We start from the raw sequence: 144,179 nt of genomic DNA on the forward strand, positions 1-144,179 counted from the left end.
CAGAGCCTGATGCAGGTCTCCATCTCAGGACCCTGAGATCATGACCTAAGCCAGAATCAAGAGTCAGATGCATAACCAGATGAACCACCCATGTCCCCCTATAACACTCTTTTCAAGAAAAAGGGCATAGGTAAATTTTCCTAAGGGCTCTTCTCCACGTGGGGAGGATTGGGCCACCTGGCATTTCCTGGGTCCTGGGACACAGCTGCTGCAGTCAGAAGAGGTTGCCCCAAGTAAAATGCACGCTTTACCTTCTTCCTTAATCTCCAGCCTTTCCCTAAACAAGGGTCACTGAATCTTGATCAGCAACAACTTGGGCTATTTGAAATTCTTTTGATCTGCATACTTTGTTGTGCATCATTCATCAGAAGGTACCAAGATCAGTTTTTACCCTGAGACCAAACATACCCTCTATAGGTACATGTTGGAGTCATTCTTTAAACAAGTCAGAAAAGGAGGATGGTGTCTGAGGTTATGAACAAAGGCCATGTGTGACAGGTGTTGAAATGCACACATCACCGCCTTCCCAGCTAAACTGAAGAAGACCTCTGCTCCAAGGATCCTTTAAAGAATATGCAAAACAACCAATTGTGCTGTAAGAGGAATATATTAAGACTTCTGCTAATCATCATTTTGATATAAAATTAAAATAATTAAAATATAATTTAGGTTTATTAATATGTAATTAATACAATGCATATATCTTAATATTATTTATATATGTTAATGTATACTTCCAGTATATGAACAATGAATATATATATACATATATTCAGTGTTCACATATATGTGTATATTCATTATTTGTATGTACACATATATTCATTATTCATATAGTCACATATTCATTATTCATATAGTCACATATATTCATTATTCATATGTATTCATTGTTCATATATTGGAAGTACGTTATCCAAACTTCACTGATCAGTTGAAGCATCAAAAAAAAATGGAGACTACTGGGGGTCCTGGGTAGCTCAGTGGGTTAAAGCCTCAGCCTTTGGCCCAGGGTCCTGGGATGGAGCCCTGCACTGGGCTCTCTGCTCAGCGAGGAGCCTGCTTCTTCCCCTCTCTCTCTCTGCCTGCCTCTCCCCTACTTGAGATCTCTGTCTGTCAAATAAATAAATAAAGTCTAAAAAAAAATTGGAGACTACTGCTGTAGACCTCTTTCTCATTTGCTTATGAACCCTGTGAACCTACTCATGTCAGAATTTTGGAATGACACAAATTGATTAGAGATGAATTTGTTAGCCTCCTGGAGTAGCTAGGAGATGTGGTTGTGAAGACAACGTGGGTTTGCTTAAACACTTTGTTTTTCTCCTAGAATATAAGCATTCACTAGACGACCACACACACACACACACACACACACACACACACACTCACACATGAGGAACCCTGAGGCTGAGAGAGGTTTATTAAATTGTTTAAGATAACAGACTTCATTGTAAGGAAAGTAAACGCTTCGGGTCTATCCTGCATCTTGCTATGAGAATTTACTGCACTTGTTCCCTTGTTTATGTTATTCTTATGACACAATAGCCTTTTTTCTGTCCTTCCCTATATCCAGATTCTTCCTATCCTGCAAGACCCAGCATCTCTTACATGAAGCCTTTATGGATGACTCCAGTGCCTCTTTGTCTCTTTTCTAAACTCCTGGTGTGAGCTTTGTTTATGAGGGTCTACTCTATGTCAGATAAAGGTATTTAGTATGATCTCATGCAACACTGTGAGTTTTAATAGGTGTAACCTGTGAAGATGTTAAATAGCAAGTAGAATGTCACAAACTCAAGTGATGAACCTTAAAATAGAGGCTTATCCTGGGTTATATGGGGAGGCCCAATCCAGTCACATGAGCCCTTAAGTAGAGGAGGAAGACAGTGAAGTGCATCAGAGATGTAGAAGAAGTTGTTGCAGGAAAGATGTTAAGCAGGAGAGAGGCTTGACTCACTATTTTTCCTTTGTGGAGGGAAGGTGGGCCACAAACTTCTGGAAGCTGGGAGTGGCCCTCAGCTGATAGTAAAGAAATGAAGACCCCAGTGCTGCAATAGTAGAAACCAAATTCTATCAAAATTCTGTATGAGCAAGGAAATGGATTCTCCCTTGGAGCCTCCAAAAAGGGACACAGCTCTGCTGACATTTTGCCCACCTTGTGGGATCCCGAGCAAATGAAACTGGCCAACCCCACTTGGACTTTCGGCCTACAGAATGGTAAGCTAATAAATCTGTGTTGTTTTCTGTTGGTAAATTTGTAGTAACTTGTTACAAAAGCTATAGAAAATTAGGACAGCTGTTACCTATAATTTTCAAATAAAATTTTGAACCATAGAATAGTTAAGCTCATACAACTTGTATGTGTCAGAACGGACTCTTTCAAATATACTCTATTTCCTCCTGAATGTGCATGTTCTATGATCTCTTTTCCTTAAAGTGGAGAACAATACCTTAAATATTTTCCTATCTTCTCCATGTTCTCTGGTATAGCCTTGAACACACAGGCATTCCAGGGGGCTAGACATTTGCTGTGCTTTCCTTCAGTGAAGGACTCAATGCCCTGATATCTGAGAGTGCTATCAATTGTAACCTTCAACCACCAGCCCCATCAAAGACCATCCCAGCTACATAGCTACCTTGCCCAAACACACATTCTTCCCAGAGTAACCCGCATAAGATGACTAATCTGTATCAAGTAAAGACCTAGCTATGTTGATTGAAGTTGGGAGACCACTGAAAGATATTTGTAGCTACAGAGCTCCCCAAGGGGTCAGCCAAGGCTGTTGAATTTCCCTTGTGGGTCCATTTCTCCCTACTCCATCTTGTTCCATTTCTTTCCTTCCACAGGCTTAGAGGTGTGGATCCCAGGGACACTTCTCAACTTCTCAATTAAGCCAACGAACCTGCTTCTCAGAATCTGCTTCCCAGGAGCCCAAGCTGTGACAACCTGCCAATACCTCTGGTTGGTTACCATATCCAAACATTTGGATGAAGTTTATTTTTTCTCTTCGTGTGGGTAAATTGTTAGCTTCGAGTCACAAATCTCCCAAGTGTTTGAAGAGACTATTTAAATGGTTCATGTCATTTCCACCTCTCATTTTATGAATTTGAGGGCTGCAGATGGCTAGTTTTATAAATAATCTCCACTTTGATTAGTGTTTTTTAATGGTGTAGGTCCATAGAGTGTACTACAATGAAGTAGGATGTATTCTTACATGATAGATCTATCAAGCACCACAGGGATAGAGGTATACCGGCATGCTCAAACAAAATCCACACATTTTATGATTAACTGAGAGGGTGCCATAGAAAGTAGATGAATACCCTCTATATTTCCCTCCTTCCTTCTTCATTCTTGCTGCCATGTTCCTGGCCTGCGAGTTCGCTAACTTACTTGGGAGTGCTAGGTCTAAGGGATGTTCTTCTGCAGGTGCCTTGGCTTCTTCTTATTCTTGTTAAAATCACAGAAGCCATCTTCCTGGTACCTGTGATGAGCTCTCTCCCTGGCCTTTGTGGTGCTTGTTCTGTGATCTCTGTACCTCCTGCCTGCTTTCCAGGAATTCAGCGGGCCTCTGGGTAGCCTTTTGCTATTTCCAGTTAGCTTACACACTCTCAAAACTTGTAGTCCAAAAGCAAAACCTTCTAAGTGTCGCAGCTTGAGGTAAACAACTCCTTTTATTCCATTGCTGTAATCTCCTTTCCTTTCTTCCTCCATCATTTTTGTTGTGAATGAAAAGTCTCCTTCAATTCCCCTTGGAACATCTCACTAACTCGTCAAGAGCCTCTCTTTCCTCAAGCACAACTTTATAGATATTTATAGAAATATCTTATTTCTATAGATATTTCTGTGGCTATTTCTAATTTTCTGCCAGAGAATTATAGTTCAGCATTGGGTTTTTATAACATTCAGTTTCTCTTGGCATCATGTTATCTACTCTTACCACTGTTTTATGCCACAGAAAGTAGAAGTACTCAGCAGAGTAATATTTTTAACTCTCAGAACTCCAAACTGACATCAGAATAGGCTTAGAGTGAATGAGGAACTTTAATTTTATACATGACTTCCACTCAGTGGTAAACACTCATCCCTTTGGATAATCAGGAGGTCTTCTCAGACCTGAGGTCAAAGTCCACATTTAAATCCCCAGCATTCAGCTTCCTACAATGCATGCAGACATCCTTGCCCTTTGAACACAGTACATCCCATAATAGTTGTTTTGCAGTGAATGCACATTTCCGGGAGAAATGAGGTTGCCTGCTCCCCTCTAATGCTCTGTGCTATACTTCTACAGCAGGTAGGTTTTCATGGGCAAAGTTGTCGCCTTTGTGTTTCCAGTGTCCAAATACAGGCAAGACTATAAGTCATCAGGATAGTATCCTAAAAGTACCTCTCTTTCTTCCTGTGGCAGAATATCCCACAAGACTAAGTTTTACCCATTATTTCATTTTATTTTTGGCAAGTCCATTTTGCAAAAGATACATCTCAACAATAGCCAAGCACAAGCAAACAAACCTGGATTTATATTCTTAATCCCACTTCACCCCTCAGTACCATCATCATTTTGGCCAGATGTCCACTGTGATTGAATGTCTGCTCACGTTCTGTTGTTGTTGTTGTTTGGTTATCTACAATTTTGAGATTCTTCAGGTTATCTTTTGCTCATCTCTTCTCCTCACCTGTATGAAGTCTATGTTCCACTCTTGCTCTTATCTGGTCTGTGCCCATCTCTTAATGACATCCTTCTTCTATTTCAAAATGCCACAGATTAATTTGATTAGCTGCCTCGTTGCTTCTATCATATTCTCCCCCACCTCCATTCTTTATACTCTAACTTCCTTTGCACAGATTAATTGGCTGCAACAGGCACTCATTACTGAGTACAGGTGCTGCTTAAGCTGGAGTCCTGGAGACACCAATATGATGCTCACAAGAGTCTTCAAAGCCAATGAGCAGAAGCTGGGCTTCATCTCTTCATGGAGCAGTGAGAAGAACAGCTTTCTCCCAGTTTTAGTATGGCTTTATTCCATATGAATATAAAAAACCTATGTGTATCTCAACAATTTACAAATTTATAGTGAAACAGCTCTTTTATTTTTTACTTACACTGCCTACTTTTTCTACCACTTCTTAGCAAAAATGTGAGTCCATAGGGCCTTGAAAAGGAGACCAACCTAGGAGCAAAACAAACCTCAGTGTAGATAGCTAACACATAAAGTATTTTTCAAGGGGGCAAATTTGGGGTGATAGTGAGCAACACCCATTGGCTTCAGTATCCCCTTTGTGCTAAGTCACAGTCTAGCCCCACATCCGGGGGAAACCACATGAAATTCATGGACTGAAATGTGGAGGTAGAGCAGGGAGAAGATCTGGATGGGAAGTGGTCTTGGGGTTCTGATGAGGAAACCTAATAGATGGGCAGTAAGCAGGGAGTAGAATGGAATTACCCTCAAGAAGCTGCCAAGTACGTATCAATTACCAGTGCTGAGAAACTGTGTGGGTGACAGAGCAAGGCTTGTCACTTGTCTTACAGACAGCACTCTCAGAAATGAGGGCACACATCCTTCCCAGAAGGAGGTCTGGGTGGTTCACATCTGTGTCCATCATCCCTGTACTAACAATATCCTACAGGAGAGGCAATCAAGGTAGAGATTATAGTATTGACTCTGGCACTGGATTTAGAAACCTACTACTGACTGTGCAAGTTACTTAATTTTTCTGTGTCTCTCTCCCTTGTCTGGAAAACAGAGATGATAAAATCTATCTTATAGGCTATTGTGATAATAAATGAATGTTTATAATCATACACAACACTTAATCTATTCAATAAATGTTAGTTATTTCACACTATACAATTTTGAGAACCAAAACATTTCCAATAATCTGTCGTATTTTCAAGTCACTTAAGAATACCCAACCCAGGGGCGCTTGGGGTAGTTCTGTGGGTTAAACCTCTGCCTTAGGTTTGGGTCATGATCCCAGAGTTCTGGGATCAAGCCCCACATCGGGCTCTCTGCTCACAGGGAGCCTGCTCCCCCCCATCCCCCACCCCTGCCTGCCTCTCTGCCTACTTATGATCTCTCTCTCTCTCTGTCAAATAAACCAATAAAATCTTAAAACAAACAAACAAACAAAAACCAAACAAACAAAAAAGAATGTCCATCCCCAGGCACCTGGGTGGCCAGTCAGTTAAGCATCTGCCTTAGTCTCAGGTTGTGATCTCCGGGTGCTGGGATCAAGTCCTGTGTTGGGCTTCCTGTTCAGCGGGGAGACTGCTTCTCCCTCTGCTGCTCACCCTGCTTGTGCTCTCTCTCTCTCTAATAATTGAATAAAATACTAAAAAAAAATACCCATCCTGAGGATTGAGTGGTACAGACTTCTGTTTTTGGGGATGAAATGTACAGCCTAAGGAATATAGTCAATGGTATTGCAATAGCATTTTAAGGTGACAGATGGTAGCTATTCTTGTGGTTGGTATAATGTAACGTATATAATTGTCAAATCACTATGATGTATACCTGAAACCAATGTAACATTGTGTGTCAACTATTCTTCAATGGAAAAAAGAATAGTCATCCCAATTTTCATTTAGAAAATGGGGATTCCACAGTTTCTCTGTATATTTATTTTAGACTTTTCTCCTTGAAGTAGCCCACTTACTTTCTCTACAATCAGTGGGAAGCCCAAGATCGCTTCCCTGGACAAAAATTTAAAAGCCATGTTACCCCATATATACCCTTCAGCATGACCTATAAAATGTGAAAGCCCCACACTAAGGTAATGTTTTGCATAGTTTCTTATACTTCCAAAAGACTTCCTCATTCCTTATCTTCAACATTTCCTGTCTATGTCATTAACTCAGGGATGAAAGAGGCTATTCAGCCTTTCTTTTGAAATCCAGTCCCTTGTTACTCAGCCACTGATTTTCTTCAATGTGTGTCCCTCAGATGCCCACAAAAAACACTAGACCACTTCCCTGTTTTTCAGGAGACTCCAAATGTAGGCATGCCCTAACAAACTCACAGTTGTAAATCAATTTTTTAGGAGCTAGGATGAAACATTAAGATCACAGTTTGGACTTTGTTTCAAAAAAGTAACTCTTTTTATTTATTTCATATGTCCAGAGAAATTTCCTTGAGGTTCAGCTCTTAAGATATTCTGTAGAGATAAGATCAATTAAGCAATTTTAATAAACTAGAATCAGAGAAACATTGGAAGGAGCCTAAAGAGACATACGGACTAAATATTGTAGGACATTCTATAGATGAGATCTGAAGACAGGAAATGGACAGTGGGTAAAATCTCAGGAAATCTGAATAAAGCATGGGCTTTAGTTTATAACATAATATTGATAATAACTAATAAGTTGTAACAAATGTACCACATGAATATAAAATGTTTAGTCATAAGGGAAACTGGATGTGGGTATACAGGAACTCTGTACCACCTTCACAACTTTTCTGTAAATCCAAAACCATTCTAAAATAGAAAGTTTAATAAAAAAATAAGTGGAGGTTCCCCCAAACATTTGTTGACAAGAGCATTCTCATATCTGTGCTTTTGTTCTTACTAGTTCTCACAACCCTGCTTCCCATGCTCCCTGTTTATGGTAGAAGAGTATGTTTCCTTTCTTGTTGACTTTGTCCTTGGCCCTATGACTTGCCTTGGCAAGGGGATGTAATTGAGCAGAATGTGGGTGCACAATGTGGCTCAGTGCCTCTAACTCTACCCTCTACCATGAAAACAGTATATCCCAGGGAGTGGGTCCTGCTTTCCTGAATGAGAAAACAGGTAAAGCTGAATGGAGCTGAGCCCTCACGTAATCTGAGTAAGACAAATGTTTGCTGTTGTAAACCACAAAGAAAATGGGAATATTTGCTGCTACAACAGTAGTAAATTAATACTCTTGTTGATACCTTTCAAACTCGATTCAGTTCTTGTACTATCTCTTTCATGAAGCCTTCCCTAGGTATCTGCATGACTCATTTATACCTTCCAGATTGAGCAAATAAAAATAGAGAACTTACTGCATTTTAAAAATCTGTAGAGCTTAATTTGATTATAAATTCTTTAAAGCAGGTCCTAATCTTATTCAAACACTCAGCAAAATATGTTGTGCTCTATTGTTCCTGGCACTTTATTAAGCTTTGTAAATACAATGGTGTATGAAAACAAATGAGCCCTACATTCCTCAAGGTTTTAAGATACAGGAGAGGACAGATTAAATAAATAATATAATAATCCATGTAAAACTATAGTTCTAACCAATGCTGTTTAAAGATGCCAGTGCATGGTCCTCCGAGGATCTATGGGACATTTGACAGGATCTTAGCTTTAAGGCAAGGAAAGGTTTCCCTGAAAGAGTGATTTAAGAGGTAAAAAGGTTGGGAAGACTAATGGAGCCTCTGAATAACCCATGGATAGAAGTAGCCAGTATGGTTGGAGAAGATACAGTGAAGTTTCTATGAGATAAGATTGGAGAGGTAGATGGGAGACAGACATGGCATCGTTAACACAAACACTAAACTCAGTGTCACACATATAGTACGTGCTCAACAAACAATGATGACAATACATGGCTTGACTCAGGTTAGCTAAACTTTCTAACAAACATACTGGATGCCTGTGGTCAGGTAACAGAAGTGCAAAAGTGAATTAGGCAGAAGCCCTCACCCTCAGGGAGCTTAGGTACTAGAGGCTATAACCATCCACCAGCCATAGTTGAATACTCCATGACCAAAGCACACCACTCCAAAATGAAACGAAACACAACACACCACACACACACACACACACACACACACACACCAGCCATAGTTGAATACTCTATGACCAAACCACACCACTCCAAAATGAAACGAAACACAACACACACACACACCACACACACACACACACACACACACACCAGCCATAGTTGAATACTCTATGACCAAACCACACCACTCCAAAATGAAACGAAACACAACACACACACCACACACACCACACACACACACACACGCACACCAGCCATAGTTGAATACTCTATGACCAAACCACACCACTCCAAAATGAAACGAAACACAACACACCACACACACACACACACACACACACACACACCAGCCATAGTTGAATACTCTATGACCAAACCACACCACTCCAAAATGAAACGAAACACAACACACACACACCACACACACACACACACACACCACACACACACACACACACACACACACACACCAGCCATAGTTGAATACTCCATGACCAAACCACACCACTCCAAAATGAAACGAAACACAACACACACACCCCTTTGTGGGAAAAAAGAAAAAAAGGAAAATTACTTTATTGACTTACGGAATGCAAACACAGACTAAGCAGTGAAGCTGCAGGGAGGAGGCTATAGCTGGTCTTCCCAAAGACCTGGCGCCCTGGAGCTAAAGACCCCAATGCTGCCAGGATTCTTTCTGTGTCCTGTATCTGTTCTTTCATTTTCGACTAGCTTTCTTCACATAAGGATGTATTACTGTCTTCAGTTTGTGAGCTCTACATTTCCTGACTTCAGGCATCAGAGAGACAATACTGAAACCCTTTCTTACTGAGCTTGGCCCAGAGACCCATCCTTGGAGCAGTCAGTCATTCAGGATTCGGGCCACAAAATCAAGTCAAGGCCATTAAACCACAAGAAAGGAAGGATTCCTGAAACACACAGCAACACAGATGAAAAGATTATGGTAGGTGAAATAAGCTAGACACACACACACGCACACACACATACACACATACACACAGAAACTATATATTATGTGATTTCCTTTATATGAAATTTTGAAAAAGACAAAACTATAGTGAGAAAAAGAAGACAAATTGATTGCCAGAGATCAGAGGAAGAGATTGAATGTAAAGGAGTATGAGAGAACTCTTTGGGGGAATGGAATTGTTTTATATTATTATTTTGGTAGTGGTTACATAATTTTATAGATTTGTCAAAATCCTTTGAACTGTACTGTTAAAATTGGTACATTTTGCTGTATATAAATTATTTCCGAATAAAGCTTTTAAAAAGCAGTACAACCATGCTGTTAAGTGACAAGCTGTTTTAAGAGAAGATGCTGGACAGATTATACAAAACGTCCACCACAGGTAGAGTTTGGTAAACGGTACGCCAATGAGAAAACAGAGAGCCACAGGGGCCAAGGGGAGGCACTGAGAGATGGGAGTGATTTACATGCAAGTGAAGCGGTGTCAAATGTGTGTTTTATCTGTGATTGAGAACCAACGTCGAAAGGAGCTATTCCCATGAAGATTCCTAGGTATTTGTGAAATGTAACAAAACAGGCATTTCAAAGAATGTAACTAGCTAAGAAAGAAATGTGTATGTGGGACATGTTTGAGAAAGGGAAATGGGCTGAGAGAGACAGAGGGGAAGAATGAACCGAATGAGAGACTTTCTATCCTACGACTGAGCATTCTTAGACAAAAAGGAATGAAGAATCCTGTTTCTTTCTATAAACGGAGACCAGAAAATGGGAAGGTAGAGTTATCATTTTCATAATTTATGGTTATTTTTTAGAGAAAAGGAAAGTTATTTCCTTCTGACTCTGACTCACCATACCTCTTCAACTTTATAACAATCAGTGACTGTAGGTTTCTATCTCATTTGCTTAAGTTTGAGCCTACTTAAAGATCAGAGAGTGGCAGAGACTTTCTCCTTAGAATTGCAAATATGCTAGCAATGAACTGAGAACTGTTTGTTTATGGCTAACACTTGTTTTTGTTCCATGTTCCAGGAGTGCCTTTCTTGCTGGGGGATTTGCAGGAGACACTCAAGATCAGCCAGAGTGTGGTACAGACATTGCACAGCCAGGAACTGAATTCTGTAGCCAGGCTGAAATGTCTGAATTTTGTTCCTCTTGCACTGCCTGTGGTAGCAAATTTATATTGATGATTGTGTTTTCTCGTTCTTTTAAACTTTGCTGCGCTTTAGTAAAGTTGTGTGCTGTGATTTAGTGAGCTCCGGTACAGGAATCAAAAACCCGTCAAAAACCTGGCTTCTCATGACGTTAGTAGTGCTCAATTCTTCATTCGATAGGTATTTATGGAGCCCTTACTATGTGCTAGGTGCTGCTCACATGGAGCTTATGTACTAACAACCAGGTAGCCAAGTAATGATGGGATGTAAGAGCTACGTTTGGGCAGGTAAAGGCAACTCCAAGAGCTAATGTTACCAGTGGCTAACAAGGTTAGAAGGAAGGTATAGAGACATCCTCTTCAAGTCAAAATCAAGAGATGAAAAGGAGCGTGCCAGGGGGAAAGGGATAGATTTCCCTCAAGATGAGGGAAATCATGGGGGTCTTAAGAATTCGGAAGATGTTTCTTGATTAAGGGGTGTATGTAAGAGAGTAAAATAGGTAACTGGGAGAGACCATCTGGAGTTAAATTCTGAGAAAACTTACGATTCAATTTAAGATTATATTTCATGCTAAGGGTAGCTAGTCATTTGTCATTAGTACATTGTACATTGGAGGTTGTATCGGACAGACATTATTTGTTTTCTCAGTATTTATTTCCTTGGGAAACCAGTCCCCCACTATGCAGCAGTGGTGTTAACTCTGTCAACTTAACCCAGCTATAGGCATTACACATCTGACAATCAGAATGCTTCATCTCTTTGGTTGTAGTGATTGGTTCAGGGTGAAGAACTTGACCCAAGCATGGTCACTCAGAGATTTACTGTGAAATTTGATATGTCATGTCAGAGAAAAGGAGTTACCCATCTTTTGATGGGAAGCTATAACAGACTAATGGCTATTGAAATGGCAATACATCTTATTATGCAATAGAGAGTGAACATGAAGCCAAAATACAAAAAAAAAAAAAAAAAAAAAAAAACACTGAAAAGGGAAGGAGAGTTCTATCTTCCTAAGTCCCTGGATCCACCCATGCCTGATGCAGCTATCATCCTTACACTTTCTAGTTATATGAACCAATTGTCTTCCTTTTCCTCTTAAAGTAGCTTGAGCTGCATTTGTTAAAATTAAAATATTTTAACACAGAGGGGATTCTGACTGCCCATGGGGCTATTAATGAAAATCAACCTTTAATATATATAAGAATGAATTGTAAACTCTAAAGAGTACCTGGGTTATTATGATACTTTTAACATAAGTCCACTTGGCCATGGAGACAAAAAAATTTTAAATAATTATTCACATCACATAGTGGTAAGTTATTCTTTTCATTAAGTAAGCTACCATAATAGATCTTTGCCTCTGCTTTGATTTAGAATTGTAACTGGTTTCAATTGCCTCTGTGTGGGGCTTAGTTCTGAACACTGTTCTTTGTTTTTATTAATGTCTGAAACCAGCAAGTATTATGTTTATTCAAATGCTTATGGGCAAGTATACTTAATTGCTTAGAAAAAAGTTTTGTTTCTACCCAGTGTTATTTTGATAGAGAGATTGGGGCATTATTTTTCTTTAATAAGATTGAGATAACAAAGTTGGTTTCCACAACACTATTTCCTCAGAGATACTTATTTGTTAGAGAATTAAGGAATTCCCTGCTATTGCCATGGGTATGCTATATCTAGTTGCTATCTTACCTCCTCTCCCCAATATTTCAAGCTCTCCCTGCCAGTGCATCAGGACAAACAAACAAACAAACAAAAAACCCAACCACAACATTTATTTTGGTCCTCAAATGGCTTATCATTAGTTCTGTCATATTCTGGGATGCTCATAGTATCTTCTTCAGATTCAAAGACAAATGTGCCAGCATTTCCAGTCATTCTGATGATGTAGTTAGGAAACAGGCTGATAAACTCTGTCTGGAACATTCACAATGCCAGATGTTCTTGGCAATATTTCTTATGTGAAAATCTATCTGATATATTCTAGAAATGGAAATTACCCTCACTTTTCTAGTGTCTGATGTATTTTTTTCAAGTATTTCTTCAGTAAGCCACCTGGATAAAATGAGTGTAGGAGTGATAACAACATTGGCTTTTCACTCAAAAGTTTGGAATCTTCCCTTCATACAAAAGTATTGTTTTCCTCATTCTTCCTTGTTAGGAATCCACCACTGTAGTGGAGGAGGTTGAACATCTCTTTTAAGAGCTTATTCCATACATTCTGAGAAGCTAAAATAGAAATGATAATTTACAAAACATAGAATGACTTGCACGACAGACTATACTAAATTACGGCATCAGCATACACTGCATAAGCCCAAACTGCTTTAACATTGCCCCATTTAGACCCATGTGTTTCAAGATAAGACCACAGATGAATTGATTAATCCTAAGTCTGAACTCATATTTTTCAAAGAGAAGACCATGACTGTCTTACTGATTTGTCTTGTTTATAAATTCTGACCAACTCAGGCCTAGACCATGCTTATTAACTTCTACTCTAAAATCACTATGTCTATCAATTATCCCCCAACCCCAATTCTAGACGTACCTTTCCCTAAGTTTTCCCTCTTGAGAACTATGGATACCCTTGCTAATGTTTTGCTGTCACTTTCTCAGAAAGCTTAAGAGTCTTGGCTTTGTGTGATCAACAGGTGTCCCTGAGGATCTTTGAGGAGGGAGTTGAACTAATCAGGGACTTTGGTATTGTTTTCCTCATCATCCATCATGGTATCCACACTGTACTCTTTGCTCCTAGAATTTGAATCCTGGTACCTAGGGATATAACAGATAGTCCCCTCTGATTAGTTAATGAAAAGGCATCTGAGAAGAGATGATGACCAGGGATTGATTCTTGTTCAAACACTGTTTTTGGATGGAAGTGAATCAAAGCCATGTGATGACTTCCTGTTCTCTTCATTTGTCCAGAATCCTTCCTTTACGCCAGTATCCAAGAGCTAAATTCTCACTCATGTGATTTTATTTCCTGTGCTGGACTAAAACAATGAGGCTTAAGTTTTCAATAGTTGAAGCTTCCAAGTCTGGGAGGTATTTGTTTTATCAGAATATTCCTAAAAGAAAATCAATGAAACAAAATTTGATGTTGGTACTCCATGTATCGACCATATATTCGTTACCCATTTTTCATATGCGTCATGTCCGCCCCGGGTAACAGTATTTTCTAATTTCCTTTAGGAGTACATCAAGGACTCAGCCAAACATCCTGTCTTTCCACCCAATGCCTAGGCAGATTCAAAAACTGTGCATAAAGATTAACTGGCTTATACTGAGCATAATTATGTGCTAAACTATGCATTTTATGTGTTTATCTCATTAAATTCAAGTAACCTCGATAGAATGGATTTATAACCCCCATTTTCCAGGTTTTAAGAGCTTGAGTAAAATGCTCAATATCACTCATTTGGGAAGTGTTAGACTTTGCTCTCAAGAAGCTTTCAATCTGGCTGAATAGATAACGATATTCAGAGAACAGTTCTATAATAACACGAAAACAGAAGACATATCCCAAGACAGTACCTTATTCATTTTCCCACCTGATTTGTGGAATCTAATTTCTCTGAATTCAAAGAAAGAAGAGATTATGATGGAACAGACTCTACTTTGCAAGCTTCCTAAAGCAGATGGATAATTACACTGGACTTCAAAATATATACAGTGGTAGAATGTTTTGTGAGAAGGGTCGTGGTAAGCAGAGGGACAATACATTCTCAAAAGGAGAACCTGGAAGGGGCAATGATTTGGATTATGAAATTATCAATGACATTTTCAGTCACCAGTGAAGTCATGAGTGGGGCATGGAGGACATAGGCATCTAAGGAATGGCTAGCTAGGAACGCTGAACAAGGTGAAAAGTGTCATTTGCAGCTACACTATCCCTTCTTCTCCAGAGCCAGGTCATACTGAGAAGACTGGTAACTCAGTTGTATTCTAGCAGAATGTACCTGCGCTGAGAGTTGCCACAATTTGAAAGAGAACTTGGAAAGGCAGCCCAAGCCACTTCCAAACACCAAGCGGAATCATTTGTTCGTTAGCTTGTCTGTCAGTGTGCTTTTGATGTTCTCATTTTTTTCAGTCTTTTGAGCAGTAACGAGACAGAAAAGCATACAGCTGAGAGTTAGAGAAAGAAAAATCAGTAAATACTTGGCTCTGATGTGGATATGGTCAATGAGGAGGAGACTGATATTTATAAGTGCTTACGCAGGGATCATGGATCATGGATGGTGAACAGAGGTAAGATTTTCTTGGTACACATTGTTTTACTTAATCATTACGACAACTGCTAAGAAGTTGGTGTTATTTATCCTACTTTTCTTTTTTTTTTTTCAGGAGGGAAAGCTGAGGTTTAGGAAAATTTAATACGTGGTCCAAAGTCAAACATCTACATTAAGAAGTAAGTCTTGGGGTGCCTGGGGTGGCTTGGTAGGTTAAGCCTCTGCCTTCGGCTCAGGTCATGGTCTCAGGGTCCTGGGATGGAGCCCCATGTCTCTGCTCAGCAGGGAGCCTCCTTCCCCCTCTGTCTCTCTGCCTGCCTCTCTGCCTACTTGTGATCTCTCTCGGTCAAATAAATAAAATCTTCAAAAAAAAAAAAAAGAAGTAAAGTCTTTATTTAAATCAGATCTCATTGATTTCTAAGTCCATGTTTTCTCATCAAATAAATCTCTTAAACAAATGGAAAAAAAACCCTCAAATTTTAGTGAGCAAGCATCCATAGGAAATTTAATAAGCAAGCGATTCAAATAATTCAGTGTTTCAATTATGTATTGCTATGTTGCACACTACCCAACATTTAGTAACTTAAAATGGCTTTTAATTTTTTTTCTTTATTTTGTGTTAAATGGGCTCAGCTATATGGTCCTTCTGTCACATTAGACCAGATGTTAGCTAGTTCTGCAGTCATCCGGAAGCTCTGTTGAACTAGAATTTCCAAAACAGTTCACTTAAATGGCTGCAGTTGGTGCTGGCTGTTGGCTTGGATCTTACATGGACTTGAGGCTGCTGACCAGAGTGTCATGATTCTCTTCCACATGGTCTGGGCTTTTCACAGCGTGGTGGCTGGGTTCCAAGAGGGAGTGTCCAAGTGCTCAAAAGTATAAGCTGCAGATCCCATAAGATTCAGTTTTAATGTCTATACTGGGTTTCTATTGCCATATTGAATTGCTCAAACAAGTCATCGGACCAGGCTAAACTAAGAAGGTAGAGAAAGAAATTCCACCTCTCAAGGAAAGAGTGGCTAGGATTTGGGACCATTTTAAAACAATTACGACTTACTTCTCCATGGTGAAAATGGAGATAGAGGACACAAGGAAGGGAAAGGTGAGTATCAAAATCAAAGCTTTCCACAGACACATTAGAATGCAAAAAGTATGTACTTGGATATCAAGACCGTGACTCCAAATGGACATAGAAACAGGAAATTTCCTCATGATTGGAAACAAGGCAGATAGACATTTATAGGTAGTTTCTTGTGGTTTCCACACTCAGGCTGCAGGTACAAATCTAGTTTAACACATTATTTGTTAATTAAACTTATTTATTAACAATGTATCAGATGATTAGATATCACTAAAGGGCTAAGAGATGATGTTGTTACGAATATTACTGGTGTGGAACCCCTGTGCAATGAAGTGTTTTTAGCTAATTTCATGTGTATGTATTATTCCGCCATTGGTACTTTAATTCCTACCCCGTGGGGGTAGGAATCCCACCCCCATTTCATGGCGCTGTTTATTCTTCAATGCTTAATAAATGTCATGACTTGCCTACAGATTCAACTCTTTCAGATTGTTGTGAAAATAAACTCAGCTCCAGAGAGGTCTCCCTGTCACCCTCAGGTGACCTCCTGAGCAAAAGGAAACAGAATGAAATCAGCCAACCATTTTATTTCACAAAGATCACTGTTTAGTCATTTCAAACAACAACCTTTTAGTTAGTATCCTCAGTGCAGAAACCTGCAGCTTCCACGGGGGTGAAAAGTTTTATTTTACATTGACCTCTTAGGGACAGGCAAGCACTTGCTGAAGAAGCAAGTTCTCATTATTAATTAGTAATTCATTATTGCATGGTTGCAAAGAAACCTTTTGACCTGCTGAGACTTAAAATGGGCACAATCATCAAGGTTTCCATCATTTCAGAATAAGAAACAATTTCAGTCTAAAGTGCACGATTTCTGGAACATATTTCTAGATGTTTCTGTTCTTTTACACTATTTTTGGAAGACAAGTTAAAAAAAAATAAGAATGTTAGGTTACTTTAGCCTAAAATGATTACTTTATCCTAATATAGCAATTAAGTAGAATTTACTACTAATTAACTTTTCATTTTTCCCTACAAACATAAATTTACTTTAATCAGAAAAGTCAAGAAACAAAAGTTTTAACTAATTTCTTTGGATTTTAACAAGACTTTTTAAGTGGGTTATTTTTTGTTAAATGTGAAATGTGTTTGGCAGAGTAAAGAAAGAGCAAATGAGTATCTAATCACTCTGAGAAAATAACTAATTATAATTGTGTGAAATCATATGATAGGAATAGGAAGCATGAGAACAGATACAAGTAATAATGAAGAAGTCATTTGTTACTTTTTTTTCATTAATCAGAGGGCAAGTGTTGCAAGGAGAAAAATAAAGCTACCGATGATTGTGTTTTAATATTAAAAAGTCATTGTTAGGGTTTATTGAAAGGGCAGCTATCTGTTCTTCAGGGTCTTTAGTCTAAAAATATTGCACATCAAACAACAACAACAACAACAAAACTCCAAATAAGAGTTATTTATATTGGTATATAGAGAGAGCTTTTGATACTAACCAACATAAACATAATATTTGATAAATAAGTTGGACACATAAGAATAGTTTTTTTTTAAAGATTTATTTATTTATTTGACAGAGAGACTGATCACAAGTAGGCAGAGAGGCAGGCAGAGAGAGAGGGGGAAGCAGACTTCCTGCTGAGCAGAGAGCCCGATGTGGGGCTCCATCCCAGGACCCTGTGATCATGACCTGAACTGAAGGCAGAGGCTTAACCCACTGAGCCACCCAGGCACCCTATGGGCGCATAATAGTTTTAACTATTCAAATAAATCATTAAGGGATTTCTGTTTCTGAAATTCCAGTGAAGTTGTTCGTAAGCCACTGATCTAATAGCTCTGTTGTTTCTTGCTGTATTTGAGAATACTTTTCTTTCCCACTCTTCTTAAAATGTTCCTTTCAGGGCACCTGGGTGGCTCAGTGGGTTAAAGCCTCTGCCTTTGGCTCAGGTTATGGTCTCAGGGTCCTGGGATCGAGCCCCACGTCGGGCTCTCTGCTTTGCAGGGAACCTGTTTTCCTTCCTCTCTCTCTGCCTGCCTCTCTGCCTGCTTGTGATCTCTGTATGTCAAATGAATAAAAAAAAAAAAATTAAAAAAAAAAACCCTTAAAATAAAATGTTCTTCTCTCTTGACTTGGAGGACACCTCTGTGATCTGGTTGTTCTCCTCGTCTGATCTTCACTTTTACGGTCCCCTTTGCAAGGTCATTTCTCTCCCCAACTTGTGTTCCAGGTGCCTGTCTTCTAAACTGCATAGAAATCATTCAGGATTCTTGAAGATCTGCCCTTACCTTGTCAACAGCTTCATCTCCTAGCACTCCCAGCCCTTTCACCTTTGTTCTCTAGGAATGGCAGTCACACAAGCTGAGCTGTGTCTCCACACCCTCATATGTGGTGGTTCTCCTTTCTGGAATGTTCTCTAAATCCTTTTCTACCTAGTCAGTTTCAAACTGTGCTTCAAGATCCAGAGGAAGTGTTGCTTCATCTGCAAGGATTCCTCTTAAGAAAGTTAATAATTTTCTCCCATTTGCTACATATCATCCCTTCAGGTATTCCTTTATTATTATAATATGTTACAATGTATATATTTGATTGCCTGAAGAGTTCCACCACTAAACTTCAGATGCTTGGAGAAAGGATCCATTTCTTATTAATCTTCGTATACCCCTGGGCCAAAAACAAGGCCTGATGCACGGTAAGCTCCAAATGAACTTACCAAGATATGGTCATAAATAAGGGTAGAGGAAATGGATTGTAAGTTAAGATAATCAGAGTTGTGATAAACAAGGAATTAAATGTTGCAATATTGAAGTGTTGCCTTTGGAAATTTGGATATTAAAAGGTTGCCAAGGAAATTCCAGACATCAGATAGGCCTTGGGTGAGGAGGAATAGTACGAATTGCCAGATTCTTCAAAATAGGTTGAGGAGTGACCAAGAAATTGGTAGAGGGTAGTGATGAGACTAGGGTAAATGATGGTTGACCCAGGAGAAGAGAGAAACACACTGGAAAGTTAGAATATTCTTGACTCAATTGTTTGCTTTTGTGAAGCAAGGGGCATGACAGAATGATCACCTTCTACACTAGAGCAGGGGACTGACATACTACACCCCTCAAATCTGGCCCGCTCTCTGCTTCAATGAAACACAGCTACACTCATTCATATTTCTATTGTCTATGGCTGTTTTTGTTACAATGGCATAGTTGAGTAATTATAACAGAAATTGTATGGCTCCCCAAATCTAAAATATTTACTACGTGGCTGTTTACAGAGGAATTTTGCTGTTTTCTGCTCTAGAAAGATTCAGGCAAAGTAGTATCTTCTAACCTATGCTAAGATTTATTTTATTCAAAGAACTGAAGAACTATTGGATATATAGTCAAGAAGAAGAAGTGAAAAATGCTTACTGCAGAAAGTGAGTTTCAGAAGACATGAAGCACATTTTGAGAGGGAAGTAGGGAAGCAGGGGAAATGGAGGGGGCATCAGGGAGAATGAGCACTGAGTAATATAGGAAGGAAGGTCCACCAGAAGATGGTCTAACTGAGAGACATATTTTTGGGAAAATTATCTAGGATTTCCAAGCATGGCTAAAGAGGCCTAATGGAATCTTCTAGTCTCAAGTTTCCAAAATGGAATCTTGGTGTCTGTTTCTATGAGAAGACAGTGTAGGCTGGAACCTCAGGCCAAACATGCCAGAAACATGGCAGTAAAATTCTGTTGGTCAATGGTGGTGAAGGTCTGGTTAAGATCACAGCCTGGGGACATGAGAAGATGGATAGAGGTAATTCTACCAAAAAGAACTTGATCCTTAGGTTATAAGGCCTTGTCTGTCCCATGGATTACTAGACCACAAATCAATATTAAACAACAACAACAACCACCAGCACCACATTGGGTATAAATAAGCTCCTGTTTCATCACAGTACAGTATTCTGTAGAGAGAGAGAGAGAATTATATATCTATGTACATACAACCTATGTTCTATGTACTATGTACTAACCTACGTATCTACCTGTGTCTTTATCTTTGTATCTATGTATGTATGTATCTATGTATCTATCTTTGGTCATGTATTTTTTAGGTAGAGAATCTTGTTTTGGACATTTAAGTGGATGGATTTGTTGAACCACATATTAGTTCAAACTAGTACAGTTAATTCAAACGACACTGAGATCAAATGAAACAAAAATGTACTATCTAAAATATAAAATACTCATCAGTTCCCTGTAAGTTTTTACTTTGGTCACCTTAAGACTGTCCCTTGTTAACAGACATTCAAACCATAGGACCTTATAGGAATTAAATTATCAAAACTCAGCAGTAAATTCATTATCCGTGCTATACACTTTTAAGTATATCTATTTACTACAGGCTTCAGACTTCTGTTATTACACTGTAATACTATGTGTTCATACCAGCAGAGTGAAAGTAACATAAGTCATTTAAAAGGTTAATTACCTCTGATGTGAAACTGATAATAAGAAATAAAAATATAGACATCAAATATATCTATGAGCATAGACAAAGTGTCAAAGGCAGAGAGGCACCTGGGTGGCTCAGTCGGTTAAGCATCTGACTCTTGGTTTCGGCCCAAGTCATGATCTCAGGATTCTGAGCTCCACATGGGGCTCCACGCTCAGTGGAGACTCTGCTGGAGACACTCTCTCTCTCTTTCTCTCTAATAAATAAATAAATAAAATCCTTAAAAAATGTATCAAAGGCAGAAAAAAAGAATGCAAAGTTATAAAAGTAGAGTGAATAACCTTGGAATGGTCCAAAAAGGTTTATATTTAATTTTCATGTAGGTTTTAGATAATGCTAAAGGAGGAAGTGACAATATAATGTGATAAGTCATAACAGGAATAAGAATAAAATGCTGCCTGGGGGAGTGAAAAAAAAAAAGGTTTCAAAAAACTGTTACATTTTTGTTCTAAGAAGAATGAGTAGGAATTCACTACCCATGAAGGGAGGCAGAGCTTGGCTTACATTACTTCTACCCCAAAAATACCAGAAGGAAAGAAAGAATATGAAAGTCAGGTTAGTTTTCAAAGTCATCATTGATTTGGAAATGTTTCTCAAGTTCAGATGCACGTTCAGTGTATGTTGATACAAATTGTTGTTTATTCATCTTTTCTTCTTTTATTCAATTTTTTAAAAAAGTTTTTATTGAGACAATGATGTGTGCTAATCTCGTAGTAGATTCTGGGAGAACAAAGATGCAGCCCCCAGCAAACTCACTTATGTTGGGGGACAGCCAGTAGGGGGAGCAAGCAATTCCTGGGGTAATATCATAGCAGAGATGGGGACAGGAATAGTGATGGTATGGATGATGCTGTCAGAAATTCTGCACTATAGAGAAGACAACTTACTCTAGAAAATTTACTACTATATTATGGTATTAGATGTTCCTTTTAGGATACAGCTTTGGTCAGAACAAGGCTATCAGAAAATGATGCCAAGGAAAACTTTCTGTTTGCTGCAACAGGAATTTTTTAAATTATTTTTTTCTTTTCTTTTTAAATTTTTTATAATTTATATTCGATTAATTAACATATAGTGTATTATTTGTTTCAGGGGTTCAGGTCTGTGATTCATCAGTCTTACATAACACCTAGCGCTCACCACAACACATACATACCTTCCCCAAAGTCCATCACCCAGTTATCCCATCCCCGAACCCCAGCAACTCTGTTTGTTTCCTAAGATTATGAGTCTCTTATGGTTTGTCTCCCTTTCTGGTTTCATCTTATGTTATTTTTTCCTCTCCTCTCCTATGATCCTCTGTCTTGTTTCTTAAATTCTGCATATCAGTGAGATCATATGATAATTGAAGTAGTAAGAGTTTTCAAATACATTGCATAGTACCTCAATGTGAAGGACTTTGCTAGCTAATGAGCTTTATTTTTTTTTTTTTTTAAATAGGGGTTTTTTTTTTGTTTGTTTTTTAGATTTATTTATTTATTTATTTATTTGACAGAGAGAGATTACAAGTAGGCAGAGAGGCAGGCAGAGAGAGAGAGAGAGAAGGAAGCAGGCTCCCTGCCGAGCAGAGAGCCCGATGTGGGACTCGATCCCAGGACGCTGAGATCATGACCTGAGCTGAAGGCAGCGGCTTAACCCACTGAGCCACCCAGGCGCCCCTGAGCTTTATTTTTTAAAGGTTGTGAGGTTTCTGCACCTGTCCCATTCAAAACGGAAATTACAGTTGACCTCTAAAGTCTCTTCTAACACTGACATTCTCCTAGTTAATAACCATTGGGAATATTAAAAATAAACAATGTTAAGTTTCACCTGAGTTTATGCAGTGCTGAGGATAACTTTTCTCAGACATCAGAAGTGTTATATTAGAAATACCCCTGATTTCTTTGAGATCTCTTATCACATTTTAAAAAGTCATTAGCATCAAGTACCCATTTGGGGAACATTTTCAATCCGACTGACTTGTAATTTAAAAAAGATAAATCATATTGCACACCTAGCTTGATAAAATAAAAGAGAAGTCATGTTATTTTGCCTGTGTATTTTTAAATTTAAAAATATAGATTATTTAAATGTTATCTTTAGTCATATTTTGGGAGCTGCTTCTATGGCTCAGCTATTTATAGCAGTCTGGGACCAGACGTAGAACAAAATCTTCCTATATAGGAGGCACAGGCTCCTGAGGATAGAAACTGACTGACAGGTGCTGAGAGGAAGGGCAGGTCAGGGCCCGGCAAATTGTCAGAGTGTCCTGACAGTGGGGGTGGGGGGAGCACAGAGAGGAAATCTTTTAAGTAGCAACTCTGAGATGTCAGTTGGGGAACACTTACAGCAGCTCACTCCCTGGATTCCAGACACTGGCTTGAGTTTCAAGGTTGAACTCTTTCAACAGGGACCCTGCAGGAGCAAGACCGGCCATCTTATCAGAGGACTTAGGGTCTGGGACATGTGATGAAGACTTTTCAGGTACAAGGAACATTTCTAGTGTTAGGGTTACCAGGTATAGTATATTGGAAAGATGCTGAGTTTTAAAAGGAGTAAGTAGTTCATTTGTTAGGGAGTTGGTCTCTCTTTGAACCATGATCTTTTCATCCCTTGTACTGCCACTTCTGTAAAAACTCAGGCTGTCCTACAAATGAATGGTAATTAAGGTCAACTCAGATTTGAGTATTTTATCTTTTTATTTTTATTTTTTTGCTTTTAAAAATTTAAGTACTTTATTTTTTTAATTTAATTTTATTTTTTCAGTGTTCCAAGATTCATTGTTTATGCACCACACCCAGTGCTCCATGCAATATGTGCCCTCCTTAGTACCCATCACCAGGATTTGAGTATTTTAAAACCAATACTTCAAGGGTTCTTCAAGTTATCTTTAAACTGCCTAAGTACTTCAGTTGTTCATTGGTAAGCATTTATAGAGTTTACACTGTGTACCAGTTATGTATTAAGTACTAAAAATAACAAGATGAGCAAGACATGATATTTGCCCTCGAGGATCCCATGGCCCTAGAAGGTAAATAAACATGAAAAAGTACAATGCAGTAAGATAAACTCCATGATCACAAAACAGATAAATAATATTCATTTTTTCTAAAATATAACTCTTTGCTCAAAATTTCTCAATATCTTCAATATCTCCCCCATTAATTTCTAACTGAATGAAGGACTAATATTCATTCATCTTGCTTTGTCAGTGCACTACATAGTTAATCCTTGTCTTCTATCTCCATAAAGATCATCCTTTTCACTTTGTGTTCAGATTCTTGTGATCTAACCACATTGAATCAATTGTCAATCCTTAGACACGATCTTTCTGTGTAACTGCAATTATGTGGAAATTCTTTCTATCTGAATTTTCCACCTTTTTTTCCTCTCCATCTTTTGAATCCATTTAAGTCCATCAGAAATACTGTCTTCTCTGTGGAGACTTTCCTGAATTCTCAGACAGAGGCAATTCATCCTTCATTTAGACTAGCATAATATATTCCATGTTTCACACTTACTGCTTGAAAACATTGAGCACGGACTAGATATTACTTGAATTATTTCCATCCAACTCTTATCATTGGACTATATTTAGAGATTCAGAGCAGAAATCATATCTTGGTATCTTGATTATTTTTACATGCCTCACGGAACCTAATCCACAGCCCAGTATAAGGTAAGCAATAAAAAAATACCAGAAATTTCTGAATATAATGTAGTCTTCCAAATTGAGTAAACCTCCAAATTCCCAGAAAGAATTTTACAAATGAAATAATTTTGCTCAAGATATAATTGTACTTATCATTAAATGTATCTGAGGTAGTCTAATAACTAGATGTTCTGCTTGATTTATTAAATTAGTTATACTTCAATATTTAAACTACATATTTTAGTCAAAATAATAATTAAGAAATAACACATTTCTCCCTCTCATATTACATGGAAAATTTTACTCAAACTCTTACATGAAACCCCATAATGGAGACCTTTATCTTTAACACTTAATAATCATCATCATTTTCACTGCAATCTAAATTTTTTTTAATGATTTTTATGGTCTCTGGAAATCTTATTTCAAATAGCAGAATCCAATTGCATATCTTCCAAACAGTCTTTTTTTTTTCTCATTTGTTCTGTGGGTATATACTCATATTTACCGTAATATAAGCAGCTACTATCTTTTTAAAAATTGATAGACTTCTTTTTCAGCAGTTCTAGTTTTATAGAAAAATTGAGTGGAAAGTACAGAGTTCTTTACTCTCTCTAGTTTCCCCTATTTTAACACCTGGCACTAAGGTGGCATATTTGGTGTAGTGGATTAGCTAATATTAGTATGCTACTGTTAGTTGAAGTCCATAGTTTACATTTGGGTTCACTATTTATGATATATTCCATAAAGGTTTGAGAAATGTGTAATGAGATGTATCTACAGCTACAGAATCATTCAGAAACATTTCACTGCCCTGAAAATCTTCTATGCTCCATCTACTAATTCCTTCCTTCTTCTTTTCCTGCCCTTGAACCTCTGGCAACCACTGACCTTTTTATCCTGCTTCCATAGTTTTGCTTGTTCCAGAATGTCATGTAGTTGGAAACTTAGAGTATGTAGCCTTTTCAGATTTGCTTTTTTCAATTAGCAATATGCATTTAGGTTCTTTTATGTTTTTTAATGGCTTAACAGCTCATTTCTTTTTATTGTTGAATAATATCCCACTGTATGCATTTTTGTTTATTCATCTATTGAAAAGTGTCTTGGTTGCTTCCAAGTTTTAGCAATTATGAATGAAACTGCTAAAAACATTTGTGTGCAGGTTTTTGTGTGAATATTTTTTTGCTGTATTGGTCTTATGGGAAGTTTTGAAATACATAATATACATTAATATGTAATGTATATAGGGTGGTTGGATTATGGACATTGGGGAGGGTATGTGCTATGAGGAGTGTTGTGTAAGCCTGAAATGTGTAAGCCTGATGATTCACAGACTTGTACCTTTGGGGCAAATAATATATTATATGCTAATGAAAATAATTTTAAAATATTTAATATATACAATTTTGAGATCATACTCTCAGGAAAAATTACTGGATTTGGTGTAATATATTGACCTTTTTTTTTTTGAAAAAATTTTCTGTTGACCTCACTAAATCTGTGGATCCAACATTGACTGAAGTAGTTTGGAACTATGGCATCTTTACCTCATAATGATACAGCTTTGAACTTATTAGCTGATTGTAGCATTTCTAAGCTATATGGTCATGCAAGATAACCTTCTTGTATGTTAGTTTACTATACATAACATGACAATAGTGTATTTCAGGGCTGTTGAGAGTATTCACTCATTAAAGATCCATAAATGGTAACTAATTTATTGACAATGATGTAAGTAACAGTTTAGAATATAAGGCACATGTGAAAATTCCTAACATATTTTTCAAAAAGAGCAGACGCAAGAGATTCAACTCTGAAAATCAATGGGGGCATGAAAACTCATCTCCCAGAGCCCCAAGAAACCTTATGGAATTGGGTAATTAAGACATACAAACCTCACCAAGCAAAAATCCCACAGAACTGACAGAAGTGAATTAACATGTAATCTTAAACTTAGTTCCCATCAGAAATGTACAGTTTATAGATTATAAAATCATACATACTCCTCAGAGTATTGTATAATCCTTGGGAAAGTAAATTTTCCTGGATTTTTAAAGTTATTTATTTAACATATTAATTTAATTCATTCATATGCTTGTTTATGAATTATTTTATTTCTATGTTTCTGGAAGATTATAAACATTGCAGAAGTAGAGGCATACATGGACATGCTGAGAGGCAGTTCTGTGCTGCAGAATAGAAAAAGTTGGGGTTCTCCAGTCATATCAGAACAAGCTGATCCCAGCTCAGTGATTTATTAGCTGTGTAAATATGGCAATTGATTTAATCATTCTGAATCTCAATTCACTCTGTGTAAAACTGAGACAATAATTCTTATCTTTATGGGTTATTTTATGAATGGCAAGTAATATTTGTAAAGTTCATGATAATAAATGATCCTCAAATAGTAACTCTTGCTCAGATCCCTTTATTTAAATCCTTCATCTGAGTCCTTTCCAGAATTCTATTTTTCAGCAAGATATGTAAGTGGCTTAAGAAAGTTGGCTCATACAATAGATTTTTAAAAGACCAATTTGTCTGCATATCCTGTGATTTAATCTTCTAAATCTAAGTATATCCTATATAACATCATTGAGAATGAGATAAATAAGAATAAATTGGTAAAAAAAAACTACAGAATCGTTTTTATATTATATAAATTTAAATGACTTAAGTTTCTCTTTCTCTTCAAACTTTCTCCATTTGGCAGTAAAGCTAACTACAAGTAGTTACTAAGCTTTACTCCTTAAAATTTGGCCCCTAGGAAAAGTTACTAGCTGCTCTAAGTCTGGTTCTAAGCCCAAACTCATGTTGGGTCACGTGCCCATAACTAGACCAACAATTGTGGAGAGAGAGATAGAGTAGTATAGGAACAGACAGAAGTCATAGACTTACCAACTGTGGGAACTACAACACATATTATATTATTATTGTTGTTATTATATATATTTTTTGAATCACTTAAATTTTATAAATTACTTAACTGTGACAATGAGTCTTCAAAGACTTGCCCAAGTGTAAAAGCCAGAGTGGAATAAGGATCTAGTTATTTTCTGACAGTCAGGTATTAAAGAACAATAAAAATAGATGTAGAGATCCCAAAACCAGACAAGGATCCCATCAAAAAAGAGAGCTATAGACCAATATCCTTGATGAACACAGATGCGAAAATAGTCAACAAAATACTAGCCAATAGGATTCAACAGTACATTAAAAGGATTATTCACCATGACCAAGTGGGATTTATTCCAGGGCTGCAAGGTTGGTTCAACATCCGCAAATCAGTCAATGTGATACAACACATCAATAAAAGAAAGAACCATATGATACTCTCAATAGATGCTGAAAAAGCATTTGACAAAGTACAGCATCCCTTCCTGATCAAAACTCTTCAAAGCATAGGGATAGAGGGCACATACCTCAATATCATCAAAGCCATCTATGAAAAACCCACCGCAAATATCATGCTCAATGGAGAAAAACTGAAAGCTTTTCTGCTAAGGTCAGGAACACGGCAGGGATGTCCATTATCACCACTGCTATTCAACATAGTACTAGAGGTCCTAGCCTCAGCAATCAGACAACAAAAGGAAATTAAAGGCATCCAAATCGGCAAAGAAGAAGTCAAATTATCACTCTTCGCAGATGATATGATACTATATGTGGAAAACCCAAAAGACTCCATTCCAAAACTGCTAGAACTTACACAGGAATTCAGTAAAGTGTCAGGATATAAAATCAATGCACAGAAATCAGTTGCATTTCTCTACACCAACAGCAAGACAGAAGAAAGAGAAATTAAGGAGTCAATCCCATTTACAATTGCACCCAAAACCATAAGATACCTAGGAATAAACCTAACCAAAGAGGCACAGAATCTATACTCAGAAAACTATAAAGTACTCATGAAAGAAATTGAGGAAGACACAAAGAAATGGAAAAATGTTCCATGCTCCTGGATTGGAAGAATAAATATTGTGAAAATGTCTATGCTACCTAAAGCAATCTACACATTTAATGCAATTCCTATCAAGGTACCATCCATCTTTTTCAAAGAAATGAAACAAATAATTCTAAAATTTATATGGAACCAGAAAAGACCTCGAATAGCCAAAGGGATATTGAAAAAGAAAGCCGACGTTGGTGGCATCACAATTCCGGACTTCAAGCTCTATTACAAAGCTGTCATCATCAAGACAGCATGGTACTGGCACAAAAACAGACACATAGATCAATGGAACAGAATAGAGAGCCCAGAAATAGACCCTCAACTCTACAGTCAACTAATCTTCGACAAAGCAGGAAAGAATGTCCAATGGAAAAAAGACAGCCTCTTCAATAAATGGTGCTGGGAAAATTGGACAGCCATATGCAGAAAAATGAAATTGGACCATTTCCTTACAGCACACACAAAAATAGACTCAAAATGGATGAAGGACCTCAATGAGCGTAAGGAATCCATCAAAATCCTTGAGGAGAACACAGGCAGCAACCTCTTCGACCTCAGCCGCAGCAACATCTTCCTAGGAAAATCGCCAAAGGCAAGGGAAGCAAGGGCAAAATGAACTATTGGGATTTCATCAAGATCAAAAGCTTTTGCACAGCCAAGGAAACAGTTAACAAAATCAAAAGACAACTGACAGAATGGGAGAAGATATTTGCAAACGACATATCAGATAAAGGACTAGTGTCCAGAATCTATAAAGAACTTAGCAAACTTAACACCCAAAGAACAAATCATCCAATCAAGAAATGGGCAGAGGACATGAACAGACATTTCTGCAAAGAAGACATCCAGATGGCCAACAGACACATGAAAAAGTGTTCCATATCACTTGGCATCAGGGAAATACAAATCAAAACCACAATGAGATATCACCTCACACCAGTCAGAATGGCTAAAATCAACAAGTCAGGAAATGACAGATGCTGGCGAGGATGCGGAGAAAGGGGAACCCTCCTACACTGTTGGTGGGAATGCAAGCTGGTGCAGACACTCTGGAAAACAGCATGGAGGTTCCTCAAAATGTTGAAAATAGAACTGCCCTATGACCCAGCAATTGCACTATTGGGTATTTACCCTAAAGATACAAACATAGTGATCCAAAGGGGCACGTGCACCCGAATGTTTATAGCAGCAATGTCCACAATAGCCAAACTATGGAAAGAACCTAGATGTCCATCAACAGATGAATGGATCAAGAAGATGTGGTATATATACACAATGGAATACTATGCAGCCATCAAAAGAAATGAAATCTTGCCATTTGCGACAACATGGATGGAACTAGAGCGTATCATGCTTAGTGAAATAAGTCAAGCGGAGAAAGACAACTATCATATGATCTCCCTGATATGAGGAAGTGGTGATGCAACATGGGGGCTTAAGTGGGTCGGAGAAGAATAAATGAAACAAGATGGGATTGGGAGGGAGACAAACCACAAGTGACTCTTAATCTCACAAAACAAACTGAGGGTTGCTTGGGGGAGGGGGTTTGGGAGAAGGGGGTGGGATTATGGACATTGGGGAGGGTATGTGCTTGGTGAGTGCTGTGAAGTGTGTAAACCTGATGATTCACAGATCTGTACCCCTGGGGATAAAAAATATATGTTTATAAAAAATAAAAAATTAAAGGGAAAAAAAAAGAAAAAAAATAGATGTAGAGAAAGGAAAGGGGAAAGGAAGAGAAGGACAGGAGAGGAGGAAGAGGTGGGAAAAAAGGAAGGAAAGAAGAAATGTTGAAAGGGGGAAAAGAAGGGGAAAAGCAGCTGCCACTGTGATTGTGGAATTAATGGAATGAGTGGGAGAAGAGGTTACGAGTGGCTAGCTTGGGAAGTAACACCATATTTGCCCCGAATAACATCTGTAGACAATGGATAATGCCTTATGTAGTGTATACAGTAAGTAGAACCAATAAATGTTTCCATTTGATTTAAATTGTCATTTGTAACTCAACTTTTCTCAATTTTGCAATAGATGTGTTTATCCGTTTTCACTTTTTGTTAATTTTTCACTCATTTTCTTTTATATATTAGTACACATCTACAGGCTGCTATTCACAAAACTGGTACCATTCTTGGAGCCATCACAAAAAGGAAAAATAATTATTTGCTTCTTCCTAGTTTGGAAGGTCAGCATAAAATTTAACACTTAGTTCAGTGTACCTCAATTCGTTAACAGGAACTACTTCATCAGAAATGTAAATTTTGGCTCTTACTAGTAATATCTTCAGTGACTACTCATTGGTATACCAGATAATCACTTGAATTTTTAAAACACTGCCATAGAAACACTATGTTTTCTTCATCAAGACTTATCTCTAAGCATATATATCTTTGAGATAGTGTTATTTATATATCATGGTATTTTCCTTAGAGCTATTTGAATGATTTATTCAAAACCATGGACTTCTTGCTGATTAAGAGCAAACAGGTACTTACCAGTGCAAAGAAAAAATAATTCTTAGGGAATGAGTCTAATGAGAGATAAAGTCTTACAAAAGGTAATTACTGACTTTTGATAATACTAAACTAAATATATTTTTAAAAATATTTATCTACTTATTTTTGAGAGAGGGCTCACGATAGTGGGAGAAGGGTGTTGGGAGAAGGAGGGAGAGAGAGAGAGAGGAGCAGACTCCCAGGTCAGCATGGAGCCTGATGTGAGGTTTGATCCCATGACCCCAAGATCATGACCTGAGTCAAAATCAACAATTGGATGCTTAACTGAGTCACTCAGGTGTCCCATAAACAAAATATTTTGAAACTTAGTATCTTCATAATATAACAAAAAAGTTGAAAAATAAATGGCATTTTCTTAAAGTCACTAGCTAATAAGGGAATAAACAATTACAGCACCAATATCTGGGTGGGGGGAACCCAGAAATCCAGAGAGAAGAGCCTGGTTTTCAAAATTGCTTCTGCTCTCTGGACATTTGTCAGTCCAAAATAGGTATCTGACAAGACTGAATCTTTGGGAAGATTTTTGGGTAGATGGAGAACTGAATTGGAAGCCAGTGTTACCAAATAGGGTGACCCTGGTAAATCTCCTATGATTGGGGTTGGAACCAGAGGGGATGACTCTAGGTATAAGGACACATCAGAGGTAAAACATCTTAGTGTGTTTGCGTAGCCAAGAAGTTGTCAATTTCTGAAACTGGGTTAAAGTAACAGAAGTGGTAAAATATGTAAATGCAAATGAATATTGACTATATAAAATAATAGTATATTATCTCATGGGGCTTAAAACAGGTAAATAATTAAAATCCATTTTTAAAAAACACACAAATAGAAGGGGGAGGTGTTGTAAGGTGTCTGGCTGCATTAACCAGAAAGAGATAATTAACTCAAGGGCATGTTCTAATATCAAGGAGACCACTATGCCTAGTAAAAGAGGTATAAATAGAGTTAATTTGAAAGGGTGAATAGAAAATAATCCAAAAAAGTCAAGAAAAGAGGAAAAAGATATGACTGAGTAGAACAAATAGAAAATTCAGAGAAAGATTGTAGATTTAAACCCAAATACAAAAAATATTGCACGTAAATAGACTAAGCACTCGGAGATGTGATCTGTCTAGACAAAAATACAAAAACAAAAACACCTCAATTTTTACACTGTTTTAAAAAAGACATGTAAAAAATATACAAATATTGATTGGGGAAAATGGGGAAAAGATATGAAAATGCTTGACTTAATTGACACAGATAGAACATAAAAATAAAATGACACTTACAGAATCTAATTCTGTAGAAGACACATTATTTTTGTTCTCAAGGAATATTGAACAACAACTAACCCTAAAACATACTCATCAGATTCAAAAGATTGAAACCATACAGAATATGTTTTTTGGTCACAACTGATTTAAGCTAGAGATCCATACTTAAAACAAACCAAAAGAAGCAACCTGCCCCCTCCAAAAAATCCCCAAACCAAAAAACAAAAACCTTTAAAAATTCCTATACATACAGAAATCAATCACAGTACTCTTAAATAGCTCATGAGATTAAAAATTAACCATAATAGAAACAAGAAAATATTTTGAATTGCACTGTTTTGAAATTAATATGCATTGTACTTGTGGCATAGATCTAAAGCAGAGTCTATAGACAATTTTATAGCTTGAGTATGTATTTTAGAGGTAGAAAAGTTTGACAAATTGATAAGTTAATCATTCCTCTCCATCAAGCTCAAAAAAAGGAACTAAAAAGGGGTCTCAGATGGTGTAGTTGATCCAGCATCTGACTCTTGGTCTCTGTTCAAGTGGTTGTCTCATCCTCCTGAGATGGGGCCCCTGATGGACTTGGCACTCAGTGTGGAGTCTGCCTGAGATTCTCTCCCCTCTTTCTCTGCCCTTCCTGCTCATGCCCACAACCTCTCTCTCCCAAATTTATAAATAAATCTTTAAAACAGAAATTTAAAAAAAGATGGTAGATGATAATGAAGAGCAGAAGTTAATGACATGAAAGAAAAATAGATAATTGAGAAAATGAAACTGAAGATGAGTCCTTTACAAAGACTAATTAAGCTGATAAACTTAATTAATTAAGACTGATCAAGGAAAAAAGAAAAAAAACACAATCAAAATCAAGAATGAGATATAGACATTAATATTACTCTGCAGACTTAAAAAATAATGGAAGATTTTTGAACAACTTCATGCCAATACATTTAAAAATGTAGGTGAAATGGACACAATCTTTTAAAAGATAATGCATTCTAAATTGACACAAGAAGAAAAAAAGAGAAAATCCTCATGGTTTTATATATATTAAAGCAATCCAATCTATAATTAAATAACCTTCCCAAATTTCAGTGCAAGGACAAACTGAAAATGGAACAGAAGAGACAGTCCATAAATATAACATCACCTAATTTTTGAAAAAAAGTAATGACTGCATTGTAGTGGGAAAAGAGAACCTTTAAAGTAAATGGTGCTGGATTAATTGCATAGCTATTTGGATAAAATATATTTATGTTGGGCCTATCTCACACCGTATGCAAAAATTATTATTATTTTTAAAGATTTTTAAAAATTTATTTATTTGACAGAGATTACAAGTAGGCAGAGAGGCAGTCAGAGAGAGGAGCAAGCAGGCTCCCTGCCCAGCAGAGAGCCCGATGTGGGGCTCGATCCCAGGACCCTGGGATCATGACCTGAGCCGAAGGCAGAGGCTTCAACCCACTGAGCCACCCAGGCACCCCCATATGCAAAAATTATTACCAGGTAGATCAACACTCTAAATGTGAAGATAAATCATCTATATTTTAAGGAAAACATAGAACATATTATTGACTTTGGAGTAGGCAGATCTTTTTGAACTATTAATCACAAAAGAAAAAAAATAAATTGGACTATGTTAAAACTAAGAACTTTTTATAAAAAATATATCAAGGAAGGACACCTGGGAGGCTCAGTCATTTAAGCATCTATCTTCATCCCAGGTCATGATCCCAGACTCCTGGGAGCCAGCCCTGTGTTGGGGGGTCTCTGCGCAGTGGGGAATCTACTTCTCCCCCTCTCTCTGCCCCTCCTCCCACTTTCTTTCTTTCTCTCTTTCTCTCATAAATAAATAAATTAATTAATTAATAAAATCTTTAAAAAATATAGATCAAGGGAGTGAAAAAGTAGCCCATAAAGCGGGAGAATATCCTATTACTTACATCAAGAATATATAAGGAACTCCTACCAGAAAAATACAGTCATCAAACAGAAAAATAGGCAAAAGACTGAAATGATCATTTTACAAAAAAAGACCTCTCTAGGGTCTGAATATTTTTGTCTTCATCAAATTCATGTTGGAGTGATTTGCCCTATGCCCTACCCTCCCTTATGGATCTATGAAACTGGAAAAAAGGAAACATCATCTAAATTGATTTAGGAAAGCCAGAAGGGGGTATTCTCACACATTACCGCTCATTGCAGCTCTTTGCAGACCCACAAGGAAGAGGTCTATATTCTACTATCGCGGTAGGAGGAATGATGATTTTCTCCCTGCTTGGTAGCAGCCCAGCCAGTAAGACACTGTTGCAACTCAGCCACTGAAAAGCCATGACACTTCCAATACCACTTGACTCCAGTGGACTTCTTGTTTATAACAGCCCTTCTCAACTCCCCTCTTTCGCCTTTGTTCCCTGGATTTGTCTATGGCTTTTGCTAAGGCTTGTCTGTACCTAACTGCGATTCTTCTGCTTTTGCTGAGTAAATCCATTTTGCTGGTAACGTAACTGGCTGCTTTAAGTTTGACAGATACAAGAAGAATTGTTGATTTTTCGGTCTTTTCAGATTTTTACTTCTCAGGATGGAGTGGTGATTTCCAAGCTCATTACATGTTAGACGTGTATTTTTATGTGTATATCTTCCACATAGAAAGCAACAAATTCACATGACTTCACTGATGAATTCTACCAAATAGTCAAGTAATAAATAAGAGAAACCTTATATAAAATTTTCTAAAGAATAAAAATGTTGGGGCACCTGGGTGCATCAATGGGTTAAGTCTCTGCCTTGGGCTCAGGTCATGATCTCAGGGTCCTGGGATCAAGCCCCACATTGGGCTGTCTGCTCAGTGGGTAGCCTGCCTCCTCCTCTCTCTCTCTGCCTGCCCCTCTGCCTAGTTGTGATCTCTCTTTCTGTCAAATAAATAAGTAAAATCTTAGAAAAAAAGTTGGGAATACTTTCCAATTTATTTTATGAGACTAGCATAAACTTAATGCCAAAACCAAACTAGAAGATTAGGTGGAAGGAAAGTAATGGGTGATTTTCATTCATACACAGAAAAGCAACTATCTTAAATTATTAATAAATGAATCCAGAAATATACAAAAAGCACAATATATCATAACCCTACTGAGTTTATCCTAGGAATGGAGTCTGAACAACAGAAAACAATTAAGGTAACTTACTTCCTTATGATAATAAAGCAGGAAAATCACACGCAGTGAAAGCCATTGATAAAATTCAGCAATCATTTATGATAAAGTACTCTTAGCTAACCAGGAGTAGATAAAAATTTTCTTATTCTAATAGATATTTTTGGCAAAAAGCTTATAACAAATATTGTTATGAAATGTTGAAATATTTCTCATTGAGATAAGAAACATATGTCAAATTCTTCTTCTTATTATTTTTATTAACATATAATGTATTATTGGTTTCAGGAGTATAGGCCTCTGATTCATCAGTCTTACACAATTCAAAGACTTACCATAGCACATACCCTCCCCAATGTCCATCATCTAGCCACCCTATCCCTTCCTCTACTTCCACCAACCCTCAGTTTGTTTCCTGAGATCGAGTCTCTTATGGTTTGTCTCCCTCCCTCACACATCTTGTTAAATTTTTCCCTCCCTTCCCCCTTACAGCCCTCCCACACTGCCTGTCAAATTCCTCTTATCAGAAGATCATATGATAATTGTCTTTCTCTGATTGACTTATTTCACTCAGTATAATACCCTCTATCTAGTTCCATCCACATCAATGCAAATGGCAAGATTTCACTTTTTTTATGGCTGCATGGTATTCCATTGTATTTATATATATATACCCCAAATCGTCTTTATCCATGCATCTGTTGATGGACATCTAGGCTCTTTGCGTAGTTTGGCTATTGTGGACATTGTTGCTATAAATATTTGGGTGAATGTGCCCCTTTGGACCCTTTGTTTGTATCTTTTAGGATAAATACCCAGTAGTGAAATTACTGGGTTGAAGCATAGCTCTATTTTCAAATATGAGGAACCTCTATGCTGTTTTCCAGAGTGGTTGCACCAGCTTGTACTCCCACCAACACTGTAGAATGGTTCTCCTTTCTCTGCATCCTCACCAACACCTGTTGTTTCCTGACTGGTTAATTTTAGTTAATTTTAGCCATTCTGACTGGTATGAGGTGGTATCTCATTGTGGTTTTGATTTGTATTTCCCTGATGCCAAGTGATGTGGAGCACTTTTTCATGGGTCTGTTGGCCATCTGGATGTCTTCTTTGCAGAAATGTCTGTTCATGACCTCTGCCCCTTCCTTGATGGTATTATTTGCTCTTTGGGTGTTGGGTTTGGTAAATTCTTTATACTGGCCCTTTATCTGATATGTCATTTGCAAATATCTTCTCCCATTCTGTCAGTTGTCTTATGGTTTTCTTAGCTTTTTCTTTGGGCTGCAAAAGCTTTTCATCTTGTTGAAGTCCCAATAGTTCATTTTGGTTTTGCTTCCCTTGCCTTTGGCGATGTTTCTAGGAAGAAGTTGTTGAGGCTGAGATCGAAGAGGTTGCTGCCTGTATTCTCCTCAAGGATTTGGATGGATTCGTGTCTCGCATGGAGGTCTTTCATCCATTTGGAGTCTATTTTTGGGTGTGGTATAAGGAAATGGTCCAGTTCCATTCTTCTGCATGTGGATGTCCAATTTTCCCAACACCATTTGTTGAAGAGACTGTCTTTTTTCCATTGGACATTCTTTCCTGCTTTGTCAAAGATTAGTTGACCATAGAGTTGAGGGTCCATTTCTGGACCCTCTATTCTGTTCCATTGATCTATGTGCCTGTTTTTGTGCCAGTACCATACTGTCTTGATGGTGACAGCTTTGTAATAGAGCTTGAAGTCTGAAATTGTGATGCCACCAACTTTGGCTTTCTTTTTCAACATTCTTCTGGCCATTCAGGGTCTTTTCTTTTAGTATTATTTGTTCCATTTATTTGAGAAAAATTGATGGGATTTTAATAGGGATTGCATTAAATGTGTAGATTGCTCTATGTAGCATAGACATTTTCACAATATTTGTTCTTCCAATCCATGAGCATGGAAAGTTTTTCCATTTCTTTGTGTATTCCTCAATTTCTTTCATGAGTATTCTGTAGTTTTCTGAGCATAGATTTTTTGCCTCTTTGGTTAGGTTTATTCCTATGTATCTTATGGATTTGGGTGTAATCGTTAATGGGATTGACTCCTTAATTTCTCTTTCTTCTGTCTTGCTGTTGGTGTATAGAAATGCAAATGATTTTTGTGCATTGATTTTATATCTTAACACTTTACTGAATTCCTGTGTGAGTTCTAGCAGTTTTGGAGTGGAGTCTTTCAGGTTTTCCACAAAAAAGATCATATCTGCAAAAAATGAGAGTTTGACTTCTTTGCCAATTCCGATGTCTTTTATCTCTTTTCCTTGTCTGATTGTGGAGGCTAGGACTTCTAGCACTATGTTAAATAGCAGTGGTGATAGTGGACAGCCCTGCCATGTTCCTAACCTGAGGGGGAAAGCTCTCAGTTTTTCCCCATTTGAGAATGATATTTGCTGTGGGTTTTTCATAGATGGCTTTGATGATATTCAGGTATGTACCCTCTATCCCCATGCTGTGAAGAGTTTTGATCAAGAAAGGATGCTGTACTTTGTCAAATGCTTTTTCAGCATCTACTGAGAGTATCCTATGGTTCTTGTTCTTTCTTTTATTAATGTACTGTATCACATTGATTGATTTGTAGATGTTGAACCAACCATGCAGCCCAGGAATGAATGCCATGTGGTTATGGTAAAGAATCCTTTTAATGTACTGTTGGATCCTATTGGCTAGCAGTTTGGTGAGAATTTTTGGATCCATGTTCATCAGGGATATTGGTCTGTAATTCTCCTTTTTGATGGGGTCTTTGGTTTTGGGATCAAGGCAATCCTGGCTTCATAAAATGTGTTTGGAAGCTTTCCTTCCATTTCTAGTTTTTGAAACAGTTTCAGGAGAATAGGTATTAATTCTTCTTTAAATGATTGATAGCATTCCCCTGGGAAAACATCTGGCCCTAGGTTCTTGTTTGTTGGGAGATTTTTGATGCCTGCTTCAATTTCCATACTGGTTATGAGTCTGTTCAGGCTTCCTATTTCTTCCTGGTTCTGTTTTGGTAGTTTATATATCTCTAGAAATGCATCCATTTCTACCAGATTGTCAGATTTGCTGGTGTATAGTTGCTCAGAATATGTTCCTAGAATTGTTTTTATTTCTTTGGTGTTAGTTGTGACCTCTCCTCTTTCATTCATGATCTTATTAATTTGGGTCCTTTCTCTTTTCTTTCTGATGAGTCTGGCCAGGTGTCTGTCAGTCTTATTAATTCTCTCAAAGAACCAGCTCTTAGTTTCATTGGTCTGTTCTAGTGTTCCTTTCATTTCTATTTCATTGATTTTTTGCTCTGATCTTTATTAGTTCTCTTCTGCTGGGCATAGGCTTTCTCTGCTGTCCCTTCAGCTCCTTTAGGTGTAGGGTTAGGTTGTGTATTTGAAAACTTTCTTTTATCTTGAGACAGGCTTGTATTGCTATATACTTTCCTCTCAGGATCACCTTTGCTATTTCCCAAAGATTTTAAACAGTTGTGTTTTCATTTTCATTTGTTTCCATGAATTTTTAAAATTCTTTAATTTCCTCATTGACTCATTTATTCTTTAGTAGGATACCCTTTAGTCTCCATGTATTTGAGTTTCTTTCCAACTTTCCTCTTGTGGTTGACTTCTAGTTTCAAAGCATTATGGTCTGAAAAAATTCAGGGAATGATCCTAATCTTTCAATACAAGTTGAGACCTGATTTGGACCCAGGAGCTGATCTATTCTGGAGATGATTCCATGTGCACTAGAGAAGAATGTGTATTCTGTTGCTTTGGGATGGAATGTTGAATGTATCTGAGATGTCCATCTGATCCAGTGTGTCATTAAAGCCTTTATTTCCTTGTTGATCTTTTGCTGAAGTCATCCATCCATTTCAGCGAGGGGGGTGTTAAAGTCCCCTACTATTATTGTCTTATTGTCAGTGTGTTTCTTTGATTTTGTTATTAATTGGTTTATATAATTTTCTGCTCCCATGTCAGGGGCATAGATATTTAAAATTGTTAGGTCTTCTTGTTGGACAGACCCTTTGAGTATGATACAGTGTCCTTCGTCATCTCTTATTACAATCTTTGGCTTAAAATTTAATTCATCTGACATCAGGATTGCCACCTCAGCTTTCTTTTGATGTCCATTAGCATGGCAAATTGTTTTCCACCCCCTTCCTTTAAATCTGGAGGTGTCTTTGGATTTAAAATAAATTTCTTTCAACAACATATTGTTTTGTTTTTTTATCCACTCTGATACCCTGTGTCTTTTGATTGGAGCATTTAGCCCACTTACATTCAGGGTAACTATTGAAAGATATGAATTTAGTGCCATTGTAATGCCTATAAGGTGACTGTTACTGTATATTGTTTCTGTTATGTTCTGGTCTATTACTTTTAGTCTCTCTCTTTGCTTAGAGGACCCCTTTCAGCATTTCCTGTAGGGATGGTTTGCCGTTAGCAAATTTTTTTTTTTTTGTTTTTGTTTGTCCTGGAAGCTTTTTATCTCTCCTTCTATTTTCAATGACACCCTAGCTGGATATAGTATTCTTGGGTACATATTTTTCTCATTTAGTTTTCTGAGTATATCATGCCAGTCCTTTCTGGTCTGCCAGGTCTATGTGGGTAGGTCTGCTGCCAATCTAACATTTCTACTGTTGGATGTTACATGTCTCTTGTCCGAAGCTGCCTTCAGGATTTTCTCTTTGTCACTGAGACTTGTAAGTTTTACTATTAGATGACAGGGTGTTGACCTACTTTTGTTTATTTTGAAAGGGAATTCTCTGTGCCTTTATTTTAAGATTTTATTTATTTGCCAGAGAGAGATCGCAAGTAGGCAGAGAGGCAGGCAGGGGTAGGGGGTAATCAGGCTCCCCGCTGAGCAGAGAGCCTGATGTGGGGCTCAATCCAGGACCCCTAAATCATGACCTGAGCCAAAGGCAGAGGCTTAACTCACTGAGCCACCAAGGCATCCCACCTCCTGGATTTTGATAATTTTTTCCTTCCCTAAATTAGGGAAATTCTGTGCTATAATTTGCTCCAATATACCTTCTGTCCCCCCCTCTCTTTCTTCTTCTTCTAGAATACCAATTATTTTAATATTGTTTCATCTTATGGTATCACTAATCTCTTGAATTCTCCCTTCTTGATCCAGTAGTTGTTTATCTCTCTTTTTCTCAGCTTCTTTATTCTCCATCATTTGGTCTTCTATATCACTGATTCTCTCTTCTGCCTCATTTATCCTGCAGTAAGAGCCTCTACTTTTTATTGCACTTCATTAGTAGCTTTTCTGATTTTCTTTTTTACCTTTTATATTTCAACTTGGTTAGATATCAGTTCTTTTATTTCTCCAGAAAGGGTTTTTATTTCTCCAGAAAGGGATTCTCTAGTATCTTCTATGCTTTTTTCAAGCCTAGCTAGCATCTTGATAATTGTCATTCTAAATTCTAGTTCTGACATCTTACTAATGTCCAGATTGATTAGGTCCCTAGCCATCAGTACTACCTTTTGTTTGTTTGTTTGTTTGTTTGTTTGAGGTGTTTTTCTGCCTTGTAATTTTATTCAGAGAAGAATAGATGAATGAGAGAACAATATACTAAAAGGGTAGCAATGACTCCAGAGAAATGTACATTAACCAGATCAGAAGAGATCCGAAAGTGGGGGGAGAAGAAAGAAGGAAAAATTTTTAAACAATTATGTATAACACATTTAATGATTAGACTGGTAAATAGAACAGAGCCACACACTTGATTATGGGTGCATTTTGGTTTGTTAGAAGAAACTGCCTCCCAAAATTTTAAAGAAAGAGAAACTTATATATATACAAAAATAAGGGTAAACATGATGAAGGGATGGCATATGACTATAAAGATAAATATTTAAAAAGATTCTAAAAAAGAAATTGATAAGATAATGGGTTGGTTGAGAAAAGAACAAACAAAAAAAAAAAAAAAAAAAAGGAAAGAATGTGATCAGCCTGGAGAGTAGAACAAAGCCATATGCTGGATTTAGAGTATATTTTGATCTGTTAGAAGAAACCATATCCCCAAATTTTAGGGAAATAAAAACTTATATGTATACAAAACATAAGGTTAAATACAATGAAGGGATAGAATATGACTATAACAATAAAAATTAAAATATATTTTTAAAAAAGGTATTGATCAGATAAAATAATTAAAAACATTAAAACAAGAAAGAGGAAAAATTTTAAAAATAGAATAATTTTTTTTTTTTAAATCAACTTTAAAAGACTAAAGAATCATGGGATGGGGGGAGCCATGAATTCTATGTGCTGCATGCCCCTAGCTCTGGAGTTTTACAGTTCTCATTGATTGGTGAACTTGGTCTTGGCTGGATACTCTTGCTGATCTTCTGGGAGGGCCTGTTGCAGTGATTCTCAAATGCCTTTGCCTGAGGCGGAATTGCACTGTCCTTGCGAGGGACCTGGCTAAGAAGTCTGATAGGGTTTGCTCTAGGGAGATTTTGTTCCCCGAATGGTTTCCATACAGTTTTGGAGGAGGAGAATGAAGATGGACTCCCAATCTCTAGCCCCTTAGGAGCTGAGAACTTAGGGCTGCACTCCTCAGTGCACCCTCAAAGAAAAGCAGTCAATCCTTCCTGTCTCTCTTGTCTCCAGCCACACTCCAAGCTCACCCAGCCTCTGAATGAGCATTTCTATCTCTGGTGCACAGCTCTGTTTGGAGTCTCCAAATCCAGAAGATTCCTGCCACATGCCACTCCTTCCAGAGGAAGATGGTGAATCTCCCTGTTTCTGCCACTTGTAGGGTCCCTGCTCAAAGTATAGTGGTCCGGCTGTGACTTGGGTCACAGTTTAAAGTAACCCTGAACTGAGATCCCCTTTCTCTTCCATCCCTACAGCTGGCTTCCCCACTGTGATACCTGGGAGCTCTGCCACATTCAAACACCCCTGATCTTTTTGTGATTGCACAGGTCCTGAGACCACACTGTCCCTGCAAGAGTTCCACCCCCGTTTAGCCCCTGGAGCAACATCTCTCCATGGAGCAGACTTCTAAAAGTTCCAATTTTATGCTCTGCTGCTCCACCACTTGCCAGAAGCCAGCCCCTCCCCCTGTGGTCTCTCTTCCGTTCACTTCAGATTCACTTCTCCCCAGGTCCTACCTTCTAGAAAGTGGTCACTTTTCTGTTCCTAGAATTGCTGCTATTCTTCTCTTTGGCTGCTGTTGAATTTGTAGGTGTTCATAATGGTTTGATAACTATCTAGTTGAATTCTTGGGACCTGAGGATACTTAGGTCTCCTTACTCCTCTGCCATCTTGCCCCTCCTCTATGTAAATTCTGCCTACTATTTATTTCTCTTCCAAATTGCACTACACATCTAGTCAAAGCAGTAAGACAAAGAAAAAATCTTATAAGTATCGAAAATGAAAGAATTAAACCCTCATTAGTTGTGGATAATATGAGTACCTATGTAGAATACCCAAAGAACCTATGGATTAATTATTAGAAATATTACAGATGTTGATACAAGGCAACACACCAAAATTGGCTTTATTTCTATAAACCAGCAATTACAATTAGAGACTTGAAAAGATTCTTAATATAAAATTAAAAATCTTAATGTAAAAAACTATAAACCATTATTAAAAGATCGTTTATATGAGTTTATAAAGAAGAAATTGCAGGTATATTCATATAGAGGACAATTCTGTACGTAAGACATCAGTTCTCTTCAAATTAATCTATATGTTCACTGGATAAATCCCATTGAAAATCCAGCATGGATTTTTGTGTGTGTGTGTGTGTGTGTGCATACAAACTGATAAACTGATTCCTAAATTATACTGCTTTTAGCTTAAAAATGGTCAAGAAAAATGGAGTTGAAAATATTTTCATTACCCACAACAGAGCCTGTTGCTGGCTGTCCTCATGACTAGATCTGCCAGAGTCCCCTTATTCCTTAAGATAATATTCCTGTAATAGGAAGGGGCTCTGGGTGGATGTGATATTGTGATTTGTAAGAACATATATTTGGTTTGTATCCTCATTCATGGCACAGAGTTCTTGAACCCTTAAGAATGTCCTAAGTGAAGACAATGACAAAGATGTCTTCTGTTACTTTAAGGAGGTGACCTCTGGGCCCTACCTCAGGATAGGGACTGGTCGGGAGAACAAACCTTATAATTAGAGGGTTAGGACTTTCAGTCTCACCCTACAAGCCCCCTGTTTCTCCAGAGGTTGAATCAATTGGCAGTGACCAATGAGTTAATCAATCATGCTTTAGTAATAAAGCCTGCAGAAAACCCTAAAAGGACAGAGTTTGAAGAGCTTCCAGGTTGTTGAACTGTGGGGACATGGGGAAAGTGGCCACCTGGAGAGGGGTTGCAAGCTTCTGGGCCTTTTCCCCTTACTTTGTCCTATGCATCTCTTCCATCTGGCCCTTCCTGAGTTGCATATTTCATAATAAATTGGTGATCTGTTAAGTAAGATGTTTCTCTGAGTCCTATTGGATGCTTACTTTAGCAAATTAAATGAATGCAAGGAAGGGGTGGTGGGAACCTCTGATCTATAGCCAGTTGGACAGAAGTATAGGTAACAATCATGGGGTAAGACTGCCATCTGAAATGGGTTATGGGGAGGGAAGTCTTACAGTCCTGAATCCTGAGCCTGTGGAGTCTGATGCTATCTCTGGCGTCAGAATTGAGTGAATTCTTGGACACCAGCAGGTGTCCAAGAATTTCTCATTAGTGTGGGACCCCCCCACCCCCACCCCATCATGGTGGAATCAGTGACCAGGATCTCTGAGTTGGTGTCATTGAAGTAGAATTGGCTAGAACAGCCTTGGCTCCCAGAAACTTGTGGTTTGGGAAGAGAAAGGACAAAAATGTGGGGGGAATGTTGGCTTCCTGGGTGGCCACATGGTCACAGATGGCAACAGCTGTGCTGAATGCAGGCAAAGTCATCCGTGAAATTTAGGGATGGGTAAAACTCCTGGGGAGTTGGTTCCCTTGATGCATATGAAAATGCAAAGTAATACGAAAAAGGAAAAATTTTCTATCCCTTGGTTAGGACTACCTGTAAGAGCTGAACTGAAAAAGATGCTGGTTGGACCCTGATGCTAACCCCAACTCAGATTTCAGTGAGTCTAAGTTGAGGCCACTAACTTCAAAGCTATCCCCAAGGGAAAGATGATGCAGGGACAATAGAACATACCTTTAAGATCTCTGATCACCAAGAAGGTAGTGAACATGGCAGAAGGGCAAAAGGACAAAACTATTGAAAGCATAGTGTATGGTGTGATGGAGTTGTTTCATTTTGTGGATCAGTATCAGCAACTTCCTGAAATGGATTTTGAGAGTAACAAATTTCGGGACTTTTTTTTTTTTTTTTTTTTTTTGCTTTTTTGTTGTTACTGTTGTGTTGTTTTGTTTTGTTTTGTTGGTTTTGAATGTTGCAGAGTGGAGGAGCATGTTTGGGTTAATGCAGGACCTAGAGCTCAGGAGGAACAGTCCCAGATGGCGCTGTATGTGATCTCCCCACACAGGAGGTTATTTTTGAGGGAAAAGCCAGCCTGTGAACTGCATAAAAGCCACTTATGGTCAGTTTACCCTGGGACGGGGGACTGTCTCCCTGTATGAATGCCAGGTGGAGCACCCCACCGAAGTAGCTAATATGTTTTGTCTGCAAACCACAGGGTCCTGGCATTATACTTACCATGATCTTCCCCTACTGACTATGCCAATAACTCAGGTCATGGTGAATGCTGTGGTTAAAAGGACCCCTTTCACCTGGCCACCTTTGTAACTGCAAAACCAAAACACAGTTGTGGAAGCCTTATCAAATTTGATGTCTCCGCTTCCCCTCTCGAGTCTTACAGATGCTAATAAAAACACTAGGTTAAAGAATAAAAGAATGGGGAGAAGTGGAGTGGAGAGTTAAGAAAATCTCCCCAAGAATGTGGAAATTTTTAAACAGTTGTTAAGATATAAGCTGAAAAGGTAAATTTTGATAAGAATGAAATGAAGAGGAAAAAGAAAGGGGTAAGTCATGAAATTTATCCCCATAGTGCAAATCTTTAGGTGGTTATTAAGAAAAAAGATGAATAAAATAGACATTGATGGGGTTAAAACAAAGATAGTGATATAGCAGTATCAAAGCTTTGGGGGGCCACAGGGACCCCGCCATAAGTCCCCCACCTTTAAAGAGATCCATACAAGTCTGCTCTATTTACCCAAATTTGGAGAAACTTGAAAAGCCCAGAGGCAGAGATCACAATGAGAAACATAACCAGCAATCCCTTGGGGGCAAGAATTAGGTTGACTAATCAAGGTAAAGACCTTTGATTAAGGGTCAGGGTCCCTTGGCTCAACCCTTGCTGGAGACCCAGAGACTTTTGCACAAGAGTGAGTAAAATCTTCAGGGGAAAGAAAAGAGAAGTTTCTAGGAACCTTTGCTATGGAAGCCCCATAGACTGCAGGACCAACACCCACTGGTGACGCTGCTGGAGGAGATCATCAAGAGGACGTGACCACGGACTGACACACCAGCTGGCACCAGGTGATGAAGACTCCTCGCCCCCATCACAGTCCTGGCAGTCTATGTTCCACCCACTGTTCCCACAGCTGGAGCTGTTTTCTAGGACACAGCCTGGAGAGAGCAATGTGTCATTGAGACCATCTGGACAGTCCCTGTGACTCAACCCTGTGAATGCCTCAATATAAACTTGTAAGATTCTGGCCAGCAGGTACGGAGGTCCACTTATCTTGCAGCCACCCAAATAAGCCCTGTGAGCACCATCCACCAATCTGGAGTGTCCTGTCTCTTTCTTCCATCTCTCACTGACCTCCTTGTATGGGAGCCAGTTTGCAAGCCAACGGAAGTTCTGACTGGAGTTAGAACCAAACTGAGATGCTGAAAAACAAAATTCAACTGGACAAATTTGAAGATTGAATAGACTTTATTAAATGACTTGTAAGTCAGGTAGCACCCAACCAGCGAGTAGAGGGGAGCTCAGAGGAGTTGTACAAAGTGGAAGATTTTTATGGGAAAGAGGATGGGGCAAGCTGGTTCGAGCTAAAGAAAAGGATTATTTTGGGAAGGTCACTTTCCCTTAGGGGGAGAGCAGGGATTCTTATGCAGATTACCTCATCCTCCTTTGGGAGATGGAGAAGGCCCCTGTGGCAAATTACTTCATTGGCACAGACTAGAGAATTCCCAAATGACCAGTTAAGACATTTTCTTGGGGATGCTGAAACTGCCCTTAGATTTGGTATGAAGTCCCAGTTTGGCAACTTGACTCAAGTGATGTCATTTCAAGCCTCTGCTGGGTTTTGTTTTGTTTTTTTTTTTTTAACAGAGAGAATTTAAAAGGGCAAGGGTTGATAAGATTATGAAAATAGGAATGTTCTAGCAGGCTTTATGAAGATAAGTTGTGTCTCCTCTACCTGCATATTTTATGGGAATGAAGATGATGTCCCAGGGAATATTTCCCCTACCTTGTTTTATACAACTATCCATGAAGATCTAATAGAGGCTTAAGGTAAGGATATAAGCGTTGCTGGAGTTGAAGTAAAAGTGAGTCATCTTAATGACCTGCAGTTCTGATCTCAGTCTGTACTGTGGTGTCTCTTCGACTGGATGGGAACCTCCAAACATCCTGCAGTGGGCAGGACAACAAAGCAGAGACTGCAAAGAGGCCCCAGGCGGGGGCTTTATTTAAAGGGGGAAGAGGAGGAGGTATGGGGACATAGAGAATTCTGCCTCTGTTGGTGCCTGTGCTTGGTGGTAAGTAGCCCACTGGTCTGTTAGGGCCCATGGATATCTTGATGTGGGTCACTTGATGGGCCTGTCTGTATTTAGCCAGGGTCGTTGTAGGCCCTTTTGCCTTGCTCTACCTTCTACCGCCCAAGCCTGTTGTCTAAAAGCAACCTCTACAGGTATTTTCTGATTACGTTCTTCTTCCCTGCTTATCTTACCTATAACACAGGCAAAAGACTCAGCAGGCAAAGCAGCCTATGATGGGAACCAAAATTATCCCCTCACGTAATGATGACTGTCCCAACGCCAGCAAGATCCCACTTGATTGACCTGAAGACAATGATAGGCCTGATCTTTACTGACCACCTTCTCATACCCACTGACCTTTGTCCCACATTTCCCTTGTATAAGCCTACAAGTATTTTCAGTGCTTTGAAGATAGCCCGTGCGACATGGGTCCACTCTTTCTCCTGTGCTGGCATCCCTGACCTAAATTCCTTTCTTGTTTCATCACTATCCATCTCTCTGCCTTTGGACTCTTGTCAGGGGCAAGTGGCTAAATCTTGTCTGTTTGGGAGACTGGAGACAGGTGTTCTTACACCTTTAGGCCCCAGTTACAATTTTGGGCAAGCCCGCCAGGAGCTGTGTTTCTGATTTGTTTAACCTCCCCTTGGGACTTCCCAGGATGGAGCAGCTGTCCCCAGTAGGGCATTGGTGCTTCACCCCTTCATTTCCCAAGTTAGTGGCTATGACAGATTGGACCTAGGTATTTGAGGCTAATCAACCCTGGGCAGGGAGAGGGAGAACAGTCCTTTGCTGTTCCCTAAACTTGTTTTGTTTCAGGGAGACCCCTTTTCATTCACCCTGGACCAGCAACCACTCCCTGAACTGTATTTGGTGAAAGAGAAACCAACTGAAGAATAAGCAGGCCCTAGAAATTTGGATGTTGGTATGTTTCTGTCACAGGGCACACTGGACCCCATCGTTCTTTGGCTTCTTTCCGCTTGGGTCCTATGAACCATGTGTTTCGGGTTTTCATAACCTGTTTGTCCAGGCTTGTGCTGCTTGTTTGCATGATTTATGGCAGAGTTTGTTGCAATTTGTAAGATACCATTGGAAAAAAGAATGCACATATGTAAAACGGAAGGAGGATAGGTATTCAGAGATTTCTGCTGGAATTTGTGAGGGTGTGTGTGAGTGTATGTGTGTACAAGATGGGGGTGCTAACAATATATCCCTGCTAAAGCCCCCCAGGGAGAATGTTGGCTGATTGGCCTATTTTCAGTTATAAATTGATGACAGAGAAGATAATTTTTTATGGCAATATCACCTGCCCTTTGTCTCTGTTCAGCCCAAAAGAAAGCTGGCCACTGAATGGCTCTCTTATATTTCTTCCACCCATTCAGTTACTCCCAAACAAGGGGTTTGGTTTGGCTCTCTCAGGTTGCCTGGGAAGCTATTGATTCAGTGGGGGAAGCCCCCAACTTTTAGGAAGAAACAAATGCTAACAGAGTCGTTCTGGGCTTCATTTAGTTAGTTTTGTTTCTTCTGTGTTCTTTCTGAACTTTGTCTAAGAAGATGGGGGACTGCTTCTGGTCCCAAAGAAAGTTCATTAAGGACGCATTTTGAATGAACGGTTCAGAGGGCTGAAAGTCAACCAGAGGAAAAGTCTGTTTTGCAGGAAGGAGAGACAGAGGTGAAGATTAATGAATGTTTGTCCAAACTTTGAATCTACCTTAGGCCTTGCCTGTGGAACCCCTCGCACTTTCACCTTCCCCTTCTTTTCCTGTACTACATTACTGAAGCTCACGGAGGGCTCCCATATCATCCTTGGTGCCTCCAAACACCATCAGCCCCTCCTGCCCTCACAATCGAGGATCCAGAAGCACCCCAAACTGTTGGGCCACCTCCTTATGAGGTTCAAACTGAAACATCTCCCAAATCAACATGAAAGGGACTTAAACCACCTGCTTCAGATTTCCCCACAGGAGCCCCAAGTAAAACTGAAATTGGAGAAAAAAGTGACTTTTTTTTTTTTTTTTTACTGGACATAGGCGAAACATACTAGGTATTAAGTTAATTCAAGGTTATTGGTTTAATTAAAATAGACATGTCTTGGAGTTATCAACATCCAATAGAATACAGATAATTTATTCTGCCTGAATAGATTAGTTAAATTCATGTTGTATCTGTTGCAGTTTGTCAGCAAAAAGATGACTTAAAATGATGGTTAATAAAGTTTTCATGGATAATTATCAAAAGCAAGTTGGTTAAGCATCTGACTCTTGATTTCAGCTCAAATCATGATCAGAGGATCAGGAGATGGACCCCTGAGTTGGGCTCCACATCTGGCTCTGAGTCAGGAGTGGAGCCTGCTTAAGATTCTCTCTCTCTCTCCTTCTGTCCCTGTCTTCGTCTCTCAAACAAAAAACAAAAAACAAAAAGATTAAGTAGGTTAAATAAAAATAAGTTAATAGCTTCTAAAATCTTTGGTAACCTAAAATTTTTAGTTTTGCTAAGTTAAATGATAAATTGGGTTGAATTCATTAGATATCTAAGTCTTTTCTTTTTTTTAAAAGACTTTATTTATAAATAAATAAAGAGAGAGACAGAGAGAGAAGGAACACAAGAGGGGAAGTGGGAGAGGGAGAAAGAGATTCTCCACTAAGCAGGGAGCTCAATATGGGGCTCCATATCAGGACCCTGGGATCATGACCTGAGTCAAAGACAGCCACTTAACCTACTGAGCAATGCAGGGGCCCCAAATATCTAAGTCTTTTTCAGATAAGATAAAATAATGAAATATCACTTACTAAACATAGGTTTATCCACTTTTTTCTTATTGGAGAGAAACTGAAGATACTTGAGTCTGTTAGTAAACATGTTTTATACTTTATTGAAAGTTGTACTATGAAAAAACATATTTCTAGAATTTATGAAGTATATTCATAAATTTGTCAATCTAAAGAATTCTGGTATAACAGACAATTAACAATTGGTTAATAATCAGTTTTTGCTAGAGACTAAGTTTTCTAAAAGTTAAAATTCTGATAAGTGTAATTAAGACTGCTGGAAAATGGGGTATCTTGGTGGGTCAGTTGGTTATATGACTGACTTCAGTTCAGGTCATGATCTCTGGGTCCTGGAATCAAGCCTGTGTCAAGCCAGCCCCACGTCAGGCTCTGGCCTCAGCTATGAATCTGGTTGTCTTTCTCCCTCTGCCCCTTCCCCTGCTTGCTCTCTCTCTGTCTCTCCCTCCCTCTCAAATGAATAAATAAAAGTTGCTTGTTTTTTTTTTTTAAAGACTGCTGAAAATGATAAGGAAAGCAATTCTATGTAGGCAAAGAAAGAAGTTGTTTGATAAGTAAGGTATAACGAATGGGAATACATTTTTTTTTTTTGAGGGAAAAGGAAATAATTTTGTCTTAAAATGAAATGAGTTATTTAGAGAGATAGTTTAGAACAGTATCTGTATATGGAAAGAAAGTTGCAGCAAGTTTGTGAGAGGGAATTCCTTGGAAAAGAATATTATGCACCATCAGGCCTGACTAAGATTGCAATGAATGAATTTTTAAAGTATATTTATATAAGATTGGAATTTGGGTTTTTTTTTCTTTCTGTTAAAATAACAAAGTATTCTTAGATTACTGGTCTTCTCTTGATAAGAAATGGTAAGCAAAGTTTCGTTTGTTTTTTTTTTTTTATCTGCCCAGAAAATCAAAGTTTCTATGTTTAGTCTTTATCAATTCTTTGATTACTTAACAAAGTTAAAACTTCTCAATATTAAAGGAGCTAAATTTTGCTAACAACTGTATAACCTTCTGTTGAATCTCCTGTTGCCATTTGGTTAAATATATAATTAAATGTTAAGTTTTATAATGGTCTGTAATCTTACTTTTCACATGTGCTTTAAAATCTTCTGAGGGTTTTAGCAAATTCCCCAATATTCAAATTCTAAATGAAATCATTTTGACTGACTAGGCTTGTTTATTTGGTATGTCAGATTACATGGAAGCATTGTTGGACAAATAATGGCACATCTTTTTAGATTTTATCATATGGGTAAATACTATCACTGTTTCAGAAATTATATGAAATCCCTAGAAGTTTTACAATGTCCTGTTGTGAGGTCACTACTTGACATCCTAATCATTGAAATTCTGTGTGTCACAAAAACAACTGGGTTTCCTTGTCAACTGTATTTTTATGAATTCTCATCAGATCTTTAACCATGTCCATTTTTGAGAGTTTTCTCATTTATAGTTACTGTTCTGATGCTCCTGCAAAATGTGTCTGTCTCCTTTTCAAGAAGATTCGTGAAAAGGACTTTTCACAAATATAGGTTTCTGAAAGTTTTACAATCATAGAACTGAACTGGGTAGGTATTTCCAGAACCAATGGAAAAGCTACATTCAAACAGAACAAGAATTAGTAACCTGAGACTGGATGAATTGAGGAAGATGATTTACAGGTTTTCTGACTCTTGTTTGAAACATTGCTGCTTCACTAAACTTTACTCTTCCAGATTTAAGGGAATTTTTTTCTTAAGGTATCTATGAATAAGAGAAATAGGAGAAAATATTCCCTTGTGAACGAATTGAAACATTTATCTTTTCTTTCTACTTGAACCCACCAGAACTCAGGAGCTCTCTGTGAATATTCTATGTCTCATAACTATTATAATTATTTGCATAAGTTCAATAAGAATCTGTTCTTCTTGTAAAAGATCACCATTGAAAATGGTCATTTATCAAGGTTTTGATTAAAGGATCACATTTTGAGAAAGACATACATAAACTCAGGTATGACCAGCCTTATGAAACTCAGGTTGAATTTATGGAGCCAATAGAACCCCCTGGAAATGTTGGCTTGGTACTTTCCTAACAGAGTTCCTAGCCACTGTACCAGGTGAGTAAAGAAATGTCACTTCTGGGGCATCTGGATGGCTCAGTAAGTTAATCAGCTGACTCTTGATTTCGGCTCAGGTCATGATCTCAGTGTTGTGAAATCAAGAACCATGTCATGCTCCGTGCTCAGCTTGGAGTCTGATTGAGATTCTCTCCCTCTCCCCCACCCCCCTGGTCACACTTTCTCGTTCACTCTCTCCTTCTCTCTAAAATAAATAAATAAATAAATCTTAAACAGAAAAAAAAAAAAAAGAAAGAAAGAAAAGAAATGTCACTTCAGGCATGTATGGGAACCTCAGAATATTTGGGGGACATCAAGACAAGGAAATCACTCAAATCAACAAGTGTTATAGGCAAAACTGATTACAAGTATTTGGCTTGGCTTCTGGCCTTGAGAAGCTATTAAAAGTCATATCTGAAATGTCTTATAAAAAGTTCCAGCAAAGCAGATTTTAAAAGACCTATAAGGTCAATCATTATTCTTGCTGAGCTTGTGTAAGTAATTAGGCCAACTTTGTTAAAACTAGACTTGTTTTACAAACAGATTAATCCTAATTTGGTTATCTTTGATGGAAATGAGGGTAATTTTAGAGAGAAAAGTTATGTTTTAATAATAATCTTTGGTGGATTCCAGTTCTGGTTAATTGTCCTTGAATATTTGTTGTTTGCCTAAGTTAGACAACTCAAGGTTAACTTCAAAGAAATTGTCAAAATAGCTCATGTATAGACAGTCTTCATGCCATCACTCTGTGGGGATAATAGAAGAACCCCATGAACATGTGATTATTTGAACAGCTGGACAATGGGAGGCACTTGCTTATTAGGTTTTCTTACCACTCCCTCTCAGTTCACAATAAGTCTGACAGGGTCCATTGGACTAGTTCTCTCAAATTCCTCACCTGGGTCATGTGGGACCTCCCTGAGGAAATAGAAGATGGAGTGAACTTTTCTTAGAGTATTCTTTGCTCTCCTGATGGGGAACTACAGGTCATCAGTATGTGTTTGCCTTGGTGAAAGAACAAACCCCACCCCAGATATAGGATATGCAATACACAATGAAATTTGGTGGCTAACTGCCGAGTGAGTCCAAGTGAATGAATTCCCCCCACTGTACTAAAAAGTTAAGTAGTTAGTATTCAGGAATCCTCCCAGTTAATGGAATGGACTTCCTGACATTGTATAACTCAGCTATCACTTTGACCGATTCTATGTGAATAAGATGACAAAATTGCTCCTTAAAAGCCAGAGCAGGGACACCTGGGTGGCTCAGTTGGTTGGATGGCTGCCTTTGGCTCGGGTCATGGTCTCGGAGTCCCAGGATCGAGTCCCGCATCCGGCTCCCAGCTCCATGGGGAGCCTGCTTCTCCCTCTGACCTTCTCCTCGCTCATGCTCTCTCACTGTCTCTTTTTCAAATAAATAAATAAAATATTTAAAAAAAAAAAAAAGCCAGAGCATACCCCTCTCCATGGAGTTAGCTATGGACTTGTGGAAGTAATGGGTAACCCTACCTTCCTTAAATTGGGTTAGATGATATACTTGGGGATGCCCATATCTCCAGGGATGAGTCATTTCCAACTTGCCAGTAATTTCTCATAATTGGAATATCACAAAAGCTAGACCCTGGGTAAAGTGAGTTTTCTGTTTGTTCTATCTCTTCGGCCCTTAGCTGTATTTACTCAGAAGCTACCTCTATTGTTATAGAACTACAGGTAGAGGCCTTGGGAGTCACTCTCCCAAATGATAAAACCACATAAATATGAAAAGCAGCCCTCCAAAACCAGTGGCCCTTGATATCTAGACTGCAGCTCAAGGTTGTATTTTTATTCCAAATTACTCAAAAAATGTGTCTAAAGCTGTGAAATATTTAAACATATCATTGCTATAGATGCCTTAGCTTTGGGATTTTTCAAGCAGTTAGCTAAATCCAATACCTGCCAAATGGAAATATGCCCTGCTAAGCATTGTTAGACTTCTTGTCCTTTTTCTTTTCTGTTGTTGTTTGGCTTTTTAGATTTATCAAATGGTAGTGCACACTATTTGCAATAGCTTGGAGATGCCCTTGCTGTTATCTTCAGTTGGAATGCAAAACCCATAATTTTCCCACCCTGTCAAAATCTTCCATTCCAAAATTCCTATGTTGTTCCCAGACAGCAGGATGTAGTTATGGAAGAAATGACAATCACTCCTTTTCCTTTCCATGGAAATGAAATGGTGAATTGATAGTGGGGATTTGAAAGAAGACGTAGTCACCTTAACTACCTTCAATTTTGACCCCAGTCTCTGCTTTCTTTCTTCTTTTCTTTTTTTTCTTTTTTTACTTTTTTAAAATTTTTTATTTTTTATAAACATATATTTTTATCCCCAGGGGTACAGGTCTGTGAATCACCAGGTTTACACCCTTCACAGCACTCACCAAAGCACATACCCTCCCCAATGTCCATAATCCCACCCCCTTCTCCCAACCCCCCTCCCCACAGCAACCCTCAGTTTGTTTTGTGAGATTAAGAGTCACTTATGGTTTGTCTCCCTTCCAATCCCATCTTGTTTCATTTATGCTTTCTAACTGACTAAGTTCTTCTCTCTAGTTTATCTTTTCAAGTAGGTGAAAGAGCTGGCAACAAAGCAGCCCAGGATAGGAAGTGAAACGACCCTCAAACAGTAAGATTGCCCTGATGCCAGCCAGACCCTGTCAACTGACCCCAGAACAGTAATCTACTTGATCTTTACTGCCCAGCTGCACATACCCACCATCCTTTGGCACATTTTTCTTATATAAACCCAAAAGTAGTTTCAGCACTTAGGAGACAGTCTTTGAGATGTAAGTCACTGTCTTCCCAGTGTTGATGTCACTAAAATAAATTCTTTTCTTGTTTCACCACCACTTGTTTCTCTGCCTTCGGATTTTTGTCAGTGGCCAAACCCAATCTGTTTGGGACTCCTGGACCAGGTGCTCTGGTACCCTTTGGCCCCAGTTAAAGTATGTTTAAACAGGCTTTATGTGAAGTGATTGCATCTCTTTTACCTGCTTGTATTATGGGAATGGACATCGTGTCTGATGGAGAATGTTTCCCCCTCCTACTAATAGAAAACAGAAGGCATATAAATTTGCCTTTCAAGCAATATTAATTGGGCATGCTAAATGAGAACCAGTAAGACTGCCTGAGCCCACACCATGTGGAACAGAGGCTGGAGTGCCAGAGGGACAAATTCTCTAGCCCTATGTGGGACATAGACTGGGGTTTATGGCGGAAGACTCTCAGCATCTCCCAGTGATGACTACTGGTTCTTTGGACTAGAGGATTGCCTTTTGAGGGGCATTTACTACCTTGCTATATGACATCCCCTGAAGCTACAGGATCATGCTGCATGGGGGATACAAGAAGGAGATGTAATAAGAATCCTCTTTTCCCCTAGGATTGGCTCTAGAACTGTGTAAGGGCTGCTGCATTTGGGGAAAGTAAACACAAATCAACTTTGAACTGATGTGCACTGACCTGCATGCTGTTTTCCTAGCAGTGATGGAAGGATTGAACAGTGGGAAATGCCCGTGTTTGGCTTTTTACTGACTTATGGGCAGTAGCCAATGGTTTGCACATACGGTCAGGCAGGAAGGCAACGGAAACCAGCCCTATTAAAAGGATGCCTGTGCAGGGCACAGCATATGGAAACTTGAGGGGTGCATTAAAACAGAACATGTCCAGCCCCATTAAAAGAAATCCCTTCTGGGTTTGGAATCGACAAATGAATCTCCCGTGCACCCCCTTGAGATGGTCACCTGGCTCCATGATGCAGGGGATGCTGCAGCAGTCAATGTCCGAGGCATGAAATGCCTGTTCTGTCTGCCAACAAGGGACAGAGACTGCAGATGGCCATGTGGTGGGTTCCGTGGAAGGAAGGGCCTAATCACAGCTGGTAAGTGAGATGCTGGTAGCCCTGGGGTTAGGGAGCCCACTGTCATTTCTTCAGACAAGAAACACTCTTTATAGCCCATTGTTTCCAACACTGGGCTGAGAAACATCATTCTCAGAGTACTAGTCTGATGGAAAATTGGAATGGGCAACTGATACATTGGTTGTCTAAAAAGGTTGTCTAAAATAAAAACATGAAGGCTCACACACCTCCACCAGTGTGTCACGAGTGGACACTCAGCATGGACATTATGGCCCCACTGGATAGATTTCTCTGTTTTTCTAGTGGATCTGGGAGAAGTGGGGGCATGGAAGTTGCTGGTATGCTTTCTTCCTCACATCACTTCAACTTTTTTTGTTTGTTTGTTTCATTCTTGGCAGAGAGATCACAGCTCTAGGGTTGTGCCTACAAGGGCTGGAAGCAGAATGATTACTAAACAAGAAACTATAACTATGTTTTAATCTTTAAGTCTGAATTCCTCAGGGGCTGATGGGGCAGAATGTGCCTTCACTCCATCTGACAAAATTGGGGTCAACAGTGAAAGCAGCTAGAACACATGGTGATAAAGATAGCCCTCTAGTTCTCCACATGTGTAACCTGAATAGACATAGACATGAACTTGCTAGATTAGTATTGTTACCCACAATCTAGACCAGCACAGTGGCTGAACTAATGTCCCTTCCAAATGTGGAAAAGTTTGGGTGCAATAGAAGAAAAGATAATAGTTAGGGATAAAACCCGGAGAGATCAGATGGAAATCTCCATACTCTAGTGAACTGTCCTAGGAGATATTTTCATGTGATATGATAATGGACAGGATAGTTACTAATGACTGGACGGAATTCTAGTAATGTGACATTATCTTCTAACCTCATGATTGTTTTACTATAAGAGATTGTGTTCAAAGATCAAGTGATGGACTCTGATATTGTGCTTTATAATTTGAAAAAATGTATATTTGAACTACATCTTTGTTTCTGGCACTAGGTTCCTAAAGCCCATGGAACTTCCTAAGCAAGGAAAGGGGCAAAACTTTCCTTTGTTATTTTAACAAGGTGACCATTGGACTGAACCCAAGGATGGGAGCCAGTTGCCATGAGAACGAACTGTATGATTAGAGGATGGGAACTTCCAGTCTGGTGAGCAGGCCTGGAGGTTGAATCAATCAGCAATGGCCAGTCATCCAATCAATCATGCCTATGTAATGAAGCTTCCATAAAAACCAGAAGGAGAGGTTTTGGGTTGGTGGATATATGGAGATGTGGAGAGAGTGCTACACCTGGAGAAGACACAGAAACTCCATTTCTGTTCCCACACCTGACTTTATGCATCTTTTCTGTCTTGCTGTCCCTGAGGTATAGTTGGAATCATGCAGTATATAACCTTTTCAGATTTGCTGCTTTTATTTAGTAATATATATTTAAGTTTCCTCTGTGTCTTTTCATGACTTGATAGCTCCTTTCTTTTTTAGCACCAAGTAAATTTCCATTGTCTGGCTGTACCATGTAAATTAATGATAATTCCTTTTGACTTACAAAAGTTTTCATAAGAATGTTTTCCTTTTGAATAGCAGAGAAACCTGTAATATTCCCAGAGCTAGGGTAGTCAATCTAAGATTGGCACCTAGGTTTTGAGTACTAGGCTAGCATTCTTTCCATTAAAATAAACATGTATTTTTCAATTGGGTTTGCTCAAAAATGAGCTGAATATAAGACTTCCTGTACCTTTTTTCCCCCCATGAAAAGCAATGGACCGGAAGGCGTGGTGCTGATGTGTAAATCCATGTTGATTATTAGAGGGTATTGCTGAGAAGCCCAGCACGGGAACATTGACAACTTCTGTCAAAGCAAACACACCAGCTTCTAGCTTAGCAATTCTCCCTATGACAGTATCTATGGCTACATGAAGGTGAACTAAAGTGTGTAAACCTCAGAACTACTATGTTTCAATTTTGATTAAACATGCACAACCTCCTGTGTTCATAGGTATGTTATAGGTAAAGACAGATCTAATTATCTGATAGCCAGAAGAACAGTTTGTTGCCAGTTCTTCTAAATCAGAACAAAGAATGAATAATCAACTCAATGCAACACTTTTGCCACCAGTAAGATCATTGTTTTTACAGGAGTTAATTTCTCTTTGGAGTTATCTTTATGGCTCTGGGGTTTTAGCTCCAATGTTCAAGCACGTGCTAACATCTACTGAGCTTATCTCATGTCTCTGATAGAATGGAAATACACACACAGGCACACTAAATTCAAAATTATCTTCTTTGTTTCCTCCCAATGATCTTTACTACAAAGCAGAGATCTATTTATCTCCCTCTTATAATTATTCTTCAGTCTCTGGCTCTTTCACTTCACTTCATTTTAATGGTTCTTCTCAGCTACTAAGACTTTCCTTCTGTAGATTCTTCTCAAAGTTACTGCCAGTGATGTGTTCATTCATGTCATTCATTAATTTCTTGGACCAGAACTCACTAGTGCATTCCTACCTGTACTTGACTGATTTGAGACCAACACTTATTTGAGGTGTTACTTAGATTACTTTGGACTAATTTTTTTATTCACTAATTTGTTTAAAAAGTATATATCAAGGTTCAATATTATTCCAGGAACCCTCCTAGCTGACAATGGAGTATTGAAAAACAAAAACATGGGAACTCTTCTGAGAAGACTATGATCATGGTAGAAGCAGAATCACAAATAAATAAAACATAAGTGAGGAATTTCATAATAGTACGAATGCCATAAGATTATACATTAAGGAGTGGTGCATTCTACATGGGATACCCAGAAGGGCTTCATAAATGAATTTACCTTTGCACTTTGGACCTTGACAGATGACAAGGAGCCAACCATGTGGTTAGCTTTTAGACCTCATGAGGGTTAAAAAATAGGATAAAAAACTGAGACCAAGTTTTGATGAATCTTATTAGCATATTAAATATTTTAGACTGGAAATAATTGGAATAAATGAGTGAGTTTTAATTTTTTTAAGATTTTATTTATTTATTTACTTACTTACCAGAGAGAAAGTGAGCGTGAGCAGGGGAGAAGGGCAAAAAGAGAGGGAGAGGGACAAGCAGATGACTTGTTAAGTACAAACCCCGACTAGAGGCCCGATCCCAGGACCCTGAAACCACGACCTGAGCCAAACAGATGCCTAACCAACTGAGCCACTGAGGCACACCAAAGCAGTGGATTTAAAAAAAAAAGATTTGGTGCATTTATTTGAGAGAGGGAGTGAGTGAGATTGAGCAAGAGAGTACAAGTTGGAGGAGAGGCAGAGAGAGAGAGAGAAGCAGGCTCCCCAGTGAGCAGGGAGCCCAACGTGGGCCTCAATCCCAGGACCCTGGGAATCATGTCCTGAGCTGAAAGCAGATGCTTAACTGACTGAACCGCCCAGGCGCCCTGAGTGGATTTTTAAACAGAGGAGAGAAATATGGGCAGGTTATTCATGTTGGCATTGATGGATGGGATGAATTACAGGAAGCCCAGGTTATAGATAAGGAGATTGGTTAGCTGTAATGGAAAGCAATCCAAAAATCTCTGCAGTTCAGAGCTAGATACAGAATCGGCTTTGGCTCACTTTCCCTGAGAATCATCCACTTGGAATTGTTTTACTTTAGTAACTCCTGCTACCATCACACTGGCTTTTCTGTCTTTAAGTTTTTAGCCCAGATAAAAATCCTTTCCCTTAGCTTACAGCAGCTGAAATAATCAGGAACTTCCAAAAAGTCTTAACTAAATATTAAGAAATAATCTACCAAAGCCAGCAGACTGTTCGATTCTACCTGCTGTCTTCAGATATCTTTATTAGCCCCAAAGGACTAAAACAAAATGAAGATTCCTTGCATCAATCTTTTTTTCTTAGCTACTCTTTCCTAGGTAAGGGAATTCATTGAGAAATGGCCCATGCAAGCAAATATAGAGCATGTTTGTGGAAGAGAAGGAAATAATACCTAATCTTACTGAGGCGTTTTTTTTAACCAAAATACCCCTGCCATTGTCCCTTGACACCTATGAAGCTAGGACCTCCAGAAGCTTCCTGCTTCCCTAGAAGAACACAGTCCTTCATCACAGCTCCTGTCAAGAGACTAAATATCCTGTATGTACCATGTTACATTTCTCTTTTCTACAAATGATGGATTCCTAGAACAATGCAGACAGTGTGGAATCAGGGAGAGGTTGGGGAGAGGGAAATTATTGTGAGGCTTTTTAATGATTTAGGTGTGAGGTCAGTAAAAGCAAAAGCTCCTGAACTTGACTAGTGATCATGAAAAAAGAAGAAGGAAGAAGGGAAGGTAGATGAATGAATAGAAGCATTTCACTAGGATTTATTGGTTGATGTTCATCAACGCTTGAGTGGGTAGAGAGAGAGAACACTGGGGAGGAGGTAGACTGCCTCCAAAAGCTTTTCATTTTTCCAGGATCTGTTCTCAGAGACAACTTTCCCAGTTCTCTGCCTCAGCCAATGGAATTTTGCATTCTACTTCCTACATGAGAGCGTCTGTGAAACTTAGGCAGAAGAAAGTTTATCCTTGAGTTCTACTGACTCTTTCTCACTTCCCTCAAGCCACAAATCTATTTTCTTATTTTTCATCTATTTGTCTCACATGGATTCACATCTGCATTGCTACTATTTTCAATAGACTTTATAAAGAAAAATATAATTGGTCTAACATTAAGCAACATGTGAATATAGGTGCTTTTAATCCTTTGGATAAAGGTGTCCTAATGGCCTGGAGATTTTTGGAAGTAACTCTTACCTCAAACCATACTCACCATGGTGCTGTTTCTCTAACAAAACACAGGCTGCCTCAGTTCGGGGCGTTTGTACTTTTCCCCTCTGCCTGGAATGTTCTTCCCTCAAACATCTACATTGCTCATTCCTTCAAGCCTCTCCTGCTAGAATGTAAGCTCCACATGGATAGGGACTTTGTTTTGTTCACTGCTGTATGTCTCCAAAACCAAGGATGGTGTCTGGTCCAGTGGAAATAGATATTCATGGACCGAATGAATAAAGAATAGTTCTGCAAAGTATAGAGGAAACTGTTCCATTGGAAGAAATTGAAGCCTAGAGAAATGAATCAACTTAATGAATATAACATAGATAACATTAACAATTATTATGGTTCTATTATCACTATCATTCTTTTAGTTCCATTTTTAAGAACCTGTGTTTTGATATCTATGTCAGTTCCAGTCATCACACAAAGCCACAAAATGGATATCCTGAAACATTACATAGATTGCTTAAGGTCCCTTAGCTAATGGTGGAAAAATAGCTTTCTGACAAAGTAGTGGCTTGTTATAGTTGGACAGAATCCATGCTTCCATGCTACTTACCTGCTGGTCTGCACTCTGCCCGCCTGTGTCCCTTTGCTTTCATCCACCTCATGCTCGTCTGCCGAGCAAGTGCAGAATATCATTATTATATATTTGCCTGTCATCTTTAAATTATTTTAGGGTGTGAGCTGGGGGAAGGACAGAGGGAGAAGGAGAAGGAGAGAATCTCAAGCAGACAACACAGAGCACAGAGCCCATCACGGGGCTCCATCTCATGACCCTGAGATCACAACCTGGCTGAAATCAAGAGTCAGTCACTTAACCAAATGAGCCACCCAGGCGCCCCATAGATCTTTGCCTATCATTTAAATGTATTTTAATCCTTTATGAAATGGTCATAGGAGGAATTGAGCGTGGGCTAGGATAAACTCTGAGATTCAGGCAATGTATTAGTTTCCTAGGGTGACTGTAACAAAGCACCATGGACTGGGTGGCTTTAAAAAGCAGAAATTTATTGCTTCCCAGTTCTGGAGGATAGACATCTAATGTGTCAAAATCAAAGATCCTGGGATGGTCGTGCTCCCTCTGAAACTGTAGGAGAGAATCCGTCCTTGTTTCCTCCAGCATGTGATACTGGCTGTCAGCCCTTGGGGTTCCCTAGCTTGTAGCTGCATCACTGTAATCTCTGCTTTCTTCTGGTGTGTCTTTGTCCTCACGTGGCCATCATATCCGTGTGTGGGAACTGCGTTTCCCTTAGCTCACAAAGACACCACTCATATTGAATCAGGGCTCACTCTAATTGACCTTTTCATAATTTGATTGTAGGCAAAGACCCTTTTACCACATAGGGTCAGATTCACAGATTGGGGGGGGGGGGTTGGGGGGGTTGGGACTTCAACATACCTTTGGGAGGGACATAGATGGACCCATAACAAATGGGGGGCATCAGCATGACAGGATTGCTCTTTCTGGATTTCGTACACCCGACTCTCTCAAGTCAGAGACTTCCCATGGGTTTTCTCCTTTGTCTTCATTACTTTTGTGCCCACTGCTAGCTCATGTTCCAGTGCTGTGTTGGGGCCAGGTGGCCCCAGCTGATGAGAGCTACTTGTTACATTTTCAGGAGCTCATTCCCCAAAATAGCCATTATTAAAAATTAAAACATATAAATTCACAATTAAACTTAAAACAGAGGTAATACCTTCTCAAAACTGATAACTGTCCAGTTTGCTACATTTGACAATTATCAATCTATGTCTGTTAAGTTTCTTACTTCTATTATATGTGCCTAGGGGAAATACAAAATAACATTGTTCTTATCTCTTCCTGTGTCTACATTCAGTGACATCAACTTGGTAGCTGAAAACCAGTCACAGAGGGAGTATTTATATCACAAAAAGACATCAACACTACAAATCAGGGCTTGTTTCTCCGTGGATAACTAGTTGTTAGATACTTACCAGATATCACTGGTTAAGTCTTATTCTTCTGGGCCTCATCTTCCTTTCCACAAACTGGATCTCTGTAGCAGTCACTTAAACTCTTTGCTTCAATTATTCTCTCTCTCTTATTTCCTAGTTCCATTCCTCACAGGACTGATACTTTGTAATTGTGTGTATGGAGACACCATGTGAGAAGTTCCTAGAATGTAGAAAATCGATTCTAATGATAGAATCTGGAAATTGAATACAGGAAGAAAAACTTGCCTGTGGGATCACAACCTCCTTGCCGCGTGTTCTGCGGAGTCTTCGGGTAACCTTGGGAACAGCATCAGATGACAGTGGGCGGACTGTAGGCTTTAGAACAATAAATGCTGCCTCTGAAAAGATAGGTCAGCAGAGCGGAGTTGCTCTGGAGTACTTGAACCTAGTAATGAGGCCAAGACAGCAGAGGAGGTAGGCATTATGGCTCACTGCGAGACTACCACTGAGTATCTATATGTTGGCAGTCAAATCTTTAGTTAGGGAGAAGTCCATTCCAGCCCCAGACTGAGTTACCAAGGCCCAGACTTAGAAAGCATGGCAGAGCGGAAAGAGAAGGGGTCCCCTGGTGGCTCAGTCAGTTATGTGTCTGACTTAGGTTTCGGCTCAGATCCTGATCTCAGGGTTGTGGGATAGAGGCCTGCGTCTGGCTCCATGGCACCCAGAGCAGAGTCTGCTTGTGGCTCTCCCTCTGCTCCTCCCCCTACATGTGCGCTCTCTCTCTTCCCCACTCTAAAATAATAAATAAATCCTTTTAAAAAATGAATAGAAAGAGAAGTACTAAGGTATTAAAATCGACCTTCCATTTCCTAAGTGACCTTCCACAATCTACTTAATCTCTGCACTTTGGTTTCCTTATCCCCCAAAGGGGGTTACAAGAGAAACCTCCTGGGATACCAGAGCCACTGCTAATGTTTAAGAAAGTTCTGTGTGGGGACGCCTGGGTGGCTCAGTGGGTTGAACAGCTGCCTTCGGCTCAGGTCATGATCCCAGCGTCCTGGGATCGAGTCCCACATTGGGCTCCTTGCTCCGCAGGGAGCCTGCTTCTCCCTCTGACTCTGCCTTCCACTCTGTCTGCCTGTGCTCGCTCTCGCTCGCTCGCTCTCTGACAAATAAATAAATTAAAAGAAAAAATCAAAAAAAAAAAAAAAGAAAGAAAGTTCTGTGTGAATTAGTAAAGGGCTCCTGCTCTGAGCTGTTGCAGTTCCTCCAACTAGTGGCTTGGCAAAGAAGAGCATTTGTGTCAATGTACAGGTGTCTCTTCCTTGTGGCACTCCTAGTCAGGGACAAGACTACTTGTCCTCAAGTACAGGAAGCATACGGCACAGCCATTCGTTTTGGCCCAGTGTTGATGTCAAGATTGAAGAAGGGCACGTATTAAAACCCAAGCTCTGACACTCATAAATAACAATTCCCGTGTCTGAAAGTCCCTTCTCTCTTTCGTCCCTCTTTTATTTCTCCCAGGCCATTATTAAGTAGGAAGTCCTTACCCTTAAAGACACAGAGATGGGCCCCTTTGGCTCCTACAAGAGTCTCTGCTTCAGAACTAGAACTGGACAACTAAGAGTCCTATACCTTGTTCTCATGTAAGGGGACCTCCCCATACACACACCTGTGCCATTACTCCTAAAGTGTTCTTTCCTTTTAGAGGTGTCCTGGGTAGATTCTGAGGGAGCCTAAGTTCAAGGAGCATGAAATACAGCTACCTTTGTTAATGTGCCAATAAACCTGGTCAGTCCCAGCTGTAAAAAACAAATGAGTAAAACCTGTTTTCCCTTGTTCCTTACATTATGTCAGTACCTGGCAGTTGTTTATGTTTAAAGAGTCAACAGAAGGCAGGCAAGGGACCAGGGAACATGATAAGTGTTTAAGGGGTGTGATTTACTACTCAGCGATGCGCCAGTGATGTGGCATGAATTAAAAACAAGGAGTCTTCCAGGAGAAAAGATTTCTTTAGAGATGTAATTAATTGACCTGGCTTGAGTCTCTACTTTCCCAGGGAAGTAGTTGTCAGTGAAGTGCTTTCAACACTGCCCTGGCTGTCATTATTATTCAAGTTCATGCTGCAAAGTCATCTTCACTTAGAATCTTAGCATTCGCTATGAAAAAATTCATAGGTTAGGCTTTTGTATTGCCACGTGCCTTGGGATTTATCCTCAGAATTAGGAAGCAAATGTAGCCAGCAATTAGTTTCAACATTTGTTTCCAGAAATGAATTTTCCCCCTATCTGTCAGATTTGGCTCAGGGTTCTTTTTCAATTTAATCTTTGTTAGCGGCATGAAAAACTGTTAAATGTTCAAGCATAAGCAAGTCATTACTCCATATCTAAACCCTAGAGAGCTGCTGGTTGTCATGGTAATGTGACTGCACGTGTGAAGTAGGCATTGGCAGCCTCACATTTTCATTAAAATACCGTGCATATTTGCATGAACTCCTGCCCAGAGCATTGTTACTGGGTTCCATTCTCCCCCAGCCCCATTGTCCCATAATAGCGCCAAGGGATTTCTTATTTCAGAACCAAGCTTGCTAGGGTTTGTTGCATTTATTATTGATCTGTCTCAGAAGAAAGTTGAGCTGTATTCAAAGCTCACCATGTATGAATGGAGAGCTGACTATAGGTCTGTCTTACTCTTCCCCTGAACCATGTTTTTTTCTACTGAATGGTTTTAATTAGTTTCTTTATTTTGCCTCCCCCCATACTCCTATGTCTTCCTTCAAATATCTCCCTCTGGACTTGTAATGTTGCCATTGCTCTTGATGATGTAAGTTTCTGTTCAGTTTACCACCCCGCCTTCCCCATGACTTCTTTCCAGGACCTCCATTAGTTTGCTTTGGGATTAGGGCCATGATCATATTAATACATCCACTTGATCATTTTATTTACTCAATTGGTAAATGTTTATTGCTTACTGTATGGTAGCCTAGGTGTTGGATCCCAGATACACAAGGGCAATAATTAGTTAGTAAGAGATATAATATGCCTTTGCTGCCTATCCTGTGCTTGATTGAATGGTCTGTGTATTGAGGTGCCTGGCTGGCTCAGTCAGTTGGATGTCTGCCTTCCACTTAGGTCATGATCCTGGAGTTCCAGGATCAAGTCCTAAGTCACACTCCTGGCTCAGCGGGGAGTCTGCTTCACTCTCTGACCCTCCCCCACCTCCTACTCTCTCTCTCTCTTTCTTTCAAATAAAATAGACAAAGTCTTAAAAAAAAAAAAGTAAATGGTCTGTATATCTTAGGCAACTACTTTCCACCAAAGGTTCCATCAAACCTGCCTGCAAAGGTTTGCAGCATACAAACTATCTGTTGAGTCCCACAGATTATCAAATAGTATGAGTTTACTTTTGTTCCCACAACATTATTTAAACATTCTTTTGTTGATCTAAAGGCTTGAATCAATACACTAGGAAGTGTCAGTGCAGTGACAGTGCGGTAATATGCAGATTATAATGGCTATTGAATATGGTGTAATACATATCAACTCCGTCTCTCTTCTTACATCCACACACAGATACACAAAACCTCATTCACACACACTAAAGTTAAGAAACAAGAGTCTTGATCCACAATTAAAGAACTGCATTTTCTAGAATCTCATAGACGTCCCATAGGATGCTTCACTGTACTCTCATAATTGCTTCTGTTCATCCTGCTCCTTATACTTGGGAATTTCTACCAAACACCTGGAGAACACCTCATCTTGCAAAATTCTCTGCAAATATCACTTCTTATTTGAAGTGTTTTATAAAAATAACAGGAAATAAAGGAGAAGAACTTACAGTGAATGTATATATATATTTTAAATTCTGGCAGTAAATCCCAATATGTGTGTGTGTGTACATATGTGTGTATATAGAATGGAGGTATTGGAATGCAAAGTGTATTTATTGCCACAGATTGTTAATAAGAAATTTGAGGGCGCCTGGGTGGCTCAGTGGGTTAAGCCGCTGCCTTCGGCTCAGGTCATGATCTCAGGGTCCTGGGATCGAGTCCCACATCGGGCTCTCTGCTCAGCAGGGAGCCTGCTTCCTCCTCTCTCTCTCTCTCTGCCTGCCTCTCTGCCTACTTGTGATCTCTCTCTGTCAAATAAATAAATAAAATCTTAAAAAAAAAAAGAAATTTGAAAATGTGGCATTACATAATACACGTAAAGCATTTCACGTGATATTACCACATAAGAGGAGAACACAAAGTTTTGCCACAAAGGCAAGATAGGAGAGTTGCAAGGATGGGCTGATTGATAGTGTGCAATACATCAGAAAACAAAGAGGATGAAATTTGGGAGAAGATTATTCTGTTGGAAATAATTAACTTGTAGAAAATCAAATGTGGTCTATAAAACATGATTTAGTCTTCAAATATTTATTATTAACAACACACACAGTAACATTGTTTTATGATGCTAAATGATAATAAAGGATATAAATAGAAAGCCAAACCTGGAAAGAAATTGACAAGATGATTTCTATATAGAAGCTATTAACAATGAGGGTCCTCTCTGTGGCACAGTCAGTTAAGCATCTACCTTCAGGTCAGATCATGATCCCAGGGCTCTGGGATGAAGTCAGTGGGGAGCCTGCTTCTCCCTCTGCCTGCCACTCCCCCTGCTTGTGCTCTCTCTCTCTCTCTAACAAATACAATTTTTTTTTTTTAAAAAAAAGAAACTATAATAAACAATGGATAACAGATCCATTCCTTTAAGTTTGTCCCTTCAAAGGCAGAAAATAATTACACTATATATATGAGTATAGGTAATATAGATATGGATATAGATTATAGTTTTCTTGGTCTTGAAAAGTTTCCAGTTAAAAAAAACAAGCTTGGGACTTGGGATGTCTGAAAACTTTATGAGACTTTGTTTTGTTTTGTTTTGTTTTGTTTTTTTCTCTGTCTGATAGGCCATGATACTTTGGATGCATTCCCAGTTGGGGGTGGGTGAGTCTAGAGATAAGCTTTATGGTTTGTCCTGCTAGGTCTGCAGACTACAAACACAGCAGTAGCTTCCAGTTCATCTCATAGAAGTAAGAAAGTCTCTTCTTGGGTGCAGATAGCCTTTCACCCACTTTCTCATAAAAATACAAGATTTGGGGTAAGGTTCTTAAGGTGTTCAAATAATTCTCCCCAAGCATCTGGAAGGTGTTGCATGGAGGGGAAAAGCAGGAGAATTGGGGGAAGGTGAACAGAGAGGAAGTCTAATACCTCACTCCTTTTACTGCTCTAGAGGGAAGGGCTCACTGGGGGGTGGGGGTGGGGTTCCCAGTATGCCCTCCTCACACCCCAAATTCTTGGCCTCATCTCCCACCCTCTACTGAATTCCACCTCTTTCCATTTTTTTCTAGAACCAGTCACACTTTCCTACAAAAATACTTAGTCTCCCTATATCTCATCAAGTGTCTTGTAAAATTATCAAACTCAGAGGTTACATTTGCAAGGTTTTTTTTTTCTCTGTTCAGTTACATTTTGCTCTGTAGAAGTGTATCCATGTCCATTTGTTCATCACTTCCTCGAACAAAGGCTGATAGATTCTTGGTCCGATACATAAAGGGGTGAGGAGAAATACTGGACATCTTTTGCTACCTCCTGTGGTTGTACTCTCCCAGCCGTGATATTCAACCATGTCTGTATTTAGAATTACCTGGCAAGCTTGCAACAAGACCCATGCCTATACCCACGTTAAACCAATTAATTTAGAGCCCTTGAACATGGGTTGCGGGTATCACTTGTCTGTTTATTTTGTTTTCAAGTTGCTCTGGTAATTCTAATGCATGGCCCAGTTTGATGACCACTGCCCTAGACAGTACTTCTTAATCTTCCAAGGCATGTAAGTCATCTGTAGCTTCTATAACAATGCAGTGGAACCTGAGATTATGTCGTTATAGCAAGCCCCTAAGAGATGTGAACACTGTTAGTTCTACTGTTAGTTCTACACTTTGAATAGCCAGGTTCTAGAATACTTAAAGTTAATCACATCTCACCATTTAATTGTCATCTGAAATATGTCTCTTCCTACTCAAGCTCCAAGTGGGAAAAATTATTACTCTCCTGTGAGCAAGCCCTGGTTTTAGATCCTAAAAAATATCTATTGGAAAATAAAAAACATTTTGCCATGTCAGAAAATTTACAACTCACTATACCTGCTCAGTACAGCTCATCCAAATCTTTAAGTTCAGTTGAATAAATTAGCGGTGTTTATTGTCCACTGTGGTTCTATGGAAACATTTAGGGCATTGGGAACTCTTTTTGTGTATCCTACAGAGACAGGAACAGATCTAGTACAGTTCTGGATTAGGACTTTCGAAACTGGATTCTAGTCTCAGCTCTGCTGACTTATCCTAATGAGGTCTTTCTAAGCTTTTCATTTTTTTTTTGTTTCTCATGATGACATCTTTGGGAGCACAAGATGGGATCAAACCCACCCTGATAGGTCAAAGAAGCCCCTCAGAGGAGGAGAATCCATAAAACTGAGTATGAGTCAGTCACATAGAGAAGCCAGAGGACAGAATGAAAGAACATACACAAAAGAGAGAAGACAGAGACAGTATGACAAATTCTACAAGGAGATTGGGATGGCCAGATTGGAGGTGGCATTTAGGGAAGGGATGAGACAGACATGAGGCTGGAGAGAGGAGGACCATTTCATTAAATGATAATGTTGAACATCTGTTACACATCTACTGTCTCAGACACTTTGCTATATGCTTTATATACATTATTTCATTTAATTCTCACACAAACTCCTCAAGAGGCAGGCACTGAAAAAAAAATTTAAAAATATTATGAAGTGGCTTAGAAACCATAAGGAACTGAAAAGACTGTCACTTGACTTAGGTCCTGTAGCTAATACATGGTAGAGCCAAGTCTTTATCTCTCTTGAGTCCATGCTCAAGTCCACACTACGAGCTTGAATGGAGAATCAGAGATGAGTTTTAAACACAGGAAAAAGATACTCCCCCCACCCCATTTCAGAGAGATTGTCCCAACCACATGATTGGACAGGGCAAAAATGGAGGCTTAGAGACCAATTAGGATTCCTCCTCTGAGTTGTTACAGTCTCATGGGTTTATCAACATCTTTTGAGAACTGAGAATATGTCTTATTTTTCTTTGGGTTATCAATACCTAACACAGTTTGGGGAATATAGTAGATATTTATTGAGGGACTAAATGACTACTATTTGAATTATGTAAAAGAGAAATTATGAACACCTAAACTAAGGCAGTGGCAGTGGGGTTAGAGGTGGAATGGAGTAGAACACTAGATGAATGCATTTTTGCCAGGCAAATAAATTAATGTTACTTTTAACGCCAAAACGTTTGAAATTCAGAGGGCTTTTCTAATATTGTTAATTCAAAGGATACACTCAAATGGTGGATATATCACACACCGCTGGAGGATGAAAAAGGAAGTAATGAGGGTAATGAGCCATGAGCACTGTTGGAAATCATGCCATGCAGGCAGCCTCATCCTCTGGATCGAACAGGTAGGATGGCTGTAGATTAGGAAATGTGATGTAAAGCTCTGATTTTCAAGTCAAAAGATTGTTTTCAGGGGTGCCTTGGTGGCTCAGTTGGTTAAGCTTCCAACTCTTGATTTCAGCTCAGGTCATGATCTCAGGGTTAAGGAATAGCCCTATGTCAGGCTCTATGTTCAGGAGCGTGGAGTCTGCCTAAGATTCTCTATCTCTTTGTCCCTCCTCCACCTCTCTCTCTCTCTCTCTCAAATAAAAAAAAAATTTTTTTTAAAAAGGTTGTTTTCAGGACTCTGTTTTGCAGGAGAAGGGATGAGACATCAGTTAAATCAGAGCCTCTTACTTTTCATTATGACAACAGAGTAATGGTGCAGGGAAGAAACGAAATGAGAATGAGAACAGCCCTTTTAAAACAATATTTTTGTTCTCCAAATTTCAGTATTGATTAGACTGTTTTTAGTGCAAGAACAGCAATGCATCAATCATACTTATAATTGAGTTTTAACGTGAATCTGGTGACTTATCATCATCTGTAAATTTCCCTATTATGAAAATATTAATACTGATATTGGAGATTATTAACACTTAATGTTATATTATATTATAAAATATGTAATATAAAAGCCACTAGAAAATTATTTACACATTTGTATATTTTAAATTTTCTGTAATGAATATATATAGGTTTTATCATTGGCAAATAGCTGAAATTGTTGTTTTTCATGACTCTGAAAGTATATTGGCCAATGATTTTTATTTAGGAGTTAGGAATGAGAAGAGGTTCATAAATTTAAAATGAGAAAAATCATTTTCAGTGCTTTAATAGATGGAAGGCCAAATTTAGACTCTGAACACAATTTTTCAAAGGTTTCTACTGGAAAAGAGCAGCCTTGCTGCCACAAAACTGGTCCAAGCAAGAAGATATACACAGAACTAAATGTCCAGCACCTGCTATGGATGACCTTTTGCTGAACAATCTTTGGAAGAGCATTTGTTCTGCAATAACTGTCATGTACAGACAGAAGCAGGGTATAATGAAAGTTGTTTCAGTTTCCTTCTATTCAACTTAGAGACTATAATAGCAAGAACACAAACTACTACCTAATCTAAATATATAAGTTCCTGAGACTTCGCTAAATTTTGTTTGTTACTCAGAATACACCAAGCATTTGGACAAGGTGATGCTGTTAACAAATCTGGATATTTCAGTAAATTGAGTGATTGGGTGGGGTCACAGAATGGACATTTTCTTTTTTGGCAAGTTTCAGAGCATCATAGAATGCTGTGAGCTAAAAGAGAATTTAAGGAGAGTGTGGCTTTTTTTTTTTTTTTACTATATATTTTTTAAATTAACGTATAAGGTATTATTTGTTTCAGGGGTACAGGTCTCTGATTCATCAGTCTTATATAATACACAGTGCACATTACAATACATACCCTCCCCAGTGTCCATCATCCAGTTATCTCATTCGACCAACCCCCCCCCCCCTCCAGCAACTCTCAATTTGTTTCCTAAGATTAAGAGTCTCATATGGTTTGTCTTCCTCTCTGGTTTTGTCTTGTTTCACTTTTCCCTCCCTTCCTCTTTGATCCTCTGCCTTGTTTTTTAAATTCCTCCTGTCAGTGAGATATGATAATTATCTTTCTCTGATTGACTTACTTCACTCAGCATAATACCCTCTAGTTCCATCCACTTGTTCTGAATGGCTAGATTTCTTTTTTTTTTTTTTTTTGATGGCGAGTAGTATTCCATTGCATATATGTAACACATCTTTATCCATTCACGTCTCCATTGATGGACATCTGGGCTCTTCCCATAGTTTGTCTATTGTGATCATTGCTGCTATAAACATTAAAGTGCAGGTGCCCCTTCAGATCACTACATTTATACCTTTGGGGTAAATACCCAGTAGTACAATTGCTAGGTCATAGATTAGCTCTACGTTCAACCTTTTGAGGAACCTCCATACTGTTATCTAGAGTGGCTACACCAGCTTGCATTCCCACCAACAATGTAGGAGGGTTCCTCTTTCTCCACATCTTCACCAACATCTGTCATTTCCCAATTTGTTAATTTTAGCCCTACTGACTGGTGTGAGGTGGAATCTCATTGTGATTTTGATTTGTATTTCCCTGATGCCAAGTGATGTGGAGCACTTTGTCATGTGTCTGTTGGCCATCTGGATGTCTTCTTTGCAGAAATGTCTGTTCATGTCTACTGCCCATTGCTTGATTGGATTCTTTGTTCTTTGGGTGTTGAGTTTTATAAGTTCTTTATAGACTGGGTACTAGCCCTTTATCTGATATGTCGTTTGCAAATATCTTTGGAGAGTGTGACTTTGAAAAAAAGTAGGTATGAATTCAAATTCAGGTTCTACGTCTTTCTAGCTGGATGCATGAAGGCAAGTTACTGGACCACTCTCAGCCCTGTTGCCTTTTTTGCAAAACTGGGGTAGTTTTTACATAGCTAGGTACACTGTTGTAAGGATTAAGAAAGACTGTGTAAGTAGAGCATTATCTTTTCTTAAATTTCTTGGTGTCCAATAATATACATGTCTTCAATGCAAGAATACCAGACAAATGGCCAACTAGACTCTGATTTTTTTGAGTATGGTACTTTGCAAAGATACCTATCCCACTGTTGAACACTCATTTTGTTGAACAATTCATTTTGTTGAAGTGTTCTGACCCTCTGACTGACCCACCTGTTTTTAGTTCTGCATTTGTCTGATTTTGCATTTAATAAACTGCTTTAATTCTACAGTAGAGGAGGCAAAAGCCAAAACGTGTTAGTCTTTGCCCTCACAGTTTATAATCCTGGTGACAAGACCAGGCAATAAATAAATACATAAAATGAAACCAGATCAGGAAGATGTAAACTAAGCTAATGACAAATATTTGTTGAAATGCCTTAAGATCAATTCAATCAAATCATTGCCCATACCTGGGCCTGAAATTCTAGGAACATAATCCTTAATATTATGTGAGTCTTCAGTATAAGGAAAATTGTCCTTATTAGATTTTTTTTTATTTTCAAAATAATAAATTTATATATTTAGAAAATGAAAGACAGAATTACAAAATAGAAAAAAATATGTTCCTCTTCTCCTTGCCAGCTTCACTTTCTGGATGTGATTACTTTGAATCCTTTCTACTTTTATATCTCCTAGTGGTCACCTCCATTATTATCAGCAAAATATTTATAATTTTATTGCTTGATCAATTAAATTCAAATAGCATCTATTTACTTAGCATAATGAAAAATGAGATGTTAACTGACTCACTATTTGCCATTCTACATTTGACAGTTTTTGATGATTCTATTACTACATATCATTTCTTAAATATTTACATCAATTTATGAAGTGTACCAAACTCTACCTCTTTTTTCATTTTTTTTCTCCCCAACTTTATTGAGGTAAGATTGACAAATATAAATAGTACATATTTAAGGTGTGTGGGCTAATGTTTTGATACACACTTACATCGTGTAATCATCACCACAATCAAACTAACATATCCATCACCATACATGGCTACTATGTTCTTATCTTTTCTTCTGTTTTTTTTTTTTTTTAAGATTTTATTTATTTATTTGACAGAGAGAGATCACAAGCAGGAAGAGGCAGGCAGAGAGAGAGAGGAGGAAGCAGGATCCCTGCTGGGCAGAGAGCCCTATGCGGGACTCGATCCCAGGACCCTGAGATCATGACCCGAGCCAAAGGCAGTGGCTCAACCCACTGACCCACCCAGGCGCCCCTGTTTTTTTCTTTTTTTTCCCTTCTTTCTTTCTATGGTGAGAACACTTAAGATTTACCCTTTTAGCAAATTTCATGCATGTGATAACAGCTGAAGGAGACTAACAACATGGACTCCATCTTTGGCCCTCTATCTTGTTCATATCTGCCCAGTGACCTTCCCAGGGCTTAGAGTTCCAGATCCCGTGGAGGGTAATGTATGCTCGGACAGGAATGTGGGAAGGCTGATCTTAGTTACAGTGGCACACAGAAGGCTCCACTTTAGGAAACTCGTAGAGATCTTTTGGTGCACAGCTGTTCCACTTTAGATAACTTCCCTGTGATCTCATCACCATGTCCCTCACTCCATAAGAGCTGGCAATTAAGTTTGGAGCTGGGTGCAGAATGGCTGCTCACAGCCTGGATCCCCACTCTGCCTGATCTCTCCCCATCAGTAAGTTACCCTGAATTAAACACTGTATAAATGGTATGGAGTGCTTGCTTTGTTTTGGGTCTTAAAGTACCTTCTCAGTAGGAGGATATGTTACTGACCCTCCTGCAACATCTAAGAGCAGTATTGTTAAGTATAGTTTCATTGCTGTGTATTAGATCTTTAATCTCTAGATCACTTTGAGCAGTATGAACATTTTAATATTTTAATTCTTCCAATTCATGAATACAGGTGTCTTTTTAATTACCTATGTCTGCTTTAATTTCCTTCATCAGTGTTTTATAATTTTAAATAATACAAATATACAAGTCTTTCACCTCTTTGGTTTATTCCTAAGTATTTATTCCTTTGGTTGCTACTGTGAATGAGATTGTTTGCTTAAGTTTCTTTTTTTATAGTTTGTTGTTTGTGCATAGAAACATGACTAAGGGGTGGCTCAGTCGGTTAAGCGTCTGCCTGCAGTTTGGGTAATGATCCTAGGGTCCTGGCTTGAGCCCCACATTGGGCTCCCTGCCCAGCCCAAGCCTGCTTCTCCCTCTCCCACTCCCCCTGCTTGTGCTCGCTTGCTCTCTGTCAAATAAAAAAAATAAAATCTTTAAAAAAATGACTGATTTTTGTATATTGATTTTGGATTTTGCAACTTTACTGAATTTGTTTCTCCTTTAAAAAAAAAAGATATTATTTATCTATTTGAGTGAAAGAGAGAATAAGAGAGTGAGCACAAGCTGGGGGAGGAACTAAAGGAGAGGGAGACGCAGACTCAATGCTGAGCAGGGACCCCAACGCAAGGCTCCATTCCAGGACCTTGGGATCATGACCTGTGCCAAAGGCAGACATTAAACAGACTGTGCTTCCCAGGCACCCCTGTTTCTTATTTCTAAAGGTTTGTTTGGTTTTTTTGGTTAAGTCTTTAGAGTTTCTATACAAATGATCAATTATCTGCAAACAGAGGTAATTTTACTTCATACTGATACGGTTGCCTTTTATTACTGTTTCTTGTCTAGTTGCTCTGGTTAGGGCTTCCGTAACTGGGTATCTTTGCCTTATTCCACATCTTAGAGGGAAAGCTTTCAGTCTTTCACAGTTGAATATGATATTCACTCTGAGTTTTTCATATATGGCCTGTATTGTGGTGAGGCAATTTCCTTCTACAGCTACCTTGTTAAGGGTTATTGTAAAGAAAAGATGTTAAATTTTGTCAAATGCTTTTTTGCACTTATAATCATGAGGGCATTTTTTTCTTCCATTGTGTTAATGTGGTGCATCACATCAATTGATTGACATATGTTGAACCATTCTTGCTTCCCAGGAAAAATTCTACTTGGTCATTATTGTGGTCAACTTTATGTCAACTTAACTGGTCTCAGAGATGTCCTATAGCTGGTAAAATGTTATTTTTGGGTGCATCTGTGAGGGCATTTCTGGGCGAGATTAGCATTTAAATTGGTAGACTGAATAAAGATCTCCCTCAACTATGTGTATGGGCATCATTTAATTTGTTGAAGGCCTTAGTAGAACAAAAAGGTGGAGAAAGAGTGAATTTGCTCCTTTTGAGCTAGGACATCCATTTTTATCTTGCTATTGCACATTGGCCCTCCTAGTTTTGGGGCCTATAGACTTGATCTAGAATTCACAACACCAGCTCTCCTAGTTCTCAGGCCTTTAGACTTGAACTGTATTACATAACAGCTTTCCTGATTCTCCAGCTTGCAAATAACAAATTGTGGGTCCTCTTGGTCCCTATAGTTACATGTGCCAATTCCTATAATCTCCTCTCATACAGATATATGTCATATTGGCTTCTTTCTCTGGAAAACTCTGATTAAGTGGTGCCTGGGTGGCTCAGTCAGTTAAGCATCTACCTTTGGCTCAGATCATGATCCCAGGGTTGTGAGATCAAGCCCCATATCAGGATCTCTGCTCATAGGGGAGCATGCTTCTCCCTCTGCTGCCCCCCCCCATGATTGTGCTCTCTCTCTCTCTCCCCCACCACCATGTTTTCTAATAAATAAATAAAATCTTAAAAAGAAACTCTGATTAATAGTCAGAGTATTTGATCCTTTTAATGCACTGTTGAATTTGGTTTATTAGTATATTATTAAATTTTATCGTTCTTTTCCTATCAATTTTATTTATTTAAAAGATTTTATTTATTTATTTGACACAGAGAGAGAGAGAGACAGCAAGAGAGGGAACACAAGCAGGGGGAGTGGGAGAGGGAGAAGCAGGCTCCCTGCTGAGCAGGAAGCCTGATGTAGGGCTTGATCCCAGGACCCTGGGACCATGACCTAAGCCACCCAGGTGCTCCTTTTCTTATCAATTTGAGACAGTATTTCTTAACTTCCTATTGCATAAGATGAAGATATTAGCATGTTTATAATTCTGTCATTTTTTTTTTTTTTTTGTTCTCCCTTCTCAAAACCTCTGCCAGAAATACATATTGTTTTCCACTTGGGGGGGAGTGTTAAAATATTTGTAAAGCAGTTGGCCCAAGGAAGCTACCACAGGATGGAAACTTAATAGAGATTTAGATCAGAGCTAGGGATGAAAAATACAAACAACTGGCCTCTTCTATGTCCTATGTGCTTGGACACACACTCAACTTCCAGGATAAAAACTAATCTTAAAATGGAAGAATCATTATGCATGACAGATTTTTTTCTTCAACTTTGATAGTGTATGTAGACATCTATAAGTAACATTATTGCATCTAAAAATGGGCAGTTTGGTCTCAAGAGGACTCTATACTTACAATGCAATTTGCTTACGATAAACCGGAGGAGAAAAAAAGGAAATATACATGTTTCTAGTATAATTTCTTAAATAGAATGTATGTAAGGGTGTTTATAAGCATTGTATAATAATTTGGGGGATATTTTTTCCCTGCAAATATGAGTATGCTTTTTAAATTAAAACATCTTATTATACATTTTAATGCCCCATATGAAAAAATCAAATAATATATTCAGTAGGTCATAATGTTTGCATAACATCTTTAGAACATTATGAAAATAAAGCAATTCCCAGTTTTGACTAAGGACATTGGCTGACATTTTACTTCCAACATGTTACATTCTGTTTTTATATTTTTAAACAATGGCAAAAATTCAGAATAGGAGAAGCCAAGCTGCTTTTGTTGGCTCTGGATATGCCTTGCTTTTGTGAGTTTCAGCCAAATATTTGACACCAGTTCAGCTGACTTTTGATTGTTAATTTCAGAAATGGGCATAATCCCACTTATGTAGTTCAGATGTACTTCTCTAAGTTCTCCAAGAACCATGTCATTATTTTCAAAATGAAGATTCACATAACACAATCTTCTAGTTAGAAATGATTACAATATGGAAGAAGAAGCAAGGTTTTAAGTCAGGCAGTCTAGATTTGATTTCTGACTTCATAACTTTTAAATCTTAGGCAATTAACTTGAGCTCTCCAATCTCATTTCTTTGAGTGAAAATAAAGATGGTAATACTCATCCTATGTTAGCCATAGGATCTAGCAAATCATTGTCATAACGATAATAGGTCATAATCAGAATAATGAGAGGAGGAAGGGCAGTGGCAGTTATGGAAGGAGTGATAATAGTAGTAACAGTGCTAATAGAAAGAAGTCTTGTGAATAATGTTTACAGTAACATTTACTGAATTGCTTTTGATGTATCAGCTAGTATCTGAAGTAGTAGAATGTCTAAATCGATTACAACCTTGCAACAAACTTACTGCCCTAGATCTTTAGATCTGAGCGGGAGTGGACAAAGGAGGCAAGAGAAAGATATGCATATTATTATGACATGACCCAGGTAGACAAGGAGCAGATCACGAAAGACCGCTGAGAACTTTGGACGTTAGTGAGTGAAATGACAGTGACAAAGAGGAGACTTAAGATGCCTAGAAAAAGCCCCAGGAGCAGCTTGAGGGCAGGATTTGGTAAAGTTTTCTAGAAGAGGAAGTTCAGGTCTGAACTGAGAGACTGTGGGCTCTTCCTTCTCACGTAGGTTTTCTATCTTTGGAAATTTTTGTCTTCCTCCATAGCTGAAATAAATACGATCTTTTTTATATTGATTTTTCAGTGGTGTCTTTGGAAAAAAATTCATTTGTAATATATTATGATACAGTATTGCTAAGATTAAATTTTTATAGTTGTTATCTAGTTTCTCAACAGTTTTCATTAAAATTTGTTAATTTAGGGGCACCTGGGTGGCTCAGTGGGTTAAAGCCTCTGCCTTCTTCGGCTCAGGTCATGATCCCAGGGGCCTGGGATTGAGCCCCACATCAGGCTCTCTGCTCAGCGGAGAGCCTGCTTCCTCCTCTCTCTGCCTGCCTCTCTGCCTACTTGTGATCTCTGTCTGTCAAATAAACAAATAAAATCTTGAAAAAAAAATTTGTTAATTTAGATCTCTTTAAATATCATAATAAAATAAAAATAAGTAAATATGCTGTTTAGTTAAAACTTTTTTTAAGTTCTATCTTATTCATCTCTGTATCCTCAGATATTATTGGCACAGTACCAACTGCTGGAAGATGAGAGAGGAAAAAAAAGAAGAAAGAAGGAAACAGTGATCATGATAATAAATTTCATTAAGCATCTGATGAATGTTTGTGCAATAGCATTTGGTGGTTTGTTGTTATTCAGGTCCTTTTTGAGGGAGAAAGAAATACTACTTCTTACAGTTTTAGTGATAAACTGATGGTATTTATTAGACAATTACTTGGTCTTGGCTGCCCTTGAAATGAGTAAAAAAAGTCACTTGGAAAAGTCTCTTATGTATCTCCTGACTCAAGCATTTAACCTAAGGCAGTTAAAGAGCAAATAGTCAAATAACTAAAAACCACAAGTGAGGTAGAATAATTAGTTACAATAAAATTGAAGAAAAAATGCTATGATCATAATTCTGTTCATAATGTCTGTATTCATAAAAAATGGCTAGAGAAGGAAAACAGTAGAAAAATGCTAACATTTCTTGTTGAGGGCTGAGATTGAATATTTTTTCATTTGTCTCTTCCCTGAAGTGTGTTTATATTACTTTGATAAAGAAAAAATGTAACAAAAGAAAAATAAATTTCTAAGACTGCAAAGATAGATCAAGCCTTTGCAAAGAGGCTCTGTTTTAAAACACTTGCCAGTTTTATAAAATTGGACTCCAGAGTCAAAGCATTCAAGTTAGGAAGGAGTTAAAATCCAAGATTTAGCTTCTCTGACAGAATTGATAGTTATCATCCACTCCTATGAGTATTATCATATGTAAATAGCCCTATGTGCAGAATATACTGAGAGACTAGATGGTAAAACAAAAAGAACAGAAACATAGTGTAAATAAAAATCTAGTAAGGACAACCAACCTGGCCAAAACACCATGTCCCAAATGTTCATCTAGCTCAAGTAGGTCTTCCGGGAGGATTCCTGGGCACTCAAGCAAATGGGTAAAAATATTCAGACAAACAGGGTGCCTGGTTGACTTAGTTGGGAGAGTATGCATCTCTTTATCTCAGGGTCGTGAGTTCAAGCCACATGTTGGTGTGGAGCATACTTCAAGCAAACAAACAAATGAACAAAAATATCCAGAGGAGCAGAATCTGGGAGAACTCTGAGGCCATTCTAAGCTGATTCCCTTTTCTGACAGGTCTCTAACTAATTCATAGGCTTGGATCCAATCCCAGGGCAAAGGCTCTAGAAAAAGCTTATGGAGAAACATGAACCAAGTGCTATAGCGGGGGATATAAGACACAACAAGGCTCTATTGTGGTCATGAACCTAGATGGACTACGGTGTGTGTGGTGTGGAGATGGTGTGTGTGTGTGTGTGTGTGTGTGTGTGTGTAGTGGAGGGAAGGTGAAGAGGGAAGATAGGGAGAGTAGAGAGAGGATCACTGGAGATTGTGCCAATTCAGGTTGAGAGGAATTAGAAAACTAAATCAAAACAATTAGGTCTTTGCTTTTCCTCAGCTCACTTCTGCTCCACAAGTAAGTGAAACTATATAATTGACTCTCTCTGCTTGACTTATTTCACTCAGCATAATCTCTTCCAGTCCCGTCCATGTTGATACAAAAGTTGGGTATTCGTCCTTTCTGATGGAGGCGTAATACTCCATTGCATATATGGGCCACATCTTCTTTATCCATTTGTCTGTTGAAGGGCATCTTGGCTCTTTCCACAGTTTGGCGACTGTGGCCATTGCTGCTATGAACACTGGGGTACAGATGGCCCTTCTTTTCACTACATCTGTATCTTTCAGAGAAATCGGAGGGGGAGACAAACCACGAGAGACTGTGAACACTGAAACAAACAGGGTTTGGGAGGGCGAGAGATGGGGGGTTGGGTCAGTCTGGTGATGGTATTAAGAAGGGCACGTATTGCATGGAGCACTGGGTGTGGTGCATAAAGAATGACTCTTGGAACACTAAAAAATAAATAAATAAAAATAAAATCTAGAATTTTTACTCAAAAAAAAAAAAGTAAGGTCTTTGCTTGCTCAAAACAAAAGCCATTCTTCCTATTCAATTGAATCACAATGCAGTGTCACTAAGTAAGCATTTTTGCAGAGTTAGCAAAAGGTTAATGATAGAAATTGAGACCTGGAGAATGCGGGAATGTGGAATTAAAGCTGCCCTTTGTGCAGTAAGACTTTGTTCTATCTGTCCTCCCAGCAGCCCTGGGCAGCTGGAGACAAGACAGATACTGTGAGGTGAGTCAGATGATGCCATCAGAGGTCTCCACGGGGGCTTGTGCTGGGGTGAGGGTGTGGTCAGTGGTGATTAAAAGGAACAGATGGATCAAAAGGAAGGAGTTAAGACAAGCTGTGTAGAATCAACAAGTTTTGCAGCAAACAATAGAAATCTGTGCGGGAAGGTGGTTCCTGAGTCTATGTGCAAGTATCCATAACTTGGGAGCTTGTGTTCAGAGATGGGCTCTGGTGGTTGGGAACTAGGTTCATTGATATAATTCACATTAGTTATAACAAAGAACTCCTAAATCTTAGCCACTTAACAGAACAGCACTTTATTTCTCAATCACAGTGGGGCTGGAAGCAGATCTAACAGTTTTCCTGAGAAGGAAACAGGGACTCAGGAAACTGGGGCACCAGATAATTTCTTCTGAACTTCCAGTCTGAGTTAATTGTTTCCATGTTGTGTGACCTTAGCACAGGGCTTTCCCTGAATCGTTACACCCAACCTGGCCTGTTGCATGGCTGTGAATTTTCTTCAGTTGGACTGTTAACCCTGGGAGGCAGCCTATCTTTAGTTTGTGCTGTTACACAAAAGTTATAAAGAAAGATCATATAGAAAACCAGTGTAGGGAATTCACATGGATGGCAATGTTACTTATCACCAGTAGGAAAATAAGGTCAGAATTGGGGCAATCTACAAGTAGAGTTTATTGAGTGCCTACTATATGCCAGACAACAACAATTTGAGATACATTACCTCCATTTTTAAAAACTCTATGATTTTGTGACACTATGATTTTTTCCCCAAGATCGCTCAGGAAACTAGTGCCTGGAATTTATGTTCAGGTCTGTTTGATCCAAAGTTTGGGTGGTCTTAATGGTAACTAATTTGCATGACTGGGATAGGTGTTTTAAAATCCCTATTGCCTAGAAAGAGATCTTGTGCTCAGCAAGAGGGTGTGGTCTCAGAGATCTCAGGAAGAGAACTACAGTTAGAGATCTACGCAGGTCTTTGTAAGAAAGACAATAGACCTTGGGTCAACTTGCTCTTTGAGGCCAGTGAAATTTTATCTGTTTATCCTTCTGATGAAAATCAACTCAGGCATATTTGGTGTTAGAACTCTTGGATTGCAAGTAAAGAAAGCCAGCTGGAGCTAACTGAAGCAAAACAGGGCAACAAATCATAATGGAACAAGGGAACATCGTGGTGCTCAATAGGAAGAATGTGGCTGGGCCACAGGAAGAACTGGAATTTAGTTCTGGGAATAGAAACTATTATGAACCCAGGCAGAAATCTTTCTCTCACCTTCATGTTTCTCTATACATGTTTCTTCTCTTTCTCTACAGTTTGGTGTCCTCTGCTCCCCCAACTTACAAAGCCATACATGTTGCTCTTAATTCTACTTATTTGTCATTAATTTTACAAAGCCAGAGAAAGACTATAAATAGGTCAGCTTTTATCAGGTGCCTACCCATAGACCAATAGACCTTCGCCAGAATGAGAACCAGTAGTGAGCAGGAAACAGTGAAACGAATCATAGTCTAAAAAAACAGACTTCTAAAAGAACTAACATGGACGAACTAAGAATGTGTCTCTTGCAAGGGGAAGGCAATTAGGGTTCTTTCAAAGGAATCCAGTACATTGACCATCCCTACAGCTGGTAGCTGAGAAGAACATAGGATTTGGAGTCAAGCAGATCTGGATCTGAATAGTGTTTTATCAGTGCCTATAAACTTGCATAGATCATTTTGGCTCTATTTAAAATAAATTCAGGTTTCTTTTTATAGGTAATATTGGCATTATAACTCTTAGTCTTCATGATTACTACAGTGCTTGACAATAAAGTATGTAAAATAAATCACCCACAGTGGTTGCTAAAAGCTGATATTTGCCATTATTAATTCTTCTTGAATTTTCCTTTCCTTTGTATTTGCTATCCATATGAAAGTGAGCATCATCCTCTAAAACCATATAGTGTTTTTTAAAGATTTTATTTATTTATTTGACACACACAGAGAAAGAGGGAGAGAATACAAACATGGGGAGCGGCAGGCAGAGGGAGAAGTAGGGCTTTGCGGGGAGCCCGATGCAGGATATAGGACTCAATCCCAGGACCCTAGAATCATGACCTGAGCCAAACGCAGATGCATAACCAACTGAGCCACCCAGGCGTCCCAAACATACAGGTTTTATAAGAACTTCACACTCCAGTGAAATGGGAACCAGTGTGCTATGACTATTAACCACACAGGTTTCTTTATCACATCCAATCTTTGCACATTGTGTCTAATTTGGTAAACAATGCTGATTTATTTTCCAGTCTTGGATAGGTTTACCAGTGAAAGCTTTCCAATGTGTCACTGAAAAAAATTTAAGCATGAAACTGTCTGGAGACAGGACTTTGGAGTTTGTAAATTCCTTCTGGTTACAGTTTATCTTTTTCTAAGTGATTGGTGGCTAGTATTTTTGTCTTCTGTTCTTTTGATAGCTTCTTCAAGAATCCTGAGTTTCTAAACATCTCAGGAGACACCTTGGAATGAAAAGGAAATAAAGTCTCCAAACATTGTATTTGTGGTTTTTTAACAAATCACCCTTGGCTTCAGGACTAAGTTCTGTTCCCAGGGTTCTACCTGCTTAAATATTTTCTAATATTATTGTTTATCTGACTTATTAAAGGCCTGTGTATCCAGGCAACTTTTCCCTGATTTCTCCAATGCTTTCTTTCCATCAGACTTGCCATGACACTTCTGTTTTAGTGAAATTGATTATGGCTGCAAATGAATGCATTTGTACTTTTCAGTTTCTGCCATAAGGCCAGCCTCATCACAAAGTCACACTAAAAATAAACAGATCTACCCCCAAAACCCTTCAAGAGGAGTGTACATCTTTATCGAGGGTCTTTTGAGGACATTGAGAAAGGGATTAGATGGTACATCAAACACAGAACTTTCTAAGAATCCTACTAGTTCATTATCATTATCCCTCAAATGTCAGGCTCCTTATAGGTACACACATTTCTTCCTTTTTTCTTTTTTCTCTTCTTCTGAGTCTCTACTTTGTGGGATTTGGCTCCCCCAGTCTGTAACCTCTTCTACCAGCTCACAAAACACTAGTTATTTTTATCAGAAACTACACTTTATAGAAAAGGAGGGAGAAGGGGATTGTGTTACTTACAGTTTAGTATTTTTCTCCTGTCTCATAACAATTTCCAGCATAATGCAAAGTGTGACGATAAATGCCATATATTTTTTCCCAATGGTATGGAGATACAATTATCAATATCAATAAAAATATCAATCTCTCAAGTTTATATATAATATGTATTATATGTAACTTATTTATATATAACATATGTATTATATTTTAATCTCCATTTTATAAAGGAGATCAAAGTTCATGGGAACATGATCAATGCACATAATTAGGAAGTAGCAACACACTGTGTATTAAATATTTCTATTTGGAAATATTTTTTAACATATAAGTTTTCAGCTCCATACAGTTCAAACCTTTTTCCTCCCTTATGCACGTTTCTACCAAAGTTAGAATAAGATAGACATAATAGACACTTCAGTCATGTCACAAAGTTGAGTTTATTGGCACCACAGACAGAGGGATATCTCTGCATCAGGAGAGCATACAATAAAGTAACTATAAATGAAAGCGAACTACAAAAGTATTTGCCATTAAACTCAAATCAAAGGAATCCTCAAAAAATTGTTGTTTTATTCACATCTAAAAACACCTGATGCCACACTGATATCACAAGGAAGAATGTAATTAGTTGTCTCAAGTGAGTGTGTATCTAACTTACTGTTGCATTTTAAAGCATATGAATCCTTAACAATATTATCAAACTGAATAAAAGACTATATAAATAGAAACCAATGGAAAAAGGCAAAACAAACACAAAAACAAAAAGGCATACCAAATGGACAAGAAATGAAACTGTTTAATTTGCAGATGGCATGATCATCTATGTAGAAACTTCTGAAGTGTATGCAAAAAAAAAGAAAACAGCTAAAACTAGTAAGTGAACTTATATGAATCAACATATAAAAAATAACTAGCATTTTTTTTTAAAGATTTTATTTGATAGAGATCACAAGCAGGCAGAGAGGCAGGCAGAGAGAGAGGGGGAAGCAGGCTCCCCGCTGAGCAGAGATTACTGATGTGGGGCTCAATCCCAGGACCTTGGGATCATGACCTGAGCCGAAGGCAGAGGGTTTAACCTTCTGAGCCACCCAGAAGCCCCCCAAATTACTAGCATTTCTAGAAAACAAGGGAAAATTGGAACACAAAAGAAAAAATACAATTTGTTTTTAAGAGCATCAAAAACACAAAATCTTAGGGATAAATTTGAAGTGTGCAAGACCTCTGCAATGAGAACTAAAAAATACTGCTGAAATAAATTTAATGAGGCCTGAGAAAATGGAAAGATAAGGCACATTTGCTAATTGGAAGGCTGAAGACTTACTAAAATATGAATTTTCCCCAAATCAATCTAATGGTTCAACTAGACCACGATCCAAATTGTAGCAAGCTTATTTTGTAGTGAAATTGACAAGCAGAGTTTAAATTTATATGTAAATTCTAATGACCCACATTAGTCAAAGCAATTTTAAAAGGAAAAAAAACAAACTTATAAACATGTTATAAAGACTTATTATAAAGCTCTTTTAGTCACGACACATAATATTGGTAGAAAGATACGTGGAAAATAATAGATAATATCCAAGATAGACTCATGTATATATGGTAAATTTTGGACAAAGATGCCAATATAATTGAATAGGAATGCATTTTTTTAAAATGGTGCTAGAGGTGCACCTGGGCGGCTCAGTCAGTTAAGCATCTGTCCTAGGCTCTGGTCCTGATCCCTGCCTCCTGGGATCCAACCATGTATCCTCCTTGATCAGCAGGGAGCCTGCTTCTCCCTCTACCTCCCCGCCTCCCTCTACTAGCGGTCTCTTGTTGACTCTCTCTCAAATCAATCAATAAATATATGTTTAAAAAATAAATAAATAATGGTGCTAGAACAACTGAACATGTGGGTAAAAAATGAACATAGCATGCAGAAAAGATGAAACTGAAATGGATGATAAATATGAATGTAAAATCTAAACTACAAAATCTATAGAAGAAAATATATGAGTAATCCTTGAAAACTAAGAGTAGGCAAGTATTTCTTATTTAACACACAAAAATTATAATTCCTTAGAATTGATAAATCAAACTTTAGCAAAACTTGAAACTTTTGCTCTCCAAAAGACATGAAGAAAATGAAAAGGCAAGTATATGTTGTGAGAAAATATTCACAAAATGTCTATCTGGAAGAAGGCTTTTACCTACAATCCATGAGGAAATCTCACAAAACAAGAAGAAGAAAAACAAGCCAGTACAAAAATGGGTGAAAAGAAGCTAAACAAATCGCCAATAAGCGTATGAGTACTCAACTCCAGGGAAATGCAAACCAGGACCAAAATGAGATATTCATTAGGATGGCTACATGTTGTTGTTGTTTTAATGACAATAAACCAAATATTTGCAGGATATAGAAAAACTGAAGCTCTTCTCTATTGCTGGTACAAATGTAAAATAATACAACCACTTTGGAAAACCGCTTGGCAATTTCTCATAAAGTTAAACATACATCCGTATGTTTATGTATGTATCTCTTGCACAGCTGAGCATTTAACCAAGGGAATAAAAAAACTTGTACATATAGGGATTTATACTCAAATGTTCATAAAAGCTTTATTTGTAATAGTCCTAAACTGGGAATTAAAACCAATCTAAATATCAACCAACAGGTGACTAGATTAAAAATGCAGTATATCTCTATGATGGATTACTATTCAATAATTTAAAAAGACAAATTGCTTATACACATAGTAATATGTAATAATCATGACACTATTACACTGAATTATAGAAGTCAGGCGCAGAAGAATATGATCCTACTCGTACTGTTTTTGGATAAAAAAGCTTATATTTGATATGGAAATATAAAAGTTTGCATATAAGAAATTGAAAATTACTCTATCATGAGAGAAAGTGGGTAAGTGATTGACTAGGACCAAGAATTGCAACAATTAACCGGGAATGGCACAGAAGAAATGGTTGGTGTGATGAAAATATTTTGTTGCTTGTGGTAGTGATTGCATGACTAGATACACGAATTAACTCTTACGGGAATGTGCACTTCAAATGGGTACATTTTACTGAATGTAATGTCTCCCTCACTATGTTAAGTAAGTAAATCTTACATAGGAGTATGAAGCACTGGTCTGAAATGATGTGAAAGCTAGAGGAAATTCAATGAACTTTCTGAGACTTGGGTTTTTTTCACTTACAATATGGATTAAATTTTACTTATTACATTGAAATAAATGATGCAGCATAAGCAAACTGTACTTAATAAGTGATCAATACTTGTCTGTCTTTTCACCTTTAGGTTTTTAAAAATTATCACTCTTAAAAATTAAAAACTTAAAAATTTAAAAATTATCACTCTTTGGGGCCTTTACGAAGTCTTGAATTAAAACAATCCTCTCAAATACTGTTCAGGAAAACAAAGCAAAACAAAACAAAAAAGACCCAGCTACTTAACATGTCTAGTAACTAGGCATCAAACAGGGCCCTGCTTTAAAAGTTTTTAAACTTTTCCAAAAAATTTTCAAAAACCTTGGTTTTTGAAAAAAAAAAAAAAAGGGAGAATTGATGACGAACAACCAGCATCTATTTAAAGTATACAATTAGATAAATTTTTGGCAGATGGTATACATGTCTAAACCACCACTGACATCAAACACAGGATATTTGCATCACCTCTGAGAGCTTCACTGGGCCCTTTGCAGTTCCCCTTCCCACCATCTTGGTTCCTAGACAACTACTGGTCTGGTTTTTAATCACCCTGGATCAACTTGCATTTTTAACTTGCATCTGAATTTTTATGTTAATATCACCATGTGTATATTAATTTTTATCAAATTTCTTTTGTTCAGTACAATGATTCTGAGATTTATCCAAGTTTTTGCATCTACTGGTGGTTTATTCCTTCGAATTGATGAGTAGGTTCCTCTAGAATTGATGTCATATTTTGGTTATCCCTTCACTCCTTGATGGATACTGGGGTTGTTTCTAATTTGGGGCTATTGTGAATAAAGCTGTTATAACACTCACGTGCCAGTCTTTAGTGTGGACAGATGTTTCATTTCTCTCAGTTGAGTAAGTAGGGGTGGAATATCTGAGGAGAAGCTCCTTGATTCTGAGCTCTGTGGAGGGAAGCCAATGGAAAATGGTAAAGAATTTACAGTTAAATAACTGAGCCTGGGTCTGCCTCTTCTACACAAACAAATGTTGTGACTTAGCATCTCTTAACCCTCTGTTTGGGTGCCACCCCCCACCCTCAGACTACTTTGCTTTTGTCAATTCTCCTATGTCTTTTCACACATTGTTAGGATTTCTTTTGTCCTTCCTCGGGGTTATCCTTACACATCCACATCGCCACCTGGGAGTTCTCTGCTTTCTCATCTCTTGGACCTAATACATTATTCGAAGGAATCCATACAGTGTGACCCAGTTAAGCTTGTTATAAAGGATGCTGATACAAGGATGTGAAACTCAGTGAGGGCTTCCCGTTACCCAGGAGCAGGAGCTCTGGGGATACCTTGTTTAGTTTCTTGAAGGACTTTGTTTTCTTTCTCTTTTGGGGATAACAGCGTTTGCTGACAAATATCCTGTGACAAACTACCGCGGATTGGTTGTATTTACCTTAGTAGATACCACGGCTGGATTCAAGAACTTTAAGAGTTTAGTTTTATTTCGTGAAAAGCGTTTTAAAATTCCTTCAATCGAGTTCTTCGGTATTTTGAATGGTTCTCATTCAAAAGCTCTAATAATTTTCAATATCATCTCCCCTTTTATTTATGAAATTTAAACAATTCTTTTACTTCTGGAATGTGTGTTTATATTTACTGATGGGGCGAGGGATTATATATTTTGGAATATTCCTAAATATTTTGTTTTGGTGGAGTTGCGTACTGAAATGTTATTGAATGCTGAACATTTAAGGGAGCCATTAGTATGTTTCTTTTAAAACCAGTAAATATTTATCAAGCACTGACATGACCGTATGTACTTTCACATATAGCAAGGAGGAAAATAAGGCTTTTTGTACTTTTTTTTTTTTTTTTTTCTCAGCTCCTCAGGGCAGGAACACTAGCATGGACGTCTTTTTGTCTACCCAGAATCCCTGTCCCATTAGAGAGCTACTTTTCCTCAGTCCTTCCCAGTCCTAAAGGGACCATCAGTCACAGAGCACTGTCTATCCTCTGACCACAAGGTTACAGACAGGACTGGCCCAACACTGTAACCCATTTTATACTTCCTAGTGATTCCTCTAAGTAATGAACAAAGAAATGTTAAAAAGTCCTTTAGTACATTTTACATATGAATGTTAAAAGACAAAGAGAAATGAGTTTGTATCTGCACTGCTAAGGTTTAAAGATGTTAGCTTAGGGATGCCTATTAAAAAAAAAAGCATCAGGTCATCATTCATAGATCAGAGATCATTAGGGTCAAGGGAGAGAGTGAGTGAGCCTTGGTGATATCATTTATCTCCGAATACAAAGTATTCTAAAATGAATGCATCTGTTATTTAAAGGACATGCTCAACAACCCCCTACCCCCCAAATAAGCCTTGGTAGTTCTATTCCTTACTTCCCTAGGATTTGGTAAGTGACATTGTTGGCTACTCCTGAGCTCTGGAAATTTGGACTTAATTAATCTCTTCTTTCTGGAATGTTTTCCCTTGTCTTTTTAATACCAGCTGATATGTCACGGTTTCCTTGAAGATGTCCTTGATTTCTTTAGTTGGAGGAAGTTTCCACTTCTTTTAAAATGATGAAAATTTGTATAGGTAACTTTTTATGTCTTTTGTTACCTTTCATTCAATACTAATTTACCTATGTTTTGTCTTCTGTTCAAAACCACATCACTTTGAAACTAGGGGTTGTTTGGTGACATCTGTAAATTTTCCTATAGTACATAGCACAATTTCATATGTATCATCTACCTTGAAACACTTTCCCTAAGTTTCTAAAAACCAGGTGAAGTAATTTTCTTTTGTGCTCTCAGAATACTTTGCATTTAATCGAATCATGGCACATTTATCCGTTGACCTGTCTCCTTTATTTCTTTATGACTTAATTGAGGACTTGAGATTTGTTGATGACAATTTTCTATCGATAGCCTAATATAGTAGAAAGGAACATAATAAAGATTTAGTAAGTATTTGTTGTATTAATGAATAAATGCAATGCAGTGTAATCCTGCATAAGGACCACAAGACACTATTTACCATCTGATAATTTGTAAAATTAATTCCAATACTTATCTTTTCAGTAAAGTTTTAGGTCATGATGACAGGTGGATCTTTTTTTTTTTTTTAAAGATTTTATTTATTTATTTGACAGAGAGAGATCACAAACAGGCAGAGAGGCAGGCAGAGAGAGAGGAGGAAGCAGGCTCCCTGCTGAGCAGAGAGCCCGATGCGGGACTCGATCCCGGGACCCTGGGATCATGACCTGAGCCGAAGGCAGCAGCTTAACCCACTGAGCCACCCAGGCGCCCCGACAGGTGGATCTTGATGTAGAAAATTATTTGAATAACAAATTAAGAAATTACAAAAAGTAGAGTATGTCTTAGATGCCACCTTGTTGAGTCTTCTTGCTTAGCTAAGGAGAACACTGACGCCTTACAGTTGAGTGAAATACTCCATGTCACACAGTTCATTAAGAACAGATCTTCTCATTTCCTTTTCCATTGCTCCTTCTATTATACCATACAGATTTTCACTTAGTATTAGATTACCTAATTTGGCAAAAGTACAGAGCAGTGATTTCAGATTGTTTTTTTCTCTCAATAAAGAGTGTTGGTTGGGGGAGGGGAGTGGGAATGGGGGCTTCTGTGGACTTATGTCTCTTACCAGAGTGTCAAAGGGATAGAGTTAACCCACACAAAAATGCCTTTGACATACTCTTGTAAGGAACACCAAGGTTGCTGCAGTAGATAAATAAGACAAAACTTTATTTTAAGATAAGATAGAATCTCTAAATAACCATTTCATTTTAGTTTGGGTAGCTGCTAGTTCTGATTATGTTTTCTTCTGATTTTACTGTTTTTACCATAAGCAAGTAGCATTTTTGCCCTCCAGGCCTATCCCACCAATTTTCTGTAGTCATTACAAGAACACTGTTAACTGAATTCTTGTGTTCAAGTGTATAGGTGTCCAGAAAACATTTCCAGATTTTCCTGGTTCAAATTATGGTCTGTTCCTGTTAAAGAACGAGAAGTTTGTTCTCATTAAATGTTTGTCTCTTCCCAAAAAGTTTAGTTTTGTTTTATCTTCTTATTTCCATTCCTTACTTATTCCTAATTGCAAATTCCTAAGTATGTCTCAACTTCTGTGTTGATTTTTTTTTTCCAAAGTTTAAAAAAAAAAAAATCCTGACTGTATTTAGCCAGTTTATTTAATCTTTATTCTTTCGGGATTTTGTTTGTGTGTTTACTTTCCAATGTGATTTAAAGTCAGAAATTTTTATACCATTGATGTTTGATGGCATTGCTTCATCGAGATTAAAGATCATGTCAGCTTTGGGTTTTACACATAGTTCACCAGAAATTTTATTTTATTCACTCAGTCAACATGCATTAAGCAGACATTGCATTCTAAGCACCATGCTGGGTCCTGGACATACATGCAGTGTTGCACAAAACAAACATAATGCTTCTTCTTTGATGCTTATATCCTCAGGAAAACAATATATGTTGAAGTAATATTGAAAAAGATAAGCATTAAGGAAGGGCGCAGGTGCGTTTGAAACACAAAAAAGAAACCGTGGAAAGATTACTTGGGCAAGTAACATTTAACCAGATATCAGTATACTGATAATGTTCAACCAGATAATATGAAAGCTTGAAGAATACCTGGAGTTACACTTAGCAACTTATATAAACATATATGGAGTTTACAAACTGTACCAAATAGGAAAGATGATTGTTCAAATTTCCAGAAGAGGGATGCCTGGGTGGCTCAGTTGTTAAGTGACTGCTTTCAGCCAGGTCATAATCCCAAGGTCCTGAAATCGAGTCCCCCATCAGGCTTCTGGCTCAGTGGGAAGCCTGCTTCCTTCCCTCTCCCACAGCCATGCTTGTGTTCTCTCTCTTGCTCTCCCTCTGTCAAATAAATAAATAAAAATCTTAAAAATAAATAAATAGGGCGCCTGGGTGGCTCAGTGGTTTAAAGCCTCTGCCTTCGGCTCAGGTCATGATCTCAGGGTCCTGGGATCGAGTCCCGCATCGGGCTCTCTGCTCAGCAGGGAGCCTGCTTCCTCCTCTCTCTCTCTCTGCCTGCCTCTCTGCCTGCTTGTGATCTCTGTCTGTCAAATAAATAAATAAAATCTTTAAAAATAAATAAATAAATAAATAAATTTCCCGAAAACATTACAAAAACAGAAGCCTGTTGAGTTTACTTTTTAATAAAACTCAGTCAAAAGGGCAAGAGTTGCAATTTTCTGGCAGGAGGCACTCTAACACCTACTATGGGACAAGGGCAGCAGAAAATTGCAGGCTTACTAGCTCAAGGTAGCAAACAATAGCGGTTATAACTAGAATAATAGGTGGAGATAACCTGATAGTGAGAGAATTTCAGGAGTAAAGCCCTGAATTTTGACTATAAATTGCCCAAATACCAGGTTGATAGCTAGACCTCACCTATGAGGAAGGTCCTAGGTGGGGTTGACAAGAATGTAGCCAGAGATCCGAGAATAATATACATTTTAAAGATTTGGCTAAAGATAAGGTAAGACCTGTGTTTGCTGCTTTTTAAGCTGAGTGGATTCTCAACTCTGTAGATCAGAAAGCTGGTGTTTTGGGGTTTTTTTAGGTATTAGAGGGAAAGTCCAAGGTTGGCAGAGCACCTGAAAATTAGAGAGGAATTTAGAAGCAAGGAAACTATGGTTTGACCATGGTATAGCTAAGAGAGCATTTTCTCTGTGTTCGCCCTGTTTAGTTTGCTGAGTGTCTTACATCTGCAATTCCTATCGATCTATATTCAATTTTGCTGATTTTTTCCTTTCTTAATTTCTTTAAAAGACTATGGTTATTTAAAGTTAAAACTATAACAGTGTATTCTGAAGTTTATAATGTATATAGATGAAATACATAAAATGAGGGAGTATGTGGAAATGTACTATTAAAAGGTCCTGATTTTTTTTCATGCTGAAGAGAAATGACAACATATGGCAACTCAGATCTTAAGAAATTAATAAAGAACATCGTAGATGCTATATATGAAGTAAATATACAGTAAACAGAAAGAAGGTATCGTGAGAAGAATGAAAACAAAACAAGCAAAAAAGCTAATGTAAATTCTTGAGATGAAACCATAAGTTTACTATGTAAGCTCAAGAGTGAAATAGAGAAAACAGAAGATATAATGGCGGTAAATGATGTCTTTAGAGATATCTGGGATATTTTCAGCTAATTTTTCTGCAATAGAATAGTAAGTCTAGGAAATGCCCCATGTACACATGGTCAATTGATTTTCAACAAATAATATCTTTTAAGCAGGTGATTCTAGAACAATAGATTCCATATGTAAAAAAATGAATATCTACCATCATCTCCTGCCACACACAAAATTCATTTGGCATAACAATAGACCTACATGTAAATGCTAAAATTATAAAATTTCAAAAGAAAGACATAGAAAAAAAATTTGAAAGCCTAGAATCGGGAAAAATTTCTTTCTTTTCTTTTCTTTTTAAAAAGATTTTATTTATTTATTTGACAGAGAGAGAGAAAGAGAGGGAGAGAGAACAGCAAGCACAACCAGGGGAGAGGGAGGCCTAGGGAGAGGGAGAAGCAAACTCTCCACTGAGCAGGAGCCCTATGCTCTCTCCCAGGACCCTGAGATCACAACTCTTGAGCCAAAGTCAAGAGTCAGATGCTCAACCAACTGAGCCACCCAGGGACCCCTAGGGAAAAGTGTTTTAATCAGAATTATGAAGATCATAAACCATAATTAATTGAACTTTATAAAAATTAAAGCATTTGGTTACAAAGACACCATTAAGAAAATGAATCTGCAGAAGGATCAGAATGAGAAAAAATATTTATTGTATTTATATGTGAAGAATAATTTGAATCCAAATTATTTTTGGATCCAAATATATCCAAAAATAATTTGAATCCAAAAAAACAAATAAAAGAGGAAACACAGCTTGAACACTTTAGAAAAGAAGCTCTGTGAATGACATAGATAATAAGCACATGGAAAGGTATTGAACATGTATGTCCATTGGGACTACTAAAAAATAAAAAGACTGACAATAAAAAGTGTTGGCAAAGTCGTAGAACAACTGAACTTCATACACTGCTGGTGAAGATTTAAAATGGCATAATTACACTGTAATAAAATGTATCAGTTTCTTCTTGAGTTAAACTTCCATATATGATATGACCCAGAAATTGCACTCCTAGATATTTATCCAAGGCTAATGAAGATGAATATTTACACAGAGACTTGTACACAAATACTTATAGCAGTTTTATTCATTCTAGCCAAAACATAAAAGCAAACCAAACGTCCATTAATAGGTAATGGATGAAAAAATGTCATGTTCTATCCATACCACAGAATACTACTAACAGTAAAAAGAAATGACCTACTGATACATAGAAGAACATTGATGAATCTCAAGAATATTATGCTGGTCTGAAGAACAGGAACAAAAAAAATGATTAAAAGTATATGATATATACATAAGTATATATGATACATACTATATATATTAAGTGATATATACAAGTGATTAAATGTATATGAAATCCTAAAACAAACAAACATAGATTTATCTAAGAAATGAAAATTTGGTTTATCATACAAAAATTAGTCAATGTGATACATCATATTAATAGGATAAAAATCAAAAGCACATGATACACCACAATAGACACAAAGAGCATTTGATAAAATCTAGTACTTCATCATGATAAAACATAGCACAAAACAAATCAAAACAATCCATCAACAGTTTTGGAATAAAGGGAACTATCTTAACCCAATTAAGGGCATCTACAACAAACTTACAACTAACATTACATGAAAGATAGAATGTTCTCTTCCTAAAATCAGAACCATGACAAAGTTGTCCAAACTGCCACTTTTACTTTCTTCCTTTCTTTCTTTTCTTAAGAGAGAGTGAGGGCAGGGGAAAGGCAGAGGGAGAGAGAGAAAAAAAATCCTTACCAGGCCTCACGCTCGGTGCAGAGCCCAAAGTGGTGCTCGATCTCAGGATCCTGAGATCACAACTGGAGCCAAAGTCAAGAGTCAGACGTTCAACCAACTGAGCCACCCAGGCACCTCTATCCTCCCATTTTTAATAAACATTATGCTATTCTGCTTTAGAGTTTCTAGTCAAGTAAAGTAACCAAGAAAATGAAATAAATGCATACAAACTCTAAAGGAAGAAGAAAATTATCACTTTTTGTAGATACATGTTGAAGTATGTAGAAAATCCTAAGGATCACACATAAAAATTATTAGAGTTCAGGAAAAGTAGCATCATAAAAATAAAATACAGATAAGATTTACAAGGAAGTGTAACATTTATACATACTGGAAATTATAAAACTTTGTTGAAAGAAATTAAAGGAAATCTAAATAAATGGAAAGACATCCCATGTTCATGCATCAAAGGATAATATTATCAAGATGATCGTACTCCCCAATTCATTTACAAATTGTATGTGATCTCTACCAAATCCCATCAGTTTTTGTTTTTTTGTTTGATTGTTTTTTTTTTTTCCCCAAAAATGACAAGCTGATTAGAAAATTCACATAACAATTTAAGGGACATAGAGTAGCCCAGAAAATTTTGTAAAATAACAAAACTGGGGTACTCACATTTCCTGAATTCAAATCAAGATGGTATGGACTGTCATAAGGATAGACGCATAGATAAATGGACTAGAACAGGTAGTCCAGAAACAAATTTATGGGCAAATGATTTTCAACAAGAATGTCAAGAGAAATTAATAAGAAGAGAATATTCTTTTCAACAAATGGTGTAAAGACAGCTGAATATTCACATGCAAAAGAATAAATTTGGTCCTCTTGCTTACACCATATAAAAAATTTATCTTGAATGGATCACAGACAGAATTCTAATAGTTAAGGTTGTAGAACTCTTAAGGAAACAGGAGTAAATCTCCTCGACCTTGAATTAAACAATGGTTTCATGGGCATGATACCAAACACAAGTTTGGTGTCAAAACTTGTCAAGTGGCAAAAATGCATAAGAACATATATACATAAACCTAGGTATGTGCATAAATTGGACTACAGTAAAGTTTTGTAAATGTGTTAAAAATAATCTCATCAAGAACATGAAAAGACAGGTCTGTAGAAAATATTACTAAGTCATACATCTGATATCACGGCTGATAAAGGACTGATATCCAGAAAATATAAAGACATTTTATAACTCAATAAGAAGAAAACTAACCCAGCTAAAAATGAGCAAAGAAAATAGATAAATATTTTCCAAGGAGGATACACAAATGACCAAGAGTCCCATGCAGAGACACTCTCCATTATTATGCATTAGAGAAAACCAAATGAGGTATGACTTCACATTCAGTTGGATGACTATAGTAGTCAACAGATGACTATCATAGTCAAAAGACAACAATATGTTGACGAGGATATAGAGAAATTGCAGCCTTCATACCTTGCTGGTGGAAATGCAAAGTGGTGCAGTCACTTTGGAAAATACTTTAACAGTTACTCAAATTTAAACAGGTGGTAAATATATGACCCAACAAATCCACTATAGATATCTGCCATAAGTTTTGGGAAATTCACAGCCATGAATGTTCCAAATATTTTTTTCTGTTCTTTACTTTTTTCTTCTTCTGGTAGTCCCCTTACACGAACGTTAATCCATTTGTTATTGTCCCACAGGTTGTGAATATGGTGTTCTGTTTCTTTCCTTCTTTTTTTCTTTTTCTCTTGGCATTTCAGTTTTGGAAGTCTCTTTCAACATTTCTTCAAGTTCATGGATTCTCCCTTTGACCGTGTCCAGTATTAATCAGTTCACCGAAGACATTCTTGTTTTTTACTACAGTGTTTTTTATTTCCAGCATTTCCTCTTGATCCTCAGATATTTTCTCATTTCTCTCCTTACACTGCCCATCTGTTCTTGCGTGCTGTCTACTTTATTCATTAGCGCGCTCAGTAATCTACCACAGTTGTCTTAAATTCCCAATCTGGTCATTCCAATAGCCCTCCGTGCCTTATCTGAGTCTACTTCTGACACTTGCTCTGTCTTTTCACTCTTGAGTTTTTTGTCTGTTGACGTGACATGATATGCTGGGTAAAAGGAACGGGGTGAAATAACCTTTCCTATGAGGGTTTACGCATGTCTAGTCCCAGCGAAGGATTAGGCTGTTTACTGTTTGCTCTGGCTGTATATGTCAGAAGCCAAAATGTCCGGTTTATTGTTTCCTTATTATCTTTGGGTTTCCCTAGTAACTTCCTAAATACAAGCGGAGGCCTGCACTTCTTTCAGCTGTGTCCCTCTGTTGTAGTTACACTGCAACCCTATTGATATTGTGGTAGGGTGTAGGGGGAGGGTAAGCATTCCACAGCCTGTGATCTGGTCTTTCAGAGAGTTTGTGCCCCAGGCTATGACTTTCACAAGTGCTTCTCAGTCTCTGTCATGCCTAGTTGAGACTAGAGGACTATAAAGGACTAGAGCTGGTTATTTTCCTTACTTGAGTGGAAGTGTGGAGCTGGTGGCTGCTGGGTATTTCCCTTCCCTATTCCTCCTAGGCTGTTTTGGCTCAGGTAAAATCCCAGTTGGTTAGGCTCTGGTAAAATGATTTCTTTTGAGAACAGGTCTCCTTAAGAATAGAATTCTCTGGAGTATTTAAAAAAGGCTGCTTTACCCCTCCCCCTGCTGGAAGTAGAAGAGTGGCTTTCCATGGTCTTCACTGTGAGAAACTGGCAGGATTCTGGAGGTAAAATTTACAAAAGTTCAGGGCACTTCCTTTAAGACTAGGACCTCCAGAAGTTTTAAACTTTCAAACTTCTTGAGGAATCTCCACACTGTTCTCCAAAGAGGCTGTACCAACATTCATTCCCACCAACAGTGTAAGAGGATTCCCCTTTATCCATATTCCTCAAGAAATTAAAAATAGAACTTCCCTATGACCCTGCCCTTACACTCCTGGGTATTTACCCTAAAAATACAGATGTAGTGAAAAGAAGGGCCATCTGTACTCCAATGTTTATAGCAGAAATGGCCACGGTCACCAAACTGTGGAAAGAACCAAGATGCCCTTCAACGGATGAATGGATAAGGAAGGTGTGGTCCACATACACTACAGAGTATTATGCCTCCATCAGAAAGGACGAATACCCAACTTTTGTAGCAACATGGACGGGACTGGAAGAGATTATGCTGAGTGAAATAAGTCAAGCAGAGAGTCAATTATCATATGGTCTCACTTATTTGGGGAGCATAACAAAAAGCATGGAGGACATGGGGAGTTAGAGAGAAGGGGGTTGGGGTAAATTGGAAGGGGAGGTGAATCATGAGAGACTATGGACTCTGAAAAACAAATCTGAGGGGTTTGAAGTGGCGGAGGGGTAGGAGGTCAGGGTACCAGATGGTGGGTGTTATAGAGGGCACGGATTGCATGGAGCACTGGGTGTGGTGAAAAAATAATGATACTGTTATGCTGAAAATAAATAAATTAAAAAAAAAAAGATGGAAACAAACAAAGAAAAAAAACTTTCAAACTTGCCCACAGTGAGGCTTGGGTTTCTGCTTCACTAAACTGTGATTCTCTGTATCTGCCTGCCTGTCTCTCCAACTGTGGAGACTCTTCTGCCCTGTAACCTCAGTTCTGTGATGCAGCCAAGAAGAGTTGTTGGTTTTCATTTTGTTCAGCTTGTTCCTTGTTGTGTGGATGGAAGAAATGGCTTCCAAACTCCTTATGTGGGGGACAGGAAACTGGAGGTCCTGCTCCAGGTGTATAGGTGAAGAGAAACTAGAACATGTCTACACAAAAATGTATGCATGAATGTTTACAGCAGCATTATTATCCATAAAAGTAAAGACAACTCCGATGTCCAACAAATAATGAATGGGTCAATAAGATGTGGTACCTCTGCACAGTGGAATATTTGACAATTAGAAGTGGAGTATTGGGGGGATGAGTTTTTATTATGCTGAGTGAAAGAAGACTCTCCCCCCCCCCAAAATATATATCATACGATTCCACTTAGCTGAAATGTGCAGACTAGGCAGAAAGTAAACTAGGGTTTATTGAGGGCTGGGGATGGGAATGACAGGGGGAAAGAGTGGAGATGGGCAGTAACTGCTAATGCATAAGAGGTTTCTTTTTGAAGTGATGAAAATGTCCTAAAGTTAGAATGTGGTATTAGTGGCACAACTCTGAACAGGCTAAAGACATTGAACTGAACACCTGTAACAGCTGAATTTTATAGTGTGTGAATCATATTCAATAAAGATGTAAAATTTGGAAAGGGCAAAGAAAAGTTTAATGAATTCCCTAGAATAGACAGAGGATTGACTACAAAGAGATGGGAGGAAACTTACGAAGGTGCTATAAATATCCTATAACTGTTACCTTGGAATCCTAATTGTGGTGATTGTTGGAGGGGTGTATACATTTATCAGAACTCACTAAATCATATTATTAGAATGGATGCAGTTTCTTGAACATAAATTATATCCCAATAAATTTAGTGTTTAAAAAGTCATCGGTAGCAGGAAAAAAGTTGAAGAGTTGACAGGGATATGGATTTCTATCATGGTTTATTCATTGTTCTTGGTGGATTACTTACTCACACTAGACTTGTTCTCTCCTCTGTAAAATGAGGGTAACAGTATATTCATTATAGATTTGTTTTGATGATTAAATAAAATCGAATTTCAACAGTGCCTTATTTATGTTGAATAGGAGGGACTTATAAATTGTATTTTTCACCCTAAGAATGTCAATTTTTATTTCGGGACAATGTTATCTATCTGTCTATTTATTTATTTATTTATTTATTTATTTAATATGCTTCTTTGTTTTTTGTTTTGTTTTGTTTTTAAGCTTGTTTGAATTTATTTAAGTTATGGCTAGTTAACATACAATGTATTATTAGATTCAGGTGTACAATTTAGTAGTGATTAACACTTCCACACAATACCCAGGGTTCATCACAACAACTGCACTCCTTCGTCTTCATCACCTGTTTATTATTTTTTTAAAGATTTTATTTATTTATTCGACAGACAGATCACATGTAGGCAGAGAGGCAGGTACAGAGAGAGAAAGGAGGAAGCAGGCTCCCTGCTGAGCAGAAAGCCTGATGTGGGGCTCGATCCCAGAACCCTGGGATCACGACCTGAGCTGAAGGCAGAGGCTTTAACCCACTGAGCCACCCAGGCACCCCCCATCACCTGTTTACTCCATCCTCCCATCCACCTCCCCTCTAGTAAAGAGGACAATTTATTTTTAGCTGATGTCCAAGTAATGGCAAAAAATAAATCTTTAATCAGACATTTTATGTACAGTGATGGATATTAACTAGACTTATTGCAATGCCATATACACAAATATTGAATCTTTACCTTGTACATCTGAAGCTAGTATAATGTTACATGTCAACTATATCTCACTAAAAAAATCAGAGGATCTGACTTAAAATGAATTTCTTTAATGACTGAAAATATGGAATTTCCAACCTACCATCATAAACCCAGTACTCTTCAGAAATATGTAATTGAGGTATTGAAGCCTTCAGCATAATTTCACAGTGATACTCTTTTTAAAAAATTTTATTAATTTGATGGGGCACCTGGCTGGCTCAGTTGGTTAAGCAACTACTTTCGGCTCAGGTCATGATCCTGGAGTCCTGGGATCAAGTCCCACATCCGGGTCCCGGCTTGGCAGGGAGTCTACTTCTCCTTCTGACCTCTTCCCTCTCATGCTCTCTTTCTCTCTCATTCTCTCTTTCTCTCTCTCTCTCTCTTGCAAATAAATAAATAGAATCTTCAAAAAAATTTTATTCATTTGAAAGAGAGAACACAAGAAGGAGGTGGGGGAGGGGCAGAGAGAAAGAGTGAGAAGCAGACTTCCTGCTGAGGAGGGAGCTAGATGTGGGGCTCAGTCACAGGACCCTGGGATCATGACCTGAGCCAAAGGCACATGCTTAACCAACTTAGCCACCCAGACACCCCAGCAGTGATATTCATCCCAAGGAGACATTGTATATTCCCTATATGCGTCAGTAATGAATTTCCTTTTTTTTTTTTTTTAGATTTATTTATTTATTTTAGGGGAGAGAGAGCATGCATACGTGTGGGGGAGGGGCAAAGGAAGAGGGAGAGAGAGAGAGAGAAGCAGACTCCCTGCTGAGCAAAGAGCCTAATGGGAAGCTCAATCTCCTGACCCTGAGATAGTGACCTGAGCCAAAATCAAGAGTCAGGCACTCAGCCTACTGGCTACCCAGGCACCCTGACTAATGAGTTTCCTTTTTAAGATTTTATTTATTTATTTATGAGAGACAGGCAGAGAGAGACAGAGGGAGAAGTAGCCCTGTCCCCCATCCCCCCACCCCCAGAGAGCCCAATTTGGGACTCAATCCCAAGACCCCAGGACCCCAGGACCTGAGGTGAAGGCTTAACCATCTGAGCCACCCAGGTGCCCTGACTAAAGAATTTCTTAATGAAAACAGTCATACTGAAACTTTACAGCCAAGTTTGAATACCACTAATATGAATCTTTATGTTGAGGGATTTATAAAGCCTTCAGCTTTTTGGATAATGAGACATGCCCCGTCTGGTATCTTTATCGATGATAAATATGGGGTACCATGTACACCTTATATACCACTAAAATGCCAGCCTATGTTTTGGAGTCAGTTATTTGTACTGATTGCAGGGAATACTGTAAGGTTTTTAGATTCTCTTGAAATAACACTCTGAACATTATAGTTTCTGAGATCCACATGACCTGTGAATAATCAATATCACCTAAGTAGTATTACTTGCCATTAGGATTCTTAGACATTACTGAAGCAGTTAACTTTTCTGAGTTAGAAGCTGAGATAAGGAAGCTATGAGCTCTCTTCCTAATAAAAGGTACTTAGACATAGTTGAAAAATTTGCTCACAATTTCAGGAAGTTTATGAACTTTGAACTTTGTGAAGCTAATCTATGCCCCAAAGGTTAAAAAATTCTCTTATAAAAAAATTTGAGCATCATTTTCTCCAAAGATAGCCCTTATTTGGACAAAATTTATACTTCATATTCTTAAATCTATTGGCACATTTATATGTAATAATCTAAAACCTGAACAGATTTTTTTTTTGCCCATTCTCCTTTACTTTCCAAGTACTTAAATCTATTATTTAATAATATCCCCTAGAATTTTGTCTTGTATCTCTACTAAATGCACAGATTGATAATTTGCAGAATATACTCTTTATGCATGTGAAGACCATACTTTTCCACTTCTTTAATCTTTTGGCATATCTTTCATTTTCCAAGATTCTTTAAGGACAATTGACAATTACTTAACAAATTCATCTGCTGGTTTCCTGTTTTCTCTAATTAAAAATTTGTCCAAGTTGGGAAGGTCTAAATATATTTAGAGCTTATTATTTAGAATTTATTTAAATTCTTCTCATTTGTGCTTAAACCTATACATAAGTAAGTTTACAGATCAGCAGGAGGATAGTTTCCCTAAGCAGAGATTTTTAATGTCTAAAAAATATATATATCCGCATTTCTTTGCAGGCTAACTTTTTTTTTTTTTTTTTTTAATTAACTGACCGCATTGCAAAAATTACTTGGCTCATGCTTGAAAAATTGTATTATAAACAGATCCCTTCATGTCTGTGGCATGTCATTACAAAGTGTCACTGGCTAGAGAGTTTCTCATTGTTTTGAATTTTTGTTTTATGTTTGCTTTTCAGTGAGATTTAAAGTCAAGGTTTTCATGGGACCCAGTGAGTCAAGACACAGTTCTGTTGGAATTCTTTCTATGAGTGTAGTAATATTAGAACAAAGAGTTTTAAAGAGTTTCACAAAATTTCCTCCAAAGATTTCAATTAAATAATTCACTTACTCAACATATTTTCAATGCCGAGTATGTTCCAAGCACTTTGCTAGATACGGGTCCTGCAGTAAAGGACAGAATCGTACACTGACATTTGCTTATTATCCAGAGTGGTAGTGTGTGGGGCTTATATACAGACCAGTAACTGCAAGTCTGATGAATGGGAAAGAATCCAGGACAATCTTTTTTAAAAGATTTTATTTATTTGTTTGACAGACAGAGATCACAAGTAGGCAGAGAGTCACACAGAGAGGTGGGGAGGGAAAGCAGGCTCCCCGCTGAGCAGAGAGCCCGATTTGGGGCTCTATCCCAGGACCCTGAGATCATGATCTGAGCTGAAAACAAAGGCTTTAACCCACTGAGCCACCCAGACGCCCCAATCCAGGATAATTTGGAATAAATGGCAAGTTAGGGAAGAATTAACTGATCACGAGGTGTTTAACCTGAGATGAAGATGAACATACCAGTTTAAACAAGAGGGAACAATGACATATTTAAGGCAACTCTTATATCAAGTAAAACATTTCTTTAAAAGTGCTCTATTGAACTCAGGATCAAGCTTACTGTACAAACACCTACTAATTATATTTACAATCTCCAGACAAAGAAGACAGTAATCCTGGTTAGAAGGTGTTCCTTTAACATATTCATAAGTTCAGTAAATTGTGATGACCTTAGGAGGAGTAGGCTCTGTTTGAAAACAAGTCTGGAGTTGGACAGAATGGACAGAATGAAAAATCTGACGAGTTCTTCTCTTTAGAAATCTTTACTTTGCCCAGATAAATGCAAGCCTTGGAGAACATGTAACCCGGAAAATAGTCTAAGTGGCTCTAAATCCATAACCGCACTCCAAAGAATCAATTTTTCAGAAGGTTCTACTCCAGTTTCAGAAGTTGGCCAAATTCAGCATTATTTGAAAGAACACTTGGGCTGTCTTCTGATACACAGGTGTTTGTAAACAGGATCCTATCTTTGTCATCAGAGTATATGTTTGTAACTAGATAGCCCAAAAAGGACTCTTCTTAACTTATGAAATTTATACCAGGAAAATCTTCCCCAATATTGTGTATTAAAAAGCTATAGGAACACCAAAAGAACAATATCAGCATTGCTGCAAACTAACATAACACAAATAATTATTTCTAGAAAAAAATGTCAAATAGTCTAAAAATGTTTATCTGGAATCATTGAAGTAGCAGTAGCAGGATTGTGTTAAAATTAGGAGAGACTTCATCTTAGATATTACAGAGAGTGGGCTTCAAACCCAAAGGGAGGTGATCACTTTTACATATGTTTTGGGCATGGACAAAATCCTGGAGTCAAATTTTCACAAATTCTGCATTTCCTGGATCCAAGCCAGGATTTCTCAAGTAATATACATAAGGAACCTGTAAGTTAGATGCACCTTACAGCTAAGATGGAAAAATGATACCTATTCAGAAAAAGTTATCAAACATTTTAGGTTTATAGAAAGTTCTTGTCTATTTCATTTTGCCTGAATTTTTCTTAAACCATTGCTGTCTGCTCTGATGCATCAACATTACAGTCAAGTATAAAATGACATCTGATTAGTACAAAAGTACATGGCTTGCTAGTAATTGCTAAAATAATCTTTCGTGTTCCTGCATAAGAAGTATTGTCATTTTGGGGCACTTTCCCATTGGCATGATTTTGGAAAAGCATGGATCTGGAGTTGTAGTAGTCTCACTCTATCACACTCAGTGAGGCAAAATGTGATCTCCAGAATATGGAAAAACATTTTGAGGGCTTCCTCTTTTGGCCTAGAGTGAATTTGCCTATCTTCATTTTTAGGCAACGAGAATATGGCCTGGGACAGTTTTTAATCTCTAAATAGCAAACATAGATTTTGCTCTGCACGAGTCATAAGGAATTTGTTTTCATCCTAACAGGCGGCCCCAATTGTCACTCTGTGTCAAATCTGAATGAGGGTACCTCCTGGGCTAAGTCTGAGGGTGTGATCACTTTGGCAAACCTGGCCATCTCTGTCCTGGCCAAAGGCCCAACAGGTGCCCCTTCCATGCCTTTTCACTAAACCAAGATCTAACTTCTTCAAAAGAATCCACAGGTTCCTAGGAGGAAAGCAGGGATCTATCTCTTTATTTACCACTCTGTGGGCTCCAACTATCTTCATTTCAGGAGGTTGTGCCTCTTTCTACTACTAACCACCCTCCAGGTCATCTCATTGACTTGTGAAGCCTCAAGTGCCCGGCCTCAAGGAGGTAGAGAAGTTTGAGTTGATGGTGCCCATCTTTACATAGAGTGACCTTGAAGTTCAGGTGGTTAAAATTAAGAGATCCAGACACATTAGTACTTTAGCTCTCCCTCCAAACCCTCAATGACAGATGTGGCCTTGGGCAGGTGACGGAACTTGCTAAATCTGTCATGGTTCACTTCCTGTCCCAGTGGCTCCTTTCTGTACATTTTCATCATCTGACTGATGCATTGTTTCCTCAGTTTAAATTCAACTACAACATTCTGGAGGTCCTGATGGCTCCTTCTGGTGGTTTGCGCACTTCATTTCCTGAATCTTATGCATTTGTTTTATAGTTGCTATTCATTTGCGTGGTGCATACTTCTCCATGGCTCCCCATTTTTATTTTCATCCAATGCGAGTTGGGTCTCCTAGCGAGGCAGAGCCAGTACTAGACAGAAGCATTTGTCTGCTTTGTAATTCCAGACAATTGCTGCCCCTACAAGTACCATGACGAATGGCCATTGGGGCAGGGCAAGGCAGGCAGCGCAGAATGGTCCCTGACAGTCTATGAGATTGCCCTTTTGTTTCTATGAAGTCAATTTTTATTCCAGATTGAGACGATTTTCAATTAATTGTGCGAGTTAATGTCTAAGAGACACTATCTGTTATATTAGTAATCAAGATATATTGTGTCTTTTGTACTTCCATTATCTTTTGGCCATGTAATTCTGTTGGAAGAAAGAAAGTAATTAGGTTTGCTCAGAGTGATTTATTTCTTACAAATCTATTCTACTTATTGTTTCTGATTCTATTATTTCTTTTCTTGAGAAACAGAATCATGGCACTCATGATTTTCAAAAAATAAAAGCAGTATAAGACATATTTTCAGAAAGTCCTCAGTGACATGACCTGAATTTGGATCTGAATTATACTTCCTGAATAAAGTGAAAACACTTAGTATTTCCCCTTTGCTGAATCTTTCTGTCTGGGAGGTTGTATAGTACAGTGGAAATCCTATGCAATCCTTCAACCCTGGGTTTAAATAGTAACTCTGTTACTTTGTTGCTTTGTGAACTTGGCAAATGGCTTAACCAGGCATAGCTTCAGTTTTTCTGTCTGTAAAATGGGGGTTCTCATTGCTGTCTTACAGAAGATTGAGGGTATTATATAATACAACATTTTTAATAGGCCTGGTATAGTATCTGGTAGAATGTTGGTGTTAGTTTCAGGAACTATCTCTGTGACTGCACCCTCATCATTCTTTCCAAAGAAATGTCTCACATGACCAATCTCTGGTCAGTTCTGAGAGTATGGGAATCTCTGTTGTTTGTCAAATGACTGTGTCTTATTTCAGTGTTTAGAACCTGGCACAGTCTTGAGCATATTACAAACATGGTAAGATTGGGTTTGTTTTGTTTTGTTTTGTTTTGTTTTGTTTTTTCCAAAATGTAACTGCCTCTGTTTTCTCAACATGAGTCATCTTAGACTAAACTAAAAATGGGTCAGAGATGATGATGATCACTGTTACCATCAGGTGTACTGGTAAGCTCTCAACAATGAGTACGTTTGTGATCTGGACTGTCTACCCACAGGCCAGACAGAGAGCGGCACTTTTTAAAGGGTTAGCACTCGTTTATAGGACATATCACATCCACACAGACCTACTAAGTGTGGGACTTGGGGTAAGTCGCATCTGGAGCCTCAGTGTGTTCTAAATAATGGTTTGGATCGGTGGCCCCTATCACTGTGTGGTATTAAGATTGTTACGTCTAAAGGATCCTGACGGTTTTAAGAAGGTTAATTAGTATACCAATAGTTACTGCATTCTGGCATTTTAAAAAACATGTTTATTTGATCTTCCTGGGTGTATATATTCTAAATGAATAAGTGCTTGGTATAAAAATAAATTTCCTTCAGTATAAACTGTGAAGGCAGATGCAAGGTTTAAGTGAGAGAGAATGCTTAACTATTTGGATTTTATTTCCAAATTGTTTAGGTTCTTTGACTTTTGAATTAAATTGTGATTTTTATAAGAAATCCTTTCTTTGTTAGTAAAATTCCATCTTGGATATCCTTAGGGGGAAAATAATTCCCTCTGGAAGCTTACTTCTACTGAACTCAACCAAGAATTAGTTAGTATTTGCCATCTGGAAAGTACTAAGCTGGACATGCAGCAAACCAGAGAAGAGTAAATGAAAGTAAGTACAAAAAAGCAGAATATTACGCAAGTAACTTCCTAAAATGAGGTAATCCCATGCACTTAGGACACCAAATTGCAGCAAGACATAGATCTGAGAATGACTTTCAACAGAAAGTTACTTACATGCCCACACACACACACACACACACACACACAATCTTCTTGATACATGTATATCATATATGTATATATGCATCATTTTATTATTTATGTATTATTATCTATTATATATAATATTATTTTGTATTATGATATATTTCATATATATTATATACAATTTTCCCCTGCTATCCAAAAGCAGAATGTTTCTATGAAAAGTGTAAACCAAAATGGTTTACCATAAACAAGCAATTAACATTCATTTATATGGAAAATTTTTTGAGCATTCCTAGACCCAGAAATAACCTCTCTTTGGCTTTTCTGAGACGTTAGGACACATCTTGGAAGCACAGACTAAATTGAGATAAAGTGCAGATGCTCACAGACACAGCTTGATGCTGAGATGCTGAGCACAGCTCCCTGGGAAGGAGCTCGGGGGTGCCACTCTCACTGCTTGGGTCAAGCACTGCCTCTATAATGTCTCACTGCAAACAAACGCTCAGCACTATTTTTACTCTCCCCCACTTTTTCTTTCATAAAAGTAAAAGTCCTCTTCAGATTACTGCCAGGTAGCAGAAACAGGCACTAACATAGCTTCTGTAAAAGTGAAGTGGCATAATGTGAACTCTTGCAAAGTGGGGGATACCCATACATACATACGTGTGCACAGACGCATCGCCCTTTTTTTGAGGTATAGCCCACATGTTGACCTGCACAAAATACAGTTATTTTAAAGGGCACAGGGGCACCTGAGTGGCTCAGTGGGTTAATTCTGCCTTCAGCTCAATTTGTGATCACAGAGTTCTGGGATGGAGCCCCACATTGGGCTCCCTGCTCAGCAGAGCTTGTTTCTCCCTCTGCCCCTCACCCTGCTTGTGCTCGCTCTCTCTCTCAAGTTAATAAAATGTAAAAATAAATAAATAAAGGGTACAATTTGATAAATTTTGACATATGAATACATCCATAAAGCCATCACCACAATTAGGATAATGAATATACCTATTGCTGCCAGGGTATCCCTTAATGTCCTCCCTTCTAGATGCAACCCTTTGCTGTAATTCCTCCCGCTTTCTTCTATATAGAATATAGCTTGTATTTTCTAGATGTTTGTAAAAATTAAATCATGCAGTGCATGTTCTTTTATGTCTGACTTTTCTCAGAATAATTATTTTGAGATTCATACATGTTGTAGTACATATATCACTGTAATATTGAGTTGCAGTGTTGAGAGAGAATGCCAATTTTTTATTCCTGATGTTGGGATGAAAGCAGGCTTTTACCATCAAGTATGAGGTCTGTTGTAAGATTTCTGTAGTATGTTCTCTATGCAGTTGAGGGAGTTGCTTTCAATTCCTAGTTTTTTTCAGTTTTTATCAGATATATAAGTATGTTTTTGTTAAATGTTTTTTTCTGCATTCGATATTGAGATTATCACTACTGATTGATTGACACTTGTTATTGAGATTATATTTTTTCTGTCCTAATTTTTTATGGTGGTCAATGTATTTATTATTAAATGTGCACAGACTTTGGTTACATGGATAAAAGAGGTCATTTAATAATGATAAAGAGGTTACTTCATAAAGAGGACATAAAAATCCTATACATTTTACTCCTCATAATGAAGTTTTAAAGTACATGTAAAGGGGTGCCTGGGTGGTTCAGTCAGTTTAGAGTCTTACTCTTGGTTTTGGCTCAGGTCATGATCTCAAGGTCATTATCTCAGGGTTGTAAGATCAATTCCCATGTTGAGCCCCACACTCAGAGCAGAGTCTGCTTGAGATTCTTTCCCCTCCCTCACCCTCTGTTCCTCCCCATACTCATGCTCATGCTCTCTCCCTCTAAAAATAAATCAATAAATCTCAAGATATAACTAACTAACTAAATTAATTAATTAATAAAGCATGTGTGTTTTTAAGTGGTTTGTATGGTTAGTTCTTGCTTTTGGGGGAAGGGTTATTTTATGCAGTCAGACAATTTCAGATTATTAATTGGTATATTAGATCATCTTAATTTGATCTGATTAATTTTGTTTTCTATTTGTCCCATTCTTTCTTTGTCCAATTTTTAACCCTTTTGTGCATTATTTTGGATACATGGAGCATTTTTAATGGCTTATTTTTATCTCCTTTGTTCATCTGTTAAGTATAACTCCTTGTTTTGTTATTTTAGTGGTTACCTAGGGTTTATAATACGTATCTCCCACTTTTCATAATCTCCATTCAAGAGATTTTATACCACTAACATATTGTATAAGAATTCTACAATGGATAGTTCTTTCTCTCCCCATCTCCAACATTGAGCTACTTTGTCATATATTTTACTTCTACATATATTATAAATTCCACATTGCATTTTTGATACTTTTGTTCTAATTGTCTATTTATCTGTTAAGATTTAAATAATATGAAAAAATCTTATATAATTACCCATCATAGTCCATATTTGCAGTGATTGCTGATTTTTTGCATAGATTTATATTTTCATATGGCATATTTATTTTATCTTTATTTATGGAAGATGCATTTAACATGGCATCGACTTGCAAGCCTGGGTATTTTATGTTAGATATCAGACATTGTATTTACCCTTATTTGGTGTCAGATAGTTCTGTATTCCTTAAATATTCTTGACAATTTCTTCTGGGTCTCCGCTAAGTTACATAAATAGAGTGATTCCTTTGCATATTGATTTTAACTTTTGTTTTGTGGACCAAGACAGCATTGACTTTAAGGTTAATTTTTCTCCACAATTGACATAAGATCCTCCTGAGTACATGTTCTAATATCCTGTGAATTGCATATTTTCCAGGCTGAATGGTGAAAAAAGGCACTATTCCTGGCCCTGTTTGCCTACATTGTGTTATTCCCTCTTAATTTTTGGATAGCTCTATGTCCATTTTCATGTAGTTTTTTCACATACACATATTGATAACTACAGAAGGGAGACCGCTGAAGATCTCTGTAATTCTCTTTTTGTGTATTTTCTCTTCTATGTAAAATTCCTTGGTCTCCCAGTCTCTCAGCTCCATCCTGCCAATTCAAGAAGGCCATTGGGCTCTACCTGTGTCTCCATTCCCCACACCTCAACCTAGAAACTCTTGGAAAAGAATAACCAGTGGCAATGTAGGACTCAACTGATTTTGTTTCCTATTTCTAGAGTTCATTATGCTTCATCATCTCATGTCCAATGTCTTGAAAGCCATTGTTTCATATATTTTGTCTGGTTTTTTAGTTGATTCAGAAGAAATACTAACTCTGCTCCCTGTTTCAGAATTTTGGCTGGAAGCAAAAATCCAATTAATTGTATTTTAATATTTTTATATTGATTATAAATAGTATCCCTATTTTGTAGACATGAAATCAGTCAAATTTTGTTGCACCAGTAAAGTTTCAAGATCTCTGTGTTTTCCTAACATTACACTTCCATCAAACAATATAGCATGCTCACTCTATTCAGTGAATTCCACCCCTGCCCCTCACCCAGTTATCTTCTCACTATGTTGACTCTACGTGTATTAGCATGCTATGCTTCAGAGACCTTTTCCACACTGATGTTCTTTCTGGAATATTCTGTACCTAAATTTTCACCTACCTAAATTCTACCTCTCTGAGTTTCACCTGAAATACAAAAAAGGCCTCCTTCTTGACCTTGGCTTTTCCATTGTTCCCATATTATTCTCTATGCAGTGCTTTTTTTTTTTTTTTTTAAGATTTATGCTGTTTCTAATTTTATATTGTTTACTCATTTAATAATTACCTGTCTCATTCAAATTTAATCTCTCTATAGTGATTTTGATTGTCTTTCCCTCTCATGGGCCCAGTTCTCTTAATGTACTTTGTGTTTAGCAGGTAAGACATAAAATCAAAAAAGTTCCATGAGGAAAAAAAAATTAAGGTTTATAATGAGGAGAACTAATCTTTCTGTGTTAGGCTTTTCTGAGACTAAAGTAGTAGTTAATCTGTGAGTAACAGCTAACAAAGAGTGATGAGTAAAGAAAGAAGAAATTCCTGTACCTAGCCTGGGGAAAAGAAGCCTGGTGCAGAAGCTAGGTGAGGGCAGAAGGAAAGGTGATAAGTGGTATGCTACCTTGACATGTTTGAACTGTGCCTTGTCAAAGAGGAATTAATCATAGCCTCTATCACTTCAGTGTTCAGAGGTGAGATAGGAGAATTTAGGTGGTAATTAAAGTCAGGAAATTTTGACATGGTATCAGGAAGATCTTCCTAACGTGTGGAACTGTCCAAAAACCAAGTATCTTTAAAATGCAGCAAATTTTCTGGAATTGGAGCTGCTCAAAGACTGTATGACCACTACTTGAAGGAATAAATTCATGTATTTCTCTATTCGTTCAAAATGTCATAATTTATTCACAAGTACTCTGAAATATAATTTATACTGGGACTTAAACTAGTCATTGAATTTATTCATTTATTCAACAATTATGTAATGAATACCTACTATATACCAAATTATTATTGTAGGTACCAAGTCAGTAAAATATTCAAGAGAGACTTGGTTCCTATCCTTAACCTTGCAATCTAACAAATATTAGTCCAGATATAGCAGTGAGGATTTATATTCAGTATTCCTCATTTGAGAACTTTTCTGAAATATCTTTGTGTTTTCAAAGTGGATAGTGCAGAGGTTTCCTCAAGTGAAACAAACAATTTATGAATAAATTGATTTAAACATGGAGCGCCTATGTGGCTCAGTCAGTAAGGCATCTGTCTTCAGCTCAGATAGTGATCCTGGGATCTTGGGATCAAGTCTCACATCAGGCTCCCTGCTCAGCAGAGATCCTGCTTCTCCCTTTCCCTCTGTCTCTTCCCTCCTCTCGTGCTCTCTCTCTCTAAAACAAATAAATAAAATTTAAAAAAAATTAAAAATATAAATATTTCTTCAGTGCTTTTTCTTTTTTTTTTTTAGTTGAAACTTTTGCTTGTACCTTTCTTTTATCTTGCTTACTAGTACTTACCATGTAAGACTTGGCTCAGGCATCACCTTCTTCAGAAAGTATTCTGTGAACAACTGTCAGTAATCCTAGCAGATAGTATACTGTCCCCTCCACCTCAGTCAGGGCTGACGCTAGGCAAATGGTCATACTGGGTATAATGATTTGGCTTCACTTCAAAATAAGTTCTTTAAATTTTGTTTAACTTTTATTTAAAGATAGGAGAGAACAAGGCAAGGGTAGAGACAGAAGACTCTTCTCACAACCAGAAACATTCTTGTCACCTTCACTGCCACCAACCCTTGCCTTGGCCACATACTGGGCATTTACAGTACTCAGAATTGCTTCACTTAAAAAAGCTCTAATTTTGTAATCCCCCGACCACAACCTCCTTTGTTTGGAGATAACGCTTCCAAATTATTTACATTAAACTTCTTCTGGCACTCAGAATTCTATAACATCCAGTTAATTGTCCCATCTCTTTTTTCTTTACCCATCAGCCTCCTCTTCACTTCTTGTCCATCTACCATATGTTCTGTAGTCTGTGGCTGCAAGCATTTCGAAACTGTTTCCTCGCCCTTTTGTCCAGCCAAGCATCCACAGTTGAGTGCATACAGCCTTCTCTCTGGGGTTCTGGCTCTTTGCTCATTAAATTCACTTAAATACAATGGCACAATGAAGCAGAGAAGTTGTTCTATGAATCATGACTGCCTGTTTTAACTGTCTCAACAGGCGCTGGCAGTATTCCTGTGTTTCTCTAGTTAGCTATCTTTCCTGCTTTCTAAAACTACTATTTTAAGCCTTCTCCATTCCCTTCAAATTTCTGATCTCTTGCTTCACTTCTAGCAATTTCAGCAGATAAAACGTCTATTTTGCAGGGAAAAAAAAAATGGAAGCCATCAGAGGGAGATCACTTCAGCTTCTTGTTTCCAAATGTATAAATTTTCCTGTATCTTTATTATATTTTTTCTTCTTCCTTTCTGTTAAATGTTAAAGGATTTGTCCCTCCTCCAACTAAAGTCCGCCTGCGTTCTGGGCTTATTCTTTTTACTTGTTGGGGAACATTTCTTACCAACTAGACCTATCATCACCATCATCATTATTTTCTCTTTCTTCTCCTCCATTTCCTTCTTCTCTCCTTCCTCCCTCTCCTCCTTCCCTCTCCCTTCCCCCACCCCGTCCTCCATCATCTACTTCTTTATTGTCCTTACATCAACATTTAAATACATTCTTCCGTCATTTAAAACAAACAAACACAACAATCCTGAATTTTCTCCCTTCTTTCAGCTACTGTCCGTTTTTTCCTCATCCACTTATATCCAAACAACTAGAAAAGTACCAAACTCCGTTTCTTATCTCCTATTAATGTCTTAGTCCACACACCTTTGGTCAATGAAGACCACTTCTGCTTAGTTCTCCAATGACTCCTGTGTCAATTACATTAGACCTACTTTAAGTCCTCACATTATTTGACTTTTCAGCAGCTTTCCATATAGTCCGTCGATCATGTTCTATTTCTAAAAGTACCATCCTATATTGACTTCAACACTAAGTGTTCTTTCCACCTGCACCCGCAGCAACCTCTGCTGCTTCTCTGATCACTTATCAGTTTTCTTGATTTTTCTTCCTCTTGGATATGAGCACTAGATGTTGAATATTCTCAGCACTCTGTCTGGGGCATTTTTCCATTTCTTTCCCCCCCCCCTTCTCTCCTTTTCTGCTTTCTTTTCTTTTTACACTTTCCGCCTTGACAATGCAATCCACTTTCATCATTTAAAATACCATATGCATAATAGCTCCTTTTCTAATAATATATATAAAATAATATACATTATATATCCCAAATATCTCTATGAAGACTTAGACCCGTGTATCCAAATGCTACTCAACATTTTCCTTGAGTGTTCCATGGGCAACACAACTCATTATTTCAAGTTGAAATCTTTATTCCCCCTTCTCCAAAGGTGAAGTGATATGGCTTGGTGTATGTTATCCACATGGACTAGCTGCTGAAGTCTGAGAGTATGGAATGACCTTTGAAATCTCATACTTCTTCAACACTAAGATCCAAAGTAATCATAATTTTTGTAGATCTATCTTTTTTGTAGATCTATCAAAAATCTATCCACTTACTTCCATTTTAACTGTAAGAACCCTGCCTGATAAAGTCCCTATTATCATTCATCTATCTGTTATATGAGCCTCTGATCTGGTTTCCTCACAGCTACAGTCACTACCTACAGTATTTATCAGGAAGAAAAATCACACTGCCTCCCTACTTAAAAGCCTCCTATCTTTTCCCATATATCTTTGTACAGAGTCCAAAATGTTTGTGTTTAAGACTCCAAAAGAATTGGCTTTGTCTACCTGTCCTGCCTCATTTTGTACCACTTTCTCCCTCACTCTGGGGTCTCCAGGAACTCTAGCTTGGCTTCAGCAACTTAATTGGTCCAAGAACTCTCTTCCACTACAGGGAATTTGCTCATGCTATTTCCCCTCTCTGGACGTCCCCTCTGCTTCAGGTTTTGCCTTAAACATTTCTTAATCAGAGGAGATGCCCTAGCACTCTAAACTAGATTAACTTTGTTTGTTTTATATCTTATATCATTGTCTATCATTCTTGGTGGCACTTCTCATAAATGGCAATTAATTATTTCGTGTTATTATTTTTCTCTGTCTTTAAAGTTGACTGAAACCCCAGAGGGACAGAGATCATGCCTAGTTTGATCATTTATCTTCAACTTTGATCTAACATGGTGCCTAACACAAAGTGCATTGCTCAGCTAATATATGTTAGATGAGTTTTTAATGTTATGCCATGGATGAGGAATTTATAGAATCATAAAACTCTACAACCAGAAAATACCTTAGATATCATCTAGCTCATTCTACTAATCTCATAGGTTGAGAATTTGAAGCTTAGAAAGGTTAGATTACTTGTCCATAGTAGAAGAAAAAAATATACAATGGCAGAGCCAGGATTCAGTGGCACTTAAAACTTCTAATCCAAATCCAAATTCATTGTTCTGTCCGGTATATCAAAATGCCTCTCTAACATAGCAATTTTCAGTTTCATAGTCTGACTTTTAGCTCGTGAGGAAAACAATACTATATTCAGTACTGATGAGCTTGAAGGAGGAAATGAAATCTGATACTCAACAGGAAAATGAGTAGTAGTTTTTCCTTCCAGTGTGTTGAATAGTGTGGCCCAGTTATATTACTCCTGTGCTCTCCACACATATTCTTTATTTATTCTGTTAGAGACCATGGTAATGAGTATTGCCACTTAGATAATAATCATAATTAGAATGGAATGCTTTTCTTATTTAAATTAAGTTTGTGTGGAAGAGGTTATCTGAGGACTTTTTTCTGTGTGACCTCATAATATTTTGAAATACTGTAGTATGGAATTTGCCACTGAAAATTTGCCTGTGGGACTATAAAAATATGAAAAGGAAGTTTTAAATCTTTTACTAACAAGCACATCTCCACACTTACTAAGCACTTTATCTTCTGTTCTAAATTTACTGCTAAAATAAATGATTGGAATTTTCTAAGACAAATAAATGGGGACCAAGGGCATGTTTCATTCAGATAGGACAGATACAATGAATAATAATTCAATCAAACCTTGATGAGAAGGCACTAGGCTAGACATTAGGGAAACAAGTACAATTAATAGATAAAAGAAGCAGATTCATGTTCATCTAAATGGCTATTTGAATCACATAGCCATTCTTACTTTGCTAGGGTCACTATTAAATTATTTGATTAATTAATGAAAGAAATATTCATTGATAACCATGTCAGACAATAGGATAAATGCTAGGAATATGAAGATTAAGATACAGTCCCTTACTTATCAATAATTTAAGATGTAGTGAGAACATTTAGAATGTTAATATGCTTCTGAACATCAGAAATATTCCTCCATAATCAATCTATAATTTTAATAATCTAATTATAATATATAGGGTATAGACTAAGCTACTGTACGATTAAAAACATCAAAGCTTCAGTGAATTCGGACGCCTGGGTGGCTCAGTGGGTTAAAGCCTCTGCCTCGGCTCAGGTCATGATCCCAGGGTCCTGGGATCGAGGCCCGCATCGGGCTCTCTGCTCAGCTGGGAGCCTGCTTCCTCCTCTCTCTCTGCCTGCTTCTCTGCCTACTTGTGATCTCTGTCTGTTAAATAAATAAATAAAAATCTTAAAAAAAAAAAAAAAAGCTTCAGTGAATTCATCAAGATGGTAAGTTTTTCTCTCTCCAATGTGGGAATTTGTTCAATATTAGCTAGCAGGGATTTTGCTTCCAGGAATCATTCAGGGACACAATTTCTCCTAGTGTGTTGCTTAACTATCCCCTAGACTGTGGTCCTCATGGTGAAAAACAGTTCCTTGGCCCATCTTTGTCCTGGTTCTGTAAAAGGGAAAGAGAAAGGAAGTGATATGTAAGCAATTTCCTGCACAATGGATATGCCTAGAAGGTTTAACACATTACCTCTATTAACATCTAATTGTCCAAGATTTAGTCACCTCTGTCTTACCTTAAAGATAGGTTGGGAAATGCAGTGTCTTGCTAGGAAGTTCTATGCTTGGTAATCTGTTCAGGTTCTATTTTCAGTAGACTAGGGCAGAATGAATATTCTACGCAACACTGAGCAGTCTCTGGCACAGTTTTCCCTTCTAGCCACACAAGTATCCATGCATCCTCATCCTTCCTCATAAATACACTCACCTTGGAGAAGGGAGCTGTCTAAAACCCTATCTAGTAATCCTATCCAGTGCAGCTGAAAATCCAGGACCAGGGTAGAACAGTCGTCTCTTAGATCTGAAAGTGGCTCTTCTAATCTGGTAACCCATTAACTAAATACAGGTTGTAAATCTTTTCCAATTCCAATACGCAGTGGTAGAGTAGGAAAAGGGCATTACAGCAGTTGTGGTATCCTGAAAAGGACAAATTGCCTATGGAAGGTTTCAGTCAAGGATAAATAAATGGAATACTATTCAGCCATAAAAAGAAACAAAATTCTGGGGACACTGGGGTGGCTCATTCTGTTAAGCGTCTGCCTTCAGCTAAGGTTGTGATCCCAGGGTCCTGGGATGGAGCCCCACATCAGGTTCCCTACTGAGCAGGGAGTCTGCTTCTCTCCTTCCTCTGACCCCTCCCCCTGCTCATGCACCTGCACTCTCTTTCTCTCTCTCTCTCTCTCTCAAAAAAATAAAATAAAATAAAATAAAATAAATTGAAGAATTAAAGAAAGGAAACAAAATTCTGACATTATACAATAACATGGATGAACATTGAAGACGTAGTGCTGAGTGAAATAAGTCAGACATGCAAAAAGGACTAATATCATATGATTCCACTTACATGAAATAACTAGAAAAGTCAAATTCATAAAGAAAGAAAAAAAGCAGGATGGTGGAGGGGGGGTGTTTAATCAGTAGAGAATTTCTGTTTGGGAAGGTGAGAAAATTCTGGAGGTGGATGGTTGGTGATGTTTGCACACTAATGTGAATGGACTTATTGCCACTGAACTGCGTACTTAAAAATTGTTAAAATGGTAAATTTTATATTATATATATTTTACCACGAAAAAAATTTTTTTAATTCAAAAAAGAAAGAAAGAGAAAACACCCTTTGAGAAATGTAAAGAATGGAAAGCTCACAGTGGTTTTCAGACCATGGTGAATGTTAAATTCTTCCCAGCAGGAACTGTGAAAGCTTCTGCCTGGTGCAGTAAGTTTCTTCTTGGTCCCCTCTGCTCTGAAGTATCTCCCTTACTCATTGTTCGCTGGGGCTTTTGTTATGTGTGTTTGGGAGGTTTTCCCCTGTCTACTATGCATATCAGAGGGAGCAAGAAAGAGCATGTTCTACTCTAGGCGGCTTCAGGGGACTGAGTATTGTGTTAGAGATTTAACAATTATAACCTCTGGTATGCTAGACTTTAGATTTCTTTGGTAACAAATTCCCTCAAAACCTTAATGGGATTCTTGTCTATTTGCTTCTAGGCAGTTCCATATGGCGTAGTCTCATTTGAAGACCTCTTTTGGACAAATTTCCGAGAAACCTGTATTCACGCGTCTTTAATTTATTCTTTTCTCTACATTCCTCATCTCTCTCCCCCTTAACGTAATACCAGCTACCTTAATGCTATCTGAAACTGAAGTCTTGGGAAGTTGTCTGGGGAACTGGTAATCGTGAACTGATCTTTGCTCCTGGGCTGACACTGACGAATGTTATATCATGTTCTTTGGGGACCAAAAGCACTTGACTTTTCCAATCCTCCAGGGCCTCAAGTTAATGGCATTTTAATCCATTAAATCGCATTCACAGACAGACTCTACTAGTGCTACATTCTCTTCCATCTCTATATGCAAATGGGTCATTTATGTCTAACTTTATCTCATGTCTCTTATAGCACTTTGCTAAAAATTTGAAGTAGCAGCCAACATACATCAAAAATATGGCATTGTTTTCTATCTGATTCCCCAAAGCTACAGGCTTGGTAGCAATGTGGTCTGTTTCTAAGTTAGCATATATTTCCAAGCAGCATAACTAGGGGCACCTCTCTTTATCCCAAACATGGTCCTCTCTACTATTTCTTCATTACCATTCATTGTCTTTAACTTCACGTTCCAAGCATATTTCCAGCCTGTGTAAAAGGATAAAAAAGAAAGTGGACTGCAAGCAATTTCCTTTGTGATAGGGATGCACATCCCTTCTGCTCACATGGCATTTATAGAAACATAGTCAATGCCTACTCCTGACTGCAAGAGAGGACAGTGTATATAATAGTCAATAAATCACTCCAAGTGATTTATTACTAACATGAAGAAGAGGGTAATAGTGGAAGATTCACGGACTCTGCCACTCCAGTGAAATCCCACTGATATAGAAACAATTGTGTAGCCAATAATTACATCACAGTAGAAAGGCTGAGCATATGCAAATTTGAACTAAGGAATTTGGAAGATTGGAGGAGGCTTGGTGATTATTCCTTTGGTAGGAATCAAATTCAAAAGGAGCTCCAAGTAAAGAATTGATGGAACTTGAAGAAAAGGGAAAGACTAAGTAAGGAAGCAAAACTTTCCCCTTCACCAGAAGTTTCAATTGTGGAATATGAAACTGAAGCTCAAAGTTGTAAGATCGTTCTGATTTGTTTTTTTTTTGTTGTTGTTTGTTTGTTTTTTTCCAAAACATTTGGTCCTGTAAAATATTTTTTCAAGATCAGCTAGGCTATAGATAATCACATATGTACATACACACATTTAAGTTGCTGTGTTAGTATAAGTGAGTCAGTATGTGAGAAAGACAATAAAAACAATACTTTTGTGAGTATCAAAGTTTGGGAGAATAGGAAAAAAAAGTTTGCCTGATGGTTAAATTCCATGAAAAAATGTTGAGGAGGTGGTAGACAAGGAGAAATCAATTTCTTTTCCTTTTCTTTGATGTTCCTGGACTTTTTTTGGCTTAAACCTTAGCTACACTCTGGGAAATTAAAATAAGATTGGTGAGGGCTGGAGTTTTCATTTTGAAAATAACCTTAACTATTAGTGCAGGCTAGGCTTTCATTCATTCATTCATTCATTCATTCAGTATTTTTGAGCAATTACTATGTGTGAGGCTTTAGGTAATGAAGAAAACTTTTCTGTTCAGAGTGCTCACAGTCTCGTTGAAGGAACAACCAAGAAAATGGATCAACATATGCAGCTTGCAAACTGCCCCAGGGAAAGGTCTACACATGGTGGACACAGACTCACATAGTAGAGGTTTGTGATCCAGCTGGGAAGAATCCATTTGGCATTTGGGCCCTAAGGGGGAAGAACACTTGTCCTGAGTTTGGAGACTGGGTACCACGAGGTAGGGTGTGCAAGAATTCTGAAAGCAAGACTAACAGGCACACATGGATGAAGACCGAAAACAGGATATATGTGGGAGGAGAAGTAACTGAAGAAGTATAGAATACCATGTCCGTCTAGAAAAGGAAACAATCCGTGTGTAAATATTATTGTAAGAGAAATTAGGAAACCCATTCTCCTCCTGGCATTCCTTTCTTTAACTCAAAATAATTACTGGGCACTTACTCATGTTCTAAGTCCTATACTTGGCTCTGGGAAATAAGAATGAGCAAAAACAGACATGTGCTTACTTTTGGGTAGTTTACATTTAATGACAGACTATGAATCAAGTAATTCATGAATGAATATATAAATACAGGCTTTCCGGTTGTGCAAAGGCTCAGTGGTATTGAGGGGTGTTGGTGAAATCGAGGGGCTGAAAGAAGGGTTTTAGCTTCCTCTTGATAAGTGGAAGTGATGATGCTCTCCAAAGCCCCTTCCCAGTCTGATATTTTTATGACTCTGACATGCATATCAATTAACATAGATTCGAATAGTTATGACTTAAGATTTTTACGGTACATTCAGAAAGTGACGTGAAACTAGGAAAGAAATCCAATCTTATTTCCTCAATATTTCAAAGCTGTTTTGAGGATGTAACCAGAAATATGGAAGCAGGTGTTAAGGATATCTTTTAGCCTCCTGGGACACTTCTATTTAAAACTTTAAGAACAATAAAATAACACAAACATCCAGGAATTATTCTGTTAATGGCTGTATTTAGGAAATGCTGTACAAGAAAAAGGACAAATAATGTCATAAGCAATAGACTAGGCAGTTTTTTGAGAAAGTGTACTGTCTTGGGAGCCCACTGGTAAATCCCTATACACTCAGATGACTGGGGCGTTGGCAAATGTGGCTTCATTTGAAGTCTGAAGTATTAGCTCAGATCTCTTGGAAGGCCTAGTTCAGACATGCCAACATAGAGTGGAGGAAGGAACAGGGGTACTGGCTTGCTGTGAACCTACTACTTTCTGCCTTGATGATTGTGCTGTTGTGATTTATGCTAAGAAGTATATATTTGGTCTTTGTTCTCATTTCTGGCACAGAACCTCTAGAACTCTTGGGATTTTCTAAGAGATGGATGAGAGAGATAAAGTTGTCTTTTTTTAAATTAACAAGGTGACTTTTGGAAAGTACCCCAGGGTGAGGGCTGGTTGCCCGAGGAACCATGTGACTGGAACATTGGACTCTCCTCCTAGCTCCCTCCTCCCCTGCTGGGAGGAGTCGGGGGAGAGGGGCTAGAAGTTGAATGGATCACCAGTAGCCAATCATGGTGACTGGGTCAATCAATCATGCATATGTAATGAGGCATGTAAAAACTCAAAAGGACAGAGTTTAGAGTTTCTGGATTGGTGAGCATGTGGGATGCTAGCAAAGTGTCGTGTCTGGAGAGGGCATGGGAGCTCTGGACCTTTCCCCCACACCTTGCCCTATGCATCCCTTCTATCCGCCTTTTCTGAGTTATATCATTTTATAATAATTATTTATGTACTAGATCACCACTAGATCTAGTTACATAAAATGTTTCTCTGAGTTCTTTGAGCAGCTTTAGCTAATTAATTGAACCTGAGGAGGAGGTGGTGGGAACCTCTGGTCTATAGCTAGTTGGTCCAAAGTACAGGTAACAACCTGGAGTGAGACCACCCCAGGGGACAGAGTGGGACAATCTTATAGGACTGAGTCCTTTACCTGTGGAATCTGACACTCTCTGAATATTGTCAGAATTGAGTGGAATTGCAGGACATGCCGCTGATATTCAGAGAATTGTTAGTTAGTGTGGAGAAACTCCCCTCCTTCCCACTCTCCACACACCTTGGAACTGGGTCCAGAAACCTGAAAGAGTGACCTAGAGCACGCTAGTTACTGTTCCTGTGCTTCAATTCCCTCAGGTATAAAATGAGGGTGAAGACAAGAATGTCTCCACCCATTTTATAGGTGAGATTTGAGGCTCAAATAATGAAAAATAATGACGACAGAGAGGAGGGGTGGGGAGAGAAAGACTATAATGAGTTTCTGTGGAAGTTGAAGGTATTAAAAATTTCTTATAATTATTTTTTTTTGGTAGAAGAATTTTCTTTAATGAAATGGCCGTCTATGGTATTTTTGTATATTTTTCATTTTAGAAGTCCTTCTATGTAGCAAAATTTAGATAGTCTGTGTTGGTTTTATTTATTTTTTTTCTGTTTGAAATTTTGTTGGTCTGTGAATTCCAGAAGTTTGGAAAAGCGTTGTATGTAGGGCAATTCCAAACAAAAATTTATTATCATTCAGTTTTATTCAATGAAACCATGTCTCTGAGACCTGTGGCAAGGAAGAGCCCCTCAAGAAACCAGTGAGAAATTCACAAGTCTGGGGACAAGTTTCAGACAGTTGACTCATTTTCATTTCTACACAAAAACAAGTGTAGACCATCATCTGATTCAGTTAGTTTGGAATGTCCACTCTGCACTGGCACGGCTAGGTCAGTTCTTTGAGAAATATTGAAGAAGCTGGAGAGGTTCTTATGCCCTCAAAGATCCTTTTTTTTTTTTTTTTTTTTTTTTTTGGAAAATAAAGCTTACAATGTGGTTTGCTTTCTCTTTCATGTCAGTTACACCTCTAGGATTCTCTGTCTATTCAGCCAGTAACACCCCATCCTAGTATGGTTTTCCTACTTTCCTGTTTTCTGTTAGTAAGAAAAACACAGTCTCTTTTCATCTTGAGTTTAATGCTTATCATTTCTGATAATCAGATAAGGGAAAAGAAAAATAGTAAATCCAATCAAGTCACAAGGTACTTGGTATCTGACTTTTTGATACCTTGTTAACCAGGAGTTTCAACCTTTCTTTCTTTTTCCCTTCCCTTCCCTTCCCTTCCCTTTTTTTCCTTTCTGTCAGAGAGAGAGATGGCACAAGCAGGGGGAGCGGCAGGCAGAGGCAGGCAGAGGCAGAGAGAGAAGCAAGCTCCCCTCTGAGCAAGGAACCTGATGCAAGACTCAATTCCAGGACCCCGGGATCATGACCTGAGCTGAAGGCAGATGCTTAACCGCAGCCCCTCAAGCATCCTTCAACTTTTATTTCTTAAGATGAATTTCCTCAAAAACCCTACTCCACGTCTGACATAGTCAACCAGAGAAGTAAAATTAATACCAAATAAGTTAATTTTGGTAGGGTGGCAGGGTGAAAACTGACCACCCAAATATATTGGGTTCTAATTCTGGGAACCTGTAAATGTTACTTTATTTAGAAGGGGGGTGCAAGAGTTTTACAGATGTGACTTCAGTTAAGGACCTTGACATGGGGACCTGTGGGGGTGGGGGCAGACTCTAAATACCATCACAGGTGTCACTCAGAATAGAGAGGCGGGGAGTTAGTGAACATATGCACTGACAGCAGAGGAGAAGTGACTGTGGAGGTAGAGAGTGGAAGGAGGCAGCCACAAGGCAGGATGTGGCAGGAGCCACCAGGATGTGGGGAAAAGCCAAGGAACACATCCTCCCTGAGAATCTCAGGAGGGGGTTTGGTCCTGTTGATACCTTGATTTTGAACTAATGGTCTGATTTCAGGCTTTGAGGGAACACAGAAACAAGGATAATATACTTCACTAGTATTTACTCTGTAAGTATCTGGTATTTTTTATTTTTAAGATTTTATTTATTTATTTGAGAGAAAAAGAGATGACGAGAGAGAGAGAGAGAGAAAGAGAGAGAGAGCGAGCGCACGGCGCATGAGTGGGGAGAGGAAGAAGCGGGCTCCCCCCTGAGCAGGGAGCCCAATACCGGCTCCATCCTAGGACCCCGGAATCATGACCTGAGCCCAAGGTAGATGCTTAACTGACTGAGCCCCCAGGTGCCCCACTCCTGATATGTTTTCATCTTTGTCCTAAGCCCTGGAATAAAAACTGACTAAGACAGGATACTCATCTTTGAGGAGGTTAATGAGGGGAGTTAGACACACACACATACAATGACATTAATATGTGGAAAATGCTGTAATGATCACGTGCACAGAGTATTGTGAACACATTGAAGAGTGCATGGACTACAGGATGTGTGTGTATGAGCACGCAGGAGAGGGGAGCTAGAAAAAGCTTAATGGCAAAGGCATGCCTCTGAACTGAAGCAGACCAAAGGGGTAAACTTTGATTAATTTTCTTTTCTAAGGGTTTCATATTCTGAAGGATGCTGTCTACCTTAGGCAGTGTTTATTAAGTAATAGATAACAGATCAAAAACATCTCTAAATGCCAACCAGGTTATAATCAGCATAGGGTGGCCAGTACTATTTTCCTATTATTTAAACCAAGATCAAAGGTTTTGTTGTCATTTGATTTTTTTTTTCCCCTGTGAAGAATGTAATTTGTTTCTTTCATTATGATTTTTGGGATACTGATCTAGCAGCAGGACTCACCTCATTCTTTTCAAGAACAGGCTTTGCTGTGTTGGTAAAGACAGTAACTCCTTGCACTAACCCATCTGGCCTGGAGAAAATGATATTGAAAAGAACCTCATTAATGACAGTTCCTGTAAATAACTATGCTATAGTAGTTCCTGGAAATAGCTATGCCCCCTGAGGATAGCTTGCATTATTGTTTCCTCTTAAGGCAACATACACAGTCAGATCCTGGCCCGCTTTTACAGAACTCCTGCAAGCAAATAGGGATCAATGTAATAATCAACATTTGTATAGCATTCTATCATTCTACAAAAGGGTTTCACAAAAGTGTCTGATTATGGGTTGTTGGCATTGAAAGCAAATCCCGTTTCACCATCTGAAGCAAGTTCCTCTCCTTTTTGATTTTTTAAGTCTTTATTGTAATGTTCTTATTCTTCTAGTTAACGTTTTCCAGCTTTATTGAGATAGAATGACATATAGCACTGTGTAAGCTTAAAGTGTTGATTATGCTCATTTGCTGTTGAGTATGTTGATTTGATATTTATCTGTTGTGACACGATTATCATTACACTTAGCTAGCCGCTCCCTCACCTCACACAGTTACCCTTTCTTTTTTTGTGGTGAGAACATTTAAGATCTACTCTCTTCAGCACTTATAAGTTTATATAACAATATCATTAATTATAATCATTATGCTGTATATTCCATCTCCAGAACTTATTCATCATATAAGTGGAAGTTCATAGCCTTTAACCAACATCTGCCCATTTCATCCACCCTCTCTGGTGAGTTTAATCTCTTTCAGTTTCAGTTTCTCTCTCTCTGAAGTAAGGGCACTGACATTCACTGGGAGAGCTAGAAAGTAAATTAAGTGAGATTTTAAGTATGAAGTACCAAGAAAAGTGGCTGACAAGTAGTAGATATATTAGATATATCATAGTAAGAGCTAGATCCATTCTTTTTGTCTTTCTTTTTTCCCTAGAAGTAGCTGAAATTTTAAAAAAAATGTATTTGACTATCAACAAGGTGAAAAGACAATCAGGAACAAATATTTGCAAAACATCCATCGGAAAAGGGGTTAATATAAAAAATATATAAAGAACTCAATAGCAAAAAACAAAAACAAAACCAAAACAAACAAAAACCCTAGGTGATTAAAAAATGGGCAAAGGGCCTGAATAGATCCTTCTCCAAAGAAGATACATAAAAGAACAGCAGGTATATGAAAAGATGTTCAACATCACTTGTCATTAGGGACATGCAAATTAAAATCACAACAAAATATCATCTCATACCTATTAGAATGGTCATCAACAAAAGACAAGAAAAGGCATGAATTTGGAGAAAAGGGAATCTTTGTGCACTGTTAGTGGGATTGTAAATTGGTGTAGCAAAAATGGAAGAAGTATAGAGGATCCTCAAAAAAATTAAAGACAGGACAACTATATGATCCAACATTTCCACTTTTGGAAATACACCCAAAGAAAATGAAAACAGTAACTGGAAAAGATACCTGTGCCTCCATGTTCATAGCAACATTATTTACACTAGCCAAGAAATGGAAACAACATATCTGTGTATTGATAGAATATTAGTCAGTCTTAAAATCGAAGAAATACCCCTATTTGTGGCAATGAGGATGGAACTTGAGGACATTACATGAAGTAAGGCAGACAGAGAAAAGCAAATACTGTATGATCTCACTTATCGATGGAATACAGAACTCCCACAAAAACAAAAACAAAGAAAACAACTCCTAGAAGAAGAGCTCAAACTTGTGGTTACCAGAGATAGAGGATGGGAGGACGGGTGTATTGGGGGGAGGTGGTTGAAGGTACAAACTTCCAGTGATAAGATAAATACTAGAGATATAGTAAAACTTGTTGACCGTAGCTAATACTGCTGTGTGGTATATAGGAGTTAAGAAAGAAAATCCTAAGAGTTCTCATCCCCAGAAATTTTTTTTTCCTTTTTATTGTATCTATATGAGAAGATGGATGTTGGTTGATCCTATTGTGGTAATCATTTCACAGTACATGTGAATCAAACCATGATGCTGTATGCTATAACTGTGATGTGTGTCAATAATTTCTTAATAAAACTGGGAAAAAAAGAACTAGGTCAATTAAGTCAAGAAAAAGTGTCTTTTGTTTTACTATTTTTTTCGTTGCTTCATTCCTCTCAACTTGTGGCAAGAACCAAACCATTTTGCTGGACTCTTTTTACCTCCCATCTATTGAACTTATGGCTCTCAGATGGTTACTCAAGGGTGTAATTTGAGGAGTACCAGGGTGTCCCAGAATTTGACCTTCCCCAGGGGTGACTCTCCCTGGGTTCTCTGGGTGGTCTTTTTTGGGTTCTCTAAGCATCACATCGGAAATACAAAGAAAAGGTGTTATTTATAAATAATATACTTCCTAACTCCCGAAAGATTTAAAGCAGTTTTCAGGATTTGATCATGCATGAAACAGGAAAGTCTTTTCTATCAGAGAGAAATGACAACTACTAGAGAGTGAACTGCATGAAATGTAAACCACACTTGATATGGATTAATTCAAGTTTTGAACGGAGGGTTGCTGTCATTCATCGGTCCATCAAATTAATTGCGGTAAGTACCTTGCTGTAGTAAGAAAAGATTTTATGATATTATAGTTTTAATTACACATTATGGCATGTGTTGTAAAATGGATTTTGTTTAAAAAAAAAAAAAAAAGCTTGAAAGCCATGAGATTAGGCTCCTAGTGGTTTACCTTTCCTGCCACTTGTTAGTTGTTAAAGCTTGGGAAATTCCTGATTTCATAAACTTTTGTTGAACACTTACTTTGCATCAGACATTCTTCTATATAAATACCCTCCCCCCCTTCCTGATACTGATAATTTGCAGTGTAGGATAGGTAGCCCGTGTCCACCCATACTATTCTCACCTCTCCCCAGGCCTCTGGGGCAAGTTCCAGAGGATTCCTATTACTAAACAAATTCTGATACTGGGTAATAAAACGCACATTTCCAAACAGAGTGAATCTGAGCTTCCCTAAAGCCCCCTGAGAATTACGTCAGCTTTAACCATGAAACCGCTGGGTCTTTTTATTCAGAGTTTTCTTCAAAGCTCTGCCTGAATGGGGGGGGGGGGGTGAGGGACTGAGAAGGGGGAGGTAGAGGGAAGCTTTAGGTAAGGGGTTGTGAGGAGGCGCTCCTTGGGGGTGGGATGAGTCGCAGAGGGTGGGCGGGAGAAGGCGGACACTTGTGCACAGGAGGGTATTTCCGGCTCGAATTTCCATACGGAGGCTCCTTGAGTGGAACTTTTTTGGCGAAAACGACCCGTGCCAAAGAGCTAGGTGTGCGCGAGTGTACGAGGGCGCGGCGGGCTTCCCCACCTAGGGTACGGGTAGCATTCTCCACATCTTTGTGGGTCTCTGCGAGCCGCGCCGGCGGGGCTGAGGCTGCGCGGGGGCCGCCCCCGGTCCCCAGCCGGACACCCTGAACCGCAGCAGCCACAACAACAGGCTCGCCCGCAGACAAAGGGGCGGGCGCGGCGGGGCTGGCTCGCGCCCCCGGGCGGCGGGGACCGGGAGCGCGCGCTCCGAGCGCCGGGCTGGGGCCGCCGACGGCGCAGCGCAGACCCCGCGCGGGCCGGAGCCGCGGCGCCCGGAAGACCCGGCTCCGGGACGCAGACCCCGCCCGGGCTGGCTCGGCGCCGGGCTCCGGGCTTCCACTCAGTCTTTGACCCTCGGTCCCCGCCCGCTCCCCCCTCGCAGGCCGCACCACTGTAACCGCTGCCCCGGCCGCCGCCGCTCCTTCTCGGGCCGGCCGGCGGAGAGCGCAGCGCGGCGGGGCCGGCGGCATGGCTGTGTCTTGGAGGAACTGGCTGGCCAACGAAGGGGTTAAACACCTCTGCCTGGTAGGATGGCGGGCAAGGCTCTCCCTGCGTTTTGTCTCTCGTGCAGCAACTTTGATTCATTCTCTGAGCGTGCGCGGGTGGGAAGCTGGAAGAAGTTTCGCCTCTAATTCAAACGTTCTCAACTAACAAAACTTTCCGCTGTTAATACCTGGAGATAATACCACCACCTACCCCCCCCCCCCCCCCCACACCTCCCAATCGCATCCCGGCTCCAAAGGCATGGGAACTTTTCTGCACACTGATGGGAGAGCGGATGTGGAGGAAGGGAGAAGAGATCACTTTTAGTGAACACAACTTTTTCTTAACCCTTTAAACATCTTCCCCCCGCTTTACTCTTTCCCCAGATTGCTTCTGTTCGGTGTTGCATTTTTAACAACATGCAATTCTCCGGACGAGGTGATGTCACCGATTTCTTAGGCTCATTTTGTACTGCGGAGGATGTCTGCCGATCATTTGGGAGACTTCTTTGCAATCCAAATGCTTCATCTCAAGTGCAGAAACTGAGTTAAGATTTGCTTTGCTCTTTTCAGCTTTGTTTTCAGCCTGCTGGTTAATTGAAAATGCTTTCTGCAATTACTAACCCAGCTTCGTCTGAAAGTATTGTGTCCAACGAATGTACTTAAGGTTTCCATTCATCAAGTAATGTTTATTTTTAATTTTTGTTTTCTCTTTCTCTGTGATCTAGTTTATCTGGCTCTCCTTGAATGTCTTGCTTTTCTGGAAAACCTTCCTGCTGTATAACCAAGGGCCAGAGTATCACTACCTCCACCAGATGTTAGGGGTAAGTGGGACTTGGGTAACCTGGTAGATTGGGTTTAAGGTAGGCGGACACTGCTACCAGGCTTGGTCAGTTCTTCCATTTATTAAAGAAACCCTGGTTGTTCGCTTCAGAAAGGCTTGTCCTTTTCTGAAGTCGTCCCGTTTTCTTGATGCATCATTTACACTCATGTAGGTTAAAAGGACTAACTCTTTCAAGAACCAAAGATTCTATGTGCTAAAATGAAGGGAATGAACCTGTCAGAACAGGCTAGTAGTGCCTGAGAGAAGTTGCAGCTTCTTGTCAGCTGCCAAATGCCTTGAAGGATCTGCTTCTCCAGCAGGACCCACCAATGGTAGGCTTTTAGTTATCACTAATAAAGACTTCAGCTTGCGCATAAGCTTATCCAGAGGATTTCTGCACTGTTTCCTTTTACTGCCATTCCTCACAAAGTATGTGTCTGAAGCAGCTATTCATTTCTAGCCGTTTCTTAGCTTCTTACCCTAGGTTACTGGTTGATTATGGTTCCAGGGTTCTGGTCTAATATGAGAATGATATTGTGCAGAACTTTGTTCTGATTTATCTCATGTTAATATTTTTCCTTTTCTCTGGTCCATGGCGTTTCTGATCTCATTCTTTCCGTTCCTACTTGACTCCTTAACAGAAGACAGAGGCCTTGAGGACATCTCACTTTATATTAAGAGTCAGCATTTTCTGAGCAACAAGCAAGAAGAATAAAGTGTATTGAAAAATTTTAGAGCATCTGAAAAAAAATTTTGTCATTCCCTTTCATTGGGGAAGAGAACACATTCTAAATAGGAGATGCATTGTTTTCTTTTCTGTGGTTTAATGATGTTTTAAAATTAGGATTAGTTCACGTGAATTTAGTGGAACCAGCTTTGCATTTCCTACTTTACATTTATAGATCTTATTTATCTTCAGACTTCAGCTCGGAGAGTAGTGCTTGGCACATGCTAACTAAGACTGCCATCAATTGAGATTTAATTAACTGATGTTTTGTTTTATACAGTAAAGTACTATTTTTCATTATCTTTCGGTCACACAATTGATATTTTCGAAGTTTAACACCGATTTTTTAAAAGAGCTTATTTTTTTAGAGCTATTTAAAGTTCACAGTAAGATTGGCAGTAAGGTACAGAGATTTCCCCTATGTTCCCCTACCCACACACATACATAGCCTCCCCCATTATCAACATCCCCTACCAGTATGATACATAAGTTACAGCTGATGAACCTACATCGACACGTTATCGCCATCCAACACCTGTATTTTTAACTAATGGGTTAAGAAAAATGTTCTCAAAGATGAGACTTATTTTATTGGTAACTGTTAAAAATTATTTATTATTTTAGAGCAAGCAAGAGAGAGAGAGCACACACTGGGGAGGGGCAGAGGGGAAGGGAAGAGAATCTCAAGCAGACTCTGTGCTGAGTGTAAGCCCAATATCCAGCTTGATCCCACAATGCTGAGATCATGACCTGAGCTGAAATCAAGAGTTGGGTGCTCAACCAGCTGAGCCATCCAGGTGCTCCTCATTTTCTTGGTAACTCTTAAATCTGAACATTTCTTTCTCTTTCTCATTTAACCACCTTTCCATTTAACCATCTATCAAACTGTCATGAAACCCATGCTTTTCAAATGAGCACACGGAAAGGGAGCCCTTGTTCCTGCCCACAAGTTTCTTATAATCTAGTGGAAAATCGAACAATAAATACTTAAAATTGAATAAGCAAGTTAAGAAAAATTTTCTCTAATAAATATATGAAGATCTCTGACCTTTTAAATTTTTTTTCCCCCTTGTAAGTCCCCTTAGGTATGAATTAGTGAACACAGGATTTTTCAGTAGGCAGTATCTGACCTTTTATGTAACTATATGAATAACTTGGAGAAAGCTCAAAAGGGTTATGATGGCAAATTTTCTTGTCAAAAATGACAAATTTTTTAAAGGAGATATTTGTATTAATATACAATTTAAGAAGAGGCAACTTGAAGCCGGAAATGAACTTTGGATTTCATCTCTATGATATAGTTTAAGCTAAAATAATAACTTACTTAAAATTAATTATGTTGGAAACAAGCAAGTTAATTTTTATGAGCTTAGATTCTGTGTGACAACATCAAATTTATTTTGGTGACAAGTCAGATACGATGAAGGGTATACACATACACACACATATAACTCAACTAATTAAAAAAAATAATTATTATTTTTTTTCTCACCATCACATTCTAGTGCTTTTATTTGAATAATAAGACAGGCTAGGGAGATTCAATGGTGAGGCAAAGGAAAAAATGATAAAAGGCCTAAATTGAAAACTGTGAGTACAAAGTGCAACAAACAGATAGAAGAAGAGAGGGTTCGTTGTAAATTAGTTTTTATAGAAACCTAAGAATGATCATAGTGAGTTGACCCTTAGGCCATCCTGTCAGAAGTCAGCACTGTGTGAAAAGTCACTGTGGGGAGGAAAGGAATGGTTTTTCTCCTTGTCATCCTCCTGAAAAATGAAAGATGACTTCCAAACTTCTCAGTTTTCAGTAGTTACCTATAGGATGTTTTTCTCAACATTAATTTATCTAAATCATTTTGGAATGTTTTCAGTCGATATTTTTAGTGAAAAATGAACTTTATCTATGGTTTTACTATTTGCTTTATGAAGGAGGACTTAATTTTATTTGTCCTAGGCTTATTATTCTTAATCTTTTGATGATTATGGTATTACCTTATAGTGTAAGAATTGGCAGGCATCTTTCAAGTGGCAAAGAAAATAGAGTATAACAATGGGATATAATTAATCTTAAAATAAATACTTCTGACTCCCATCTTTTACATGTTTAATACTGATACTTCATTATTATTAACTTACTGCCTTAGTGCATTTTAGAGCCTACCCTCATGAGGACAAGGTCCCACTGTGATGAATTTTAGAAAGACTGAAAGGAACATAATAAGTGTTCTGATATTACAGATGTCTCTCTTTTTAAAAAATATTTATTAATTTATTTTAGAGAGAGGGAGAAAGAAAGAGAGCACGAGTGGAAGGGGTAGAAGGAGAGAGAGAGAGAATTTCAAGCAGATTCTCCATTCAGCCCAGAGCCCCAGGTAGGGCTCGATCTTATGACCTTGAAATCACAACCTAAGCCAAAACCAAGTCGGATGCTTAACTGACTCTGCCACCCAGGTTCTCCCATAAGTCTCTTGAAGGTGAACTTTAGATTCCTAAAAATAATGATGGTATTCCTGGAGATGAAATTACTACCATTTTAAAACACAAATCGAAGGAGTTCCTCCAGTTGCTGATTATTTTGATAATAGTCTTGAGTATAAAGATTGCCAGTATTCATCTTTAAAAGTAAGGTTACAGTAACAGTCATAGAAGTATGAGGGGGAGGGAAGGGTCTACAGAATATAGCCCATTTGCAAGAAGGCATAGATATTGACAAGCAGTTAATTCTTAGTAGTTGGAAATCTCTGCTTTCTACTGGAAACCAACTATGTATTAACAAATCTACAAATATTTGGTTTAAGCCAGGAAACCATTCTTCCCATTTTACACATGGGAAGAAGTAGGCTGAGGAAGCTGATGACTTGTTCAGCATCCGACCTGGGATGTGATTGCAGTCCTGTCTGACCTTTTTGCCTTTGCTCATGCTACACAGATTTTCAAAACACTTTACTGGCCCATCTCTGGTAGTTAGGCTACTGGTTACTATTACTCACCATCAGTGCTGTCCAACGGAAATGTAATGTGAGTCATGCAATTCAAATTTTTTCTGTAGCACGTTAAAAAAGTTAAAACTTCAGTGGCATTAAGTGTAATAATGTATTTTATTTAAAGTGATCTATCTAAACTATTGTATTGGATTGAAGTATTCAACATGGAGTCAATATTTTTAAAAATATCAATGAGGTATTTTAGGCTGTTGCCTAAATGTATTTTATACTTGTGCACATCATAATTCAGTCACCAGATTTTCATCAGAAGTACTTGACTTGTGTCTAGGTTTCATAAAATTTTACAAATAAAAAAGTGAATTGACATACCTAAGCTGTTCCAAACATATTTAAAAATTTTCTAATAACACAAAGAACTATTCGCTTTAAGTTTTAAACTTAAAAAAAAAAATACTAAACCTAAAAATTCAGTTTCTTGGTGGGCCTAGGCACATTTCAGTTGCCTAATAGCTGTGTGTGACTAGTGGTCACCATTTTGGACAGCGTAAGCATAGACTGTGGGAGAAGATATTCCTACTCCCATGGTCATACACACTTACCATTTTGTTTTACAGCAAACAGCTGACCACCAACCAGCCCAATAAAAAAAAAACATAGGGATATTGGTAGTGTTCTTACTCTCCCTCTCCAAAACAGGAGTTGATATCGGATGGGAAGTCATGGGCCCTTGTTATTTGTGGGTCACCTTAAGAATATCTCTGACTTCTCCCTAATCATCTGTGGTGGGGACCTTTGAGAGTGAAGGTAAACTTATTTAATGCTCAGAACTAGTGGCTTTATTTTTTACATCTATATTTATTTATATTTATGGGATGCTAGTGATTTGTTCTCCGTCCAGGATTAATGGTTTAAAAAAGTCACGTAAAAACTGACTGAGAAAAGAAGATCTTAACTGATGGAAGATAAAGTAACATTGAGGTTAATGTGTCTTCGTAGGAGTTTTCATCAGGACTGTTCTCTCCCAAACTGGTCTGACCCAGACCTGGAGGCAGCCTGGTCACGGCTGGTTTATGCCTGAGTTAATGTGCTAATCAGACTGTGCACTTCCTAGGAGATATTTAATTATGACATGCTGTGAGTTTTGGAATCTTAAAATTAAGCTAAGAAGAAGAAAAAAAAGTTCTTTTGAGGGAAGCCAAAACAAACACACGTACACATAAACTAACCAAGGAATAACCTCCTCTACCTTCCCATAACAAAATTTTAAATAAAGGAGTACTTTGATTTTTTTTTTTTTAAAGATTTTATTTATTTGTTTGACAGAGAGAGAAATCACAAGCAGGCAGAGAGGCAAGCAGGGGTTGGGGGGGAAGCAGGCTCCCTGCTGAGCAGAGAGCCCAATGCGGGACTAGATCCCAGGACTCTGGGATCATGACCTGAGCCGAAGGCAGCGGCTTAACCCACTGAGCCACCCAGGCGCCCGAGTACTTTGATTTTTTAAGATAAAATCTATTTTTGATTTATTTGTTTTCAAGGAATGGAAGATGCAGTTGCTTGCACTTTACTAGAAAGTCCTAACATGTTGTCACTGACCCTGAGAAATATGGATTTCTTCCCTAAATTTTTTGAAATATTGGGCAGTTTAACTCAATATATTATGGGTAGAAGCCCTCATACTGAAGTTCATCTATTTCTGAGTTGTATTTCTGATGTTTTAATAATTAACAGATATAATTTAATTGATAAGAACATCTTACTTTGAGAAGAGAATGTGTTTTATAGACCAGATTCAATGTGTTTTGGTTTTACTATCTTTTTCCTCCCAAACTAATGTTTGTATATAGAACATTCAGTTTCAACCTAGTTATTCTCATGGTGCCATGATGAGATGTTTAATTTTTTTTGCTTTGTCTCACAATTATTATTATTTTTTTAAGGATTTTATTTTTAAGTAATCTCTACACCAAATGTGGGGCTTGAATTTACAACCCCGAGATCAAGAGTCTCATGTGCTACCAACTGAGCCAGCCAGAACCTCCCCCCCAACAATTATTTTAGATCTACTGCACCATCATGAAGATCTTTTTTTTTTTCTTTTTTAAAGACTTTTATTGAGATACCTGTGTTAGTTGGAAAAAAGCTGGGAACATTGAGATTTTTTCTAGTCTCAGAGTGATGATCTATCTTTGGTTAATTATTATCCTTTAAGTGATTAAGAAATATTAACTAATTTACCCTCTCAAAAGTCCTAGAAGTTATATCATAATTAACAATTTTTGGAGACAGAAATCTGATGTCCTATGAATTTGTTAAGGTCAGAGATTAGACTGTCTGTGCAAATGCACCTAGGATTTTAAATCAGTATTGGTTTCATAGCTGACCCAAGCAGGTTTACTTCTGCTGAGAAGGAATATATACCATCTATGAGTTTTAGAAAAGGCTTGATCATTAATTCTTTTCATTTATTGCATAAAATATAAAAGCAGCTAGATTTGCCTAAGCATGCAGTGTGTTTCAATTCAGGGGATATTTTTTAACTGAATGGGTGATTTTTTGTTGTTGTTTGTTTTTATTCTTAGCATTCTGGTATCTGAAAATACTTTACTTCCTGTTTATTGGCGGGTGAAAGGACTTACTTTTACCCTTGATGCAATCGTTATAGTCTTAATCCTTTTACAGTATTGGAGACTCAGGATTTTAGACTTGGAATTAAGCTTTGGTATCTTTACATAGACTTCTTCCTCATTTTTCCAAACAGAAAGATGAAGTTGAAGTCATTTGCTCACCATCACCCACTGAATGAGTGGCTTGGTCACGATTCTGGTCTATTGATCCTCAGTCCAACAGTTAGTCTGTTATGATGAACAACTCTACGCACATACACATAAACAAATTAAACCCCACACTGTGTAGACCACTAGCTTTCCATCTTATGGGAAATGATACTTAAAGATGTTTAGCGATTTAAGAAGTTAAGATAATTTACTCCCAAGATAACATAATTTTCAGCATTATAGTTGTTTTAGATTTGTTTCAGACAAATTATCAAGGAATTTTTTATGAGACTTATTTTTATTTAAATTATTTCTGATTCCGTAATATTTTTTGGACTTAACAGCACTCAGTGTTTAACCTCTTTATTATATATAGCTGAATGTCCACTGCATAATTGTCTTTTATCAATACCAGCCAAAATAGCATAGAATTAGAAGGTAGAATTAATTTTAGAGAATTTCAACTCTACTTACTTCATTTTGTTATTAATAATATTAATGACATCAATAGTAGGTTATATTCATTGAGGACTGTCTAGTAAATAGGCTTTGTGTGGACTAATTTGCTTAAGATTTTCCATTCATCCTGTGGAGAAGATTTTTTTTTTTAAGCCATTTATTTATTTAAGAGAGAGAACATGAGCAATGGTGGGGAGGGAACAGAGGGAGAATCAGACTCCTTGCTGAGCAGGGAGACCAACTTGACTTGGGGCTCCATCCCAAGAGATCATGACCTGAGCGAAAGGCAGATGCTTAACTGACTGAGCCACCTAGGTGCCCCCAGAGTAGATATTTTTAATTTTTCACTTGAGCAACTGCATTAGGGAAGTTCTGTGACTTGCTAGTGAGTGACAGAGGCAGGACTCCAGCCCACACATCCTGGTTCCAGAACTTGTATTGTTAACTATTGTGCTCTTCTGTCTCTATGTGACATTATATTAGGCTGAACTACATGAATTGCTATTTAGATAAAGAATAATCAAATAACAGCCATTTCATATAGTTCAACCTGATAACAACTATTACCATTTACTAATCACATAGTATAGGCCAGATATAATTAGTTCTTTGCTCTTTCTTTATATAATTTCACTTACTCCTTTTATTTAAATTATCCTTGTAAGTAACAACCCTGGAAGATAGGAAGCATCACTTTTTAGGGGATTGAGAAACTGAGATTCTGAGTGGTTAGGTAATTGTCCCCAAGTCACACAACTAACCCCAGGAGAAGCCCTATTGGAACCCACATTTGTCTCATACTGAGGACCTTGTTTTCAATCACTGTGCACTCCCAGGGAGGTTCTGAGACAGATGGGGTTAAAACTGGAATTTTCTGATGTGTCCTCCCACTGGCTGTGCATCAGACTGTCTATATGTATGTTTGTGTGTTTTTGTATCGATAAGTACTCGATCAGGAATCAGGGGAAGAATATTGTTTATGGATTATTCTTAGACCTGGCACAGACCTGTAGACCTCAGCCTAACTGGTGCCTCCCACGCTAGTTTGCTCAGGCGTCCATAACAAAGTACCACAGACTGGACGGTCTAACCAACAAAAATGCGTCTCCTCACAATTCTGGAGGCCATATGCTTTATGCTTTCTCTCCCAGCCTGAGGCAGAAGAGCTTGTAGAATGACTGAATGTTATAGGGATCTTACGGATTAATCTAGTTCATTTAGCTCCTTTGACAGATGAACTTGGTGAAAATAAATGTCTCCTTTATCAAGTCAGTCTTTTAATCTTAGTCAAGTTTTCTAATTCATCATGCTCAGCAATGTGATGATCTTAAAATTGATTTTAAGAGTGCCTAGGTCATACTGGGGAAGAAAATAAAATATTCAAAAAACAATCAAATAAAGATCATTAAACCGTGAGCTAAATGGTTATGAGTTTGAATCCTAGCTCAGGCCTTTATCTCCCTTGATGATTCTGGTAAATTTCTATTCTGAGTGTAAGTTTAACTCATTTGTGAAGTTGAGTTTAAATCTTTCCCTCAGTTTATTTGTGAAGATTACATGAGAAAATGTGGGTGAAATGCTTAGCACTTGGTACATAAGTACTCAGCAAATGATAGTTATTACTGTAATTAGGTAGTGTTATTTAGCATTCCTAGTATTAATAGCACTGAATAGGATTATTATAAATTATTTATGCTTGTAAACAAAAATAAGAGCCAAAATTCATTGAAATGTTCTCATGGACACAGATTGTATTACTTTTTTTTTTTTTTTTAAGATTTTGTTTATTTGGGGGAGAGGCTGTGTGCGAGAGAGAGAGAGAGAGAGAGCGAGCGAGAGCGAGAGCGAGCGTGTGCACACAAGCTGTGGGGAGGGGCAGAGGGAGAGGGAGAAGCAGGCTCCCCACTCAGCCAGAAGCCCTTGCACACTGGATTCCAGGACCTGGGATCATGACCTTGAGCCTAAGGTAGACACTTAACGGACTGAGCCATCCAGATGCCCTGAATTGCATTCTTTATACATTTTTTTTTCAAAAGATTTTATTTATTTATTTCTCATACAGAGAAATAGCGAGAACAGGAAACATCAGCAGGGAGAGTGGGAGAGGGAGAAGGAGGCTTCTCACAGAGCAGGGGCCTCGATGTGGGGCTTGATCCCAGGACCCTGGGATCATGACCTGAGATGAAGGCAGATGCTTAACAACAGAGCCACTCAACTAGTCCATAAGGTAGATTCTATTACATAAGGAGAAACTAACAAATTATAAATAACTTGCTTGTGGGATAAAGTACCAAGGATAAAAACCATTATATAATAGGTGTTCCCCCAGATGCCAATTCTCCTCTTTCCTTCCCTCTTCTCTCCTTCATAGCCACACGTGACAGTTCACCTAACTGAAACATGATGAAACTGTTCTACGTATCTCAGAGTGTCATGTTGAGTATAAGATGATACAAAGGTTAGGAAAGTACTTTGAATAATTGAAAACATCATGGATGTGAAAAGTAGTTATTCTTTACTGTTGCTGCGTCCTGTCATTTTTCCCAGCTTTTAAGGCTCCAGCCATGGCACAATGACAGAGCTCCTCCAGGGGTCAAAAGCAAAGTCATGGAGAAAGGAATGAGGGACAAGTGTCAGATGGCCTTTCATATTCAATATGCATTACATTTACAGTATTGACTCTTGAAATGAGATCTTGATGGTTTGTGACATGTTGTAATTAATAATTTGTGCTAAGGCATGAACTTAGCCTTAAGACTTAAGCCTTAAGAATTTAAGACTGAGACCTTAGTAGAAGAGCAGATGACTTAGGTGGGGAGTGGGTCTCACTTCTTAGTATCCACATTTTAAAGCAACTTTGTGATGTGATAACAAGCAAACAATGTGGTAAAAATAAGTGTGAAAATTGGTTTCTTTAGTGCTTTGGCAGTGGTACTAAAGAAAAAGTAGATTAAGGAGAAGATGGACTTTGCATGATCGATAGAATGTTTACGTATTTAGAAATTGAGAACTTGAATTTGATAATGACTTCATTTGATAAATGAATCAAATACAAGTTCTATGGGAAATTGGTTTAAATCACATGATTTAAGGGTTTTCTGAATTTGGGAAATTGTTAAAGGTCTTCCGACACATCCCAAGGATATCAGAGGTCTTCGATAGTTTAAGGCAAGAAGAGATGTGTGATGTACATAAAGTAAAAACATTTTATACACCTGAAATTTAAGAAGAAAAGTGGGCACTTCAATACTAAGATAAATATAAGAAATGATTTATGATGAATGCCTTTCTGACTAGATTCCTTTTTCTGGTGATAAGATGATCCAATAGTTGATTTCAAAGGGCCACTAATTTTGTTTCATGTGATCTTTGAAAGCTCAGGTGCATTGGAAGGATACAAAGGGGTAGTGATCCAAACAAATTTCTTTTGATTCTCTATGCTAATTTCCTCCACCCCCCATTTCTCTCTCTTATGGGCCTTCTAATTACCTGCATAACTTGCTGTTACCTTACCTTGAATGAAAACATTGATTTCCAGGCTGGTGAGGGTGACCCAAGAGAATCGTGGTACAAGAAAAGAACCACCCCTTGTGAAGATGCTGAAAATAGGGTGATAAGAATGCATTTACCTCTCACTGATCTCCTTGGGCCAAGTTGCTTTTGAGAAGTTACTTTGGGCCTTTGAGCTTTGTTAATTCTCTCAGTTTGAAAAGCATGGACCCAAAAGCACATTTATAAAGTGCTTTGAGTCATGCAAACAAAGGTAAAGAATATGTTTTTATTCCCACTTCCACCCCCTCCCTTCTGCCCCCCCCCCCCCCAAATATCTAAAGGGAAAACTAAGCAAATATCATCAGTGGTCTATATTAATGGGTTCCAGTTGGAAAAGAAAATGACTCATATTAAGCCACAAGAATGCAGAGCTTCCATTGCATGTTCTTCCACTCAAGAAAAGGCATTTGCTGTTGGGCATTGTCTGTATTACATTTGTTACCTCCCATGGAAGTTCTCTGTAGGGTTGGAGCTTGGCTTGGACTATGTAGAACCCATCATTGAACTATTTTTGATCTCGTATGTTTTGTAAAACATAAGAGAAGGGGAAATGAGTCAAATGAACATCTGACAGGAGTTTACGATCACAATGGCTCTATAGAGTTTACTTAATTTTGGTTTGCCTGATGAGAACTAGTCTTTGACTTGTACTGATTTTAAAGCTTAGACATGTTATTCTCAAAGAAGAAAATATATTTTGTACAACCCAATTTTTTAGATTTATAACATTTGTTCAAGTCTTCTATGACACATGTAAAAATTCTTGTAAAAACTCTGTTACCACCTTTTCCTAAGCATGTAATGACGATTAGTTTAAATTTCAAATATAGTAACACCTGGGAAAATTCCAAAGTTTAATGAAAACAATACAATGTAATGAACAATGAATGTAAGAACATGGATTTTTATGGACAAGTTGACTAAAGTGGAAATTGAGACTTTATCTTATAACAAATGTATCTTTAAATGATTTATTGGAACCTCCAAAGCCTTAAGTTTCCTCAATTTTAAATGGAGAATTATATTATGAAATTGAATTACCTAAAAATTCCAGTATTGAAATAGTCTGACTTAAAAAAAAAAGATGGCAGTTTTGCATAGTTTAACCTAGTATCTCTTACAGGCTTTTGTTTTGTTTTGAAGAGAGGATTAAGTAGGATGAGGAAGAAATGCGTGTGAGGCCTTCAAAAAGCATGATTTCCCTTCTTGCTAATGGCAAGTTAGAGTAGACTATGCTGGAGTCATTTCTTTTAGGCGACACTTTTGAAGTTAAGAATGTTTTGATGTTGAAATCTACTTGTAAATGGCCGCTAATGACAAAATTTCCAGCAACTAAGAGACATTAACTCCTAATTTCAGACAGTGTATATATTATGAATTGTTTAAAGAGATATTTTGCAAGTGGCAGTGTGTTTTGTTAATTAGAATTTCAAAACGATTGACGCTCACAATTAATTGCTTTTTAACTGGTAATGGGGTTTTCAAGTTCTATCAATTTTTTGGCCTTTTAAAAGCTTTCTATCAAACCAACCGAAGATTGAAGTACACACAAAGAGAGCTAATTTTAAAGGACATTAGCAGTGACTCTTTGTAAAAACAAAGGATTTAAAAAGCTATGTTTTGGATTTCAGGTACCGAGTATTTAAACATGTATCTTAGTTTGTAGCCGACTGTCTTCCTGGGCCTTTTCCTTTCTTCATCATTCATTTATTTATTAATTCATTGTGTAATTACTCCTCATTCTCCAAATCCCCAGTTCCTTTTTCCTCCCGACAACAGGAACATTTTTAACATGCTGACATGTATCCTTCTATTGTTATTTTATTTGCATGTTTCTTTGAATTCACCAAAATGGTATTATGCATAGACTCATTCTGTTTCTTGCTTTTTTTCCATCTGGTATTAGGTTTTTAAAGTCTGTCATGGGAGTATGCGGTTCTTTGGGGTTTTGTTTCTAATTGCTACACAGTATTCTGTGGTTCCCATCTGCCACAGTGGACTTGCCCATTCTCCCAGAAAGAGACCCTTCGATTTCCTCTGATTTCCTGTGACTTAATCATGACTTATGACTTTATCACAACTAAACATCATGATAAACATAAAGCATATTCTTAGAGTACAGATATTATACATTAGTTTCCAGGTTTTGTGATTTAGAAACTTTGCCCAATCCCTGGAGGACAAGTAATCTGTTCATACTGTAACAAAAGTACCCATTTTTGTTAGGATATTTCTATATACTTGTTATAAAGGTTTTTAGTGCGATTGAGATGACATTGGATGTGATCACACTTGGTACAACTTTAAATATTGATATTCAGTTGTAGTAACTGGTTTTCAGTGAGAAGTCTAAAGGTTATTGGATAACTAAAGGGAAGAATGCAGCAAGTATTTAAAGTTATTATTTGATTTCTGTATTCCTATGGTTTTTTTTCTTATGTATTGCATATGATATTAACCATTTAAACAAAAAACCTACCCATATAAACAGTTACAGTAAAAACAGTATTACAGTTATTATTAATAACACATATAACATCAGACTTAGAGGAAATGGCAAGGGGGCACTGGGTGGTATAGTCGGTTAAGCCTCCAACTCTTGGTTTCTGCTCAGGTTGTGATCTCAGGGTGCTCAGAGGGAGCCCTGTGTCAGGTTCCTTGCTCAGTGCAGAAACTGCTGAAGTTTCTCTCTCCCTCTGCCCCTCCCCATTGTGCTCTCTCTCTCTCTCAAATAAATTTAAAAATCTTAAAAAAAAAAAAAAAAGAAGAGATATAGGAAATGGAATAAATATAGAAGAAAACATTAAAAGGATAGGTGAATAGAGTGGAATGGATTACAGAAAAGTAAACAGACACGTCACAGCAATGATTCATCCAAACTGTCTGAGCTGCAAAGTGTAATATAATAGACAGCTATATGGACCCAGAGACCAAGCAAGGTTACGAAGGCTGTGGGATGGAGTGTGCTTGGAAGGTTATTTCTTTTCTTTTCTTTTTTTTTCATGGTAGCATATGAGGGTTTTCTTTATTAATACTGTAATATATGTAGAAATACTTTATTTTTTTTCTCTGAAACGCTTTGGTAAATATTTTAAGAGCACATAAGCTGACCAAGCTGTAAGAAATGTGCGATGCTCTCTGTCACAAGGGAGCTGTGGTTTGGATGATATCTAATGTGTGGGCCCCACTTAAGTTGCAGTAGTGTGCAAGAATCGCTGTCTCTGACACCCTTCCATTACCCTGGTAGTTCTGTTCATTACTTGGAATCCCCCTTTTCCTTGCCAGCTATAATGTCACTTCTTATTTCCCCTCTTCCCCCCACTCACACATTTCCCCTCTTTCCTGTTCCTGTCCTGTTATGTCCTATTCCGTTCTATCCTGTCCAATCTTACCCTGTCCAGCCTCGTCCTATTTTGTCCTGTCCTGTCTTGTCCTATTCGGTCTTCTTCTGTCCCATTCTATTCTGCCCTTTACTGTCATGTCCTGTCCTATCTTACACTGTCTTATTGATCCTGAACTTGAAGTAAATATCTTCTTGTTTATCAAAGGCTGGAAAAAAAAGAGCCCAGTAGCTTAATGTCCTTCTTCTGGAAACTATCACCTTAAGCCATGGAAATATTTGCAAGATAATTTGTAAAGTTTGTCATGGATTTTTCAGTATGCAAATAATGCATCCAATTAAGGAGGAAAATGGACAAATGCACAAAAGTTGAAATAAAAGGAAAATTGCCTTTCAGTATTTGCTTTTCAGTATTTTAAGATAATATTTCTCCTCAAATTGTACTTCTAAGACTTTCCCCCCACTCCATTTTACTTACAAAATAATCTTTCTTGTGACTTTCAGGTTTATTAAATCTTTTTCATATTTGTTATAGAAAATGGGAGGAAATGCAAAAAAAAAAAAAATCATCTCAGAACCCACACCTAACCACCATTAACATTTTGGTTATTTCTTAATTAAAAGTTTTTTCTTTCTTTTTTTTTAAATAATATGATTAGAATAAACAGTTTTATATTCTTCTTTTAACATGCAGCGTTAAATATTATATTAGGTTTATTTTTATTATATTATCACATATAGTTCAAAAATACATTTTTTATTTTTAATATTTCATTGAATAAATACAAACATACCTGTTGCAAACACTCCCCAAATTTCGGACATTCAGATGGTCTCTATTAACCCAGAAAATGCTATGAAAAACATCATTGTATAGAATACCTCCCTTGTTTATATAATCATGTCCTTTGGATATATTATTAGAA

The 144,179-nt window shown here is 38.1% G+C and overlaps 1 protein-coding gene and 1 long non-coding RNA gene across 4 annotated transcripts in view; both read left to right on the plus strand.

The window, feature by feature from the left end:
- Positions 1-19,897: 19,897 nt before the first annotated feature.
- On the plus strand, positions 19,898-78,718 carry LOC309841446. Of its 3 annotated transcripts, XR_014299136.1 has the most exons (4): positions 19,898-20,000; positions 23,092-23,165; positions 69,851-69,977; positions 78,643-78,716. It is a non-coding gene; the product is annotated as an uncharacterized lncRNA (long non-coding RNA). The 3 variants fall into 3 exon arrangements; XR_014299135.1 differs by lacking the exon at positions 69,851-69,977 and having other exon boundaries at positions 78,643-78,718; XR_014299137.1 differs by lacking the exon at positions 23,092-23,165.
- Positions 78,719-128,385: 49,667 nt separating this feature from the next.
- Positions 128,386-144,179, plus strand: part of NOX4 (NADPH oxidase 4) — a 79,203-nt gene continuing 63,409 nt past the window's right edge. The window contains exons 1-4 of the mRNA XM_082682357.1: positions 128,386-128,676; positions 129,362-129,457; positions 130,098-130,136; positions 139,483-139,557. Of these exons, the coding sequence (XP_082538483.1) occupies positions 128,620-128,676; positions 129,362-129,457; positions 130,098-130,136; positions 139,483-139,557 (267 nt within the window). The 5' untranslated portion in view covers positions 128,386-128,619. The remainder of the gene's footprint in view (positions 128,677-129,361; positions 129,458-130,097; positions 130,137-139,482; positions 139,558-144,179) is intronic.

Source organism: Mustela nivalis (assembly GCF_964662115.1).
Source record: "Mustela nivalis genome assembly, chromosome: 9".
Classification (NCBI taxonomy): domain Eukaryota; kingdom Metazoa; phylum Chordata; class Mammalia; order Carnivora; family Mustelidae; genus Mustela; species Mustela nivalis.